The 144,179-nt window shown below is 38.9% G+C and overlaps 5 protein-coding genes across 5 annotated transcripts; 2 read left to right on the top strand and 3 right to left on the bottom strand.

The window, feature by feature from the left end:
* Positions 1–21,903: 21,903 nt before the first annotated feature.
* On the bottom strand, positions 21,904–68,791 carry LOC134805336 (PHD finger protein rhinoceros). The gene is made up of 6 exons (XM_063778667.1): positions 68,447–68,791; positions 67,269–67,591; positions 46,010–46,204; positions 41,569–41,785; positions 30,669–30,858; positions 21,904–30,586 (listed from the first exon to the last, which is right to left on the bottom strand). Exons 2-6 carry the CDS (start codon positions 67,442–67,444, stop codon positions 23,472–23,474), a joined length of 7,893 nt encoding a protein of 2,630 aa, XP_063634737.1. The 5' UTR covers positions 67,445–67,591; positions 68,447–68,791; the 3' UTR covers positions 21,904–23,471.
* Positions 68,792–90,153: 21,362 nt separating this feature from the next.
* On the bottom strand, positions 90,154–104,029 carry LOC134804152 (rho GTPase-activating protein 1). Its single transcript, XM_063777098.1, has 9 exons — positions 103,690–104,029; positions 103,496–103,621; positions 97,681–97,805; positions 94,432–94,586; positions 93,172–93,489; positions 92,091–92,326; positions 91,490–91,690; positions 90,827–90,933; positions 90,154–90,361 (listed from the first exon to the last, which is right to left on the bottom strand). Exons 1-9 carry the CDS (start codon positions 103,736–103,738, stop codon positions 90,191–90,193), a joined length of 1,488 nt encoding a protein of 495 aa, XP_063633168.1. The 5' UTR covers positions 103,739–104,029; the 3' UTR covers positions 90,154–90,190.
* A 10,109-nt stretch (positions 104,030–114,138) lies between these two features.
* On the top strand, positions 114,139–115,927 carry LOC134805217 (peptidyl-prolyl cis-trans isomerase-like 1). Its single transcript, XM_063778526.1, has 2 exons — positions 114,139–114,383; positions 114,459–115,927. Exons 1-2 carry the CDS (start codon positions 114,313–114,315, stop codon positions 114,901–114,903), a joined length of 516 nt encoding a protein of 171 aa, XP_063634596.1. The 5' UTR covers positions 114,139–114,312; the 3' UTR covers positions 114,904–115,927.
* A 2,621-nt stretch (positions 115,928–118,548) lies between these two features.
* LOC134804254 (nuclear pore complex protein Nup153) lies at positions 118,549–129,793 on the top strand. Its single transcript, XM_063777225.1, has 7 exons — positions 118,549–118,938; positions 122,035–122,244; positions 123,447–123,738; positions 124,095–124,454; positions 124,640–124,802; positions 125,263–128,101; positions 128,273–129,793. The coding sequence occupies exons 1-7, from the start codon at positions 118,873–118,875 to the stop codon at positions 128,423–128,425; spliced, it is 4,083 nt and encodes a 1,360-aa protein (XP_063633295.1). The 5' UTR covers positions 118,549–118,872; the 3' UTR covers positions 128,426–129,793.
* A 10,492-nt stretch (positions 129,794–140,285) lies between these two features.
* Positions 140,286–141,996, bottom strand: LOC134804446 (uncharacterized). The gene has a single exon (XM_063777485.1). It carries the CDS (start codon positions 141,900–141,902, stop codon positions 140,814–140,816), a length of 1,089 nt encoding a protein of 362 aa, XP_063633555.1. The 5' UTR covers positions 141,903–141,996; the 3' UTR covers positions 140,286–140,813.
* Positions 141,997–144,179: the final 2,183 nt, after the last annotated feature.

The following is a 144,179-nucleotide window of genomic DNA, read 5'->3' as shown; positions in this document are numbered from 1 at the left end:
AACCCCGGGTTAGTGCATGGGATGGTGCAAGTGGAAGTAAATGTGTTTGACCCTTAGGTATATCAAATTTCTATAAAATATGATGTTTATAATGGCACTGCCTCTTTTCAGTTAGTAGTCTGTTCGAAAAACTGAAAACGTGTTCAGCATTTAATAAAAAGTATAAATAATGGAGATACAGCTCTGCAAGTATAGAATGTTTGACTGGAAATTTCCTCCTCTTTTATAGTATTAATTTTGGTTTCTTAAATATTAATAATTTTTGAGATATTGGGGAAATAAAAAATATCTACTTTTTACAACCTTTTTTTTGTTTATAACTTTTGTTATTTTTTGTGTGCTAATGCACGCTTCGAATACATTTTTCTAATTAGGTTTCACACGTATTTTTAGGAGTATTATCTCTATTTTTCACCGTTTTCAGTTTCTCGAAGAGACTATAGCTTAGACGGACTCTAATTACATTACTAATGTAAGTAAGTATCTAATATAATATCTGGGAGACCGAGCTTTGCTCGGAAAAAACAAAATCTCAAAAATGCGCGTTTTCCCAGAGATAAGACCTAGCTGAATCGATTTATCGCCCCCGAAAACCCCTATATAGCAAATTTCATCGAAATCGTTACAATCGTTTTCGAGATCCCCGCAATATATATATAAATAAATATAAGTATATACAAGAATTGCTCGTTTAAAGGTTAGATTAGATAGATTGACTATTGAAAAGGTATCGCTGCGAAATAAACGAGTTTGATAAGTACCTACTAGAGTTAGACCAAGAAAATCATCAAAACCGCTGCAGATTTTTTTTGGTCTAAGTCTAAGTATACCGATAGATCGCACAAAGATCACAAAGATGATTCTTCATCCTAACATTAACTAACATTCAAAATATGGACCCGTACAGATAACTTCATGTTTACATACATACATCGAATATTGTTCAAAAGGAAAGATCTAATATCGTGCCTTAAAGGTGGAGCGCTTAAGTGATATTCTCTGTGGATATTCTAATTCACTTGCCGAGCTCTGAAATGGCACTATATGCTACGGTGCCCGCTTTCCATCACGCGGCGCGTATAATAACAATAACAATGTCTTGACGCCGCTAACTTATTAATGTGGATTGTTATTATTTTCTTTTTTTCTAACTAGGCCAAATATTTTATGACGCTCTTACCACACGTGATAGATTTATTTAATGGACGATTCGCTTTAAGTACAGTAGGTACACTAGACGAATAATCTAGACAACCCACTGAGTTAAATTAATACATTATACCTACATAATTATTTATACATTGCATACATACAGCGCGCACGGCAGTGTTTAGGTACAAGAGGGTAATTGCCGGGACGATCTATGCAAGCGCATCACATTTGAAGTTGTCTAAATAAAGGCAATATCACGGGTAGAATCTTAATTAACAAATTATACTATCCTTCCTCAAAAATCACGATTGATAGGTGAAAAAAGCTTAAAAATCGGTTCAGTAGTTTTTAAGTTTATGGCGAATAAACAGACAGACGCGGCGGGAGACTGTTTTATAAAGGTCTTGATTTGGGTTTTGAGACCGAATTGCTGCAGACAAAAAAACACAGTGCGCGATTTTTTTATACATATAGGTAAGTGCGCATCGAGTGGTCCAAAACAAATTGCGAAAATTAGGCATCCGCACGAGTGATCCTATAAGGGTTCCGTTTTTTTTTCCTTTTGAAGTACGGAACCATAAAAATAACTAAGCTTTACAAGACGGGAGGCCTAGTGGTTCACGGTTATAGCTCGACCTCACCGTTTTCACTTCGACTCGCCTGTGCTCAAGCAACGGGAACATCACATCTGTGTTTAATCAAACATGGTGAGCGACATACGGTACGCGTCTCGATTGCGTTGCAAATGTGAAAGCGTGCATCCTGATGCCATGCATTGCATTTATGTAAATATACTTTACTGTTCACATGACAGTATGGGAAGTAAAGGATAGAATAGAAACGAGCAACTCACAGATAACTAGATAAAAAGAGGTACTTAAGAGGATAGTGGACGACAGCTTCTTCATACAAACGTAGTTCCCATTTTCCTCTCTGGATGCATAGTGTAGCATGCAGCGTACACAACAAAAATATCTAATTTTATACATAATTAGATAAAATCTTTTTATTCCTATATATTATTTCTATAGTAAAATTAATCCGTTTTCCGATTTTTTACTTAAATTTACGCAATATTTTAATTTATAAAAATTACATTCGTTTTAAGACGAAATGTCGGAAAATTTGAAAAGTCCAGATTTTAATGATTTTTTGTATGTGATTTTAGCCGTTTTTTGGGGGTTTGTAATTATTTTATATTTAAGAACTTTATTACACTATTTCAGATACACCTATTATCTGAAATAGTGTACCTTTCTGATGGTAATAAGATTTTTCATATATCTCTTCCTGAAAATAATATATTTACTTAAATATGATTTAGCCTAAGATGCAACTTCTAACACTGATTTCGCAGTGAAAATAGATGTCATATTTTTTACGAGTTTTCTCAGATTCAGCAAACAATTACGTAACACATACATTATTTTTTTCGGGCAAAAAGAAAAAATCATGCATTTATATAAGGGTTAACGGAATGCAATCTCGCACCAAGATTGGCGATTCGAGATCTTGCACGAAAAATCTGAATCGAGATAGGGTGTTTCGAGATCTCGACCGTCACACTTTCGAGATCGAGATTAATCTCGACGAGATCGAGATTTGACAAAGTAATTAAAAATGTGTTATTTTGAGCAAAGATCTCTAAGAATTCAGTATATACTACATTTTTGTTTCCCTTAACAATCTACATATATCCTAACTTAAAATCTAAACACATTCCTAATATACCATTCTATTACTTACACTATCAGCCCCATCCCGACCCCCACCTAGCCCAAAAGTGCCAAAGATACTAGCGGCATTACCGCGCTGGATGGCAAGCGATATCTGTTGGACTACGTAGGAGCCTGAACGGGGATCGCACCCTCTGTCACGTACACGCCGCCCCAAGTCTCTAACAAACTTCCTTGCCTCCGAACACCACGACCCAGCGGTTTCCACTGCGACTGGGACAAAATCGTACGCTGGTTCCAGGTTGGCGTATTTTACGCGTTTGAGCCTCGCGGCATTTTCCGCGGCTGCGCCTACTTATTTAGAGTACCTACGTCATGTTTTATTTTGAAGATCAACAAATTTATCAAACAACAACTTTTGATAAAAAAAAAACAAATAATATGTACGTAGCTCTAATTTGCATGTAATTATGAAAAAGTGGTATTAATTATTTTTAATTTTATAAAATTGTAAGCAGAGGCAGTAACATGCTCAGTTGATATTTTTGACAAGTACTCAGCAACTTACGAAAAAAATTATTCAAGTATTCAGGTATTCGAGTAGTTTATTTGCATTCATGTTGTACATAAGATCTTATGAAATAAATGTTTCAAACATGAGCCCCGTTAGAGCATGGCAATCCTTATAAGTAACTTAAGCTAACTTAAACTAATGTGTTTTTTTTTACACTAGGTAACGTTTGTAGGATAAGCGAGCAAAAATCATAAATAATTATGACTGGGTACATTAAGTTCGTCCGATTTTTCCGCACTGAGCGCGCCACAGTGCTTTTATCGTCAGCTAAAGCCGGCCGCATACAATAGCACTGCCTTAACAACATAAACATAAGGTCAAAAAGATTACTCAAAACAAAGTAATTCATACGGATCAATCTTTCCATCTCGTTCGAAATCTCGAAAATTCGTGCGAGATCTCGCCAGATCTTGAAATTGCGAGATCGAGATTGCATTCCCTAGTTAACATTATAAATAATATGTTTACTCAATTTGATGTATATTATTAACCATAGCTATGCCCCTTCGTTTGATATTTTTCGATTTTATGATTATAATAGAGTTGGCAGCTTTTAAATATTTCTATGGAGTTTGCTTTTCCCCCTTCGTTTGATATTTTTCGATTTTATGATTATAATAGAGTTGGCAGCTTTTAAATATTTCTATGGAGTTTGCTTTTCGCTCGTAACTCTTATATTTATAATAATATCCAAAAAACGAAATGGGAACGTTTGTATGGAGAAGCGGTTGTCCATTTATCCTCTTAACACATTCAACACCAAGAACCCGACTGTCGGGTACACTATTCGTAGCGACTACGCGCTACATACGACGAAACCGTGGCTACGCGCTACGAGCGTAACCCGTAGCACTTAGTGGTATTGAATGTGTTAAGAGAGGAAGAATTAGACATATTATTTCTAATTTCAATGAATATTCGACCTAATGTAACAGCCGTTACATTAGTACCGGTAATGCAGACATTAATTAATAATGCCTACTATCATTTAAAAAAATGGTTTCACAGTTCAAGTCTCCCGTGCCTATAGTATTTTTCTAACTCGATGGGTACAGTCAACTGTAAAGATATGGGTGCACAAATCATCTCAAAAATATGTCCCATAGATCTTATGTCAGCAAATTAAGAACTATGGGACATATTTTTGAATAAGTTGGCTACACCCATATTTTTACAGTTGACATTGTGGGTACGCTGAAGTAATCTCATTACAATTTTGCGAGATTTTACGTTAACTATGGAAACCTTTTTTAAAACGTTTGTTTATTATTTATTAGTACACTGTGCAACGTGGGGGGGGGGGGGGGTAAATGAAATATACTTACCCCCGTAGTTACACACAATGTTTTTCATCACACTTGCGAAGAAAAAACTAAATTTTAATCGAAATCATTAGTACGGTGACATTTCAAACATTCGTTATTATTTATACTTTCAGGCATTGAAGTCACAGACCCATCGACATTCAGCCACAATTTGGGTACTTTCCTCTACTTAAAATAAATTATTTCACACCGTGCACGAAATAAAGCACCAGATCGTTATTAGAAAAACATAGATAGCAGTTATTTTTAAACACAATTTCTATTTAATAAATCGGTTGGAAGTATAAAAAGTAGGTGAGTTGACTGTGACGTCACTACACACGTTTTCATATAAATTCCATATACTCAATACTCAATACATTTATTGCACATAATATTAGCAAATCGTTTTGACAGTTCTATAAAAGAAGCTGATTTCATGATTTGACTAGTAGGAAAGTAGCCAATTGTGTAATTAAAGTTGGTCAAGCAGATTTTGACAGTAGAAAAAGGCGGCAAATTTGAAAAATGTAGACGCGAAGGGATATCGTCTCGTAGAAAATTTGAATTTCGCGCCTTTTTCTACTGACAAGATTTGCTTGATCATCTATATTTTAAACGGCTATTAAATTAATCAAATGAAATATTTTAAAGCATTTAACCTTTTCGACGCCATGTCAAACACAAATGCTGTCTCTCGGACGCCACGTCACCGAAGTGTCAAAACTGAAATTGAACTTTATGCATAATGCACGTAGGTCTGTGTTGCTCTGTGGTCTGTGACGGATTAATCGGTCTTTGGCGTTGGACCTATGCTGCGGACATATCGGTCATTGGCGTCCAAAAGGTTAAACAAAAACATTAAATAATAAACGTCGGCATTTTAAAAGTAAAACTACATTATAGGCACGTCCCTAACTTTAAACAAAGTATTTTACTTATAACCTACATGTGTCGAATTAATTATTGACATAATTTAAAAAAAAATCACAATTCATAACTCCCGCGGGAACAATATAGGGCCTTTGTCCTTCAGTACCTATACACCTGCATGAAATACATGAAATAAGGCATTTTTCGAGCAAGTGTGATGAAAAATATATAACCGTATTGTAGAATTATCTAGGAGTGATTCTCAAAATAGTGGCATCTTAACCTGTCATCGAGTTTTTGAATTGAATATATACTTATTTGCTCTTTTTCATATGAAACAAAAATGTATCTAGATAAACTAAAACAATGTTTATCGAGGCCAAGACATTATTTTTATTTAAATTTAATACTTATATTTATAAAACATAGCACTTTTTACTGTAACCTGTCTTGTCCAAAAGCATCGCTCTTCCAGTTTTAGTTCTATAGATTTTATAAGCACCAATTTATGTAAATAAAATATCATGCTATATAATAACATAAACAATACCTTTTAAGATCTACATTGCACGGGCCTTATATATATTTTTACAACAATATTCACGCACGAAGTTTGTCCAAGGATATTTTCACTGTAACCTGTACATCCGCGGTATTGCATCTGACTCATACGTAGAAAATTTTATTTAGATCATAACTATGGCAAAATATTAGGTAAGTATCAAGCTAACCACCGTAGGGTACCATTATGACCCAAGTGTCGTAGTTTCGTAGAGACAAGTGGTTAAAGGCAGGAATCTGGGGTTTGTAACGGAATGTTAACTTTAACTTGTTTCAATTATTTTACGAATTTGGTATGGGGCCTAATGTAATAATATCATTTTAATATTGTATGAAGGTTTATTCATCTATACTAAAAGTGAGACATTAGTATTATTATCCGTTCAAGAGAAAAAATAAAAAAGAATGTATTTTTCACTGTAACCTGTGTTCAATGTATAGGTTATTGCATGTCTTGAATATAACTTCTTCATTTTCCGTTCCCTTTTGAAAATTTGAGGTACTTGAAGTAGTAAAACATATTTTTCATTCTTAACAGTAAAAAAAATACAAAAATTTTTTTTTCATTAACTTTAACCTGTCGGTGCTACTTTCTTGAGAATCACTCCTAGACTGCACATCCAATTAATCGGGTTCCATAGTAATAAAGTCAGCGCACTGACTAGTTTCCTTTAATAAAGTTACTAGGTGACAAAGTATTTCATTAGCTACCTACTCTTGGAAGCACTGAACTAGTTTATCAATGTTTTTTTTTCATCACTTCGGTACACGTAGGTAAATAATGAATCTTGTTTCTTTTAACTCAGCATTTTTGACGCCATAATAAGAAACGCCGATATTTAAACGTTTCCCACCCCCACATAACAAAAAATATACTCGATTCTTTTACAAATGACGTAAACAGTGGGTGTTCACGACCTATAATCACAAGAATGCTGCGTGAGTTCGGTCATATATCGCTAATCAGGTCTGATTATCCTAAAGCGTTAAGCCACTCATTTCTCTTGAGTCACTTTATATTCGTCGATATGTATTACTTACCAGCACTTTTGGTTTAGGCCGCCTTTCGCCGTACTTCTTCTCGTAGTAACTCGCCCGTTTTGAATCCATCGCACAACACGAATTGTCATTCTTAATCGATAATAGAATATTTACTGATTTTTCTGTTCCTTGTTTGGTTCTCTTATTAGCCGTTATCAAGAGATATGATAACGGTTAATGGTTAGCATTATCGGCGACGCTACTATTGATTGTTCTTGTATTACTTAACATGACGTATAAGTCATAATTGATTAAACCTCTCGTCTGTGTATGATAAGGATCTGAATAAATTATTAGTCAACTTTTTGTGTTTTTCTCAAGAACATTTTTTGCTGCGGTACGATCGAGGCTTTTGATGACCACACACATAAGAGTACGAGACCGGACCGAGTCGGTGGGTAAGTAGGTACTTTACTTATTACAGAATCAGAGGAATTAAGACGATCTTGTACCTACCTTGATATTGTATTTCTTATTTAAATCGCAATGCCATGCAATAAAATAGTTCTTATGGAGTCCAGCGTGTGAAAGTTCCATTCAGATATATACATATGTAACTTACTAGACTACTACGAGCTATCAAAATCCTTTGGCTATGATAAATTGAGCTCCAACTACTACTGGTCTAAGATAATAAGGAATATGTCCTCATCTGTCATTTATTTGTGATATGAATATAAAAATATTCAATAGCTTGAGCCCGGAAATCAAAGAGGCAACTTCTTATGAGATGTTTGTCAGTAAACTCAAAAAGTATTTAATTGACAAAGCCTTTTATAGTATTAATGAATTTTATGGACATTGATTATATAATTATTTTAAGAATTTATTTTGTGGGTATTAATATTGTGTAATATTTTTTCTTTAAATTAATTGACGTGTGTGTTGTTTTAGGTTTAATTAGTTTTAGATGTGTGTGTGTGTGTTTTTATTCTTTGTATTTTATTGACATGTACGTTTACACCGTATTAAACGAATTGAATTGAATTGAATTGAATTGAAATAAATTATACTTAGATAATATACACACTGACACATTGCAAATAGGTTGCCTAGTAAATGTAAATTCGTATATTTTATCAAATGAAAGCTTATTTTATGTATAATCTAATTAATATAACTGTAAAAGGGAACACGACTAGGTTAGAATAGTAATTATATAATGAAGGGGTTCCTTTTTTACGAGTGTTAAAAGACTTCCATGTTCAATTTTAAAAATGAAGATAGCTTTAACATTGACGGCGCAGTATTTAGACTATTTAGGTACAGATAGGTACAGATGTAGTGCTTAATCCGTTACCATCGTATTTTTAACGGAAACGTATGAACGTGTTATGCTATTTCAGTCAGTCTCAGTACAAAAAGTACTGAGGTTGAACAAGTACCCTGGCAAATACGAATGTTTCCGAGAAAATACGATGGCAAAGGATTATGCACCACAGATGTAGTGCGTAATAATTTTCCTTCGTATTTTCTCGGAAACGCACGAACGTGTCTTGCTATATCACATGGTATAATAATATACTCCGCCTGGTACTCCATTCCCGTCTTTTCTAGGTCACCTAACTGACACGGGCCTACGTCATCATGCGACAGCGCTATATGATAATATGCGATAGCGCTATATATAGCGGCCATGTTGTTGTGACGTAGGCCCGTGTCACTCTGGGAATGGAAGACCATGTTTTATTAGACTATGCTATATCAGTCAGTCTCGGTACAAAAAGTTCTGAGGTTGACTGAAGTAGCATGACAAATACGAACGTTCCCGAGAAAATACAATGATAAAAAATTACGCACTACATATGTATCTGTAAGTGGTTCCCGAAGCCACGAAAATAATGCTACGGAACGCAAGCACAGTTGGGAACCCCTAATCTGATAAATTTTTGATCTCTTGGGTACTATTTGGCTGATATTTTTTCAGGTGTAAATGCAAGTTAAAGAAATTATCACAATTGTTAATATAACCCTTTCTTTTAAGTTGTGCTAAAGGAATCATGTCCTTTGATTTTTTTGTTGTAATACCTATACCTACAGACTCTTCATGGTAGGTCCAGATTTCCACCCCAATAAAAACGATAGTATCTATACTGAATTTTAATTGACTTAAACAATGCACAATAGTAGTGTTGTTAGTCTAAACATACATGTATCATGGAATACAACAAATTCGCTACGAGCCAAAGATAATCCGAGGTCGTTCAGGGGTAGACTTTGGTTGCATATGTATTCACTTATTATCAGAAAACCACTGTTAGTAGACCGGCCAACGAAAGAAAAGTCTTCTAGAAATCGATTTTAGCTCATGTCGTCTCGGATATGGGTGAATATGGTATCGATGCATTCAGTGTAATGCCCTGAACCCAAATATATGAGATGACAAGCGCAAAAGTGGTGGGGGTAGTTGCTGTGACGTCATAAAGTCGATGTATTTATTTAATCGTATGGCAATTTTGGACATTAAGGGCAATCAAAATGTAGCCTTGAGGTTGCCAAGCCAAGCAACCAAGTCAGGTGTTACGGTGTTCAGATCCTCAGCAGGCCCAGGGTATGAGTGGAGTGGGCAGCGTTGAAAGATATGTTCGGTGGTCTGCTCTTCCTCTCCGCATTCGCAAAGTGGGGATGCCGTCCATCCCCATTTGTGTGTGGCTGAATTGCAGCGGCCATGTCCAGTTCTCAGCCTGTTCAGGCGGCACCAGATTTTTCGAGGAAGGTCAAATCCTTTAGGTTTTTTCGTCGGATCAGATATAAGGCTATTCAGAGTTGCCGAAGCAGACCATTCCGCTTTCCACCTATCCGAAACGTTAAAGCTGCTCAGGCTCTCAGCTGCGGCACAGGGTGGGTTCCGGGACTTCAGTCGCCTAGGGGGTGGGCGGCAGAATTCCTCGTGGACAGGCATCGCGCGATTATTAGTGATCTTCTCCGCCTCCCTCTTCAACGCCTGGAGTCGTCGTAGGTGAGGAGGGGCAATGTGACTCAATGTCGGCAGCCAGTGGACGGGTGTGGGTCGGATAGTGCCAGAGATGCAACGCATGGTCTCGTTGAGCTTAACATCCACTGTATGGGTATGTGCACTTTCAAGCCACACTGGTGCGCAGTATTCTGCTGCCCACACAAGCGCGATTGCGGAGGTGCGTAGGCAATCAGCAGTACAAACTTAAAAAAAAAAAAAATTTATACCATGTGGGGTACCAAATGAAAGGGCTTTGTGAGTAGATCACAAATATATAACATATTGTAACATTTTCAATACTTGGTCTAACAAATTATTAGAAAATTTTAAAAATTGTACAATCCACAGTCGAGTTTCAAGTACTCTAAATTGAAAATGGCTGAATGAATTAGTCCAAAATACATACTAAGTGACTGTGAATATCCTCTATATCGTGATAAAAAATAATTAGCCAGATATATCAACAAATAAGAAAAGTACATCAAGTTGAAAAAACTATAATTATCTGTTAAAAAACCTGACTCTTGACATATATTTTTGTTGTGGTCTTTTTACTAGCTTTCATTTGGTGCCCATATTGCTATAGTAAGAAAAAAAAAGCAAGCCCCTCCATTTTTTCATTTGCGGGCGTCATTTTCAAAATTTATTTAGCCTGTGTCACTACCATAATTCTGACGAAACTTTGAATTCTGTTGAAACCACACCTCACATGTCAATAACCGTCTAGCCGTTTAGGCTGTATATGTCTTTTTATTTGACATGGCCTACAGCCCAAACGGCTGGACGGTTTTTGACATATGAGGTGTGGTTGAATTCGTCAGAATTATGGTAGTGATAATTTGTGTTCAGGGCATTACACTGAATGCATCGATACCATATTCACCCATATCCGAGACGACATGAACGAGAACTAACCTAAAGCCTGAGAAAACGGCCCTCTATGTTTAGAATACCAGCTTTTACTTAAATATTTATATGATGCTCGAGACAAGTGATAACATCATTATAGTAACTTTTCGGGTTTTTTAGGAGGTTGACCAAAGCCGTGAAACCCAAACGGCCTCGCGGGACAGGTGGCGGGAAATAAAAACATTGGACAGAAAAAATTAAAAGGAAAGAGTAATTGATCTAAAAAATTTATTAATGAATGAGGCGACTATGTGCACATTGAAAACACTTGTTATATTACAAGACCACTTGTACACTATTTACAGCGGCCGCGCGGGCCGAGCCTAGCCTTCGCCCGTACAATTATTCCACTTACATTACTGTACACAAGTCATTTGTACAAGTTAGTTATCTTAAACTTAATCACTAATATTCTAAATTTAATTAAAACAATGGAAATATTGTTGATCATAATACTTATACAGATAATGGTATAAGAAGTGAATCTCTTAAAGTTAAATACTTATAAACTGATTAGGTGTATCGGCTACAATATAAATAATATATGTATTGAATCATTTTACTTAACCTAATGACTGGTACGAAACGGTCAGCCATAGCTTTACATCTAACATAGATAACCTCTGCGTCAGTGGCACGTAGTCTAACGGTACCATACATAGTGTAATAGATGTACTCCCTTTATAATAAATATACCACTAACCAACACTGAGAGCTACTGAACAATCAATGTCGAAGCTTGATCCTATGCCTATTCTAGCAGAACAGAGTCCGTCCCTAGCGGACGCGGAGCCGAGGTGGCCGCCGCCGGCCACGACGCTTCCTACAAGTATTTTATACATAAACATATCAACAACACACATTCTTATCAACATCACTTACAAAGTAAATTACAATTCCATACAACACTTTTATAATATTCAACACTCAGTAAATAAGAATACTCAATATAAAATCATGCGCTCAAAGCACGAAATCTAAATAACGCCATGCTATAAATCACCTCGATTGAATGCTATCCTCTCAAAATATTTAAATAGTTCATTGATTTTGTAAAAAAATATGTATTAAAAAAACATGTAATTTCACGGAAACACAACCGAATGATGTTCCGTTTAAAAACAGAGTCTAATTTTAAAATCTAAATTTTTAAAATATAAATTAAAACAAATCACAGTAACAAGGTAATGATCGATAAAAATATAATTTCCGTATGTGATGTCGTATAGCTAATGTCGAATTGTGCGTAGAAAAAGGTTGAAACAGAAAAAACATTAACGCCGGCATAGATACTAAACAAATCATGGGGTTGGCTTACAATGAGAGCTGTACGGACAGACCGGTCCGGCGGGGCAACGGGGCCCGGGGAGGTTGCTATTTGCATTCGGTTCCAATTACCTACGTCCAACTAACTACGTACACGAATATTTACCTAAACTATTTCAATGGCAGAAGAAATACGAGCAGGTGTCGGTAATTCAAAACTCTTTGTTTCCGAACACGTCACTCGATAGTGAAATTTGTGAACTACAAGTGTGTATAAAAATTCGTTTTATTATAAATATAGCAAGGGTAAGGGAAGGGTAAGTGAATCCGAAGGGACAGTGAGACCACACGAAGAATACGTCCATCGAACAGAGATAAATCGAGTTTTTAGACAAAAATACCATCGAACGACGACGGCTACCGAAGGATGGTGATTGTACGACAACTAGCCGACCGCTTTTCGGCGCCGGTGCGGGAGCACACTGCGCATGAAGAATAGTATTAGATTAGCGGCTCAAGAGAAACACTCCAAACACGATCAGACACAGATGGAAATTTATTAAAATACATTAATTAAATTATCTCTATTATTAATTACTATTCGCAATGCGCCGACTCAAATGGCCGTAGAATCAAAATCACTACGTATTCATAAAAAAAGTCTCAGACGGTATTGAGATCCGCACAAGAAGTACCTAGGTCGACATTTTCATCTCGACTAGTTTGAGTCGATGCACGAACGCCGTAGGATCAAGTGCTACGTCGCGGTTTAAACAAATCCCCGTGTTTAATTGACGAAGGACAATTACCGAGCACATTGTTTTTAAAAAGCCAATAGGTATAAGTCACCCCGAGATCCGTACGAGATCCTCATTTGCCGGGGCAATGCGCTCAGTAAGCCATGGGCAAAACAGTCTTGTAAACTAACGATGTGGCACGAGAGGCTAGGGCGGTGAGCGCTACGAATGGGACGAATTGCGAAACTGCATATCATCGTACCGTTTCGGTTACGAATCGAGAACACGGCGCCGTACTGGCCCCGCTGTTCGACGGAAGACATCCTTAGCGTGATTTTGCCTGCAGTTTCGTATTCAAGAATTTAATATCAAACACCAATGACACAAAACAAACAACTAACTATGTACATGGACTATAGGGTGGAGCGTCGTTGTATGGAAAAAAAATAAAAATTTGATTATCAATGTGGAACCGGTACAAAAAGTTGCAGTTTGTCATGTAGATTATAGTGATTATATCAAGCTTCAAAATAAACACTACTTTTAGCCCTCTACCCAGCCGCTAAAGAAATTTAAAAAAAGGTAAATTTTCATAAATTATTTAAATATACTATTTCACTAATAAGAATAAGTGTATATTTTATTGAAATTTTATAATACTTAATAAGCATATAATAAGTTATTACCAAATTATTTGTGCCTTTTTCAATATTTATGAAATAATAAAATTTTAAACTTTCATATTAAACCGCAATTTCATGCAAAACAAGGAAAACGCTACAGTGTAAAAAAATTATGACTTATTTTTTTAGACGTTCTTGTGCCAAAGTAACGATGTTATTGATTACGAAAAGTATCATTTTACTGCAAAAAATGGGTTACTTATATTTTATTTTTTTAATTTATTGAGAAATTTTTAATTTAGGCATATATTTACTTTTAATAGTAGTATTTTTATTATCTTATCACGTTCAAAATAGTTTTCACGGTTCGGTAATAAGTTGTAAACTCCAATTTGTGCACAATATCCGGGTTAAAGGGCCTTTTCCATAAAACCCCTATTTACGTGGTTTTACCGTGTCACAAAAATATACGTTATAAACAAAAATAAGTATAGGAATCAAGTATATCTGTAACAAAAAGATGTTATTTACTGAATAAAACTTGTTATAAAAAAATAAGCATAAATTAAATTTATTAAAAATATACATATATTGGTATATATAATCGAATAGTAGAGGGCTAAAAGTATATACCAATATTTTTTTTATTTTTTTTCCCTTAAATAAAAAAATAGACATCCTTTTAGAGGGGTTCCATTGCTTTATTCAAGAATTTTGGATTTCGCTCCACCCTTTGGACTAGTGTGTCGATGAGACTAGTCTATTAGTCTGTGGGGTGCCGGGGAGCCGGAGACTCCATTCTTCTTTTTAAAAATAACAACATTATTGTAATTCTCTTAGCTATTGTCTTGAACAATACAACGTCTTCTATTATTCTCTACCTAACTGTTTGTAATTCTGACATATAAATCCAATTTAGCGTTCGTAAGACGAAATAAATTTTAAATATCAACAATAATTTATTCTGTTTTTATTATAATGATACTCACTTAAATTGAGATCCCGGAAATGTGTTAATTAAGAATAATTTAATAATTTTAAGGACATTTCTATCTATAATTGAATTCATGTTGCAATTATTACCCGAGAGCCGTGCGGATGTCGCCTATGATTAAATACTATACATATATTTACAATATTTTTACGATAATCCTTTTACAAAAAGTCTCGAAATGTCTATGTGTCGATTAAGCTCTAATTTTGGGGTTTAGTTAGGTAGTTAGCCATAGGCGACCGTAGAACTCTTAAAATTTACAATATAACCTACCTATACTTAAAGACTATAGTCTCCAATTAAGTGTCTAATCACCGTGTACAAATAGTCAATTACTAAGCTATAACGGTCAATAGGCTAGATTTGTTGATTTAAGGATTTCATTTATATAAAAAGACAATAACAAACATTAATCAAAATCATATATGTAGAGTACGCTAATTGTTTTTTAAAGTTTTGACAAATAAATCAGGAAAGCATCCTATTAAACTGTTGCACACTGTTTTGTTTATCCACAACCCATTATAAATAATGATTCATATTTTATACAAAAGCAGTGTGAAAGCACACTAGGACAAGAACGGAAAAAAATACCGATCAAAAATTCCGTGACTAAACAAAAAGTAGCATGTATTCGGGAGTTAATTATGTCGGCAACAACTAACCCTTAATATCTACAGAGGAATATGTGCATAAAAGTATTCCTTTGTGTTATTAACTGTACAATCAAAGGGCTTTGGTAGCATGGAAAGTTGGCGACGTCCTTGTAATGACAACACAAAGGGTGCAAACCCCACGTGCCCGCAATTCCCAATCAAATATCCCAATTTAAAACTTCTATCTGCCCACGTCTGTTACCAAACTATAGTGTTGCCTGTAGACAGAATGTGTGAATGTAGACAGAATGTTATTTTTTATTTTGCATGATTTTTAACAAGCTTAGCTTTCACGAGTACGAGTATAACAATAAAAGTAGGGACATTTAGTAGAACGAATCCGAACAAAATTCGCTAATGAAAGAATCGAATTTGTAAGTAAAACTAGTCGTTGTCTTTTTAGTTACTTAAATAGCGAACTTAAAGCATATTTTAGCGAACATAACGTGAGAAAATAAGTTTATTGGGAACTGTTGAGAATGGGATAAATTAATTATTATGTTTTGCGGTTGAAATCGGGAAGGAACTAGATATCGTTTAGGCTTTGCCCAGCTATATTTTGTGCAGCTATTTGATGACGTTGTACCTATATGTGCAATACTGAGTCGGATATATTTGTCCTGAGATAATCTTTCAGCTGAATTGGTCGCCTACGCCATCTATTTATTTATCATTTTCATATTTATTTACACAAGTTAGTCGGCCCGATTCGAACTTTAAGGTACGTCAATTAATAGATCTAGAAACGATATGGATTAGATATGTCAGTGTCAAATGTGACGTTCTTCAAACAAAAACGGCACTTTTGACACTGACTCATCTAATCCATATCGTTTCTAGAACAATAGTTTATTGATGTATCTTAAAGTTCGAATCGGGCAGACTATGAATCCTAACCTTATATTGCCTAATTACCTAACTTATTATAAAAATGTATGCTCTTTTAACGTATGGTAACATAATTTTAGCAAGATTATGCGTGCCAGAGTTGTTTCCATCCTTCTCGAGTCATATAGATTCGAAAGAGACGCCTTTCTCGGAGCTATATTATGATGTGACTTCTAAAATAAGGCACCGTATGAAAGTACTATGTATCTATTGCACGATACTTTAGATAATTCCAACATATCAAAGATTTCTTCAGAATACAAACAAAGTAGCAGTCAATGTCGTATGAAGTTAAAATATACTACCTATAACGTCACTAAAATCATTCCATTTTCGTTCCATTATCTGAGATGATTTTTTCGGGCTCGGGCCTTAACCCGTTAAACAAAAGGTATTGTTTCCTTTATGCTGTGGTTACACTGCTTACCTGCTAATAGCCTCGACGATAAGTTATGAGAACAAGCCCGTGTAAAAAGCAAATTTACCATCCTATTTATTATATGGTTCAAATTCATGAAACAATCCATTCGGAGATAACACGTTTTGTTATCTCCAAAGTAATGACCACTCTGAAGGTTTACTGAATGAGCTGTCACATAAATTTGACCCTTAATACTATCACGATAGTTGCTTTTTAAACCACATAGTTGCTTTGGCACGCGTTGAAGACCGCTCTTAAAAGAAACAAAAGCTTTTGTTTAATAGATTAGAGCCCGAGCCCGAAAAAATCTTCTGAGATAATTCATACCAAATAATGATCATCGGAAGAGACAACATTAAAGGGTCTAGCAGGCTAAGGAAGGAGAAGTGGCCCCTGTGACGAAAATCGGATTTTTATAATGTCATTTGTTGGCTATGTTATAATATAGAAACACCTTAACTTTCAGCCCCCTATCTTGAACCGTCACCGAGATAATGTCAAAAACGTCATTTCATGGACACATTTTTCAAAGTCGTTTTTCTCCTGAACTATATAAGGTAGAGCAATCAAACCAAATCATAGTTACAAAGATTTTTTTTTTAAGTGTGTTGCACCAATTATTTTGAATTGATTTTTCGCATGGTAGTAGCTAATACAATTTGCAGTTTATATGATTTTATCCATAGGTGTACCTTTACAATTACTTGTTGAAAAGAGCTGTCAAAAAAATCTCTGACATTATAATCATTATTTTTTTAGGGAATTAAACATTTAAAAAAATCTGAGTTATATTCCTACTCATTCTTTGTAGCTATGATTTTGTTTGATTGCTCTACCTTATATAGTTCAGGAGAAAAACGACTTTGAAAAATGTGTCCATAAAATGCCGTTTTTGACATTATCTCGGTGACGGTTCAAGATAGGGGGCTGAAAGTTAAGGTGTTTCTATATTATAAGATGGCCAACAAATGACATTATAAAAATCCGATATTCGTCACAGGGGCCACTTCTCCTTCCTTAGCCTACTAGGCCCTTTTCAATAAACGTAGGTAAGAACATTTTCTTTTTCAACACCGCGCTTTTTTTAAACTTTAGATAGCTAACAAATGACCATTGTTTTTTTTAGTACGGAGAGGAAACTTTATATAGAAACGCACAATTAAAACTTTTTTTGTTTAGATATCTACTGATTAATTTACAAAAATATTGTTTTTTTATTTAAGAGGGGGCTAAGTGGCTAACACAAAATACATAGTAGTTTTTTATATTGAATTGCTACACGGTTTTACATTAAAGGTAAATGCCATGAAAAAAATACACGGAAACTAGAACATTTGGCAGGGCAGATCCCAACCAAAACCTAAGGTTAAAGTTTGCTCGTTAGAAAGAAATTACCAAAACATAACTAATTTTCAATTATGTATCGTTGCATTCGTTGCCCTGCATACCACAGCAGTATAATTTTAGTACAAAATACGAGTAGGTAGTGATATCGCTAATGGACGTGACTAGCAAAATTTTAAGCAGAAGTATTATGTTCAGAGTTATTGCAGTAAACGTTAATAAAACCCTCGAAATGACCATATCTTTCTTCCGTTGCAAGTTTCTCGCGGCGCGCCACGTCTTTTGTGTTCCTCTACATTACGCCCCCTCTTAACTACTTATGGATAGTGTATTAGTTAAAAATTGTTTATTAAAATTGACATACAATTTGTAACTTTTTTCTTACACTTGAGCCGATTATTTTTCATATTCGCAGATAATTATTCATCGTCCATTATGTTTCAATACTTTGGGTTGCGCTACAAAGAATGATAATAATAATATTCGCTCGTAACTATAACACCGAATCATGTAAGTAGCGAAGGCGTTAACGTTATTCTAGACCTTGAAGAATGAAAAAATGTGCACTGAAATACTGAAACCCTTAAAAGGATAGAAACGATGACTGTGTGACACATCTTAAGAAATTTTACTCATAGATTCGTATAAACCAACTTGGACTATAATATTAGGAAGGTGCCTTAAACGATACCGATACGAAATATTATCAAAAGAAATACATACACAGTACACACCGCACCGCACACATACACAGTAGGGGTCATCCATTAATTACATCACACGAATTTGTAGGTATTTTGACCCCCCCCCCCCCCCACCCCTCCTTGTCACACTTGGTCACATTTGGCAGACCCCCTCCCCCCTGGTGTGACGTCACATTTTTTCAACGATATCGGCAAATATTGATTTAATATTTTATCAAAATATTTTTTACAAAAGAAATACCTATAGTAATTTTATAAACCAAATCTGATTGGGACAGAAAATTAAACGAATAAAAACGTCGTTCCAATAACTTGTTTTTTATCCGTACAGCGAATAAAATAGTTCAAATATTTTTGTTACTGGTGAAGTTAAAGTGACGTCACAAGTTTGTGACTCCCCCCTCCCCCTTGTCACAACATGTCACATTTTCTTGACCCCTCCCTCCCCCTAAACGTGTGATGTAATTAATGGATGACCCCGTAGAGTAAGTAGAAATAATCACTAATTCTTATAGAACGAAACAACCAGTGGTATAGTATTTCGGAGCGAACGGCAACTTTGCAAAGCAGCTCATACCTACACTTATTTACATTTTTTAATAAATATTGTAAAACCATGGTCGTATGTATAGTAGTGGTGTCAATTATAGTTGTGAGTAATGATATTATAACAGATAGGTTATACTCGTACGCTCTCCAAAATTGAATCACTTAACTTGTGACGATCGTACAGAATGCTCTTAGTCGTTAAACTTTAACTCGACGTGAAACTTTTGGTCAATCTTGCAGTTGTCTGTTGAACTTTACAGAGCCTTGCTGTCATTACATGACATGTTATGTTATGTTATTTATTGATCTCATCTCTTGTGCCAAGTTTAGCTAGGAAAAAAGGAGGATTTCGAAATGTCTAGAAACATTCAATTGAATTCACTATAATAAGCAACATTGAGTACTTAATGTTTAATGCGGCGTAGTTAAGACGGGGTAAACTAGTTAGAACTTTACTGCCAAGATTGTCTTAATAAATGTTTGATAATCCAGTTACCACATATATAGCTTTGGCCCTACAGATCTATTTCGAGGGGCTATTCCGTCCACAAGCGTATATTTCTTTAATTTTCAATCGTAGGAAAAAAAACATCTTCTTTAGATTGCTGAAGCTAAAAGCAATCGCTGCTTTGTCGACAAAATTATCAATGTTGTTCGTTATTCGAGAAAAACGCTAGTGGACGGAATAGACCCTATAACGGAATTAGCCACATTGACCTTATCATTTTAAATGCCGATTCTCTCCGAAACATAATAAGACTGGCAAACACATAACCATACGAATCCTAAACCTAACACGAGTTTACAGGCATACAACGTTGACTATGCGATTGAGTATTGCCGAATATTGCACAAAACCTGCTCCTGACAGTTCCAACCAAATAAACATCAGTCAAATTCACAATACCGATTAAATGAAAAGACACAATAATGATAGGTAATATTGAGAGTGAGTGCCCGCCGACGGTATTTTAAGTGCTAACAACATTTTAAATTTTACGATGATCGGGTAAGTGAATAACTGTGGCGACACCTGACGGCCAAATTAGTCATTAGACAGTTTCAAATGCTTCAGTTTGAAAAAATCGTACCCGTATTTCATACTTTCTCTATGGAGGCGCGTATATCGTTTTCGATTTCCCCACCACATCCTCATTAATCTGACTGTTGATTACACTTCGTTATTTTAGGATTAGAACGAACTCTGCAGAAGCACTTCGAGCGGTAAATGCTTTAAGTACCCGATACTAATATGCTCATGCTTACCTCTGCAGATTAGTTCTAATCCTGAAAAACGAACGATAATATGTGGATAATTATTACAGTATACAAAGCGCCAATCTAAAACACGAGTAATTAGTAGAAACAACTTCATGTTCAGAATTGATTTCATAAATATAGTTTATCAAAGGACTGTCTCATTTCAAGCACCCGAAAGAAAAGGAAGAGTATAGTTTTCCTGGTTCTTACTGACTGACAAATTGGTTTGACCAACTATAGAATTAAGTTTTAATGCAATTTACAAATAAACATAGATTACAAAAATTCAACAAAATATTTGTCAGGCTAAATGTAAAGAAATATAAATGTAGTTTAATAGTTAAATTAAAACCTACGTGTTTCTCTCGGCCACTCCGATTCCGGACGGTAGGTTATCACTACACCTTATAAAATAAAGTCCCCCGACGCGTCTGTCGGTCTGTAAAAACTACTGAACGGATTTACATGCGGTTTTCACCTATCAATAGAGTGATTGTTGAGGAAGGCTTGGGTGTATAATTTGTTAAGGTTTTCTGTAACCCGTGCGAAGTCAGGGTGGGGCACTAGTAAAATATATTTGTTGTTAGCACTTGCGAACCACAAACGAACACTGAAGAGCTTCAAGCTAAACCGTTATGGAAATAATATCTAAGTTTCATAACACATCGCGAGGTGAGTTCCCGACCATCCGGCGCCTAACATTGTAACAAATGAAATCTTATTGCTCTCATTGTACAACAGGACCGCGCCGAGCGTCAAACGGAAAGAATGGCTCACTTTTACAAAGTTACATTGTATTAGCGCGCTTTATTTTGAAAAGACTTACCCCCTTATTCATAAAAGCGCTACAAACCTCAATCAGCTTAAATCGTTTGTCCTTGTGTCATTTTGACTTATGTATTTGTAAGAAAGGGATAAAACATAATTTAACTAAATCAGGCCCGTAAAGTTTTATGAATAAGGGGTTAGGCTACTTATACCTCTCGCGTCGAATGATGATCCCTATCACAGTTCCTTCATTCATCAAGACTCTTTTGGGTGGGGTTAATTTACAAAAATAGTACCGAAGTTTTATTAGAGTCGGAACAAAAAAAGTCTGCAGCGGATTTGATAGTCCACGCAGTGCAAGTGTCATTTATACGTCATAATTTCATAGAAGTTTGACGTTTAATATAACACTTGCACTGCGTGGGCTATCAAATTCGCTGCAGACTATTCTTGGTCTGACTCTACTTATATATAATATTTCTAAATAAATTAGTGTGCTAACTTCCAAAAAATGACAACATAGATTTTACGTGCCAGCTACTCCATATAAATGAACTGTCATAGAGGCCATCAGCCGCGAGAGGTACAGGTTGCGTTTATACTAGTACTGCATACGACAGCTCAGTGTATGAGTGTAGCTCCCAGCGCAACACTTCTTTCTCGGCGCCTGCACCCTTTTGAGCCAAGTCTATTGCAAATATCGACCGTTCGCGCCCCTTATTAAATTTATTCATATAATAACAATGTAATAGTGAGCCAGTTTATTTTGTTTTATAGAACCGTGTTTCAAAAATGCCCGCATTCAAAGAGTAACTTGGATTTTTATTCTTTGGTGAAAACCGGGTCTATAGGTTAATTGATGAAATTATGTAAACATGCGCGAAACGCTATCCAAATAAATAAAGGCTGGCGATGAGATTGGCTAACCATTTGACTATAATAAAAATTAATTATACTAATAAATACGATTCATGTGTAAAAGTTAATATACTTATTCCAAATAATGATTATATATACAATGATCAAACGCGGACAGTTTAAACATCTTATTCTGAGATTTAATTTGCGTACAGTTAAATAGTAATGATAAATACGTAAAATTAATTTTATATAACACAAACATAAAATACATTATTTAAAAAGTATTTAAAATACGTTCAGCTATCAGTCTCCGGGTTTACCATTTATATTTAAAATACAGTGCAAAAGGGTGGAAGTAAAATAACCTACTGTACCGATTCTCTTTTGAAGAGGAACGCAATGATAATGGTCCGTGCTAACTCTGAAGGTGCTGACAAACGAGGAATCATGGAATAGTGTCATCTACATCATTTCTGCGTTACCTACATATCTTTAGAATATCGTTCAATACTAAGCAAGTTGAGTTTTTTATTTATTTATAATTTATTTCTAGTTTAAATTATTTCCATTTATCTACTTATTGAAGCAAAAGACCTTGTGAGAGATAGTGCTTTCCATGAAGACAGGACCCATTCTTCATCCATCGATAATAATTAGTTAAATTAGTACGTAGAGATGAGGATGAGCCTGTTCCTGGATGGCATATATGGATATATATATATATTAAAGCTAAATTAAAGGTTTTAAACAAATAACTATTAGGCCGGACATGATCAAAATGAAACCCGACTTGTAGCACCCACATAACGATTTACTTTGGCTCTTTCGGATATTAAATCACTTTACTGTGCAATCATACATAAAATTGTTCTAAAACTTATAATAATAATGTGGTTTGACTCTAATAAATTAAATTTTGAGTGAAAAGTCAATCACATCAGCCATATTAATAAATGTATAGAGACTGAATAACCGTGTGATGTGTATTTGTGATAACTATGCAATTTTGAAAAATATATGTAATACCTAACTTCAATATTTTAATTAATTACACACATGACAAAATTAATGAGATTCCGTAAGAGGCACAAAGTAAAACAGTAACATTAACAAAAATATATAAGCTATGTACTATATTAAGATTTACTTGTGCATCACACAATGCACAAAACTATTATAAATCTTAGAGTAACTTTAAGTTAATCATTGAGCTTTCCATTTATACAAATAAATAGTTATAAAGAAGATGTAATATTTAAAAATATACAGACACTATAGTTAAAATTTTCTGTACAGAAATTCACGCTCGAGAAAGTGTCGCTATCACTGCTTAACGCGCGTTCTTTTTTTTATATCACCTCACTTCACAGTGTTTATTGACAGTAAGCGACAGCGGCTGCGCGGCGGCCGATGTCGCGGGTGCGGGGGCGGGCGTGGGAGCGGGCGCGGGGGAGGTAGCGTCGGCGGAGGTGGACGCACCCTCCAAGTCCTTCATCACGTACCCCGAGCCCTGCGAGCTCCGCGCCAGTTTTAACCGAATAGGCGTCACTTTAGCGGTCCGTATTTTATTGCGCATACCGGAGGAAGCTTCCGAGGGCGGGTCGATAGCGAGCGGGTCGGGCGCGGTGGGGTCGTACTCGAACGGGTCCACGGGCGGCTCGGGCGCCGCCGCCGCCGCCGCTGCCGCGCCGCCCGCGGCCGCTTCCTCCTCTTTAGTGCGCTTTATCTTTATTATCAACTTGGCACCACTTTCACTCTCACTGTTCACCACTTGTAACTTCTCCTTTTCCGATTTCTTGTCCTTTTTGCGCTTCCTCTTTTCGGCTTTGCTGGGTTTCACCTTCTTCGTTTTCTCGTCCTCCTCGAAGTCTGCCATGACCATGCGACGGTACTTCATGCTTTCGCGGCGCAGATCCTCGAAACTGGGTGTGACGGGGACGGAGGTGTGCAGTCGCTTCTTGGGCGGCCGGAACTGAAAGCCGACGGGCTCCTCCACCTGTTGGACTATGTTGGAGCCGATTTTTATTTTGATTTTAGGTGCGACCGGCGAGCTGGCGGGCCGCGGCGGCTTGGTGACGCGGCCGCGCCGCTTGTGCACCGGCGTGGAGACAGCGGGGCCGGCCAGAGTCGATAGTTTGGAGTCCTCGGAGGGGTCCACGTCGTCGTTCATGCTCACTTCCAAGTGTCGCAGCTCCCTCGAGAGGCCGCTCGTGGTCTTTCGTTTCTTCTTTTCCACGGGCGCGTCAGACTTGTAATCGTCCCGGGTGGGTATACTGGTCATGGAAGCGACGGCTTTGGGAATGGTGATGACGGCGCGGGCGATGGGAGGCGGCGCGGCCGGCGGCGGGACGGCTACCAGTGACACGCCCGCCGCCGGGTCGTCCATGTTCATGTCCTGCGTCCAGTACTGGCGGAGCAGCTCCTTCTTCCGCATGCGGCGTAGATTGGTGGAGCCGGTCATCATGGAGGAGGGCCCACCGACCGCCGCCATACCGACGCCGGGGTCTAGCACGGGTGGCGGCGGCTGCGGCGCCACCGGCGTCACCGAGCTGGAGTAGTTCGCGTCCAGGAACGGCCCTTTGATTTTCACTTTGAGTTGGTTCCTAGAGTCCGATAGGGACACTTTGGGCAAGTTAGGCGTATAGGTATCTTTCGCAGGCTGAGTTAGTTGAGCCGGCGCAGGAGAACCGGGGCGCGGCTTGATGGCCATCAGCTCGGAGTGAAGCTGTTTCTCGAGGTCCTCGTCTATGTCGGGCAGCTGCTGGTCGGCGGTGCCGCTGGCGAAGGCTAACAGATGGCTGTGGTAGGCGTCGGCGACCGGCGGCGCGGCGCCCTCGAACGAGGGGTTGTAGGTGCGCATGTCGACAGGCCCGGGCAGGACGGGGTGCACCTGCGAGAAGCCGGGCCCGCGCTCCGCGGACTTGAGGCCTGGCGAGCCGGGTGGGTCGGGCAGCTCGGGCGTCGGCGGTTTCGCGCCCTTGTCCTCGGCGCTCGGCGTTTTCTTCGCCGCCTGCGGACTTGACATCTGAGGCGACTGTGACGCGTCCTTGTACGAAGCCTCGGACTTTCTGTCATCTCTTACGTCTATTGATTTTCGCCTTTCTCGTAACGCTTTGAGATCTACGCCGTCATTCGCAATTTCTTCATTGAAGTCGTAGACTGTGCCGACGAGTTTGCTTTGTATAGAGTTGCCCGAGTAGTCATAGCCGGGCGCGCCCTGGCCGCGGGTCTTTGACCGTCCTCGGCCTCTCTGGCTTCGATTGCTCCTGTTGCTCGCTCGTTTATTACCTTTGGGCGCTTCACTCTGTTTAGGTGATATGGGGCTTTTGCCGGGAGACTTCCCTGAGAACTTGTTAGACCTCGGGGCTTTAGGTAGAATGGGAGACTTGGATTCTTGCGCATGCAGACTGAGCATGGCTTCATTGCTATCGTTGGATAATTTAGTGGGAGCTTTGCTGGTGGTCTCGGTCGAGTCGGCACTTGGGCTCGTGACGACGTGTATAGTACTAGGACTCGTGGAGCGCGGATCGACCGGCTCAGCGTCGTCGCGAGGCGAGTCGAGAGGTTTGGGCGTAGGTGGTGCAATCATAGCTGTAGTCAGCGCAATGTTTTGCGACGAAGATGTGAACGCTGCGCATAGCGTTGGGAACGCCGGCTTAGATAAAGGTTGCATGAGAGGAGCACTGGCGTAGGACAGGCCAGGAGGTGGGTAAAGACCGGGCCCAGGTGAGGGTAAAGTGAGTTGAGCAGAAGCACAAGCCCCGGCACCGAACAACGGCAGGGAACCCATGGAACTGAGGAATGGTGACGCGTCTTGTGGGTATGACGAATACTGATTCAACGGCATGGCAGGCTCAACGGGGCAACCATACGCTGGCAAAGGCGGGTATCGCTCGAGCTCCGGCAGCATATGACTTGTGATGTGCGCATCGCAACTATTCACGTGTTTCAAGTCCTCTGGTTTCTGCGAGCAGATTGATTCTTCGGATGATGTGCTCGAAGCGGACGACCGCCTCGAGATAATTTTGTTCTCCCTCCATTTCTCTTGGCTCACATATGGCGATGAGATGGTCGCGCAGTCGGAGTGAAGCTGCGAGTTGTTGTTATCATAGTTATCATGAACCAGGGCCATCGTGTCGTTGCTCGTAATAGAATGATCGACAACGGACAGTGATTGCGAATCATCGCTTTGCTTGGAAAGTGATACGTTGTCGCCCACCTCCGAAACGGATTGTATGTCGGATTGAACGGTCGCCGGCTCTTTCGAGTCTTCGTTGTACCGGTCGTATTTTCTATCGTTAGGTAGCTCGACTTCGTTGTGCTGCAAGGGCAAGTTGCGCCATTTTTCATTGCTTGTCATGGGTATTGGCTGGCAGTCTTTGTTGTCATGTATGCTATTTCTGCGCGAGAGCTCGTCCAGATGCGGCTCGTGGTTAACCGGTTCTAGGTCATTTGACGACAGTTTGGGTTCGTGAATATCGATAGCCGCGTTTTTGTTAGGTGGCGGAGTTTCGGGTCCTTTACGTGGGCTCCTGATATCGTCATCTCTGATTTCTTTGTCATCGTGAAGCGGCTGTTCGTCTTGAGCCTCGGCCTTCTTGCTGCTCAGTTGCATTCGCAGTCTATCGACCAGGTTCCGGGTTTCCTGAACGCCTTGCTCCTTCTCCTCCTTGAATATAAACTCTGGGTAAGTAAAAGGTTTGATCATCTCATCGTTGTTGAAGCCGTCGTCGATAGCCAACATCTCAAATTCGAACCGGTCGAGCTCGTTGTCTTTGCCTTGCGGAGAGAACATGGAACGGCAGGGGTTGACCGACGGTATCTTTGCACTCTTAGAGATCTCGACACCCTGCACGTGGCTGGCATCTTGGGCTATAAACTTCTTTTCCTCCAGCGTGGATCGCTTCCTCATGTTCCGTGGTACCGGGTTATCCACATCTATAGATTCTATATTAAACGTTCGGGCGTCCATGGGTGTCTTTGGTGACTTGATCATCATGTTTTCGTTCAAGTTAGCTTGTATTTTTGCGATCATTTTTATGCTGTTCTTGTCAGCCGCATCAGAGTCGAGCAGCTTATCTTCAGTCATGTACTTGTCATGGCTGCCCAATTTCTCTACAGGTGGCGGCAGGGGGCTGGCAGCTTTATCCAGCCAGTGTTTTTCATTCTCTGCGTACCTGTCATTGGCATGGAACTCATTTACTGTCCTTGGGCTCTTTTTGTCAACCGTTTTGCTCTTTTCTGTAATGTCTGGTTTCTTGAGTGGGGAACGACTACTGGCGGTGCGCGCTTCGGACGCATTTTCGTCGTCATGCCTGCTGAGTATCTTCTTTTTGGCCGATTCGCGCGGCGGTTCGTGTACTGTCACATCTTTCGACACCTCTTTAACACTCATACGTCTGTTAGGAATACTCTTATGTTTCAATTCGGCGCTCTTCCTAGGACTGGGTTTGGATGAGATCGGGTCCGCAACAGGCGACTTGATCTTATCTTTATCGTCGACAGAGACGCGTGTCCTGGGTTTGGGCGGGGAGCCCTTGACGGGTTTCGCTTCGACGATGGGTTCGTCTTTGATTTCGGGTTTCACCTCCTCGTCCGTTTTCCGCTCCGGAGTTGGAAGCTCACGGGGCTGGCTGCCCTCTTTGGGAGTTTTATTGGAGCCAGAGGCATATCCGTTGTCGTCTTTAGATGGTTTTCTCTGTCGGGCATCAGGCTTATTAGGCATATTTCCGCTTGAAGTAATGCTTCTGGTCCGAGCACGTGTGGCGGCCCGCGCGTCGTCGGCTCGGCTCGGTTCCTCTCCTTGAGGAGCCGGTGATGATACCCTGCACTCGGACCCCCGTTCGGAAGTTTTAAGCTTCTTGTCAGGGGCCTTGCGAGGGGACGTATCGGTGGAGAGGCTCTTTCCCTTTCTTCGTCGGCGAGGTCGCTTGGGAGAGGGACTGCCGGAACCGGAGAATCGCGACCCTTGAGAGCTTTCAGAATCACTCGAGGCACTAGTTGAAGACAATGGTCTTGACACCTTGTCGAGAAAGGGCAAGTCCACGGTCGGTCTAGTGCCCGGTGGTGAGAACATGGAGGGCTGCCGGATGGCGGGTTTGATTTCTCGCGCTTTGGCTGTCGGTTTGAGGCCTGGCTTCTCGGGTTCCTCTTCGGAGCTTGATGATGAGGAATAGCTACTGCTGCTAGAATTGGATGAAGAACTGGAGCTTTCCTTCTGGGGAGTCTTCGAGCTTTTACCTTCTTCTTTCTTAGGAGTGAGCTTCGCGGAGTCAGACTTTTCGCCTTCTTTCTTCTTATCAGTGTCGGATGTTTCAGCGACAGGCGCTTTCGTGCCCAGACCCTTGATATGCGCGGCTGCTTTCTTGGCAGCTTGCCTTTGAGGAACGTACGCTATAGTTTCTTTTTCAACATCCTTCGAAGACTTCTTGCGCCCGACCTTGGCAGGGATATCTTTAGGCGGTTCTTTGCCCTTGGATTTAATGGGTATTTTTGGTTTAGGCGGTTTAGTATCGTCACCGCTGCTTGGCTTTTCAGCAACTCCCTCTTCCTTTTTGCCGCCGGTGGTGGAGCGCATATTCTCAGAAGCTTTCTTGGCAGCCTGTCTTTGTGGAACAATAAGATCAGAAGGATCCTTGCTTGCTTGTTTTGAGAATTTGATATTTTCCTTATTTTTAGCTTCATCATCAGAATCATTACTTTTGATCGGAGTAGTCTTCTTTTCCCCTTTGTTAGATGGCTTTCTGCCTCTTTTCTTTGGAGCTGGTTTCTCGGCGATTTTAGTAGGGCTCTTCTTTTCAGGTTGGGTTGGAATGAATTCTTTCATGGCCGCCTTCGTTCTAGGCAGGTGTTGTTGAGAGTCGTTGTCTGGTGACTTGTCTGGTTTGGACTTGTCAGCTTTGGCCTTATCGGATTTGAGATCTGTTTTGCCGGAGGAGTCCTCACTGCTGTCAGAGTAAATGTTATCAGGAAACTTGCTGTTCTGTTGCCTGGTGGTCCGGATGGGCATGAGCTCGTCACTGTCGGTGGCCGAAGCTCCCGACTTCACAGCCTCTGCCATTTCCTTTTCAAGGTGTTGGAGCGTTTTGCTACGTGACCGGTCTTTCTTTATCCTGGATTGAAGCGCTTCATCCTCGCTGCTGCTCTCAACCAGCGCTTTGGACTGTGGCACCTTTTTCTTCTTCCTTTCAATTTTCTTGGGCGATCTTTTACCCTTACCTTTGCCGGGCGACACCTTTTTCTTTGGTGAACCAGAGGCTTTCTTGTCGTCGTCAGTGCTCGAGCCGATTGCCCGTCCGCGGAATCGCGTTGATCGTGAGATTTCGGGAGCACTCTCTTCACTAGATAACCCGCTGTACATGCTGCCGCTTCGCCGCGACCCATTTACGTAATGTTTCTTGTACGGATTTGACGATTTCGTGCCTTTAACCATGCCGTTGCGATCCTTCTTCTTTTCATCGCCGGACTCGGCTGGAGCGATACGAGCTAACATTTCTTCGAAATCGTTCTTATGGTCGGGAGCATTGGGATGGGAATACAACCTGTCGTAAATAGAGGGGCCGTGGTTGGCCTCGATTATAGCGGCTAAGTCGGGCCCGCTAATGGTCGGGTCCGCGGATAAAACTGCAACTTGTTTGTGGAAAGTCTGTTCGCGCATGCGGAAGAATGAGCGCGACAGTTTCTCGCGGCGGCTGACCATGTAGCAAAGGTTCCGCACACGCTCGAGGTCCTGCCTGAGCTGCACGAACATCTTCATCTTGTCGAGGTCGGCCTGCTCCTGGCGGTGCGTGAGGAGCTCGCTGTCGTCTGACTTGGGCGGCAGCAGCGGCCGGTTGCGGCCGGCGCGACGCTTCATCTTCCAGTAGTTGTATATGTAGTTGATGGCGTCCTGGTCGACGTCGAGCAGGTGCGTGCTCACGTCCTTGACGCTGACGTGCTTGTCGAACTCGCCTTCTATCTCCTGTAGCCTCGCAGCACGCGCCTGATTTTTCTCCTCCGACGTCATGTCCTTTCGCCGCTTGCGTTTCACCTCCTCCTCGTCTGAGCCGGAGCCCGGGCACTTCTCCTTCTTAGAATTAACACTATGCTTCTGACAGTATGAGCGCAGCTTCACACCGTCATCTGCGTTCTCGTCCTCTATTATTGCACGCATTTCTAGTCCATGTTTAAATGCACAAGTAACGTGATAAGCAGTCTTACAAGTCTTTACAGAGCACTGTATACACGCACCTTTCCGTTCGCGACATAGTACACACACGAGCGACCAGCGCGACGCCGGTATTGAGGAGATTTTTGTGATAGGTTCCATTTTTTCAGCACAACCTATAGACACTTCGGGGATCCAGAGGACGCAGCTGACGTGGGCCCACTTGTGGCCGGTGGGCGTACACTTCATGGCGCCGCCGAGGTTGGGGCAGAGCACACACGTGGGCCGAACGCCGTCGCCACACGGCCGGCACAGCCACTGACCTGAAAATTCGGCATTCGGTTTGAATAAACTTGGCCAGATAACTAAGAGGATGGAGTTGGTGGGACTTGAGTGGATAGTTACCGTCGGGTATGACAGTGATGCCGTAGCAGGCCTGGTGGACGCAGATGTTGCACGAGTCGCAGAAGACCATCTCGTTGCCATCCTCCGAGTCGGGCGAGCGGCACACGTCGCAGATTACGTTCTCGTCGTACTCTATGCCTAGGCCCTCCTCCGACTTCATGATGGCTTGAATTTTATCCCACGTCCGGACCTGAACAGAAAAAAATACATTAGTCATGAAAACTGGACTTCTATGTGTTGATGGTTGTTGTACATAAATATAAAATAAAATAAAAATACATTTCTAAACCAACTATTTAAATCAAACATCATTTCTAAATTTCAGTTCTAATTACCAGTGTAACAACTCCATGAATATTTAATATTATTTTTTTAAGTATGTATATTGATATTATTGATACAGCAACACTAACAGTGATTTAAGAGAGAACAACGACGAGACGGCTGCCCTTATACCGTTGGATGGAATGTTCAAATGCTTGAAAATATGGAGTACCGACCGTGCACACGCAGGCTGTAATGTGTGGATATATATGGAGTACCGACCGTGCACACGCAGGCTGTAATGTGTGGAATTATATGTGACACAGCTACAAATGTGCAAGTTGAGAAATGTTTCCAAAAACATGGAATAAATCTCGGAAACTTCTTAATTGACTACCAATATGAAAGATGGTGTCAGATGGTAATGTCAGTATACGTATATTAATGTTAGAGTCCGACTAGGCAAAGCTAATTCTGCACCGAGAACTTGACATTAATCATGACTTTGCCACACTTTGTCATTCATTACAAATGCCACGCAGAGTTAGCTTGGTCCGACTCTAAACCAGTCATGAAGTTAAGAAAAAAATACGCCTCGAATTTAATAGCTGAAGTAGATGTACGGCCCCATACATAAGGCTGCGTTTCTACCAGATATGTGCGAGGATGGATAGCGAGGGTAGTGTTTTTTTAATAACCAATAGAATCGCTTCATTTGTTTTCCTCGCTCAGCGTATATTAATTATAGTGGTTCTTAACAAACATCCCTCGCTACGCATCCTCTCTGATCTCTGGTAGAAACGCAGCCTTATGCGTTTCGGCTTATCAAAAGGTGAGGTTGAACAATTTGCGTCATCGAGTTCAGTTAGAACACTGAAGCACGACTTTTCAGACATCATGCCTCTTCTGCTATTAAACTGTAGTTTAAAAGTCACGGTAATTTATAAGTAATTTACCTGTGACGGGGCCGGCTCCTCCTTACACCGTGCAAGAATGCCCCCATATTCACGGGGGCGACACATCTATTATTCTTGCAATATTTACCGATATTAATTAGTACGATCGGGAATTAGAATATTCTAACGAGCGAAATATAGGAAACTCATGGAAAAAAAATACAGTTAAGAATTGGGATTGGCGGGATCTTGCTCAGCACAGGATTGGAAAGGGAGAGGGGAGGCCTTTGCCCAGCGGTGCACACAAACATAGGCTAAAAAAAAGTAATTACTTGATTTGTAGTTTGAATGATGGCACTGAATGAACAGACACTAATGGCAAAATAATTAATTTGCTTAATATACTTTTTGTCCATGCGTATCAAGTTTAATAACCTAAGCAAAATGTAATAACACCCAATAAAACCACCGCGGGTCATTATAGTTCGTTTTTTTAGCATTAGAAAAAAGGTAAACAATCTTGACGTGTCTTTTTATTGAAAAACAGTTTTGAAAAATAATTCACGTCAAATATGTAACAATTATGAATCATATACGATTATTTACATTATTTTGGTTTCATAAGTAATAGTTACTGATTTATAAAAAGCGTTATTCAATTAAAAGACACGTCAAGATCGCGTACTATTTTTCTAGTGCTAAAAAACGAACTATAGAAAACCACACAAAAAATATAATAATAAAAAATATAGTAGTAGTAGTAGTAAAATACTTTATTGTACAAAAAGAAACATAAAACATGAAAGAACACACATCATTAGTACAAAGGCGAACTTATCCCTTTCAGGGATCTCTTCCAGTTAACCCTTGAGCAGTTGAGGGAAAATTGGAGAACGGTAGACATAAAAGCTGTACTAAACGGCATAAAGATAAAATATTTAATATCCTACAAGATAGGTAAACCTATATCCTACTATAATTATGTACCTATATACAAAGTATGGGATATGAAATATAACAAATATGTAAACAACTATATATATTTAAAATATATAATACATATAATACATTGTATATGATACAGTACATATATACTAAAACTACCTAACCGCATACATCTTTTAGATTTCAAGTTCCGTCAGAAAGCCATAACTTTTTTAAATTCGCCTTTAGCGATGCGACCGATTGACACTTACGAAGAGAAGACGGTAAGGAATTCCATAATTTGACAGAGTACACAGTAAAAGACTTGTCATAGGATCGGTGTTTGTGTGGCGGGATAGCCAGAGAGAGATCTGCACTGGAACGGAGCCGGTGCCCGCTGCCGTCTGCTAAAAATTTAAACCTCTCCGAGAGATAAGGGGGAGAAGAGGGAGAGAAAAGGACGTTAAATAGAAGGGAAAGTACATGAATGTCTCTACGACGCCGATATATATATAGGTATTTATAAATATTAAATTTTCCCGAAACAGAAGCTCAACAGTTGGTCTTTTAACAACTTTTTCAACGCGTTTCGTTTATTAATTTTATTATCTTTTAAAATATTATTTATAAGTTACATAATACAGTTAAAAAAACTATTTCACAATAAAATAATGTTATTTGTTAAAGATAATAAGGGCCGAAATTTTAAAAGATCGAGAATAGTTGGCGGGGGTTGCACGGCACGCACGGCACGTCCGCTCTCCGTGCACTGCAAACTGCGTATGATGGGTGGGAGACGCAACGCCCCTATTTCCAACTAGCTTCGCCACCCACCGATTACTAGCAGCAGTAGCAGCCTAAATAATTCAGATTACTATAATATGATACCAATTTAGTTTTATATTCATCGCACTATTCGCACTTGCACTAATATGTCTGTACGATGGTATTATACTTTACAAGTCCGAATGTTCCCTCTAGTGCCTCGCACTCACAGTACCAATCTCAATCAACCAATAGAGCTCGCACTAACTGTATTTACTCTTTCACCGCAAATACTTCTGTATGCAACGAAAGAGACGCAATGAACGAACCGCGCGAGGTTAAAACTTTTGCAGAACTTCACTCAGATTGTGCCTAACTTACTAGTAAAATGACAACATAATGTACGGTGCATAGAACTTTGAATATATGTCTTATATCGTATTTATAAATACATATTTTGCGTTGCATTATATGATAAGATTGATAAGTCAGTTTGTGACAGGCCGCTCAGAGTTGACCTTACGAGTATATCCTGATGCCGCTACGCCGGGCTACGGTGTAGCACAAGTATAAACGTACGTTATAGTTGGTCAAACTAATTTGTCAGTCAGTAAGAACCAGGAAAACTATACTCATCCTTTTCTTTTGGGTGCTAGTACTAGTGTAAGACAAAGATAGTATGATTCTCTCTGTCTATGATTGAAATGAGGCAGTCCTTTGACAAACTATACAATTATAGCTCTTTCTCTGGGTCTATATGGACCTAACTGTATTAAAGCAACACAAAAATCAGAAATGACATCGAGAGACATTATTTAACACGTTGACACGTTTCAAAACCGTTAAAAGTGCAACGCATTGATATTTTACATAAATCGTTTTTTTGCAAGACAATAACGTCAGTAACATGTCTAGCAATGGACCAGCTTATTACTCACTGCATTATCCAGGAAAAATGCAGTACCGGCGGCCAACAATAAGGCCCAGAGGAGCTAATAAGATTATAAAATGTTTATGAAATTGTATTTGTGCAGTGCAGAGTGTAAAGAGAAGCGACTGGCTTGTTAATGTACCTTCCTATAAAAATGTAAAAGGCTTTCAACCTACACAGAGCGCAGTTTAGTGCATGTTAGTGTTTTTTATTGAAGACTCTTGACATATTGAGCGAAGACCATAAACGACTAAACATTATCATAGATCGGAGTGCCCTACGCAGCTCTGTGTGTCCATAGGAAGTTGTTATTTTTTTATTTATTTAATGTGGTAGCAAAAAATTGCGAATAAGAGACATGAAAAAAAAATTAAAAACAACAAGGCGTATAGGATTTTTTATTTGGTTTATAAAATATTTCTTGGCTACGAATTTACTAAAAAAGAATATAGCTACGGAATAAGGGCTCGTTCGGTATTGACTGTACGTGCAAGTCAGAATATTACTCCATAACCGTTCAAATGCCTAAATCCTGAAATGTACAGACGCAGTCGAAAATCATATGGCAGGGAGGGGTTGCAGACACTAAGTCGAATTAAATGGGGTGCGGAACAATGAGCTGGAAGAGTAATTGCAAATTCGGAACCTGCTAAAGGTATTGAAATATCTAATCAATAGGGACCAGAGGGACCTACATTATAATATCTAGAATATTAGTGACATATTGGTAAATTTAAATTTTAATGTTGTCCATTTTTTCCCATATATTAACATACCTACTTAAATGCCATTTTAAACTTTTATATAATTTGTATTCTACTTTGTAGTTTTTTTGTAATAAATTTTCATGCGAATCTCTTGATTCGCATCATTAAGATGTATTTCACTTGTAAATGCCTTGTTTATGCGTAGAAACGTACGTATATTTCAATATATTTACAGTACATATGGTGCTACTTTATCGCCACTCGTTGCGAATTTCCTATTTTTCGCACTTGTATCGTAACGTACTATTATATCATAAAGCGATTTAAGGATCTGTAGCAGGCAGGTAAGTGCTCAGTAAAGTCGGATCGATGACTAGTGCACTTTCCACGAAAGTGAAACTCTCCTGAGACGCCTTTTAACTCCGGTCCCGTAGCTGTTTACCCGGCAAGTACACCGTGCAAATATAGCCTAATTGCTTCTAACATGTGTCAGAAACTCGAACAAGTGTTGGGAGTAGTGGTGGTATCGTGGGTTAGTTCCCGATTCTCTTTTATTACTCGGATTGTGAATTGTGACGTCCTAAAGAAAATCCGGCGAAAGATGAATCCGACGAAACAAGCATCCGGCGAATCGGGAACTAACCATACCTATCGTGTTGTTTTAGTTATCTAGTTGTAACGTAATAAGAAAATAATAAACGTCTGCACTTTATGTTCTGGACCCCTGGCCGGTGCGAATAAGCGTACATAGAGACCGCATCAAATGAGATTCGTTAATATTCAAGAAATGGATATTACATTAAAAATAGCCATTAGATAAATTAAGAGAGTATAATGGAATTATTAAATTGTGAATATGTATTATTATTATTAAGTACATAAACATTCCTCAAATCTTATAGAGCTTATTTATTTGTCAACTTTTAAAACATCAACATATATTTAGGAACGCATTTTTATGTACATAACAGGTTTATTTACCGTACACGCTTGTTACTCCAGTTACCTATATGTTTTGACGAATGAGGACGACGTCACGTGACCACGTCTCCAAACAATCATAGTTCCCGACTTGAATTAATTTAACCACAGCTACGCAAGGGGCGTTTATTTTTTATGATTAACATACAATAAATTGTGTAATTTTTTTTTCCATAATGTCAATATCGAGGGAGGAAAATGGACATGTTTGTATGGAGAATCGGTGGTCCACTATCCATTTAAGTTCCCGAACACGAAAGTTCACATCGCGTAAACGTTAACGTGTCCAAAATCCAGCTCTTTAATCTAAACAAAACACACGCGTTTTTTCATTTCATACAAACTATAGAATCCGCTGACGACGAATTCCAGATTTGTTTTTTTTTTATAAAAGCAATGTTTGATAGTTCATAAAACACAAAGTACATCAAAACTCCAACCGCTCAAATATAACTTAAAAACAAAGAGCAGCGGACGGCGCTCTCAACCTGTTGCGACTGCAATCGCAAGGCACTGAAATCAAATAGCATGTCCAAACTAGAAAATACGGGGACTCGCATCGATCTCCTTTTGGTACGTAGGATGCAACCGGCCAGGGCTTTCCTAGAAATGGCTCGCTTTGGCACCCAACGACCTAAATTGCCTATATCAATAACAACCTAGGTTGATATATATTATTAAGAAACTGCTGTACCCTGATAGGATTTAATTAAATTAAAGTTTTTAATTCGTTTAATTGATTACTTTAAATAAATCAATATTTGTTTAGTAAAATTGAAACTTTTAATTCAAATGAAATAAACTCTGTAAAAAAAATGGTAAAGCAAGAAAACAAAGGATCGTTTGCCACCACGTACAGATAAATTCAGATTTTTTTTTATTAAAACCAACTTGTATGTCTTTCACGCTGTAAAATATTATTGCAATAAAATGAATACATAAATCGAGTTGAGACGCTAAATTATCTTCGAGCGAGCGCGGCAAGCGTGAGAGGCGACGCGTAAGTGACTGAGGCAGAAAATGCTATTTTCTAAGATTTTATAGACCCTGTGGGCGAAATACCTATCGCATCGAATCACAAAACGTGCCACAAGCAAATATACTAACTGCTCGAAGCTGCACCGACAATGACAGGACCGAAGTTATTTTCATTTTAGAAGAAAGACAAGTTAATGCCAAACTTTTATACTATTCTTTATTAGGTAGGTTACAGCTTCATTGTTATTATCCATTATCTAAATACACCTAAAGGACTAATAGACAACCTCACCTATTGTTTTATGTAAAACCCAATATTATAGTTGAATCATCGAGAGCGTGGAATTGCATATGTAGTAGTATTGTTTGTTTACAGGCATTCTATATTTGAATTTTCTATTTTCTTGTACTATCAGCATACAACCACTACAAATGCAATTCCATCTTCTCGATAATTCAACTATACCACGGTCACAATGGGTGTTCTAAGTATTTTCATCGACGACCTCGCAGTTTTCTCTTATATAGTAAAGATCACACAAGCGACGAACTGGCGCAACATAATATTCATAATAAAATAACATTGAAATTAAAAGAATTCCATCACAGCTGACATTTTCCAGACCGTTCGTTCGTTGCTGGGCAACATACAAGAATCTCATATTCCTGAGTACGTGCAAGCTGTAAAAGTAGGCGGCAATTTAAGCACACAATTATATTAAAACTACGGCATTTAAAGCAGGGGTTGTGTAAGGAATACTTTTTCATTGCGTGTATGTATCCTTTGTATCGCTTTTGGCGGATGAAAGGAGTGTTGAAATGAAAGGGGTCCTTTCAAACAGCAAACATAGGGAAAAAGTGGTTTTAGTTAAATCTCACGTTTATGAAAATTTTGTGAATAACAAAACTAAGAATTGGATTTGCAATATTACCTATAAGTCCTTATTTCTAGATTTCGGTAATTATTAAGTTGTTATATTTAACCCCAATAAGCAATGCCGTTTTTTTACAATCTGTAGCCCAGGGAAATTTCTAAAATTAAAGTTTAAATGCTTTTAGTGCAGCAGCAGTGCTTAAATAGAAGACGATTCGATGAAATCTGTGGTAAGTAATCAAATAGTATAAAGATACAGAAAATTCTAAAAATAACCGTCCCTACACTCCCCCCACCGTCACCCGCATTCCCCCTAAAATCGTCCACGTCACCGGGCATCGCCACTATCGCCAGTAGCAAATAAGATGAGTTGCATCTGCTTTTAGTAAAAGGTGGTAAAACTTGACAATTTGATTAGTTTGGATTGGATTGGAGAGAAGGCCAGTAGTTTTAGCGTATGTTCCATCGCCCACACTGGTACATAGGTGGACTTTATGCCTTTTGTAATAAGGTCCACCAATGTGGTTAGAAGTGTAGCTATTTGTATATGTCCGAAGGATAACACATGTCCAAAGGGTGTAAAAAGGGATATGGCACCCTAATAGATAGGTTAAAGTACCTGCTGTTTGGGTTTGTTCAAAATTATGAAAGGATTATTTTGTAAAATGCAATGTGCATTTAACTCAGAACTGGAATGCACAAAGTAAGTCTTGCATTTTACTAAATTCAAATATAATATTCTGATAATACAGAAGAGATTAAATGATTTTAAAAAATACGCATAGTTTAATAAAGTGGAGAAAAGAAGGAAATTCTTTGAAACTATTGTTTTTGAACGTTGCGCCTCGAATTAGGTCAGGAGGAATCCGCTTTTGTAGTTTTCTTTAGGACACCATCGCCCACTGTTAACTGTACATCGGTAGACCTTATGCTTTTTGTAATAAGGTCCATCGATGTACAGTTGCTGTTTGTACCTTTGTCTGCGAACTTTGTGCGACTTGTGCTGTCTAGGGCTGCACTGTATACCACCTGCTTTTGACTTTTATTCATTGTTTAACGATTTCGATTTTCAGTATAGTTTTGTTTTCGAGATTGCCTGGTTGTTTTGTGGACCCAAATGGATGTTTTCTAAATGTAAAGTGTTACTTATTCTAATCTTGTTTTAATGTTTTGTTTGTTTGTCCTTAGAATGGTTTAAAATAGATATGTGTTCATTATTTAGGGTTTATACATATAAGTACATAGTCAATTGTTCCCACACAAATAATTATTCCTGTAAAATGGTGAGCGCTTTTTATTTGTTACGATTTCAATAATAATTTACAAGCGAGGGCGAAGGTCTTAAGCTTAGGGAAAAATCCTAGGTCTGTCTGGCTGTTCTCCTCTAAAGGTCGCGATTTCACAACCGATTCTTGTGAAATTTGGGGAGTAGGTGCGATAACTAGATTTATATAAAAATTCTAAGACTGCGGCTCTCATAGGAACTAGTTTACTCACGCGTATCAAGTATGTCTTAAGGCCTGGCCAAACAGCCGGCGCGACGCAGCGCCGCGTCCGCGCCGCGTGATGGCGACGCGATGCCTGTTCAAACAGGGCGTGCGCAGATCGCGCCGGCCTCACGCTCTCAACACGCCCTCATCATCGCCCTCGACAGAAGCGGAGCGTGATAGCGGCGGGACTGCGTCGCGCCGGCTGTTTGGCCAGGCCTTTATGTAGTAGTGCTTCAGGTATATTCCGCGATTTGTCTGGATATAAGCGGATAACCTTGCGACCTAGATACACCGGCGAGACGTCCCGTTTTACCCATCTCCGCCACTCGATTGCTTCTTAACAATTGCTGAATTCCAGCTAAGCTGGGTGACCACATTCTAATTAAGACGAAACAGGAGCTGAGTTTTAAATATTTTAGGTAAATATACCCGTCTCGCTAACGGAAGCGGCACCTAAAAGTAGTGCGATAAGGACAAGGCGAAAAATCCTGCGTAAAAATCTCAAAAATCGAGGTTTCGTACTCCTCTGTTTCCTCCTCCAAAACTTAACCGATCGTAACCAAATTTGGAAATCTAAATGATTATGAAATTATCTGTGTCGGACCGTTTTGCTTTTTTGGCTAATTGATATCAGTTTTGAATGCCACGCCTCTCATTGCGGCATAGTCAATTAGGCCATTTTGGCCATTTTTGAAGGGCTCTAGCGCCTTAGAAAACAAAAATATCAAAAAAAGCAAAACGGTCCGACACAGATATTGACAATATTAATCTGTGTTGAAAAAATCATTGCTCTAGCTTCAAAAACCACGGAGGAAAACGAGGAGTACGTTTGTATGGAGAAATGACCACTCCCGTTGGCTTTTAAGCGATCGAATTAAAACATTGCTTCAATCATCGTAAACCCAAGTCAATTTTTGATCTTATGAATTTCCTGGGGGCAATTTTATGAGTATCCTATAATACTTTTCCAAATAGAGATATATCTCGTCAGTTCACGTTCAAAAGTTTCTAGATGTAATAGGCTACTTTCCTACTAGTCAAATCAGCTTCTTTTTAAGAACTATCAAAGAATACGCTCGTGATATGTACGCCATATAGCGTAGGCGCCGGCGCGCGCCCGCTCCGAGTTCAGCAGCTTGAGCCATGCGTAGAAATGGGTAAATACCCGAGGGCGGGTATTTACCTACCCGCGGGTAAATACGCAGGTATTTTCGTTTTTCTTCTAAATTTGACGTGTTTAATGGTATGTGAGATGTGAGTATAAATAAGATTAATTTAAGTATTTTTTTATAATGTTACTTAAAATGAATGTTCTAACTATTTACGGAAAGGTTGCTATGAGGTGAAGTTCGATTTTAACATATCAGTCCAATTATGAATATCATGTAAAATCAATTCCTGGCTTTCGGAAATGTTTTAAAACGATTTTAATATACATTAGAAAGATGAAAATAAAGACTACTTATGAATGATAATAAAAAAAAATTGTGCAGTATCACAACTTGGGAAGCTCAAGTCAAATACAGTTAGTTTTAGGACAAAAATGTATATAACCTTTTTTGTAGGAAATTCTGTCTACTTTAGTTTGTACATACAACACGTTTCGATATTAATGACAGATTCCAAGAAATATGAAAATGTTCACTTTTACCCCCCTCCCCAATGACACCCCCCGCCGACCGAAGTTCGAATGTGTATTATCAACGTATAAGTACGATAATTTACTCCAATCGAAATAAAATACTCTTATGACGGCCTTTTTTAAATATTTATTAACACTGTACTAAAAATTCTTTAGTTACAACTGCAAGTTTCATTAAACCACTTCATTTTAAATGACACATAATAATTACAAACACTAACTCGGTTTATATCTCCACTTTAACACAAATCGACATGTGCAACAAGAAATGAATCTACCCGTCCATTTGGGTAGATACGGGTAAATACCGGGTAGATGGGTATTTACCTGGGTGGGTAAATTGGGTAAATGCGGTGTCGGTGGCGTCCAGGTCGTACGAGCACGCTGTCTGAACTCGTGCTATTGCGTTGGTTATCAAGCGCTGTGTGTATAAACAACTACAACTAACCTCCAACTCCTCGATGACCTTCTCGAGCTGGTCTTCCGTGATGGGCCCGGCGCCGGCGCGCGCCCGCTCCGCGTTCAGCAGCTTGAGCCATGCGGTGTCGGTGGCGTCCAGGTCGTACGAGCACGCCGCCTCCGCGCGGGCGAGCGCGGTGGTGATCGTGTGCTTATCCGGCGCGTACGTCGCGTCGCGGCTCAAGTGGATGTACTTGTCTTTAGGCCTGTGGACGAAAATGACATTTTTAATCACCGAAAAGGTCTTTAAGCTACTTTTTGCGAAACAGACACGTGTAATACATAAATTACTGACTGGGATTGAGGCTACATTTCCACCAGAGATGTGCGAGGATGCGTAGCGAATGATGCGTTTGTTAAGAACCAATAGAACATCGTCCACTATAGCTGCGCTGAGCGAGTATAGGTGAAGTGATTATATTGATTCTTAACAAACACACACTGCAAAAACTCGTATTGTGCAAAGGGCTTAAACACTGGTCAAGTAAAAGTTAATAGTTTATAACGGATATGTGGAAAAAGCTATAATTAAAATCGAAATACGCTTTCATACATTCGTGGCGGCGTATTTATTTACCAACTGTTCTGTAATATCAGAGCAGAGGTTTTGAGTAAATTTAATAATACTGCACGTTACATACATTATATACGTAGAGTAAATACCGCGGGACTGCGTCGACAGCTGTTGCGTTTAAAGCCACTTACTAGGATGCTGCGTAAAATATTTACAGTACGAGTACAGTAAGCACCATAAGTTTCTCAGCGAATGTAGTGATCCAGGTTGCACAGGACCGAGGACTACACCCGAAGGGTAGAAAAAGGCTAAAGAGAGAGAAGAGAGTAGTGATCTAAAATAAACTGCACGCGCTCTTGCTCGCTCTTACGATTATGTGGTGTGATGATCTTTTTGAACACTTCACTCACTTAGCTACTTCCGCGGTGCCAATCCAACTCATGGTACTAACTAAACTCAAAAAACACCAGTAAACATATATCAGATACCTAATAATTAACGAACATTTTGAACGCTTATCTTTGCCCTGAATCTCTATGATCTGTAGAATATATTACGAAGCAGCGACTATCAATAGACAAAAAAAAAAACTCTAACAGGGTGAAGAAAAGACATCTTATTGTAAGAAAACGGAGTGAAATACGTTGAATAGTTGCATTTTTTAGATTCTCAAGCATCAAGAGGAATAATTGAAAAACTACGCAATAACAATGCTGCGCCGCCTCGAGAAACGCAATGCAAATCGGAAAAATCCTGGAACTTAACGATATTATTGAAGTACTAACAGCAACAGTTACTCAGTACTTAGTACTACTTACTTAGTACTTTTCTGTTTTGCCCTATGGTTAACTGGTAGAGAATGGTTTTAGTATGACGATCATTATGAGATATTAGACATGTATTTTGTTATTTATTGAGTTTTTTTCAAATTGACGATAGTTCTCAAATTTCTTTTTAAATTATAAATTTGTAATTTGATTATCATTGTTGACATTGTATAATTACGTTTGCATGCTAAATTATTGACGATCATAATGTAAATTCATATAGATTAGCGTAAGAATAATTTATACTGTAATTTATTCATTATGAAATAAATAAACTAAACTAAACTCATGCCTATAGTCGCATTAAGTCCGCCTGTTGTACTCTTTTTTTTGTGTGCAATAAAGTTTAAAATAAATCATTAATTAATAAACAGTCTTTACTGACCGCTAGTAGAAAAGAGGTTTAAGAATACTCAGTTAACGTCATGGACTATGATAAAGTAAACAACAAATAGATAGTGAAGGACAATGTGGCCAAATATATCGAAACACATCCTTATTTCTATACTAACAAAGGTGTGTTGCGATATATTTGGTGACTTTGGCAGTCACTATCTTTTTGATGCCGACTGTACGCATTGTATACGATAGATTATTTTTTACCTTTAATCGTAGTTCAGAAGAAAGAGTACAATGACAGCAAGTTGGAATAAATTGCGATTTTATCATTTTTTCATCTAAATGTTTATGATAAGGAGATAACCTTGTAACGTAAAAAAGTAACTTATTACATTTAGTAACGTTCAATATTGTATAATGCCGAATACTGTTGTGGGCGCACAAATACCAAATTATATTTTGTAAGCCTGAATACCAGTATTTATATTTTTGGTGGGTTTCATCGATGTTTAATCACGACTATTAGTTGAGTGTGCTCAGAGCATAAAAAGGTCAACCACGGCGTTGCATGAACAAGAGATTTCCTTTGGCAGGATTGGTCCTTAGGACCCAAGGATGGATTTAAGAAGTGGAGCCACCCAGATTTTTGATGCTGGTGGGGGGTGGGGGGGTTTTAAGCGTCGGCGACGTCTGATGTTAAATAATTGTTTAAGTTTAGGTTCTATGTCAAGTTTAGTATCACTTTCAAGTAAATCAAAGATGTAGACATAGATTTCATCTAAATCGGTTCAGCCGTTATTGATTCCCCATACAATCTTACACCTTCCTTTTCACTTTTGAGATTTTTTTTTTGAATAAAAACTATCCTATGTTCTTCCCCGGGACTCAAAATATCTCTATACCAAATTTTATCTAAATGCGGTCATTGAATCCCCATACAAATTTTCACACCCTTAAAGGATGATTTTTGAGATTTAAAGTAGGCTATGTTATTCCCTGGAACTCAAACTATCTCTGAGAGCCCCCCCCCCCCCCCACCCCCCAAAAAATTTACATCAAAAATCTCGGTGGCTCCACTTCTTAAATCCATCCTTGGGTCCTAAGGACCAATCCTGCCAAAGGAAATCTCTTGTTCACGCAACGCCGTATTTTAGGCCCAGCACCATCCGCTATATTGGACAAATAGGATCAATAAATAATAAAAGCGCGTTTGAAACATAGAGAAGACACTGCATTGAAAACCAGTTTCTAGGACAAATAAACAGTGTAATCCCGAACAGAGGGCGTGCCCCCCTTTATTCACGGGAAGGGGCATCAGAGGAGGGGGGGTTGGCGAGATGCAATATGTGTAATGTGAACCGTTGGAGTCTCGGAATAAATAGCTGTACCTCTAATTAGTGATCAACTGATCACTTGATCAGTGAAGTAAAGATATCTGAAAAGGGTGAAGGTGACTGTACAAAGTACTCTTATTAGTTATTTAGTGTCTATGTAGGTATTTGAAGAAGTAAACACAACTGAAGATATCACCTTACTTCAAAGCGATATTATAAGACTGAGTAGTTGGTGTAAGCATAACCTAATGCACATTAATATCAAAAAATGCATCCATATAAAATTCACCCGAAAACAAAATGTAACAAAGTCAGACTACCATATAGACGGTTGCAAACTAACCGAAGTTGAGAACACTCGCGATCTTGGAGTTCTTTTCGACAACAAATTAACGTTTATCCCTCACATAGAGAATATTGTCAAGAGGGCATCTAAGACTTTGGGCTTTGTCATAAGAAACACTAGATCATTTAGGCGCAGCGCAACCAAAATATTACTATATAATTAATAGTCTAGTGAGGAGTATTTTGGAATATTGCAGCGTTGTCTGGCGGCCGAATTACGCTACTCACTCATTACGGTTAGAACGTGTTCAAAAAAGGTTCACTCGTCACTTAGCTTTTCAGGCACGTGTTATGGGTAAAAGATCAATATCATATCAAAGGAAACTGCAATATTTCAAGATGGATTCCCTAGAAGACCGACGGGCGCGCTCTTGGATGCAACTTTTTTGTACAAGTTAGTGAACCACAAAATAGATTGTCCACAACTACTGACATTGCTGAACTTTCGTGCTCCATCTCGTTTCCCCCGTAACGCTATCACCCCTCTTTACGCCCCGCTAAGAAGATCAGTTTCAGGCACTAACTCTCCAATATGCAGGTTATGTAAAATTGCTAATGGTTGCTGTGACAAAGCGGATATGCACTATGACCCACTAAATAAATTTATAATATCTGTCCGAAAATATTTCCTAAAACATAAATAATTAGAAAATAAGTTTAAATTTAGAATTTCTTTAGTTGTTTACTTATATATGTTTTGCATGCGGTGTTTACCTGTAAGTGATTGTGACATCTCCCTACATGTATTAGCTTGTACGTTTTAAATGTATCGATGTCAACAATTGTTGGTGAACCTTAATAAAATAAAATAAAAATAAAAATAATATTAGGTACATCTAATTATGTAAAGATATTTTCCATGATGTCAATATCCAGAGAGGAATATGGGGACTACGTTTGTATGTAGAAGCGGCCGTCCCCTTTCCTCTTAAAGCCGACCACTGACTAACAGATATCGGCCGGTCAGTTGTTCGGAACTGTCAAATTTTTGTTCTAACTGACAGGCCGATATCGTCCGTCGGCCTGTTAGTCAGTAGTCGGCTTAAGACCCGTAAAAATCGCGGTACTCACAATTTAAACTCCTGGAAGTCCGGGGGCTTCGGGTTCTCGGTGATCCGGACCTTGGGCGCCGGCAGCGAGTCCGGGTTGACCGGCACCTGGACACCCCGCTCCCAGTCCTGCTTCCACGTGTCCGTGATCACCCAGTACTCCGACGCGGTGAGCGGCTCAGAATCCGGCAGCTTCATTGCACTGATCAAATCCTTCCTGTAAAGCGTAAGGGTGGGGTTAAGATTGGGCAGATATGTAGACGGAACGGTACCTAAACACTTTAAATGTGCGATTCGTTATATTTTTCGATCGGGCGAATTTGATTGACGCTAAAGGCCCATTTACATGGTGCGATAACTCGTATGCGAGTTTCATTACATTGCGGTATTTGATTGGTTAGGGCTGATTTAGACGGCGCGCGAGCTCGCATGCGATTTTAGTTACATTGCGGACTGTTGGTTACGTCCAATTCAACCGACCGATAAAAAACCGCAATGTTATGAACTGGTTAAGTTCTCGCTGGCCGTAAATGAGTCCTAACGCTAATGCTCAAGTCACTTTTTTTTTTCACTACATTCTACATCAGAAGAAGAAGCGAATCAGCTCGGAAGATTTTTATCTTTTCTCTCAGATAGAGCATCCCGATCCCGCCTAAAATTGTTAACGTGCACAGAAGATTACATTGCTACAGTCACAAGACCTGCTCAAATTTAGTTCAAGCTGTTTAATTGGACGGCTGATAGTTAATTTTTTATTAATTTAAAGAGATTTACTACTGCTTCGCGGGCACTTGCACCATCCGACTAACCCTGGATTAACCGGTTAAATCTGGAGTTACCATGGTTACCAGTACAATTTGACACTGGGTTAGCGGTTTAGCCCGTTTACTCCGGGTTAGTGGGATGGTACAAGTGCAAGTTGTATCATAACCATTCGTTAAATCAGTCCAGTATGGACCTCAATCAAAACAGCGGCGTGTCACCTATTTATTTTAGTAAAGCCTCGACTGCACGTTTCGATGGCCTAATTCTATTCATTAGTCTGGCTGATGAACCGGGTTCTACGGATTCTATTTACGCACGGGCGCGGCTAAAGTGGACTATTGTTTTATTCAGCATCGTTAGTTGCTATTGTAACTGCTGCTGCAACTAACCTCGGACAACACATGCACTGCACGCCCAATGTGCTTCTTTATCCCCGCTTATGTGGATAAAGAGGCACATTGCCTCTATATATTTATGTGGGGACATAGGTACAGTCACCACACACCACACGGGATTATTATACCATTTAGGGTTCTTGCTAAATTGGAAATTCTATAGCGTAAGTATTGAACTACCAATTTAGCTTGGACCCTAAATGGCACAACAATCGCGGAACGTGATGGTACATATGAGGTATCAATATCATACACGTACTGATTTGAAGATTTCGTTGATTTCAATGTGGCGCCATTAGCAGATTAGTTTTACTATTCAAACGCTTGACAATCTTATCATTACGTATAAGGACCCTTGCAGCCTTGAACGCCTAGTTCACATGTCATAACCACGGAATATAGTTCAACATAAAGAAATAAAATAAACTGCGTAAATAAGCACTATGTTTGTTGCTACGTCCCTGTGAAAACTTCATAAATTGCATTTTCCATTCAGAAAAGCGGTATTGGTTTGGAAAGTGCCGTCCGCACGAACAGTGGGTCACAATGGGCTTAACGTAAAGCGTGAGAATTATTGTTCATCACGTACAGAGATGTACCGATTTCACTGTAGTTACTGATGTGTTTGTGGGGTTACTTTATAGCACGTTTTATCAAAAGCTTGTAACTAGTAATACAAGGATGTCACTTTTTAACAGCTTTTGTTAGAAAAGGACTTCCACTTGTATTACAAGTTACAAGCTTTTGAGAAACGGGCCCCAGTAATCGTATAGCAGCGGGCATGTGATGCGGTTGCTTATAGGTTCATAACAAACTATACCACGCTCAAATACATAGAGATATATATTTCGGGAATGATAGACCTCGTTTACAAAATTTCGCTGACCCCCCTCGTTGCACAATGTACTATTAAACCATAATTATATGTGAATAATAAGGGAAATCATACCTATATCTTTTTTATCAGTAAAAACCTTTGTGACAGAACTTATGGACCGACTAACCCCCTTATTCACAAACGCGCTACAAACCTCAATTAGCTAATAATCGTTTGTCCTTATCTGTCATTTTGACATATGTATATGTAAGAAAGGGGTAAAACATAATTTAACTAAATCAGGCCCGTAAAGTTTTATGAATAAGGAGGTAAGTGTTTGACTGATACTGACAAAATTTAAGTTAGGATCGGGCCAAGCTCTCTGTGTGGCATTTGTAATGAGTGTAATGACAAAGTGTGGCAATGTCACCATTCATACCAATTTCCATTTTTTTAATGAATATATGTCATTTATAATTATTAATTAATAATACACCCTTTAACTTTGTGCTGTTCAGTCAGAACAGAGAAATCAATAAGACCTCCAGAATTGGCGCTATCATCCCTCCGCATTTACCGGACAGGCGGGCACAATCCAAAATAGGCACAATACATAAATAATCAAATTATTAGGCGTAGTGCTACAAGCAATAAGTTATACCGGGTGTGGCCTGTAACACGAGCAAAGAATTAAAACATAGATTGTACTCCTCAAACGGTGACACTTTTGTTCAACAACTTTTAAAAATTATGAAGTATTTAAACTCCCTATTTTTCATACAAAATAAATATTATCTTCAATGGACGCCATCGCCACGCCATATCATTGTGATTGACGTTGCTTGTCACGCCTTAAACATAACAAAATTCGCAATACATTGCGTCTTAGAATAAACTTTAAAGTGTATTAAAAATCAAACCACAAGTTATTTTTAAAAGTCGCTGAACAAATGTTGGTCAGTATGAGGAGTACAGCCTACAGTAACATTTTTTGCTCATGTTACAGGCCACACCCGGTATTTCGGGGATCTCAGAAACTGCTCTAACGATTTCGGTGCAATTTGCTATAATGGGGGTTTTTGGGGGCGAAGAATCTGTCTAGCTAGGTACCTCTAGGGAAACGCGCATTTCTGAGTTTTTTATACGTTTTCAGAGCAAGGCTCGGTCTCCCAGATATTATACACTTATTTAAGGTGACATATTCTGAGGGTGGAGGCTTAAGCCGGCCCCCACCACGACCGGTTTCCCATGTAGAGTTGGGCTAAGATAACTATTGACTATTGTATAGCAATTGCAATGTCAAAATTTGGCCATGTCATCAACTCATTATTAATGTCAAACTCCTATGAAAAATATGACTTTTATAAGGACCCCCCCCCCCCCCCCCCCCCCCCGCCCCTCTCTCTTTATTCTATTCAAATCGGTGCAAAGTTTGTATAGACGGACCCTAAAGCAACGGACTCCCGGATCTCGGTATTGATTGATAAAGAGTATAGTCGAAGAAATCGTGCTTACTGCTTTGATCATTTTCAAGGCAGTTTACTGAAATGAAACTAATCTTTTCTTTTTATTAATATTTATGAATGCAAAATGTATTTAAAAAAATTGCTGTGTCATACATTTTGACTGGTCTGATGTTGATATTTGTATGTTAGAGTCAATTTTTTTCGCGATTTCGGTATTGGTTCCACAGTAAAACTTGTTTAGTATGACCTACGGGGTGAATGTCCCGTAAATTATTGCAGGTAACTATAAAAAAACACCTGTACATATACTGTTTTTATTGGTATTGAACTCTAACATGGTGGTAACTACTGTGAAAAAAAATCCCACCCTTTACCATTGGTAATTAAATTGTACTGGGAATTTTCTTCCCACCTTTTACCACTGGTAACTACTGGGAATTTATTTTCCCAGTAGTTACCAGTGGTAAAAGGTGGGAAGAAAATTCCCAGTAGTTACAACTTGGTGGTAACATTTACAATCCATTATCTTTGGTATAGAGTAGCGATCACGTGCCGTCGTCCACTTTCGTCTTAACCAAAAGTTAGTGTTAATGTCAACATTAAGTTTTCGATTTAGGCAACCACAAGGCAGGCCGGCCACTGTCTCTAGACCTCTACTGTCGCTACGCGCCTACGCCGTAGCGCTACGAGCTTACATTTACCATTCGCACTTGCTAGACCAATCGTAAGATTTGTAAGTATAATAGCCACCACACTTTGCTGTTGTATTTGCAAGAATGACTGATAGGGTGGCATAAGCAATTTTAACTATCTTCTGTCAAGAACTCGAGAAATTTCCATCAGTAGAAAAGAGCGGGAAATTTAAAAAATCTACGTGGGAAGAGTTATCATTCCATAGAATATCGCGCCTTTTACTATTGACATACTTGTTCGGCCGACTTTAAAAGCCAAATCGTAGGACTGATTTTACGTTATGCATTCGAGCGGCGCTTCGAAGGTTACCATCATCAAATCGATCCTAAGAGTGGAACAGAAAAAATGTAATGCATTGGTACTCTTTAAATGTGTGTTATGGAGGAAGGTCGCATATGAAATGCATCTATGTCACTGACATTCTATTTATGAACTTGAATAAGCCGGCGAGGATGAATGTTTTAAAGCGTGCGCGTAAAATCAATAACTTGGTAATTTGTGAACTTAAGAAACAAGAAGGAATTTTATTTGATTGTTAACCTTTGGAAAGTTTGAACGCCAAGAACACCAAAAGGCGTCATAACAATCATAACTAGTCGTGATCTCAGCGCCATGAACTTATGTACGAGTATATAAGTGTTATGGCGTACGCTGTCAAAGTAACCTTCACACCTTTCAAGTAAGGTTTACATTAGCTCGCTTGCGCCCGTCAAATTGGCGCGTGAGTGATGTTTTTGTTTATGGGGTAAAGCGTTCAAAGGGTTAAAAGTGCTAGAAAAATTTGCCCAATTTTACCCACCATACTTTTAGGTTTTCGTCACATTTGCAAAAACCGATCCTAATCTATAATGTGTTAAACTGGCCATAAAGTCTCCCGATGTTGTTTTGGCACGTTAACAGATAACAAAGAAGAACATTAACGTGAGTTCACTCCAAACATATGTACAAATATGTAAATTGAAGATTAATAAACATTTAATATTAATAATCAAAGATGTCCATTAATGTGATTTATCAATTGCATTTACGTACGAGGTACCTATGTAAAAACTATCTCCAGTAATTTGTAAATATCATAAGAATTCATTGTAAAATATGTAGAAATTTGGTCACGAGTCGTTTTATAGGTACATATATAAGTATGTCACGAAGCGAAAAATTTAATGAATATTAAATATTTAAAAAGTTTCCCTCAATCGATAGAACTTTATTTCCCATAATAGTTTCTGATACGCCGTCCAAAATCATAACAGAAATGCCCACGTGTACATGTAGCAAGCTTAACTGCTCAATCTCTATAATCTTCTCAGTAGACAATCGACCCCAGCAGCGAAGTTTCACCCCAAAAGTTCGCGACACCAGTGAAACCAAAAATGACGTGAGACTGACTTTTCGCATTAAACATCAAGAATACATACTGCTCCATAGCGGCGTGGTATGATCTCCGAATACATGATTCAAATCACAAGGAACGACCACATTCAGCGGAGCTGAAAAGTTGATAAACACTAGTGATTAAATTGTGAAAATAACAGGTGGGTGATCGGGGGTGCGCAGCGCATCCGGGGCGGGGGGAGCGGCGGGGACCTCATGGCTGGTCACAGGAAATGCACCAAGGCCGTGCAGCAGGCGAAATGAATTGCATTTGCTTTAAGGGGGACCCTAGTTCGATACGGCCGGGATTTTGTATTATTGACGTCACCAATGTTATGATTTGCACGTACACAAGTGCGTAATGCGTCCGTAGGGGTGCACCGGCGCGGGAAAGCGATTTAGCAGCGGCTGGGTACAGTCGGCGCCAGAAATAGCTAAGCGAACCAACACAAAATTAATTTACACGCGATTTTTAAAAGAGAGAGAGAGAGAGAGTGCACTTGTACTAATCTGTACCTATTTATTTTAAGCTATTTTAGCTGTTGTAAGTTCAAACAACCAGTTGAATATGATCTGAGTGAGTCACCCAGGTGATTTTTTTGGACGGTATATCCGATCCAGCACCATCTTTTGGCTAATTTTAGTGGACAAATATTATATATTATATTTAACCACTAAAATCACCCAGGAGATCGTGCTGGATCTAATTATCTAATAAGACATTTTAGTGAGCCGCACAAGTGACCTAAGGGTTATATCGCGGTACACGCCTGTATTGTCATGGCATTAAAGTGTATGTTCAATTGGTCAGACATTGGAGCACATTACTCGCTGAACGATCGGATTTAGCACTTTCGCCTCTGGATGAGGTCCAGTGATGTCGAATGTACGAACACATATTTATTTTGAAATAACAGCGCAAAGCAACAAAGGGTTGTATTGAATAGAATGATAATATAACACAACAGGCAGCTTCAAAATAAACTTATTAACCAAAAATAAATACTTCTACAGGTAAACAAAATGTATATATATTTAAATTATTGGCATAGAAAATGCTATTAGAAGTAATTTCATAGACAAAAAAAAACAATTTTAAATTAATTAAATAAATCTTGAACTACCACGCTAGAAACGTTAATAACTGAAAAAGCTTTTTTCCATGGCCAATATTTAATTAAGCGAAGTGTGCGTGGGTTTCAGAAAGTAGGAGAAGAAACCTTCAGTAAAAACCAGGCAATTATTAATATACCTGTTATAAACACTACACTAAGTAAAATAAGTTTAAATACACTCAGGAAAAATTAAACTTAACCCTTTTCCAGACGCAGCACGATTTCGACCACATACGCGCCAAAAATATTTAACTTTAGCATTCCGATTTAAGGTTCAAATTAGATTGCACTTTCGGGAAATATGACTTCTTTCCAATGAATCATCAAAGCTGGATTATTTTGATTTTTTTGGGAAAACGTTGTAGATTGAAAAGGGTTAAACATACATTTAGGTAACTAAATTACACTTTTCTAAGAACCATCGCTGATATAGTGACTGCATACATTGCAGAAAAACTCAACTACTGAAATCGGTCAGCCCGTTTTGTATACACGCAGTCACGCACATCAAAAAAGTTCGATAAGTTCCGAAATTTTCAGGCAAGTTTCATAGGAAACAAAGAGAATAAAGTCTATAGAGACGGATTGTCAAAGTAAATGCTGTAAATTTACTGCCATCTTTCGACAGAACATAAAACTGTTAGAACGCCATTTGACTTTGATCCTTATTCTTTCAGTGATATGTGTTAACTTATTAAATATTAATATTCACGCCATCTACTCGACTATAGGCCAAAGGTATGATTCCATGTTTTCGAGCGATGGCGCCACAACTTTCAACCTATGCTCGAGTAGATGGCGTGAATATTAATATTTAAAAAGTTAACACATATCAGTTAAAGAATAAGGATCAAAGTCTAATGGCGTTCAAACAGATTTAATCTTCTGTCGAAAGATGGCAGTAAATGAACTGTAGCTACATAATTTACCATGACAGTAACTCTCTTCTTCAAATCCTCTTTGATAGGAAATAAAGGAAGAATACATAATTTCAATCTCCACAAAAAAATATGATAAGTTTCCGAACTTTTCCATGTGAAAATTTTGCAACTTTAGAAACTTTCCGTCGTTTGGAAAGATTAGTACGCACGAATAACCTCTGCCCTAAACCTCTGAGGTCTCCAAACTAGCTCCGATCTAGGATCCGGCCCGCGAGCCCTTACTAACTTTAGGCCGGTGGCGGCCTTTGGAACTACGAATGCATTAGTTTTGTACTCTGTGGCAAATACAAATACGTATTTCGATAAAAGCACGTTAAGACAAGGCATATGGTTTTCGATTGAAATTTTCATATCAAAATAATTTTCATTTGTAAAATTCGCTGGTTGAACAACGAAAGCGTGGTGCTTAACTAATAAAGTCCTACTTAAAATAAAGCTCGTATCTTAGTATCGATGCAGTACTGAGATACGAGCTTTCTATAATGTTTTTCAAACTCGAAGGGTCGGATGACACCTGTCATCTCTATATAATGTATAAATTAAAAACGCTAAATTCGGCAAAATTGTATTGAAATGACATGACGTCATCGTACCCTTCGAGTTTGAAAAATATTATAAATGTAGCAGATTCACTATGTAGTTTCATTTGTTAACTGGTAAAATGATAAATGTTTGGTGAAGATTTTCTTACTTGAATAGATTTGCCAACTTATGAGCTTGTACCGTTACCATAGCTGTAGGTATACTTTCAGTAGACACTTGAGTAGGTATACTGTATAATTTTATAATTTATGTAAGGCATAACATATCCAGCAAGGATAGAGTAAGACGTTTATATAACTCAAACTCCTATAGACGTGTGCATCACAGTGGTCCATTAAAGGTGTCAAGTGGACCATTTACCTATCAACGTTAGTTGTACTAGGGACCGTTATGCTGAAACCACAGACTTTTACCCATGTAGACCTCGCAAACATTACTGGGTAGGTAATGCTGCCAGGGTGCCATTCATTTATTACGTAAGACGATTGAGGGCGGGAGGGGGGTCGAACATATCCTATACATGATTACATACATTGTACATATGGTCTAAGAGCTAGCCACGGCAATAGGTATGCAATTTATAGAGCAACGAAATCCCTCTAGTTAGTATGCCATACTATCATTATTAATTAATCCGGGCGCCTGGCAGCTGTCTAGCGGTGGGTGTGGGAGTGGATGGACAACAAAGTGGTTGTAAAATCAATTGAAGGTGTGCAATTTATAGAGCTCTGTGTTTGGTGTGATATAATAGCTAATTATGTATTTAATTCAAATATAACAATGCCAGGCGTTTTATTTGGGGGAAAAGTAGTGCCAGGAGATGAAAATACACAATCACTTGTGCGCCTGCAGGAAGTACTCACAATTGCTTTACGCATAGATTGTGAGTCAGGTGCAATTTGCTCGTGATCTTCCTGCAGGCGCACAAGTGATTGTGTATTTTCATCACCTGGCACTACTTTTCCCCCAAATAAAACGCCTGGCATTGTTATTAGGGCTTCCAAATACCGGACTTCTTTCAATACCGGTATTAATACCGAAACTGTCTTCATCAATACCGGGATCCCGGGATCCCGGTATTGACTATAAATGGCTTAAAAAATTTAGTTTTTTTTTTAAAGGCTGACTTTTACACCTGATATGTATGTCCTTAGCTTAGGATATTAAACAATAATCGCCATCTGCAATAATTATGTGAACCCTCCAGGTTGGCAATCATTTTATCCGCCTTGTTGACTTCACAAGTTACATTATTAGTTCAACCTAATAATCAGCCAATAAATATTCTTTGGCACCAAAAATTCGTATGCCATTACAGTTAATTTCTTTCTACATTTTGATAAAATTTTAAGAACTAATTATATTAAGGGGCTAGCCGACATTTTTGACAAGTTTTGAATCGAATCTCCTATTTTTTCTAAAAAAAAAAAACACTTTTTTCGTATCTAGTTGGCAGTGAAGAATCTTACAATTACATGTACGAAATCTAAATATTTCGGTTCGTCTTTGACGTCTCGAGAAACGTGTCTAGTAACGTAACGTAACGTAAGTAAACGTTTTAATTTTAAACGAATTAACACAAAAGTTATGGCCAGAAAACCAATTTTTAGCCTAAAATTGTTCAACTTTGATGCCAAATATCTCGAAGGCAATGAACTTTGAAGTAAATATAGGATACTAAACTGCAAAACGTAATTCAAGACCAAAAAAAGAAAGACAATGTTGGCACTGCAATAATTTGTTTGTAAAATAGTAAATTCCTTTTGATAAATAATCACGCTAAGATAATTTATTTATTAGTAATTTTACTCCTGCTATTTAAAAAAGTACTGGTATATACTTATTTTTGCATAAATACAAGACGCGCTAGTAAAAAGTGGCAACATTCGCGTGGGGTAGCCCCTTAATATATCCTGATGAACATCAGAATTCGTCACCAAATATTTATCTAACGCATATGCAATTGTTTCAATTAAATGATCTTCTTTAATTAAATTGGCAAGGTATGTTCTTGATACAGCCGAATTTGACCATTTTAATAGATTTTAAACGTTATAATAGGCACATTTTCCTTGTTTTTGAAAATACCGGGATCCCGGTATTTCATTAAAAAATACCGGTATTGAAAAATCTGTTTAAACAGACGGGATCCCGGTATTGGAAGCCCTAATTGTTATACAGGGTGACTTCAAATTGGTAATACAAAGTCAATGTTTTAGATACATCTTCCCTTAATTAAGCCCCTCAATGAAGTCTCATGCTTTTAAAATAATCAAAAGTAATTTTTTATTATTTTTTTATTTATCCCATTTTTTTAGACTTCACATGGTTATCCTAACATAATGATTAACAAAGAAGGTTAAATAATTTCAAAAGAACACTTTCCTCTTTGGTTATCAATCACCTGTCACAGTATTTATGAAGTAAATGTGTTTTGATTAGTAATTGTCACTTGTCAATCGAAAATTAAATTTTCCGCAAGATTTTGATTTTACAATACATTTTTAAATAAAACAATTCCTGAGAAACGGGTTACCGATTTTGCTACAAAAGGTGCCGAAGCAAAATTAGGAGAATCTGCATTTCCAGCAAGAGGGTGCACCAGCACAGTTAGCTCTAAGTGTGCGATATCATTTGGACCAAGAGTTCCCTGGCAGATGGATTGGACGCAACGCAACGGCCCAGTCGCATTGCTGCCTCGAAGTCCCGATCTTCGCATGGCCGACTCGACTTCCTTTGTAGGGCGAAATTAAAAGGAGAGTGTACGCACGCACGGGAATCAAATACCCTCGATGAACTTCGCCAAAAGCTGATAATTGAGGCGTTTAAATCTGTGAAAACCAATGAATTCATTCTTGGCAGACTCAAGAATCTCAAGAGTAATCATATGAACCAGACTTATGAGTCCAGAAAAGCGGTGGTAATTTTCAACAAATCTTAAAATACGCTTAATTAAAGTACGTCGGTGCACACTTATCTACTTATTGAAAGTATTGAAACGTAGGTATTTTAAGATTGTGTTACATTCGGTAGATTACGTACATTAATAAATGATTTAATTTAAATTAATTCGCTTATTGTTTACCACAGATTGTACAGTCGACTTCAAAGATATGTTTACACTTTTGCACCTTACTTCTTTGTAATAAGGCGAAAAACGTAAACATATCTTTGACGTCGACTGTATCAGGGTACTTAAAAGTAAACAGCTTAAGGCCAAGTCCAGACAGGAACAGTTTTGCGCAAATCTGATTAAATTGTCGAATCAAATCAGGTGGTGTGATTGTAAACACCATTTGGCTCGCCGATTCCCCTTTTATTCGATTGTAAGATAATGACCGATAAAATGGAGGTGCGGACGCAAGAATACTAATTTGTGATGATAGTATGCGCATTTAGTGGCATTTCATTTAGAGCGGTTGTCACTGGCCTTTACACGAGTGTCACTCAGTGATATCGATAATTATTAACTTACATTGATAACATCGAGTGACGGGTATGACAGTTAGGTATTTAATGTGGGGTAACCACACTTCGGGACTTTAATTATTTGTTTTATTAGAAAATTAGCGGTAATTAAATACAGCTAATTTTAACACCGGAGTTACTGTAGTATACTATTGGGCATTAACTGAGTCCCAATCAAGTATTTTGTATTAGCAATTTGAAGTCACCCTGTATTTGAATTAAATACATATTTAGCTATTATATCACACCAAACACAGAGCTCTATAAATTGCACACCTTCAATTGATTTTACAACCACTTTGTTGCCCATCCACTCCCACACCCACCGCTAGACAGCTGCCAGGCGCCCGGATTAATTAATAATGATAGTATGGCATACTAACTAGAGGGATTTCTTTACTCTATAAATTGCATACCTATTTCCGTGGCTAGCTCTCCGTCTAATAAACCACAATATCTGGGAGACCGAGCTTTGCTCGGAAAACATATAAAAACTCTAAAATGCGCGTTTTCCCAGAGATAAGACCTAGCTAGATCGATTTATTGCCTCCGAAAACCCCCATATAGCAAATTTCATCGAAATCGTTAGAGCCGTTTCCGAGATCCCCGAAATATATAAATAAATAAATAAACAAGAATTGCTCGTTTAAAGGTATTAGATAGATAGATAGATAGATTAGATTAGATTACATATATACCACATTGTTGTTATGGCGATCTAACCTAAAACATTGATAATCGTTTGTCTCTATCTGCCTTTTTAACATTTATTTGTATGGAAAAGTTAAATTTAGCAGAGATTTGCAAAATTTTATGAATAGCGTACAGCGGAGAGGCTCCTGCTACTTTCATGGTACATAATTATATGCAAACATATTTTATTGAAACCCCATAGTCCCCGGGATATTTTCTTATTTAAGTACTAGCGACCCGCCCCGGCTTCGCACGGGTTAACAAATTATACACCTAAACCTTCCTCAAGAATCACTCTTTTGATAGGTGAAAACCGCATGAAAATCCGTTCAGTAGTTTTTGAGTTTATCGCGAACATACGAACATACAAACACAGAAACAGACAGACGCGGCAGGGGACTTTGTTTTATAAGGTGTAGTGATTTAAAATTGCACTTAAATGTAGCTATACTTACACTTAGATATTTGTGGGATTATCTATGCAAAGGTACCTTATTGTCGATGGCGCTTACGCGACACTGCACGGCGCAGCGTTTTATTTGTATCGGAGCAACGTTTATAATGGCGGATGCGCCATCGACAATAAGGCCCCTTTTCATAAATAGTGACACATTTATTTACTTTGTACAGGTAACCACAAAGAAATTTAACTCCCCAACATACAAACTTTTATACAGTGGGGGTAGGGGGTGTTACGTTTCCCTGTAGCTAAATGAACTTCAGTTATAGCTTCGTTACGCATATCAGCAAATGCCAAGAACTAAGACTAAGCAATTATTTATTATTCAATAACTAAAATTAACGCAATAAATTCGCTTGAGCCAGCATACTATAAATTCGATTGAATCTTTATTTGAACTGTATGTGATTTTACTTCATATAGTGAATATTTTATATTCTTTAAAAAAAATAGCTTTGCTTCATGTTAAAACCATCGCCTGGCAGCATGTTTAATTATATCTAACTATAACAGTAATCAACATTTCCATATTTTTTATATCATTGAAAACACTTTAGACACACTACTTTAAATTCATCCGAAGCTATTTAAGTTCATATTTCAAAAGAAATGTTGTTTACCTCCATAATATGTTTGCAGACTTAAATTAATATTACATTATTTCAAACCAGTGATAGAAAGAGAAAACACATGGATACATATATATTTTCACATTATGTTTCATGACTGGCTGTATAACAAACATTTAACATAATAATATATTTCTCATATAGATATTAATCATTAACTATATGAGAAATATATGTTAAATTTCGAGTCGCAAACATATTTAGTACGACGCAAGCTGTACATAGAAACAACACAATATCAGTTTTTATAGCAATACAATAAATATAATACATTATAGTCAAATAGGCGACAGTAGGTCATACAAATGAGCAAGCTTAATTCAATGGGATAAGGTGCATATTTGCATACATACGCTTAGTGGAATCATCGAGTTGTAAGTCAAAGTATGGCATATGATTATTTCAGTGTTATATGTGGTAGCCGCCCAAGCCGAACCCAAAAATACTATTTTCACTTCTCATGCTCAAAAAGTGCACCTTTATGTCGTGCGTAGACGACATAAAATCGCATTTTATGCTCTAGAGCATAAAAGTAAAATTTTCTTCTAAGACTAAGGTCGGTCTCAGCAGCCAAACAGTTAAAACATATTGCACAATTTTACTGAGCAATAAAATTGTGTAGATGACAAAATTTGTTATATTATTTTATTTTTGCTACAATTTATTAGAAATCCGTATTTTCTGTGATTAAATTTAGTAAATCACATAAAATAGGATTATCGTTCAAAAATGCTCCGAAAATGTTTGACTTGGCAGAAAACCAAGCGTCTGAAACTGTGAACACATGTAGAAAATTTAAAAAAATATATTAAAAAGTTCGTTGGCGGGAATTGGTTATGTATTATGTTCTTTCGCTTTACGACAATTTCGTGGTGTAAATTGCCGTGAAAAATATAATTTTATTTTCCTCGCAATCGAAGTGAAAAGCAGAGTGTACAACAAGGGCATAAATGTCCATTTTTACCCTCGTCTACTATTTTGGTCTTCGCTTCGCTCAGACCAAAAAATTGCCTCGGGTAGAAATGGGTCACTTTATGCCCTTGTGTACAATCTACTATTTTTTTCTGGACACAATTATTATGACTTGAGTTGCCCCTGCGCGTGGCTGTACCTGTACCAGTGTACCTGTAGGTATAGCTTTTAATTACTCCTTCGGTACAGTCACCTGCAATAGTACGTTACTACACAACGAAGGCCGCAAAAATATCTGACACGTTCTTATTTGTAGAGCCCTAAAAGTGTGTTACATATTTTTGCGGCCTTCGAACAGTAACATATTATTGCAGGTGACTATACCTATAGGTTAACTGGAAGAGATCCCTCTTAGGGATAAGTTCGCCCTTGTACTGTATTTATGTTCTATCTGATGTGCCTGTATTCCTCTCTTCCGTACAATAAGTGTTACTTATTTACTTACTTACTTCTATTATACATATACACCAAAATATGATTTTAGACTCATTGACCTCGTTGCCCAATCGTCGGTTGTCAACTAAAACTTACAATAATTGACGCCAATCACAAATAACAAATGAAAAAAGCACAATATGGTTTCAGTACTGAGTACGAGGTTTCTACTGTTTTTGGTCGTAAACTGAAAAATGTAAAGCAACAACCCCATTATAAAATTAGCTCGCTATAATCTTATAGTCCATCCAACTAGATTTCAGTATTTTTAGGACATACTTCTCCACCAAATTTTATCGAAACCTGACGAAAATAAATAATTCGACAACAAAATAAAAAACGGCCTGTTAACTGCTAACCCGGAATCCTAATTGCAATGACATAACGTGGCTGTTTGTAACTCGGAAGCCCTTGGAACACCCAACTCCAATAACAAAAATCTAACGTAACGTAAAAATGCTAACGTAATATTTTCAGACATATTTTGGTCACGTTTATGAGAGTTAGACCAAGAAAAGTCTGCAGCAATTTTGATAGCCCACGCAGTGCAAGTGTTATTTATACGTAACAATAATTTCATAGAAGTTTGACGTTTAAAATAACACTTGCACTGCGTGGGCTATGAAAATCGCTGCAGATTTATCTTGGTCTGTCTAAAGATTAATATAGCAGAAAGGATTTTACGATTCTGACATCTCCTAAAAGATGGGCTTTTTCTATGTAACTAGCCAAAATTAGTGATAAATATTTCTTGTCCAACATCCTTATGCTGCGTGCGCGTCGGTGGGGCCGCCCTGGTGGCTATGGAACATAATAGTTATTCCATACGCACACCAGTTCATTTTTGCTATAGCTATGGTAATCATCGTTTATTGATATGCTACTAAACTTACAAAACATGGATTTAATTATTACTGTTCCGTGCAAAACTTTGTTCATGGAACACTTATGGGATCAGTTCGGTTTTGCAAATCAGTTAAATGCGTTTTTTTTTTCGTTCCCTTTAATCATATCACACGATCAGTAAATTATAAAAAAATATTATGAAAATAAACTAAAACAAATATGTATAGTCTATTTATGGAATTGTAATAGCTATTTCACGGCAGTGGCGCCACCTAGTAACTTTCTAATTATAAATATTCGGTCCAAGAAATCCAATGTTTACATTTATACTACTACTAGCTTCTTCCCGCGAGTTCGTCTGCGTGGAATTAGTATTTCTATGATTTCTGGGATGAAAACTATCCTATGTCTTTCCCGGGGACTCAAAATATATATCTCTCTCATATTTTATATAAATTGGTACAGCGGCTAAAGAGTGAAAAGGTAACAGAATTCCTTTCACATTTATAATATTAGTATGCATAGAATGGATATGCACCCAATAACAGATAATAACACAACGCGGTTTAAAATCATCCAAGAAAGATGTTATAAATGTTTTGGTTTCATAAAACTGGACTATTGTGTATTAGAAATAATTATGTATAAAAATGTGTTGATAATCCTTGTATCATTGATAGAAGGTCGAATTTTGCTTTGCCTTGTAAAGTTTCATAAGTTTACTGTGGCGCCACCTGGCGGCGATGCGCCGCATTACTTATTTAACAGTTGACAGTGATCAAATATAATAACGATTAGAGCACACGAAAGTTCTTATTTTTACCACGGGGTGCGCTGTCATCACTTTTATTTTCCCCACTACGCCCCTTACATATAGGCAAATTGTCAAAATAATCTAATTAGGTTTGGCTCGCAACGTTAAGATCGCAATATGATTGACTAACGATCCCAAATTATTAGACAAGTATAACTAACGGAGTGCAATGTCATGTTCTAGCTGAAGTCTAGTTTCCAAACTAGGTCACATCTATGCAGGTCTAAGACAAAATGCCAGACTTGGATAATACAGCCAATTAACACCTGACACTGATACTAGCTCCCTCTAACCAATGAAATGTAAATATATTATTAGGAACATAGACTTAAAAATCTTTGTTCAGTTGACAATCAGAATTCAGTATCGAATCTGATAATCTTAGAAACCTCGTATCTCAGTACTGCACAATATTGAGATACGACAACTTAACAGTAGTGTTCAATCTATTTTAAGGGCAAACTACATAATTGCATCTTGTGGTGTCTAAACAAAGTTTAGTATCTGTTTCATTGTATGGTATACATCTGTTGTAATTATTTATACTGGTTTTGTATTTATCAAAGAGGATTATTCACCAATAATTATAACTTTTTTTAATACTTTACATATAATTATCAGCATTAACTAGTAGAACTAGTGTAAGTTATATCTAAAATAAGTCATAAGTGGTAACAATTTACTATCATGGGCTTAATCTTTCATACAAATATGGTTTCCAAATTGATAGGGTTTGTAAAAACAATCTATTAAATGTCACAGAATGGTTACTAATAGACACACCGAGAAAACAAAAAAAAACCGAATACAAGATGGAGAGATGAGCTACGAAATTTCGACAGATACTGGTGGAGAACAGCACAGAATAGGAAGGAATGGGAAAAACTGGGGGGGGCCTTTTCCGCACACGCGACATGCAAATAAATATTCATAATTGAAAAACAATGAAAGTGTAAAAAAATAACAAAAATGCATAAAATAAAGGCTATTACTATTATTAAATACCCGATCCAGTAGCCATTTGTTGGTAAGCGGTTCGAGTCCGTGGTCTCATAGCTGTCAGGATAGCACTCCTCTCACACATAGGTAATAACCAGATAATGGACAATCTAGTATGTATAACACGAATTTACCTTTTAACACTAGTTATATAGTAAAAATAGGAGGCACAAAGGCACATCCACCACAAGATACGAGTATGACCAGCTATGGAAATTATACGAGAATTACTTTTCTTATTGGAAAAGATTCAATCAACCATATATTTTCTATATTATATCTTGTTCTTTGGGCAAAAAGGAAAAATAAGTTTTTTGGCAAAAATTTCATTTTTGGTACAAGTTTTTATCGCTGACTGTACTTTTCTTACGACAGACAACTAATACTCATCGAGACAATTCTAAAAACCCCTAACACAATTAGGTTGCGTTGTTTCATCACAGAGTTCCTATGGCCACCTCCTGTCTCCATCATCAGATCAGTTCGACAGTACCATATTATTGTATTGTCATCAGAACTACATACAGCTGCCAATTTTCAGGACGCTACGATCCTTGGAAGATGGTTAAATTAGTTACCTTAGATTCCATTACATAGTTACATACAGGTCGAGAGTTCCTATGACCACCTCCTGTCTCCATCATCAGATCAGTTCGACAGTACCATATTATTGTATTGTCATCAGAAGATCAGAACTATATACAGCTGCCAATTTTCATGACGCTACGATCCTTGGAAGATGGTTAAATTAGTTACCTTAGATTCCATTACATAGTTAAGTAGTTACATAAGTAGGTAAGAGCGTGCGACTTTCAATCCGGAGGTCGCGGGTTCGAACCCCGGCTCGTACCAATGAGTTTTTCGGAACTTATGTACGAAATGTCATTTGATATTTGCCAGTCGCTTTTCGGTGAAGGAAAACATCGTGAGGAAACCGGACTAATCCCAATAAGGCCTAGTTTCCCCTCTGGGTTGGAAGGTCAGATGGCAGTCGCTTTCGTAAAAGCTAGTGCCTACGTCAAATCATGGGATTAGTTGTCAAGCGGACCCCAGGCTCCCATGAGCCGTGGCAAAATGCCGGGATAACGCGAGGAAGAAGAAGTTAAGTAGTTACATACAGGTCGACCTAATAAAAGCTTGTTAAAAATATATAGCCATTTATTTCCGATCCATAGGTACAACGGTTATTAAAATGATATTACCCTTTTTTTTTGTAAACTACTAAATATCCCGTATTTCATTGTGCCTCTTGGCATAGGCCTCCTCCAACCTTCTCCAGACCAGTAAGCCCCCAAGGTTAAGCAGATTTCATCTACCCACATAGATGTTAATAATATATTGACCTGCCTGTTCATATTCCTGTCCCGCCCATGATGCCATTTGTCAATGTCACTGTGTGAGCAGTCTCGTCTAGTCCACTCGTCCTTTCGGGCAAACTCGGCTCTGTTCGGCTCAGCATTGCTCCAAGCAATTATTAGGGTTGGCACCACTTGACGTCCTTTTGCGTGCACGACCACAGATAAGATAATCACTTGAATTTTGACAACCCTATATAGCCGAAAGGGATAGTGCCATATATTAGAAAGGGATAGCATGATTCGTCCCTGAATCGCTAGGAAGTGTCCTTTCTGTACGGTAGTACTATTATTTATTCTGTGGTGTGAGTTGACAACAATATAACTATGCGCGTGCAATAGAGATAGCAACAGGGAGGTCAATGTATGAAAATCTATGTGGAAAGTGTCACTTGTTTAATATACATATCAGGAGCACCAATGGCAACTGGCAAAGAGATACTTTTTGCCTGAGCTCGTATTTAATTTTTGCAATTCTAAGAAGCACTTCACCCTTAGAGAATATAACCAAACGGAGTAGCCATTAACAGGCTCTGTCGAAAATAGGCGGCCAATGGTCATACACATTGTATGGACTGACGTTTATCTGACATGGCTATTTTTACGTTACATTATACATTTGACGTGCCCCTTCCCGGCATCGGTAGACTATTTTGTACCGAAAATTACATACATGGCGCCTCCGTTTGGTTATATCCTCTAAGACTTCACCTATCTTTGACTGAACAATCGTAGTATTAACAGCAATACTGTATTGGCACAACATGGATCAAGGACAAAATCTTGGCAATATGAGTTACAAATTTGCAATATGAGTTACAAATTTGCAATATGAGTTACAAATTATCAATTAACAGAGTGAATGATGGTACTTTTGTGTATTTTGGTATATTGAAATATAGTTGGATGGCATAAGATACTGGTATTGTAAACTGTAACTGATGCAGAACAATTGACGGTATTTTTAGTTGTGTGTTGTGTACTCCATGTGGACTAAAACATGGACCAGATTAGTGCAAAATAAGGAAGAGTGGAGAAGATTGGGGGAGGCCTTTGCCCAAAGGCACACAGAATCGGTTATCGTAGATTAAGGAAAACTGTAGACATAGTATAAAAATGTATTTCTGAAATAAGGCTATAAATATAAATATAAACTCCATGTAATCTTGGGTATGTTGTAAAATAGTTAGATTTCATAATGAGATTGTAACTGATTAATGCAAATATAACTTAATAATTTGGAAATTGCCTACTTTTTCAGGTTAACCAAACTGTGATTCGAATTTAGTAGCAGAGCATAATAATTTAATTGAATGCAAAGCAGTTGAACTCTATTTATACTGCAATTAATAGATTTTCTGGTAACAGTGTAAATTTTAAGTCAAATACTAAGAAAAGAGGCAATGCATTATTCTGTGCACATTTCCTATTGGAATGGGAAGTTTTCAATAACTGGCCACCATTCAGTAACTAGCCACCTTATACTAAAACGAATTCTGTGTATAGGTGAATAGAATTCATTTTTAGTATAAGATGGCCAGTTATTAAACAGTGGCCAGTAATTGACGAATTACCCTATATGTGAGATCAATTGTAAAACTAAACTTATATGTTGTTATGATTTAAAATCGAATGAAACGAAACAAATGCAACTTTGTTGCATTTAATAATGATTGAAATTTCATTGGAGGTAATTTGTACTAGAATTAGGACCATGTGATGTTAGAGGTTAAACCTGGCATTACGGGCCAAATGATATGTGAATGTGGATCAAAATACAAATATTGCCGGCTGAGTGTAGCAAATTTTGAGTATATCGAATACAAAACATGGTGGACAGTGATGGAAGCAAGTTTGTATTAGCGTTATTTATGATACAAGTTTCTTATGACAATAGCCTCACACAACCGGGCACCGTTTTGGCAATTCATATGTACTTAGTTAAAGGATATTTTCAAGTTGGATAAATTAATTTATCGGTGATGTCAGAATATTAAATTTTTAGCAAAAAAACTGTAAGATACATTTGTCAGTATGAGATGATTTATGATCAAGTAATGAATTTAGCCTTGATTATCATAGTTTTCACTTGACCCACTTACAACAGATTTATGTTTCATATAAATGTCTTCAACATAAGTTCAGTTAAATCAGACCCCTATTACAAAAAAACACCTTCCCATAGCATAAAATTGATTATGAACCTCAAATATGTTGGCTTTGCCCACCAGCCCCCTTATACATAAACACGCTACAAACCTCAATTAGTTAATTGTTTGTCCTTATCTTATGTATTTGTAAGAAAGGTATAAAACATAATTTTACTAAATCAGGCCCTCTACGGTGCATTTTATGAATAAGGGGGTACAAGATTAACATTCAGAACAGGACATGTATAAATATCAAATATGATAGCACATATTTGCTTAATAGGAATTTTAGGCAGTTTTGCTTTTGAAGGGGATTAATTTAGGTTAATAAGTATAATTAAAAGGACAAACCTGAATAGTTCGGCAGGTGCCTCAGAGGCACTTCTATTGTATATGGATGACATCTTGAGGTCGCTGACAGGCCGGAGCTGCCAGAGAGCGTCCTCGGGCTCCGTCCTGCGGCGCTTCGAAGCGCCGGCCTCCTCCCCGCGCGGCCCTGAAGCGCGCTTGGTGCCTCTCAACGACATCTTGCTTGAGGCATTCACCAGCTACATGTTCACGAGCCACTTGTTGCTTTACACTTGGAGCGCGGCAGTAGCATTGTATAGAAAGTCACAGCGTTCTCTACATGATGGCATTTTAGTTCGACACAACACAACAACAGGAGGTGCCACCTGAAATGAACAACACACAACTTTCACACATTTGTAACACAAATTGGCACGAAATGAGCCGATTTCAGCACTGCAGAGGGAGAAATATCCCTATATTACTACTCGTGCACTACAATGACAACTTTGACAGGTCACTTGCACAATGTATCTAACAACAAAACAATGCCACTATGAATTGACGATTTCCTAAGGTTTCCGTTCACGAAATCACTGTTTAACACACGCTGACACATTAAAAAAACACCCCATCGCTATTTGTTAGATAAAAAGCTTACACGATATAACGAAACTACTATTACAATACCAATTATGACGAGCCGTGTATAGACATCGAAAGTATAGGGGGGGGGCGATTTCGGGCGAATGTGTTCAGCGTGTTATGCATTAAAACTGACCCGCAGGTCGCATTTCTTGTGTAAATTGTGTGAAAAAGGACAAGAGTTGTATTTGACGTTTCACATTGCACGAAGATGTATGGCGGGGCCGCGGTGGTCGCTGCTGAGCCTCGGTAAACACTGGACGCGGACGTCCACCGACCGAGCTCACTACTCATGCGCACTAAGGCCCGACATGTCAAACACACTCACATAACGCAACAACAAATTCCATATACTCCATTCTAAACTTATAAGCGTAAATATTTATCCCACGGCCAGTCTCCATTAGATAGTCTACATAACAAAATTGACAACATAGATAGCAGCACTGTTTTGTACCCTGATTGACGTGACTGGTCCTACGCATCATATTGTTCCGTCATGATTCCATATGAATATCTATGATGCATGGTCTGAATCGATCGTACATATCTTGCTGTAAACTTAATATCTTATAATAACTTGCAATTCTACGTACATTTTCTGTAATAATCATTTGGCGCCATTGATCCAAAAACCTCTTTGGTCACGTGACTATGTACGAATCACCAACGCAAGCCAAGTAAAATGGCCAAAACGCACATCGAGTTCATCTAATGTCATTGGTTTTGAAAGGAACTTGCCGCATAACTTATACATTGAGACAAGATTTTCACTACGTTACAACGGAAAACAAACAAAACACGAGCACATATTCAATAAACATGGGGTTTGTCAGCAAATAGCACAAATTTTAGCAAGAGTATATTACAACATGAACTTAGAGCAAGAGATATCAATAAGAAGTTACGGAAATTGGCCACTAGTTGGCGCTATTGAGCTTAAAAAAAAAAGTTGCCAGCAAAAAAAAACAACTTTTACTCTATATCATTTTACTGTACGTTTTCAATATTCCAAAAAATATTTTTTACTTTATATTCTTTAAAGCCAAAAATGTTTTTGTAATTCAATGACTTATAATGAAAAACCATTAGATCCAATATTGAAAACATATTTTGGTATGGCAATGATTGCTCCACTTTGCCTCGATATACGTAAAAACAACGGTTTTTTAAAGCGAGTCATTCATGATCGGACTAGAGTGGAAAAATACAGCATTACTTACTTACACGTCATCCTGAAAGACTATATGTAAACTATAGAGCAAATTGATTATATTTGTTAGGCTATATAATTAGGGATCAAAATGATATATTTCCGTCAAGGGCGTACATTGAATCTTATTGAATAATTAAAACAGAGATTAAATAACAAAATAAATACATTATAAATCTAGCCCTAAATTAGCCTGAGGCATTGTTCCCAGGACACTGGCCGCGTTCCCCCTCTGCACAGTGAGGCTGAGTTTTTGTGCAAAAAAAGCTCGTAGGTCGCCAGACACCCAGACTAGTTTGGTAGAAATTTCTTTTATTAGTTTTTTGGTGTCTGACGACCAAGGACCGAGAGTTTCAATTGCAAGTGCCGCAAATACATAATTAGTTTTCAAGAATGCATATTTGCGACACTTGGTAATTTTGTACCTATTCTTACTTATTGAATAAAAATTATAATCAGTAGGATTATATTCTATAAATTTACTAAAAATATTTTTTCAGTAATTCGTAAGGTTAATGGTATATACCAGCGGTCGGCAACCATTTAACAGCCAAGGGCCACATAGTAGTTAACGAAGTTGACGCGGGCCGCACTTTGTTAATATTTAATTATGACTTTATCAGTGCTTAATTAAATATCGACTATTCTATCGACATCCATACGAACAATTTTTGAATCTAAAATTTATTGATCAAACTTATTATCTTACATGTCAGGTTGTTACACAAGATTACGTCAGGTACCTAGGTAAGCTTATTATATATTATTTCAGTTAACTAATTACATACTATAATTATTATCAATATTACGGGTCACGAGAATGATTGTAATAATAAAATAAGAGTGACAATTCTAAAAAGATACTTTTCTCATAACTTACAAACCTCTTACGTGCAATGAACGATATCAATATTTTGAGAGATCTAAAATGGATAAACAATAATGTGTCAATAATACCTAGTACCATAACCCAGTTACAAAACCAAAATTTAAGCATGGAAACCAGCTTGAATATCGTTCAAAAGTTGAAAGTGCACTTGTCAAAATTACGTTTACATCCTCAAGGCAAAGTTATTCACAATAAATATCAGAATGTGTTGAAGAAAAACGTTGGCGTTTCAACTTTAAAAATCTTAAATAATTTGATATCTGGAAAAGAAGTGGAACTGCGTAGTACAGAAGAAGTAATTCATAACCACTGTGAATTATTTAAATTTGCCCCGATTACTACAGTAGATTTAGAACGGTCCTTTAATTGGCTGAAATAGATTTTATCACCGAGGCGAAGGAGTTTAAAATTGGAAAATGTAGTAAAAATACTAATTGTTAATTACGAAAATTATATAAAATATTAAAAAGAAATACAAACAGCTCATTTTAATTTTGTTTAAGTACAACTACCTATAATTTTTCAGAATTTTGTAACGGTGGTCCAGTACATCGTGCTTTTTATCGACATTTTGTCGACTTATAAAATGTGTGTCCTCGCACTATTGAGACGTCAACACATAATTTCTCCCGTCATCCGGGCTTTGTTTACCAGACATTGACGCTTATCAATATTACATACAAAATAGCCAGGGAGGCGGGCCGCAAGTGAGAGGTTCGCGGGCCGCTTGTTGCCGACCGCTGATTTAGACAGTCATAGTGTCAAAAATCACTAACATGAAAAGATTAGAAATACAAGATTAGCAATTACCCCAGGGAGAAAATTTCTCGTGCATGTCTGTTCGTGAATGCGCGACTTTCACACCGGCCGCCCGATCGATGACGTCATGCGTCTGTGTACAAATCCCTAAGCATGTATGAGTAATCCAAACGCACACATATAAATAATTAACGTTATCCGTTGAATCACCGTGAAAGTATAGTGCCGCAAAGTTATTCATGCGGGTGGCTAAAATAGGAACTAATGGTTTCTTTACTAACTTCATGGCAAGCCATGGGTGTTGGCGCCATTTTGACGGAATGGAGAATTTTGTCAAAGAATAATCTACAGACTGACCATACATAGGTCATACCATTTACATTTTGTGCTTTTATCTAGGTATATTTGGCACAATGAGTATATGTATTTGAAATGTTTAATAAAAAAATTAGAAATAGCTGTTTTAAATTAGATAAGTAATTAAGTATAAAACAATCCGTCTGGAACTAGATTATTATTATTTATTATATTTTATTAAGCGTTAGCGTTTGATAGGTTTGTGTTTATTACAAGCTTTTATTTAACTTGCCGTTTGTTGGCGTGGATCAAAATTTGACCTACTATGTCGGACGATCGATGTTCGAAATGACAATAATATGTCACAGTTTTTAACCGACTTAAATTTCATAGAAGGAGGAGGTTCTGTATTCGGTTGTAGCTATTTTTTTTTGTATGTACGTTCACCGATTATACTCCGACATCCGTAGTCCGATTTGAGTAATTCTTTTTTTGTTTGAAAGGAGCTACCTCCAAGTTGGTCCCATATTAATTTGGTTCTGTTCTGATGATGGAATCCATGAGGAATTGAGGGAACTCCTCAATTTTTAAAGGCACATGCATGGTGATTTGGGTGTTTTCTTAAGCAACTCGAGCATTTTCTTCCGAAAACCACCAATTTGATGAAGTAGACCTGATGATGATGATTGTTTTGATGATAATGATGATGATTTTTTAAATGTAGTATATGTTCAGCGATTACTCCGGCACCTGTGATCCGATTTAAGTACAGTAGAACCCGCTTAATACGATCACGTTTAATACGATTTCCCGCATAATACGCCATTTTACGCCGGTCCCTGCAACTTTAGACCTGTTTTCATACATTTTTTCACGGTTAACACGACTCGTGTCCCGCTTAATACGGGATCTAAAATTCCCGTTACGCATCATCTGCACGTTTGTGTTATTGACATAACCGTCGTACGGTCCTATTGTTATGCAATAGGCCGTTAGCCAACATTTTTTAATGTCTTTATTACCTACCTTAGGTTTTTTGTTTTGTCTAATATCTTTTGTCGGGTCCTTATCGGCCTGAGAATGCTATGCCATCTGCTTGACGGTTATGGACCACGGAGTGCAAGCTATTGCTCTCAGATTTTTATTTGCAGTTACGAGTTTCTCTAGTTGAGCCTATCGTAAGCGTTCCTAGATTAAAGTGTGAGTGTGAACTTATACCTACCTACACTTCGATAACATTCGCTCATTATCACCGTTGCGGTGTTTGTACATGAAATAATACTAGTTTTTTTTTTTCACGTTTAATACGATTTCCCGTTTTGACGCTTTTTTTGCTAGGTCCCCTCACAATCGTCTTAAGCGGGTTCTACTGTAATTCTTTTTTTGTTTGGAAGAAGTTACCTCCAAGGTGTTTCCGTATTATTTTTGGTTCTGGTCTGATGATGGAATCCATGAGGAATTGAGGGAACTCCTGAATTTTTACAGGCACGTGTAAAGTGATTTCGGTGTTTTCTAAAGTAACTCGAGCATTTGCTTCCGAAAACCACCAATTTGATGTAGTGCAATTGTAGCCTTATTACCATGAGTTTGACACTACCCCCGATCAGTAGCCTTACCACGAGTTAGTATTCTTATTGGAAAATAAAAATATAAAACAATCGATAAAATAGGTCCGGTCCTGTCATAGTAAATGCCATGTTCAACACACCAACTCGGAAAGGCTTACTTTGCACTTCAAAAACGGATAGCAAAGTTGCACTTTGCTATCAGTAATTCACATGTGAGGCAAAGTAATCAAATGCAAATTTTGAGTTGTTTTTTTTATGGTTGCTGGTAGAATTGACTTTTAAGTGATGATTTTTGATGATAAGTATTTAATAACATTCATTCGAATTTGATTATGTTTGATATTAAAACAATATGATATATACCCCTTGTAAAACAATAGTTATTTGTTTTACAAGGGGGCAAAGTTGTTGTTTAACCCCTCGTGCTAATATTGATACCCGAGCAAGCGAAAGATGCCAAAATTGAACCACGAGCGTAGCGAGTGGTTCGAAAAACGGAATCTTGAGCGTTGCGAGGGTTTCAAAGTACGAGGGTTAAACAAAATTTGCCCCCGAGTGAAACACAAAATGTTTCACCACACCAACCCGAAGCATATATTAAATGTAAAATATCAAACAAAATCAAACCAAATCAAATTTAAATGAATGTTATTAAATATTTATCATCCAAAATCATCATTTAAAAGTCAATTCTACCAGCAAACATAAGAAAACAACTCAAAATTCGCATTGGGTTACTTTGCCTCACGTGTGAATAAAATGCAACTTTGCTATTAGTTTTTGAAGTGCAAAGTAAGCCTTTCCGAGCTGGTGTGGTGAAAATAACTATTTGGCTTGGCTGTATCGATCTTCGTGGTCTTCCTTATTCTTGTTTATGTTTCATATTATGATTAATTCGTCAGACCCAAGCCTAAATAGATATTGGTTTAATTCATTTTAATAGTATTCATTTAAACGGGGAAGGAATGGTAAAGTAAATGCTTAGCAATCCAAGCGGCTACCCATACAGACATACAATGCGGACAACGTTAATATTAGGGGATTCCCTTAAACATAACATATGGATGACATGTCCGAATATTTACTCGAAGACCACCTTTGATTGGTGGCACCTACATAGATACCCTCTTTGAGTCTTAAAAATAGTCTGATCTGTACAGTGTCCTGCAATAATATGTTACTCCTCGAAGGCCGCAAAGATTTGTGACCCGCTCTTATGGCTCTACAAATAAGATCGTGTCAGATATTTTTGCGGCCTTCGTTGTGTAACATATTGGGTGACTGTACTTACTCCCTTTGGTATAATAATTACCCTCTTTACGTTTTATTGCAAAATCCAGAAATACGACGATTTTAGAACTAGCGACCTTAATAAACTTGTAATTAGGTATGACTAAATAGACTTTATTAAGCTTATAGTTTGGCTTACGATGATATAAGTTATTTCTATATTCAGTAATTTGGGTGTTTGGAGTGAGCAGGGGTGCTAAGGTAGGGCAGAAAAGTCAACTAAGATAGTTCTCCGTCTACTAGCTCAATTCCAGAAGCCCTTGAGCTTGGGGTCTAGATGGCGCAATAGCCTAGGATTGGGTACATCAGGTAATAACCTCTCATCTTGTTGCCGCCGCCCTGGTGAACGCAGCCATACTCCGTTTAGGATTACACCATCCATATTACCTTACGCCTTGTTGTGAAGCTGCCCTTGCTTGTGGCATATAGGGTAATTGCGTCAGTTTACCGTCCGGTGTCAGTTTCCGTCCACTTGACGGATTAGCAAATAAAACATTTCTTTTATAATTTGCGTCATGCGAAATATAATTTTTATGAAGATAGATAAATTGATTAAATATTAAGGATTGCAATAAGTCCAAATTTGTGCAGCAATTAAGGTTTATATTCAAATTTCGTCAAGTGGACGGAAACTGACACCGGACGAAAACTAGCGCAAAGACCCTATCATGTCGTTCCACCATATTTCCTTGTGGAACCTTGGGTGTAGGTACCCTAAAAGGATGACTCACGCTAGACCGGGCCCGGCCCGGGCCGAGGCGTCCGACATGTCATTTTCTATCATGGCTGATCGGTGATCACGCGGTCCTTTCCATAGAAAACGAAGCGCCGGAAGCTCCGGACCAGCCTCGGCCTGGTCTAGCGTGAGTAATCCTTAAATCACAGCAAGTAGCCTTTTGTCTTGTTTACGGCTGCCTTAGTACAATTACTAAGGCAGCCGTAAACCAATGCTATACCAATGTATAGCACCCCATAATTACTTAAATAATATGTAGAAGCTAGCTTTGCGTGACAAACTTACATGTCCCATTCCCATAAGATTAAATGAATTTTTACAAAAAACATTATCACAAGATTCACAAGATACAAGTAACATGTACCTACGTCTTTGACTTGTTACTGTATGTTTAAAGCACAAGCGTTTGCGCAAATTGATCGCACATGCGTGTTGCTATCGTGTGGTCGCCGGCGTCGCCGCGAAGTTCAGCCAGTAGTTGTGCTGAAGTTCACCTATATGACTTTTAGGGATTCCTAGGGACTTTGTGCAGGCAGAAATTTGACTAAGTAAGAGGGTATTCTGCGAGGCCGCATCGTCGATTGATATCCACAAATGGTTTAGACGAATTAAATAAACGGTCTGCATTTCAGACCCATGGGGATCCACCTATACTCAAATCTTATGTATAAAATCCCCGCACAACAATGTCGCCACATTAAAACATGTACTTATACATTTTGTAACATAACAATGAAATACACGTAATATTAGCGTAGAAATAGCGTAAGATTTTATTTGTTACATCTGTTTCAATGCTGAAATGATTTTTTATTCAAATGATAACGACTTTTTAAAGATAATATTGTTTAAGTTCAGTTAACTAATGACTAATGAGATTGCCAGTCCACAAAAGAAGTAATATATAAGCGCGTTGTTGAGTCTACCGAGACCATTCTACTGTTCAAGGCTTGACATGTGAATTGGTGTTACTTGTATTTTTATAATGAAGAACGTACTTGCACTAAATTATACTAGCAACAGCTATATCGACTACGCGCAAAGTTTTGAGTTAATTCATCTAAAAGTGTTTATAGCTACAGTATTAACCACCATTGTATGTCTCAAGCTGGAGTCGAAATTAACACAAATGATCAAAGGAGTAGCGGCTATCCTCTTTATCAAAACACTTACCGAAATTACCAATTTCTACCTTTTCACATGGATAATTGAAATAATTATGAATTGCGGACCTATCGTCTGGGTAATCGTTTTCCAACCAGAAATACGAAGAACTTTACAATATTTAGGTAGAAAAATACACTTGAAAAAACGAAGAAACGTGAACGCGAAACTTCTGTTATCTGTGGACAAAGCGCTGCGGTATATGTCAAAACAAAAAATTGGCGCGCTGATAACGATTGAAAGGTTGATGAGTTTACAAGATTTTATTGAAACTGGAATATATTTGGACGCTGATGTTACCGGGGAGCTGTTAATGAACATTTTTACACCGAATACAGCTTTGCATGATGGTGCAGTGATTATAAGAAGGGCGAAAATTGCAGCCGCGAGTACCTACCTTCCCGCCTCGCACAGTTCTTTGCCGACCAACTTCGGTACGAGACATAGGGCAGCATTAGGTATAAGTGAAATTAGTGATTCTTTAACGTTAATTGTGTCGGAAGAAACAGGAGAAATAAGTGTGGCTTATGCTAGTAGGCTGATGACAAATGTGTCTGTTGAGAATTGTTTGCAAATTGTTGAATGTGAAATGTCGTCGATGTGAACTACAGTCAGCAGCATAAGTTGCTAAGCGGGTGTGTAAGGTCAAAATTGCCTTGACGCGCTCTTATTCTCTTAACAATAAAGTCGCGTCAAGATCATTTTGAACACCTCGCCCGCTTAGCAACTATTGCTGCTGACTGTACCTATATGTATACGTAATAAAGATAAATTAGAAATCTGTTGTTAATTATTATTATCTTATTAAAGAAATGTAATTTAATGATATGAACAATACGATTCTCTTACAAAAGTATTCAATAAAGATAGTTTTCTACTTTTAAATTTAAGTAGGTACAATCAGCACCCATCAAACTGGGTCAAAAGAAATGTAGGGTCTAATGCTTAATATTAATTCAATAGTTATTTGTTTTACAAGGGGGCAAAGTTGTTGTTTAACCGCTCGTGCTAATTTTGATACGCGAGCAAGCGAAAGATTCCAAATTTGAATCTTGAGCGTTGCGAGGGTTTCAAAGCACGAGCGGTTAAACATAATTTGCCCCCTAGTGAAACACTAAATTTTTCACCACACCAACCCGAAGAAAATATTAACTGTAAGATATCAAACAAAATCAAATCCAAATTAATGTTATTAAATATTTATCATTCAAAACCATAATTTAAAAGTCAATTCTACCAGCAAACATAAGAAAACAACTCAAAATTTGCATTTGATTACTTTGCCTCACATGTCAATAAAATGCAACTTTGCTATCAGTTTTTGAACAATCAAGAGAGCCTTTACCAGTTGGTGGTGAAAAGATATAAGTCCCTATGTGTAGAACAAGATCAAAATCAAATACAGATGTGGTGCCTAACTGTTTTCCATCGCATTTTCTCGAAAACATTCGTATTTATCATGCTACTTTTTTATGTAATATAGTTTATTCATATATGATACAAAAACATGTCAAAAACAATAAATAAAAATAACATAAAATTACAATTAAACTAATACAAACCAAATACAAACTATTCTAAAATAAAATAAAACTAAACTAAATCTAAAAAAGGCCCCTGCGGCAAGGTCCCCAATATGCTGGCTGGGTTACCCCGCTGAACTGCTCTTGGGTCCCCAGTAGTTTTTATAACGAGACTGACTGAAATAGCAAGACACGTTCGTACGTTTCCGTGAAAATACGATGGAAAATAATTATGCACTGCATCTGTAATAGCTTTATAATTTTGGTTGTGAACTGATAATACGAACGAACTTCATACACATAAGTATGCACAAAATAAAACAAATGCATAAATTATAACAAATTCTATATTCATTAATTATTACCGATATTATTTCACATTATTATCAACAGGTATATATTAAAGATATAAACAATTTCATTCTACAAGTATAAAACTACAACTAATGCATGTATGGTTCATTAATATAAAGAGGCCAGAGAATATTGATGTTATAAACTTTTACGCGCGAAGGCTTTTATAAAAAAAAAAGGTCAATAGGTCCCAGATGCGAAAATATTAATAAAAAACAATAAAATCATGAGTTTGAAACTTTGTCATTGCAAATGCCATGCAGAGTTAGATTGGTTGGACCTCGCAATGCATTTCGCTCGTGCTCGGCATGGTATAATAATATACTCGTGCTCGGTATATCTAGGTGCGAGCGAGAGGCACTGCGAGTTAGTTGACGCAAGCGTTGTGTGGCCGCAACAACTCAAATGAAGGGTACGGGTTTATGAATAAAGATAAGCTTCGGCGCGGCCGTAAGGTTCGGCAGATTTTTGACCGAAACCGAACCTTCGGCCGAAACATTATTTTATTTTTATCGGCCGAAGCTTCGGTCGGACACTATTCAAAAGCCCTTTCCAATTCTAGTTCGTTGCCTTTCCATAATGGGTCATCTACTTAGCATATTAGTAGAACATTCTAACAAACTATGCTACAATAGAGTATTATACTGTATTTAATGGCTATTTCTTTTACAAGGGGGCAAAGTTGTTGTTTAACCGCTCGTGCTAATATTGATACCCGAGCAAGCGAAAGATTCCAAAATTGAACCACGAGCGTAGTGGTTTCTAAAAATGGAATCTTGAGCGTTGCGAGGGTTTCAAAGCACGAGGGTTAAACAAAATTTGCCCCCAAATGAAACTCAAAATTTTTCACCACACCAACCCGAAGCAAATATTAAATGTAAAATATCAAACAAAATCAAACCAAATCAAATTCAAATGAATGTTATTAAATATTTATCATCCAAAATCATCTTTTAAAAGTCAATTATACCAGCAAACATAAGAAAACAACTCAAAATTTGCATTTGATTACTTTGCCTCACATGTGAATTACTGATAGCAAAGTGCAACTTTGCTATCCGTTTTTGAAGTGCAAAGTAAGCCTTTCCGAGCTGGTATGGCGAAAAATAAATTATTTTCACCATGCATGAAATAAAGCACCAGATAATTATTAGAAAAACACAGATAGTAGTTAAGTATTTTTAAACACAAGTTCTATTTAATAAATCGGATAGAAATATAAAAAGCAGTTGACCGTGACGTCACGACGTAATGTTTCATGTAAATTCCATATTAGCAAATCGTTATTTTGACAGTTCTAAAAAAGTAACTGATTTGACTAGTAGGAAAATACCCTATTGTAGCCTGCCTGACGGCCGACGCGGGACAGAACTACAACATGAAAATTTGATCCACCCAAGAATATATGGAAAATCATTGTAAAAGTTTATAAAACCACCATTATGAAACATAAATGAATAGCAAAATTGAAAACAATATTCTTATAATATAAAATGTCAGACTTAGATAATACAGCCGGCTGAACACCTGGAACTGGAATAGGACTGATGCTAGCTCCCTCTAACTGCTTTCATACCATCCTTTTCATTCTTTAGCTGCAGTACAGTTAACTTTAGTGGAGCAACACTGCAAGACGGTATCAATATCAGGTAACCTTTGTGGCTACAGATAGTTACCTAATCTAGTAGTAACTCTTGGAAATGATGCTCTACAAAAAGTAACTGCAGTGTGGATGTCCCTTTTTAGGTACATCCACACTAACTATACATCGGTGGACCTTATTACAAATGGCATAAGGTCCATCGATGTACAGTTAACAGTGTTGCAGTTCGTACAATCATCAGGAGACAAAATTTTACAAGTAAATTGGTTACTACTTTTGAATACCTCGTATTGCAGAATCTATTCGAAATTGAGATACGAGCTTTATAGGTATTTACAAAGTGAGTTTTGGCTGTCCGTTGACGACATAATTTAAGATAAGTAAAGTTAACAAAATACAATAAAATATAACAGATGGCGTTGTAATACATGTGGATGACAAAATACCAGACCAAATGTCTTTGAGAACTCATTATTTCGGTTATTATAATAATTAATTAATTTGCATGTTCAGATTAACAGTCTTCATTTGTTTCGAACCCTAGTCAAAGGTTCCACTTTGTCGCTTACCATAAGGACGAGATTTGCTCGTATCTTTATACGAATAACCTGTCAAAGCGTCCTTATGGCAAGCGACAAAGTGGGACTTTTGCTTGGCAACGACACATTTTTATCTCTGACGACAGGGAGCGTAACTTTTCATTTGTTAGTAAAGGAAGGAAGAGTATTAGAGTTAGACCAAGAAAAGTCTGCAGCGCTTTTGATAGCCCACGCAGTGCAACTGTCATTTTAAACGTCAAACTTCTATGAAATTATGACGTATAAATAATACTTGCACTGCGTCGCCTATCAAAATCGCTGCAGACTTTTCTCGGTCTAACTCTATGACTTCTTGGCTAAGCTTATTTAAATTGTCTATGTTAGTTAACAGGTTTTATCTCTTTCTTACTCATGGAATCATTGAATAATGGATAAAAAAATAGAGTTAGACCAAGATAAGTCTGCAACGATTTTGATAGCACACGCAGTGTAAGTGTTATTTTAAACGTCAAACTACTATGAAATTATGACGTAGGTATAAATAATGCTTGCACTGTATGTGCTATCAAAATCGTTGCAGACTTATCTTGGTCTAACTCTACTTATCTGTACTCATCATAGATCACTTTAAAAAAGAACCAGGATTTTTCTGGTAGTTTAATAGAAACCTATCGGGGTTTTATTATTAAAATAAAATTAACTAAATGGCCCAAACGAGTTTGAATCCACAATATCAAGTAAGTCATATATTTTTGTTCTTTATATGAAAGTAACCCAAGTCAAAATTAATGCTTACATGATTCTAAGACTTAACCCTATAATAATTAGGGTTTTACTTGCATGTATGATAATGTGGACTTAGAATATTTCTATATTTTTTAAGCGCACGGTCAAACCTAAGCGATGCAGAGTTTAAGTAATACTTTTTAATGTCACTTTGGAATGCTAAAGGTACATACTTTCAGAGATTCGAATACATACAATAAAACAAACCTTATAACAGTTATAACCTACTTTGAACTATCTGTTGAACAGTATACGCGTAAAATATTAACAAATATAACTTAACCAGGTCATACGTTTTGCACACAAAGCAGAAATTGAACAAAACATGGTGTTTGTTCGAAGTCTTGAGTTTAAATTCATACAAATCACGTGTTCAGGCACGTACGCACTTGCTTAAACGGTTATCACACGTATGTGTGAGCGAGACACCGTTATACAAGTATGTAGCGATGTCCCGCTCGCACATCAGAGCGTCGTGCGGATTGAATGTTGTACACAGGGTCTTTTTCGTATGGCTGACTGTATGGTGGTGAATATGTAGGTCACACTGAACAACTTTTACTATGGGGCTAACCCAGATATCTCGACTAAAAAAATTTGCCATCTCATACATTTGCGTGAATTATCAATGTTTTCTATGGAACAGCCGATTTTTTTTCGCGATTTCGGGGTGGGCCCCATATTAAAAATTGTTAATGACGACCTATATATTTCATCCCTTAAGGAGTAACAAAAACACCCTGTATAAAATGTGCTCCACGGTTGCAATAATTGCAATCGCAAGTGCATATAGGTCCAAAGGAATTGCTCTCTGATTGTATGGGAACATTGGGAAGACAAGATCGAGACACTCTACGCAGCGTAGGATGAAAAGCGGACACCATGGAGTAACTAAAAAGCTATTCAGTAGTGATGTACCGACTATGGTTTTGGCCGACTAACCGACTAATCGGCGCTCGGATGGCCGATTAGTCGGCCGACTAGTCGGCTAGTCGGCCAAGTTCATAATCGTTACTTCCCGATAAAGATTACATTCGTATGGCAACTGTAGTAGCTTTATTCAAGTTCGGATACATTACAAAAACATTTTTTTTTGCTCCTTGCGTCGTCGCGCTTTCAATATCAACTGAAAGATGTTCCGTGCTACTGCTACGATACACCTTCATAACTAGCTATACATGAATTTATTATGAACATAAGCACATTTTGTACCCAACAACGTACGTTTGAGTAGAATGGTCATGTAACATTTGATTAATATTGGCTTGTTATTTTATTTATGTCCTGCTTTCTGTAATTAAAAATAGGCCGACTAATCGGCCTTTTTTGCCGACTAATCGCCGACTACAAATGTGGCCGGATAGTCGGCTTTCCCGACTAGTCGGCGACTAGTCGGTACATCCCTACTATTCAGACCTTTGTATGTAAGAGTATATAATGGGCTAAATTTTGGAAGTCAGACTTGTAAGCATTTTAAGCGCGCGGTTTTGTGCAATAAACGCAGCGTTGAAAGCATGCGTCAACGAAATGTAGGAAAAATGACAATGCGCTTACCTCTGCGTGTACCGCGTAAAACAAATGTCATTAGATTATCTGATTGCGCATTGCGTTTATCGCATAAAACAACCGCGCGTTTTAATGTAGTTTTTTACGGAAGCAGATAAACTATACTCGATGATGATACTTACATGCCTAGCCGTACTATTGTCCATTTGTCAAAACCTAATTAATTATACAAATATTTTAAAGCTACTAACATCGGTTTTGTAAATTTAGTATAATTTGGCTTGTGCTTTGCCGTGTAAAAAGAATTGTACATAAATACCTAATAGAAAACCACTTTGAAATATACATCTTAAAAAAAAAACATAAAGTACGAGTATTATGGGGAAAAGAAAGACCAGGTTTTAACCCTTAAATGCATGGTGTACGATGCAGCGTACATTACCAAAATATCTATATTTATACATAATTACATAAAATCTATTTATTCCCATATATTATTTCAATAGTAAAACCAATCCGTTTTCTGATTTTTTACTTAAATTAACGCAATATTTTAATTCATAAAAATTACATTCGTTTTAAGACGAAATGTCGGAAAATTTGAAAATATCCAGAGTTTGATGATTTTTAGTATGTGAATTTGGACGTTTTTTTGGGGTGTGTAATTATTTTATATTTAAAAACTTTATCATAGGTGTATCTAAAATAGTGTATCTTTCTGATGGTAATAAGATTATCATATATCTCTTCCTGATAATTATATATTTACATAAATATGATTTAGCCTATGCAACTTCTAACACTGATTTCGCAGTGAAAATCGATGTTATATTTTGTTTACCATTTTTCCCATAATCAGCAAACAATTACGTAACACATATATTAATTTCGGGCAAAAAGAAAAATTCATGCATTTAAGGGTTAACTTCGCATCTATTTTTGTGGTCATCATGATGCGATGCAGAATCTTCTCCGTGTTTTTCTTCAAACGATGCCTCTTCGAAGTGGTTTTTATTTTACTAATTGTTTTAAATTTATGTTACAATATAACGACGGGTTTGTCAGACGGTTTCTTAGTTTGCGGGATTGCCATCCAATATTTATTTTCTCATGCTTATAAAATATTTTATATTTTTATTATGGACCGAGAATAAATTATTTCAACCAAATAAAAGAAAAGGTTCAGGTCGTGTCATACCAGAAGGTTAAGGAGTTGGCAGAGGACCGGACGAGTTGGAGATTGCTCCACCGACAAGAGCACAGCTCTTAAAAATATAAAGAAGAAGAAGATTAAATATTTGGATACGCATTAAGTAAAGCAAATTTATATCGGCTGAAATCAATACCGTGGCAAAGTATAGTATACACAATTAACGAATTTAATTCCAGTAACATTTCGTACCTTGTCACAGTGACAATCAGTATGAAAGTCGATAGGGACCTCATTCTATTGTCACTGTGACAAGGTAAGAAATGGTACTGCAATTAAATTCCATGACCGTCAAGGGCCCACCAAGTTAATCGAAGATCTAACATTTTAGTAAAGAGTTATTAATTTCAATGGATAGGTAAAGTGTAACCCCCATACTCATAAAACTTAGCAATCCTTTGTTAAATTTCGTCCCTTTCTAACCAACAGAAATGTCAAAAAGACGGATACGGACAAACGATTACCTATCAAGGGCTTGTTAGACTTGACAAGCGTTTATTGATAACGCTCAACATATGCTTATTACTTAGAAATCAATTTATGTTAAAATTAGTATTGTTAGCGGGCCCCCGAATGAGATTTTTAGTTCGTACGCGACACATAGTCTCTATAATAATATATTGGAACTGTATGGAAGGATCGGTATTGCAAGTTGCAACTTAAATAATTTGTGCTCAGTATGACCTACAAATCTCAATCATATTACAAACACTATATCTTAATATACATTTAAAAAGTAAACTTCAGAAGTTTCATAAAATCTTATAGAAAAAACGAAGTCGTTGGAGCGCCGACTAAGGTACGAATTCCAAGCGCACATTTTTGTTAAAGACATACATATATGTAAAAAAAAACAATAATAGTTGCGTTAAATGATGTCACTTTAGCGACTTTGCAGCACATAGTCAATTTAAATTATCTGACGTTAATATAGTATTTAATTTATTATTTATACAAAATGGGCTCCAAATACCTGCATTCTATATTTAACAATTATAAACCCAATTTTGTTATTAGAAGGTAGCAAGTCGACATTATATGACATTTTTGTCTAAAGCGTGTGAAATCGTACCCTAACGATGCAGCGACATCATGGCATGTCCTAAAACAGATTTGGCGAATGCGCCGGGTATAGGTACAGTCACCAGATATATCGGAGCGGCTAAGGTGCTCATAAACATCTGAACACGCACTCTAACGCCTTGACAATAAAGGCGTGTTCAGTTCATTTGTGCGACTGTACGTCTGTTTACGAAAAGCTGGCATACTGTTCGCATCGCATGGTCTTCATGTTACAGTAGGCGCCCCACCTCTCCACAGCAGCGGATAGAATCTAAGCTAACTCTGCACCGACTCGGACAAAACAGTGTGCTGATGTCATATTTTCATACATTTTTAAGGTTTATGATAACGCTTCCACGCTTTGTACAAATATCATGCAGGATTAACTTAGTCCGACTCACCATATGTTAGGGTAGGTTATGACTTATGACTATACCATGAACCGTACCACACCATGATGTAGCCGCAGCGCAAGCGGCTATATAAATCGCTTTGGCATACACGTGTTGATCCCAATACCGTGTCGCGACCCGGACTGGCACGGATGGCACTGCGTTGGCGAAACCGAGCACTTTCTTATGACGTTTTTACATTAAACCAGAGAAGAGAAAGCATCGCAAGCATATTATTAAATGATTGACTCGTTGACGCCAAATACCTCGACTGACGCGCGCGGCTCCAGCCCAATATCAACCTTCGTGCATTGCGACAAGGTTCACAATCAGTACCGCCTTTACCATAAGGGCACACGGGGCCCGTGCGCAGGGCCCCCAACCTCTGGGGGCCCCGAAGGACAAACAGTAACAGTATATTTGATTACCCATAATAAACAGAATATCATAGTCGAAAAATGTTAGTTTAATTAGCTTTCTTTACTTTCCAAAAGGGCCCCTAATTCTTATGTGCCCTAGGGCCTAGGGCCCCAGCATAGTTTAAGACGGCCCTGTTCACAATGACACGCCGCTCACGATAGGCTTGGCGTTCAAAGGGTTAAAGAACAAAGTCGCCATTCTTTATTGTAGATTGCACCACTGCACAATGTAACACCATTTTAAGTCTCAATGATTTCACTAGATGGTGCTTTTATTTTCAACCTTGAGGGCCTTGAGGCCTTTCAATGAGGTGCTATCTTTCAATAAAGACGGAGGATGATGTATATTGTAATTAGCCATAAGGGTGGTTTCTCAGGAAATGTCCCCAAATATAAATGTTGATAAAAATATACAATGTATACCTATAAGAAATTGCTCGGATTCACACCATCAACAAACATTTTCACACAAATTTCATTTGAGTGACAATTCGATATCGCTTAGGTACAAATCATGATTATTATATATTAGTATACCTTATCACTACAATGATTAATATTTACATAATTTTATAAGTTAAATCTTTGTTAATAGCTATTTCGTTACTATGATTAATTATTACGTTGCATTAGTATACAATTATATGTAAGCCTTTAGTTCAAGTATAGTGCGTTACCCATAATCCATTTCTTATTATTAAATGATAATCCTTATTGCATTGTTATAAGACTTACATATACAGGGTGACATTTAAGTCGTGAGCAGTAATATGTTTTTCTAACTCCATAAACAACGAGCAATTTAATGCCCCTACTCTTACTAAAATCAGACAAGATTTTTTTAACTTTTTTTGTTTAGGTATATTTGTCATTTATTTTACTTTTACAAGTGGCAATGTGGTATTTAAACAGCTTTGTAAGATATTTCAAATGAAAAATTAAGTATATTTTATTTCTAACTGGCACATATGACAAAATTGATGTCAATGACAGTTCCGATTCAAGAGGCGATTCAATTTACTAATTTAAATATCTTAATAAGTCGTTGTAATATCCTAAATCCACTTGTAAAAGTAAAAATAATGACAAAAAATAAACAAAAAAATCAAAAAATCCTGTCTGATTTTAGTAAGAGTAGGGGCATTAAATTGCTCGTTATTTATGGAGTTAGAAAAACATATTACTGATCACGAGTTAAATGTCACCCTGTATATTACGATGTGTTAAACGCCTCGGCTGTGAAACGTCTACATTTTTGATTACAAAATCATTAGACGAGTCTACACAGAACTAGTCGCCTCACGAGGACATTCCTGCGCGAAGGCACTTGGTTGTTGAAATATTATGCCTCGTCCGAGTCCTCCGTGACAAACGCACGCTCGGCCACGATGCCTCGAGCGAGGTGGGCCATTTGATTTATAGTTGTACACTATAGGTACCTTTTTTTTTCAAATTTAAGATATTTTAAGTTATTGTTACTCCGAATCACGAGGTCTTTCGATCCCAATAGAAGAAAATAAGTGCACCGAAATTTTTCTTTGCTTCCATTCCGTAACCGTAATCAATCATTTAAAAAATGTCTATGTCTATGATCTATGAAGTCTGTAAAAGTGGTAACGGAATGGAAATAAAAATGTTGAGACACATTTTATCTCCCATTAGGATCGAAATAGCTCATGATTCTGATTAGAAATAACATGAGGTTTTCCAAATAAAAAAAAAGTGTATAACTTCAAATACATTTGCCCAGGTACATCTTTATCTTTACAGACTAACCTCCTTATTCATAAACGTTTACTAAAGGTGACAAGCAATTAATAATCGTTTGTCCCTTTCCGACGTATTGGTATGATGGAAAGGGACAAACGATTATTATCGGCTTGTCAACTTTAGTAAACGTTTATGAATAAGGGGGTTAGTTGCTTCACGCGGCGATACCCTTGAGAGATGCCTCGTGCTGTATGGACTTATTGTCAATCGCTTGACGTACTTTTCGTGTGATTTTTTTTATCTAAAGCATCATGGACGTGCAATTTTCAGTTCAGTACTATCTATGATAACTTTTTTTAGCCATTAATTATGCGGTGGGGCCTCGAAAGCGGGCTCTGAGGGCCTACCGCGAACCACGTTCGACGTGTTGCCTCCCTGTCACACGTGCGTACGAATTTACAAGTGCGACAGAGAGGCAACACGCCGAACGTATTTCGCGGTAGGCCCTCTGATCAGACTGATCGTCTAACTGTTAGACGACGACGCCTCTAACAAAACTTGATTTCTGGTCTACTACAGATCTTCAGAAGCGTTCAACCGCACAATGATGACGCCATATAGTGGACATGAGAATTTACTGTTTTTCGACGATAACTTTATTGTTCTAACAAAAATCTATGAAATTTCGTAAGGATCCTGGGAATCTGATAATAACTATCCCTCCCAAATTTTACTATTTGTCGGAAACAGAAATTTCTCATGTCTAACCACTAGGCCTTTACCCAACAGTGGTACACCAAAATCAGTAGGCTAATAATAAAAAACACAAATATGGCGTTGTTCCACAGATCACCGTCCAATGTGTTGACCTGTTGGTCTAAAAAAGGAAGCCAGCTTCATTATTGGATAGAAGCAAATGCCGTCATTTCTACCTAAGTATGTGTGTGAAATGATTTGATTTCATACACTTCCTCTGGTTCAGCATTCATGGCATTTTTAACAGTCCACCAGCACTTTCCTACTATGCAAAGGAATTCCTAAATATCTAAATAAAGCCGAAAACCATCGAAGTAATAATACAATGAATTAATTTAAAAATGAAGCCTAGACCGTCTTTTTTTGAAAAATAAACGAAAATCTACTTACTAAACACAAACATTCTATTTTACCATGACTTCTGTTTAAAACAAGGACTAAGGAAGATTCCGTTACAATACATTTGAGGCTTTTCATTGAAGACTTGCTTAAATAGGGGCAAAATTGGGGAAAGGTACATACTGTGAGGTCAATGGGTAAATGTGGCTGTGGAATAAGTGTAACTGGCCTTCATACACATAGATTAGTGATTAGTGCGAATTCATACATGTGCCACTAAACGCAAGTAGCAAATATATGAACACGCAAACACTAATGAATGTGTAAACGAGCCCCAATGTCCCTCAACGGCCCCCAGCCACACTTATACGTATTGACCCTCCTATTAAATTTAATTGCTAGTTAAATATATCATATTCATAAATCCACTAGAATTAATTTAGAAAACTTTCAGTTACACAAGTTATTTTAGTTTCTTTGTAAATATAGACCTTATTTATAATTTCACTAGATCTAATTTAGAAATATGTTTTTCAGTATCCCAAAGATTCTATACAGTAGGTCAGATCATTACATTCCTGTAGTTTATTTCTTGTATATGACACCGTAAGATTGTGAACCCGTTAGTTTATAATCTAACGTAGGTAGGTTAGGTTAGTTTATAATCTCCCTACCGTCAGTTTATAATTTAACTAGCGAGATTATAATCTGACGAGTGTTTACAATTTTACGGTGACATATACACTGATATTTATACCCTTTGCCGTCTTAAAGCAGGGATATGGTTTATTTTACAATGTTGGGTAGCTGTAATATTTACGGAAAACAATTCGCTTCAAGCAATCTCAAAGTAAAATCTAAAAAAATAAAATAAAGTGTCATTGTATAGAACTTGCTAACTATGTAAACAAACCGCCATATTGAAATTGTCTCTGAATGATGAATTTACTAGTGACTTTTGTTTACATAGTTAGCAAGTTCCATAGAATGACACTTCAATTTTATAATTGGAGATTTCATTTCACTAATCAAAAAAAAAGGGCAATATATGCCAATCGTTTACGCTCCGTAGCGAACGAAACTGTCACTGTCGCACTAATATGGAAGAGTGATAGAGAGAGATGACTACGATACGCTACGGAGCGTTAACGATTGGCACGTTGGCTACGCGCCTTGATGTTTCGCTTCGCGTAGGCGATCGACGCCACACGAGAGATTTATAAATTTTTAATGTATACCGTATACTTAGAATAATTGGAAGTGTAAATTCGCTGCCGCGGTAGGTACTAAGCATGTCCAATTCTAGATTAATTTGTAACTTATCTAGCTAGTTAATGTAGTAGACTTGCCAGCAAAACCGCTCTCTTAATTTTTTACATGATTATCCTTAGAGTGTTAGTCGGACGAACCACGCTTTTAGTCCCGCTGTTTTTTCTTTCCTGGTCACACCGAAGTGTAGCTTAATTAGGTACCTGAAAAATTTGAATAGGATAAGTCAGATAGAAGCAAATGCTGATGGCACGTCTCTTTTGTTCTATATCGCCAGCGCCTCGTCCACGTAAAATTCGTCAGAAACTTTCAACCCTATCTCGACGTGCTAAGGTGTGAAACTAACTAAAAATATTAATATTGGAACTGTTTTTAGAATACGCAAGGACAAACGATTATCGAGGGTTTGTTTGACTTGACAAACGTTTATGATTTTTATGAATAACGCCATAAGGCTGTGCGTTGTCTCTTAGCAAAGAGAATAGAGTGTATAGACGCGGATTTTCAAAGTAAATTATTTAGCCACTGTAAATTTACTGCCATCTTCCGATATAACATAACACTGTTAGAACGCCATTTGACTTTGATCCTTATTCTTTCACTGATATGTGAGTTAATTTATTAAATATTAATATTAACGCCATCGCCATCTACTCGACTATAGGCCAAAGGTATGGTGCAATCTTCTATAACCTTCAGCCTACTCTCGAGTAGATGGCGTTAATATTAAACAAGTTAACACATATCAGTGAAAGAATAATGATCAAAGTCAAATGGCGTTCTAACAGTTTTAATCATCTGTCGAAAATGGCAGTAAATGTACTGTAGCTACATAATTTACCATGACAGTAACTCTCTTTTTCAAATACTCTTTGCTCTTAGTGACCTTACATTACGCTAAACATTGATACTAACCCATAAATTCCAACATCAATTCATTACCAGGTCACCGACGCTTAAATAATGAATATAGTCTCCTGATTCTTGAGTAGAAAGTCGGTGAACGCGTTGATGGGCGCGATGGCTTGCAAGGACATCTGGCCGTTGGGCGGCCAGGCGAGGTTCGGGCCGAACACTACCGCGAGGTTGCTGCTCGTCATTTTGTTGAGGCAGCTCCGGTCTTGGACCTGGAGGGGTAACGGTTAAGAAATTGGCGTACTTTACTCCGTTTTTTAAAGATTAAAAATTTTCTATAACACTTTAAACTCTCGCGTTTTGTACACATATTTAATTACACAAACGGGTCTACGGGTCGGGGAATTAAAGGTAAAAACAATGAAATTATATCGCGGTAGACCCGTTTGTGTAATTAAAAATTTTCTAACTTTAAAAGTAGTGGTAATAAATATTTTCTTCCGAAATGCTAGGAGTTCCTATGATATCTAATATTAAAACGAAACTATAATTCGGTGCATAGTTACCATACACCGGGGTTTTTGGTGCAACAAAGTCCCCCGCCGCGTCTGTATGTATGTTCGCGATAAAGTCAAAAACTACTGAACGGATTTTAATACGATTTTCACCTATCAATAGGGTGATTCTTGAGGAAGGTTTGCACCTTCCCCTGCATCTCTCTTCCTAAAATGTCTTACCTTCCATAAGAATTGTATGATGTACTTCAATAGCTTGTAGTTGTCCGGCGGGAGCCATTCTAGGATGAGTATTTTCACGTGCCTCGGCTTGTCGCGGTTCGACCACACTGCGAAAAAAATACAGAGTCACTCGAGTTATTTTAAAAATGAGTCGCTTAAGTTCAAACTCGGGTAAATCCATCTATCAGATTTTGGTATTAAGATAAGGTAATATAGTAGATATTTGCTGAAATGGTCGAATGGATTTACCCGAGTCTAGTTAAGTGATAAAATGTTTTTTGCGCGTTCAGAGTGTGAAATACATATCAATAATCACTGTATCAATATGTAAACTAAACTAAATAAGTTGTACTCTCAAATTTGTATTAAATATTGGTCAATTCATTATTGGCCTAAAAAAAGAGTGATTTATCCGTTTGAATATTTTATGATCATTACAAGGGCTTATATAAAACATAACATATTATTGCTGGTGACTGTACACCAGCTGGTGACTGTACAATATGTTACACAACGAAGGCCGCAAAAATATCTGACACGATCTTATTTGTAGTGCAATAAGATAGCGTCACATATATTTGGGGCGTTTGTTGTGTAACATATTAATGCAGGTACGGGATTATCTAACTTTGTATTTATTTCCTTTTGGTGTCGGGCACTTACGTTGGAACTTCAATATCTCCTCATAAAGGTCAAACGTTAGTAATGGCTCCTCGAGATCCCTGAGGAAGGTTTTAAGCAGAACAGCGGCGTTGTGAGGATCGCTCCTGAACGATATCGGCTCGCCGCGGTTGCACTGTCTCTGGAGCTCTTTTATCACGGAAATGTTCGCCGATCGACGGAATATACCCTCAGTTTCTAGTGCTGTAAATGAAATATATAAACGTTATAAATATTTTCTATGTAAATTGGTTTGTACTATATGTAATGTTGATAATTGTTTAATTTTATTACAGACAGAGGACATTTAACGGCGGCATTTTAAGAGTAAGAACTGTGCTGTCGCCATAAACGTGAAACTTGGCTTGAATACTAAATCCTCACGAAAACATACCAATTATTCTCTATTTAGACTAGAATATGTCCTCATGGTTGACAAATCAATTCCTTAACAAAACGTCACTACTTTGAAAAAAAAACCCGAATTGTTATGTAAAATAAAATAAAAATGTGATAACTATATATGGACGCATACAGTTACTGCGTTTAAATTTTTTTTAATACAGACAATCACAATATAAGTAATTTAATTGTAGGTACTCACCATCCGGCTGCGAAAGGAACTCCACACACTGCCTCACCACCGGCGGTATGGCATCCACCATATTGGAATTATTCTCCTTTATGAACTGCAGCGACACCCCAAACTGCTGCGTCGGTGGCGGCGAGAGACCGTCCTTACGGGTCTTGTCTGTCTGTTCCGCTATTGGTTGCTTTTCCGATATTAGTTTGGCGGCTTCGGCAGCTTTTGGGTTTTTGGAGAGTAGCAGTTGGTCGTACCTGTGAAAGACAGGTGAAATTGAACCTTGTATCAATGCACTGCGTGGGCTATCAAAATCGCTGCAGACTTTACTTGGTCTAACCATACCTAAGTGAGAAAAAGTAAAGCCAAACAAAATGAAATTAAAATACGATTTATTTTGTACATTTTGAAACTAAAATATAGTATGCTTTGTTAATAAATAAATAAATAAATAAATAAATAAATAAATAAATAAATAAATAAATAAATAAATAAATATTATAGGACATTTTTACACAAATTGACTAAGCCCCACGGTAAGCTCAAGAAGGCTTGTGTTGTGGGTACTCAGACAACGATATATATAATATATAAATACTTAAATACATAGAAATACTTAAACAACCATGACTCAGGAACAAATATCTGTATCATCATACAAATAACTGCCCTTACCAGGATTCGAACCCGGGACCATCGGCTTCATAGGCAGGGTCACTACCCACTAGGCCAGACCGGTCGTCCAAATAAAATGCTCAAATCAAAGATGACAAGTACTTTAAGTAGATTATTTTTATTGATGTAAACTATTTTAAGTCTTCGTTCGATGGCACCGATTATGAATAATTGAACATTCTTTTACTTAACACTGATTTAAACTTTCACGATTTTTACATATAATATTTGAAGAAAACGGGACTTAAGTAATTGCGTATAAATAAGACTAGTGGTCTTCACCCAGACCATGGGGACAATGCCGTCCTAGAAACGTCGGAATTTTAATGCTTAATTATACGCGATTAAGTCCCATTCTTCTATATAATTCTCTTACTTATTACATATATTCGATGCAGACTTTATTGCAGGTCACACGAATACTCACTCAATAACCTGCTGTGGTATCCTCAGCTTATCCAAATCCACATGCGGATGCAATTCATGTAGGTAGTTAAAATACATGACCTTCCTCCCAAACTTCACGCTTATGGCCGGTTTCAACATCTGCATGACTATCCTTATGAAGTTTGTTGGGTGAACCAGGTACAGGGCTTTAAGGTTCTTCTTGTATTTCCTGTCGAAGGCCTTGTAGGCCTTCCAGAGCCAGGAGGTGGGCGGCTTGTTGTTCCTCGTGAGGCCGCAGTGTAGGTACACCAGGCTGTAGTCCTGCTCGACGTATTTGTCCAGGGTGGACATCAGGTACCTGAAATCATCGACAAGTTTAGTGTGGTGACTATGGGTCTATGGGTTGGGTTTTTTTTAGAGTAATGATAAAAACAATTTAGGAACCAAAACATCTCAGAATAGTTTTTAGTTACATTGAATTTGGAACTTAGTTAATAGATAGCTGAATAGATGGGAAACCTTTATAATGATAACAAAAGGTCTGAGGGAAAATGTTGAAACACCTTCATAATAGTAGTTTGTGTTACAAGGGATCAAAATGATATATTTCCGTCAAGGGCGTACATTGAATCCTGAATGAAGCGATGGATTCTACTAAAATAGAATCCTGAGCGTAATGAGGGATTCAAGTGTTAACGCCCAAGACGAATTAATTTTGATACCGTGTGACACATACTGCTTTTCACATCAACTATGAGGAAAATAAAAAAATCTTAGTGTTGACACAAAATATTATGTTCAAAATATTATTCAAGCTAAAAAAATAATGCAAAAAATAACAAAAACAGTGTCCTAGAACTGAAAAGTGCCACTTTGATCCCCCCTAGCAGGGAGGAAAAGTGCCACTTTGATACCTCGTAGCGGGGAAGAAAAAGCCCTTTGATGTGAAAAAGATGAAAAAACCCCTTGATGTCAACGAGAACCTCTATAATAGAGGCAATTTTTTGTTTAACCAGATATTTGGTATGATCTGCATAAATGGAATACCTGGTTAATTGACACAAAATTGCCGGTCCCTTATAGAGATTTTAACTATGCAGGTTTCACTGTATAAAAATTAGAATAGAAGCAATTTTATTCATAATAGGTGACCCTCTTAAGATGAAGTGCTTAGTCTATGCACACCCCCTTTTCGATTTACTATTCGTGTGTCGGCAGGACTCATCGACCAACACATTCAACTTTCTTCACATATCAGACAGACATCCTCAGACTAGACAGATACATAACCCTCACTTACTTGAGTAGCTTGTCCGGGGGTAGCTCCTTATTGGACGGCAGCCGGCAGGCGGACACGACGATGATGCGTCGTCCGATCGCGTCGTCGCCCACCACTTCCACCAATCCGCTGTCGTTAAGCTCCGTGAAGTTGTCGTCTAGCGTCGTTGCCGCTATCTGTGAGAAGTCTTGTATTATGTACAATCAAACAACAATAAATCGCACGCAATAAAACGTAATCACGCTACACGGGAGTCCTTGTAGGCAGAACTGGAATTGATTAACCTGGTTTAGTGAAGACGAGCAGTCGATGCATCGGAGATTTGAGAAAAACTATGATCTTTTAAACTGGTTAGAGACTTGTGCCTATCTAAAAGACATTCAAAATACTTGCAACAAGTGTTATAAGACGCGTTTTCTTTATGTATACAATTTGTGGTATAAAACCATTTTTTAACCAGCGTCAAAGCTGACATATACGATTCTTAGGTATCTATATATAAAATTTCAATAGTGACAATATAATGAGGTCCCAGCGACTTTCATAATGATTGTCACTGTGACAAGGTACAGTCGACATCAAAAATAGGTTTACATTTTTCGCCTTATTACAAAGGGCTTGTGCACAAATCACGCGAGGTTCGATAGGGGGAGGGGGGGGTCACGAAAAAATCACGATAGATCACGTTGGGGAAGGGGGGGTATAAGGAAACCTCACGTGTATTTTTCTACAGTGAACGAAACTAAGAAAAAAACCTACCACATGAGTAGATACGTTTTCTCGGTTTCGTTAAACATAAATCTTAACTCTACACTTCAAAATAGGGAGTCTATTTAGCGAAAATAGAAAAATAAACAAGATTTTCTATATACAATACTATTTATCTTAAAATTAGGTCAAATGAAAAATTTTCAAAAAAATACACGTGAGGTTGTGTGAGGGGAGGGGGGTAACCAAAAACCTCACCAAATATCACCAAGGGGGAGGGGGGTCAAAAAGTAGCCGAAAACACTTCGCGTGATTTGTGCACAACCCCAAAGGAGCTAGGTGCCAAAGTGTAAACATATTTTTGGCGTCGACTGTACAACATGTTACTGAAATGTCTGTACGTCTCACCGCGACTGGCACGACTCCTAATATCGCGATTGCTGTATGAAGTCGTGCGACTTTTGAAAAGTTATGCTAGACATGTATTGCTCTACTAGCTCTACCTACATACATATGTTACTGTCCGGATAACCCGGACCACCTTGCCGTATCAGTTGCACGATCAATAGTCTTATCTACATATTACATCACACGTATGCGCTGGCGGACTAGCTATAAAAAGTATTACACGACCCGTAAAATCTGTCTAACCTAACTTTGCAACGATTTGAATGGAATGGAACAACATGAGGGAGTGTCATTATAAACGTCATATTTTCATAGAAATTAGACATGACATTGACACAAAATTTGGCCTGCCTTGCAGAGTTATCTTGGTCTGCCTATCCTATGCACTACCTACATGCCCCATGCACTTTCGTTCAACCGTGTGTAGATGTACAGTATGTATCAGAACGAAAGGCAAAGAAAGAGACTCATTAAAATATTTAAGTCATACTGAGCAACTTTTACTATGGGACCAACCCCGAAAACGCGGAAAATAAAAACCGGGCAAGTGCGAGTCGGACTCGCGCACGAAGGGTTCCGTACCATAATGCAAAAAAAAAAGGAAAAAATGCAAAAAGAAAACGGTCACCCATCCAAGTACTGACCACGCCCGACGTTGCTTAACTTTGGTCAAAAATCACGTTTGCTGTATGGGAGCCCCACTTAAATCTTTATTTTATTCTGTTTTTAGTATTTGTTGTTATAGCGGCAACAGAATTACATCATCTGTGAAAATTTCAACTGTCTATCACGGTTCGTGAGATACAGCCTGGTGACAGACAGACGGACGGACGGACGGACGGACAGCGAAGTCTTAGTAATAGGGTCCCGTTTTACCCTTTGGGTACGGAACCCTAAAAATTGACTCTCCCATAGGAAATTTCAACATCAGAACAGCAAAATGTATGAAACATCAATTTTTTTCCGCGTTTTCGGGGTTGGTCCCATAGTAAAAGTTGCTCAGTATGACCTAAATATTAATGGGTCTCTTTCTTTGCCTTTCGTTCTGATACATACTGTATTTCTGTGTAAATCTTAGTTTTCAATATTCGTATTGTATGAAAAACATAGAGCAAAAAAGTCATTCTATCATTTTTATCAACTTTGCTCAAATACGTTGGCGATTGACAACAGAAATTGTTCAGCACCAAAGCTGCATAAAGTTGTGCACGGAAATTAACCATCGAATTCGGTCCCACCGACCAGTGGCGGATTTGCTTGAAGGCTGTTTTAGGCGCAGGCTTAGGGTGGCAAGATATTAGATTAGGGGCAGCAGTCTATATACAAAGGTGCTGAGAAAAGGGCGGCTAGTATAGTTGCTTAATAAGGGGCCTGGGGTCTAAGGGCGGCCAAGGCTGCAAGTCCGCCAGTCTGATCCGCGCGGCGCTCCAGTATGCAAACGGGACATCGCTACAATATGGGCATAGCGCTGTCTCACTCACACAGAAGCCTCGTAACCTTAAACCACAGTATAATAAATAGTACTAACGTACAGTATGGACAGATGGACACTCCCTGCCTCCCGTTGAAAGTGCCGCCCACCCGCTCTCGGTTACCTCACAGTTACCGGCTGGCAAGGACGCGACGACGCGGTGCGCAGAGCGGAGGCCACGTAAAATATTCAAATATTAAACAAATATTTACAAAACCTATCAGATCACACTGAAAACAACAAAATATCTATGACACCGTAAGATCGTGAACCCGTTAGTTTATAATCTAACGTAGGTTAGGTTAGGATAGATTGTAATCTCCCTACCGTCAGTTTATAATTTAACTAGCGATATTATAAACTGACGAGTGTGTTTACAATTTTACGGTGACATCTATATGAACAAAAAATCATGTTTTCAACTTACGTAATATTTTTGTGGCCTGAATTTAGATACCCACCTTACAGCATAATACGATTCTTATTTCTTCCTAATACGCGCAATGCGTTTTGAGTCATTGAGGTCATCGAACTTGACAACAAAATGGCGGGAACCCTAGCACGTCTTATTTCACTCACACAAGCAAGGTACGCGTTCACCTACACGAGCTTAGACTGTGTGCGTAGGAACGAGTTTGTTTCATACATTTGATCGCCAGTGTCCGAGGTGTGCTTAAACTAACCTCAGTGTAGATCTCCTCGAGTTTAGTAGCCAGCTCCTCCTCGAAGTTTTCTTCAATGGTCCCATCGCTGGCCGACCGCTGTAGCAGGTTGTCGGGTATATCCAGTAGTTCTGGTGGCAGACCTCCTAGAGAAACAAATTAGAACTAAATCAGAAATTAGAATTGGCTTTAAAATTTATAGTTTATGATGGTTCATTATTTTTCACCACACATTTCAAAAACGGATAACAAAGTTGCACTTTGCTATCAGTAATTCACATGTGAGTCAAAGTAATCAAATGCAAATTTTGAGTTGTTTTCTTATGTTTGCTGGTAGAATTGACTTTTAAATGATGATTTTGGATGATATATATTTAATAACATTCATTTGAATTTGATTTGGTTTGATTTTGTTTGATATTATACATTTAATATTTGCTTCGGGTTGGTGTGGTGAAAAATTTTGAGTTTCACTCGGAGGCAAATTTTGTTTAACCCTCGTGCTTTGAAACCCTCACAACGCTCAAGATTCCATTTTTCGAACCACTCGCTACGCTCGTGGTTCAATTTTGGAATCTTTCGCTTGCTCGGGTATCAATATTAGCAAGAGCGGTTAAACAACAACTTTGCCCCCTTGTAAAACAAATAACTATTGTAAGTGGGTAGTTTTTGCACAGTGTAGTTTTCCCTCAGTCACCTAGACCACGAACGCTGTAAAAGGTTCGAAACGTCGGGATGTAGTATGAATTCAATATACGCGACATAATCCGTTTTAATATTTTTATTTCATAAACAAATTAGAGTCAGACCAAGCTAACTCGGCAGCGCTTTTGATAGCACTGACTGTGCAAGTGTTATTCAAAAGTTACGTCAAACTTCTATTAAATTATGACGTTTAAAATAACACTGGCACAGTATGCGCTTATGCGCTATCATAATCGTTGCAGAGTTAGCTTGGTCTGACTCTATCGAAGTGGTATTACTAAGAGAACCAAGAGTAAGAGTAGGCTTGTGTCGGTCATGAACGAAGAACTGTTAAGAATGAAATCCCATAAAGTACCGAAAGGAACTAGATCTTTTTGCACGCTTTAATCGGTCTTTAGGTCCTTTAGTTCAGTGGGATTGGTGAGCGCTTGACATGAGTGAAACAGAAAATAGATTGAAAGAAATGGTTCACAATGACACTGGCACGTGTGTGAACGAGATAAAAGAGTATCGTGCAACTTAAATCGTAATTCAGTTGCCAAAGATTATAAAAAAAAACTACTGTAAAATCGATTAATTTTCATTCCAGCTCTCATGACCGAACTGAACTAAAGGAACTAAAAGACCGAACTAGTTCGTTTGATCGATAGACCGAGAGCGGAGCGCTCTCTGTTAGTGACCGAGCAGGCACAAGCCTAAGTAAGAGTACTAAGAGTATAGTATTTGTAATAGCCTCCTATATGGAGTATATGGTGGCCAGTACCCGTACCATGACTCACTGACAGTGTCAAAACTGACATATACGCTAACGTGTACGTAATTTACTTTCTATACATCTTGCTCGCACTAATATGCGAGTACGACATTGAAAGTAAGTTACGTTCTCGATAGCCTATATCGTCAGGTGACAACCAAAACTCACTAATTAGTTACTAAAAAAATATTGAACAAAAATCAACCTTAAATTGCTACGGTTCACTATGGCTATGAACTTGTAGTGGTAATAAGTGAGTTTTGGTTGTCACCTGGCGATATGTCAGTGCTAAACTGGTGGTAGCCACACTGGATTTTATTTGTGGAGTTGCTATAGTAAAAGTTGATCATGCAAATGAGAACAAATTGCTTACATATATCTGGTAAGTACAACTTACAAAATGTCACCCAGTATTAGAGCCGACAGGGGCGAGAAAGCAACTAGCGATCTACCATTTTCTCACGCAAGAAACGCATGTATATGCAAATTTAAATAATCTGTGAATAATTTAGAGCTACGTACAGTCAACTGTAAAAATATGGGTGTACAAATCATCTCAAAAATATGTCCCATAACTCTTATGTCAGTGAATTAAGAACTATGGGACATATTTTTGAGTAAGTTGTCTACACCCAACTTGTTTTTACAGTTGACTGTGCATAACTTTGTTCATGGAGCACTTATGAGATCACTTCGGTCTTGTTAATCGTTATTTTTAAACACTCGCCCCACTCGTAAAGCAAATATGTAGGTACTCGCTTCTCGCTGTAGGTCGCTGTCACTATAGAAATCGCTGGTGTGACATTTGAATTTAAGAATCCAGAAAAACTTTAGTTTGGAAGCGCGCGGTTGTTTTATGCGATAAACGCAGCGTTAAACGCGATGCGTTTGCCGCACACCCGTTTTACATCAGAAAATCTAGGCAATAATACAACTTGTTACAAACAAAATTTCCACATTTTGGTTAAAAAGTACAACCGTTACTGTAATAAAAACCAAAATCATGCACTTGCACAGTCGATCCACATCTTTTTGTGCATTTAGGTATTAATTTGTACCTAAAAGTCCAGTGACTTAGCTAGAAGTGGGCGACACGGGCCCCTGCCCTCTGCCTCGCACTTAACCCGTGGAGCGCCCTAAACAGACACGTGTGCTGGTAACTAGTATAGGAGTTCCATACTGGGGCGCTCCAGGGGTTAACGGGGCCCGGCGGGAGCCAACCCTTTATGTCACCATGGGAATACACATTGAAAGAAAAGAGCGTCGCAGAGGCGGCTTCGCCCACGGCTAGATCTAGATTACTTCAAGCTACGCCGTTAAATGCCAAGAACATTCTAGTAGCAAATGTCCAAAATGTTTTTTCGGTTGTGTTTATACTATATAACTTATATATAGTATAAACACAAGACAGCAGAAAATAAGCTTCAATATCCTTCTTTCGGGAACCCAAGACGTCCCAAGAGACAACTTTTATTTTTCTGCTAGTTTTTTACGATTCAGTCGTACCTATTCCTAAACTTTTATAACAACGACAAGTGCAAACAAAAATACATCTTAGTGACTTTCCTCAAACCATATTTCATTCAAATTATGTCTAAAACTGTCTGCCGCGTCTTTAAAGAATACATTTCCAACCAGCCAGGCACAGAGAATGGTTCCTTCAGACATAAATAAAGCAACAATAGATAGTCAGTAACGCGTAACGTGCCTTGATTACTTAATAATATAGTCAGTTCATTCCACGAAGGCACCGACCTGACCTAGACTCTATTACGTCACGTTAAAGTTTAATTTCGGTTAATCCAACTTCGAGAGTACCTAAAGTTCCATACAGGAAGCTGGAACTGGTGTCAGTTTCCGTTGGTATGCACTATCCTGTTCTAACTATGGTAATGAGATAAGGACAGACTGTCAAATTTATCATTTTTTCATAAGGAGAGAAACCGACCGGTCGTTGTAGGTAGATATTGGAAAAGGTCATTTGAATAAGCTTTAAAGGTTACGACCGTAACTAGGCTATGACGGGTTATGATTTCCAGGTATTCAAAATAATAAGAAAAAAGAATTTACTTATTCTTGCTATCCTATTTTGAGATGACCTTTATTTGATCCTAGCATCCGCCCACGACTTCGTCTGTGTAGGATTAGTATGTACTCTCTTAATGAATTTGACTGCCCTTATAATAAATCACGAATAAAGAAATATTTCATAAATTAATTTTATTTGTTCCCTAGTATTCATATTTTATGAAAAGGGCAGTCACTTTTCATAAAATATGCTTAAAAGGTGACATTTAAATATGATTTTCGTGTTAAAAAGTATCCTATATCCTATGTTCTTTCTTAGTACTCAAACTATCTACATATCTACATAGCAAATTTCATCCAATTCGCTGTAGCATTGTAAGCATGAAGAGCTAACAGACAGATGGAGTTACTTTTATTATTATAATAATAGTAGAGATGTTTTTATAGAAACAGTAAGCGAAATTAGCTTGGGTTATACAAGTTTGACTCTCTACAACTAGCGACTATTTTTGTATAGGATAGCGCTAAAAATACATTGACAAAAAAAAGAAACATTTTTCTTACTTACATCTTTTACGAAATTTCATAAAAAATTTGTTCTATGTTCGCGATAAACTCAAAAACTATTGAACGGATTTTCACCTATCAATAGAGTGATTCTTGAGTAAGGTTTAATTATATAATTAGTTAAGGTTTTGTGTAAGCCGTGCAAAGCCAGGGCAGGTCGCTAGTTAAAACTAAAACACTTGAACTAAAACCAAACATATCTTCAAAATACCCTCAATATCCCCAATTGTCCTTGCAGTACAACAGCAACACTCCTAACTGCACATAGGTGGACCTTATTACAAAAGGCATAAGGTCCACCTATGTACAGTGTGGGTGATGATATGTATTCTATAATAAATATAATAATGACACATTAAAGATACTGGTTGTTCTCATTAATAGTTTGTGTACAATAATTAATTAGATTAGACAGTTTCCTTCTATACTAATACTTCTCAGATTTTCCGTTAAAAGACATAAAACTAGCATGACTTGGAATTATAGTCAAGGTTGGCAAAGTACGGCCCGCGGGCCAAGTCCGGCCCGCGAAAGGATTTAACTGGCCCGCCGCCGGTCCTTCGAAAAAATGTGTATATGACCATTATGAACAGCGATATAATAAAAATCCGTTTTTGCTGTAAATCTGGCCCTCCGCTGAAATTCCTCCAAATTTTGGCCCCTCATGAGGAAAGTTTGCCCACCACTGATCAAGAGCAATGTAAATACACAATATTTTCATACAATGTGACCCATTGGCCATTATTATTGTTCATGTCAAAGTATTTTAAAGTTAAACAGTTCTGTGCAATCTCTATAATTACTGTATTACACTATTTTATACCGCAGTTGTCATACTCTGTCTACTTTGAGAATCATTAGATCAGAGTCAGATATTAATTTCACTGATGACATAACAATTTCAATGTAACACTTCAGTACCTACAGTTGTTTACGCTTTAACTAATAAATCTCCATTGAGCTTGCGGTTTCACTGCGCCTTAATTTCATTTTACCCATTTACCATATACCATTCACAAAACGGGAATCCCTGAAAGCCTATTTTTTTTTACTCAAAATACATCATTCGCAAAATGCCTAAACTTTAAATCTACATTAATCAACTCAAATTACCTACATTAATGAGTGCTATATTATTTAACTTACTAGATTCTGTCCAACTATGCATAAAAAAAATATTTCTGAAACTTTCTGAAGAGGTTCTAAGGTCCGTACGTTTTCTAAGGGGTTTTCAATCGTTGCCATCCATAGAGTTAACTAGACACTGAAGCTCGGGAGACGCTAGTATTGGGTGGCCAAGTTCTAGGTTACTTATATAATAAGACCAATTAGTTATTATTATCAGAGTCATTGTATTAGTAAACAATAACTACTCACTATAACAATCATAAAAATAAAAACTTAGTGTGAGACAAATATGTTTATTTATATTTCATAGTTTTCACATAAAAGATAAAGAAAAGTTTTATTAATAATTGAATGTTATTGTCTCCCAGTCTTATATTTGTATGTTTCATGTTACTCTTAGCTACTTCCCATCCCAGTATTAGTTTTATTGATGCAATGCTTGCATAGCATGATTACATGGTAAAACAATAAATTAATATAGAACATTAAGCAATTTCATTGCTAATAAAGTTGCAAAATGGGCAGTACGAAATTTCGTGTCTTTATCCAATCTGCCTTGCGTGATTAGCACTATTATAAGTGTTTATGTTTCTTTATCTTTTCGCGCGCCATCTGACGCAAAAATGTGAATAAGGTGACCTTAAAACAACTTGCCTAGATCATCGCTGGGTATGGGCTGCGTCAGCTCCGAGTCGTCGAACTCCAGCCTGGGTTCGTAGTCGTGGTACTCAGACAGGCTGGTGAAGGACTCGTCCGCCTCCGCAGTGTTTCCGTGCATAACTGCGTACGTTGCAAACAATCAGTAATGTTTACCTTACAAACGCACAAATATCTAGGATAATCCATACCTGAATATGCTCGCATGGGACTAAGTTTTGGCTGATACTCGGACTCCATGGCTAGATAAATACAAAATCCTATTTTATTCGCTATTTACTTCACTTTTAGTCAGGGCGAACCAGATTTCGAGACAGAAGACTCTGTCCTAACGGCAATATAACGACGGAAACGGATATGCATCGCGTTAATACTAAATTTCAGTGAATCAATTTACAAAGTGGGTAGATATTAGTAAAGTAAATATTAACGCCCGATTGAACACTCACTCACTACACAAGTACTTAGCATTTCTTTTTCGTTTTCCTATTTACGTCATTACGTCAAAGTCTGGTCCAATCGGTACAATTCGCATTCAGATTTTTAGTACAAATTTATAAGTTGCGTCAGTAATGCCAACATTGGAAGTTATACGGCGGAATAAACGTTACGAGCATAGATGGTAGGATCCAATAGATGTGCTATACGCGTGCGTTTGTGAGGGACAAAACATACGCAATGCGACATTATGATTGTTCGAATTTATTTTTTGCCCGGTTGCCCCACCATAATTTATACTATAAGTGTAAATAACATTATTTGCGGTATTTGACACATTATGACTGACGTATATAGAGATGTAACTAACGCAAATCGATTGTCACAGCAAGCGATTACGATTGGATGGCACGTAGACTGAGGTATCGAATTGTGACGTATAATGAATTTTTATTTGAGATTTAAATAAAGCTAGAATTATATGGTTTTCCCGCAAGCTACCGGTCGGTCGGTGTATTTAATACACCGACCGAGTAGGTCGCACCCATTGTCAAAATTGAAACTAACTGGGGATCTATTTTAAAGTTTATTTATGTTATTTCTGTGTCAAATTTGTTGTCTGTTAAGTGACGATAAATATATCCATATTTACAGTTAATTATCTACCCTTTCCTTATTTTTATATTTAAAAAAAATGAATATTTAATTTATTTGATAATATAAAACAGATACATACAAAACTTAAGAACTAAAACCCGTTCTGAGCCATGCCGGGTCCAAAGGTCCCCATCACACTTGCAGCGTTACCCCGCTGTATGGCGATGGAGACCTGTTGGACAAGCCATGACTCAGAACGGGGGTCATTCCCCTTTTCCCTTAGGCGCTTGCCGATCTCTCTAAATAGCTCACGCGCCTCCCGTCCCCAGGGCCCGGCTGTCTCGACGGCAACGGGCACAAAGTCGTAGTTGGCTCCCAAGGCAAAGTATTTTTGGTGCTTGTTTTTGGCGGCAGTCTCTGCCGCTGAGCCTGCCGACTTAGCGGTGTGTCCTACATGGGACGCAGCAAATGTACTCACACAAGTTGCGTCCCATATAAGACACCGCCCTCTCCGCCAGGGAACCAAGGTCAGCCCGTCGGGTCGTTTTCCGTCTGTTCGAGACAGCCCTGGTGGTTCAAGGAGGCACGGAACACCCACCGACAGCATGGCTCGACGTACGATTTCATTTAGAGAATGGTGCCTGGGGAAACGACCGGCGCATCTCTGGCAGCTGAGCCCATGGTGGCCGTTCTCTTCCACCATCACTCCGCAGATGCAGCGGTGCGGGTTGCACACCTTGCACCCCAACCTTAAGGCCACTGCGATCCTAAGGGAATCATTGTCCAGCAGTGTGCCTAATTGAGGGGATGGCAAGGCGTGCAGCCACGCACCCGACTCAGGCTTGGAGGCGGCCTTGAGACGCGCCAGATCAGTTCCCGAGGCACCAGCCTGTAAATTTGCGTGGCGTAGCCTACAGAGGATGTCATCCCAGCCCCTCTGAACGGCCGGGCTATCCGGATGTTCGTTGGATGGACATAATGTGGCCCATTTTGCTAAGGCATCGGATGCGAAAGGTATGCAGATATTTGTGCTCTCTATTGCAAGTATGCGACCAACTAGATCAGCTGAACCGTGTATCGAGGCCAAAAACGCCACCAAGCCGATATCCTGGACTCGACGGATACCGAGGCCGCCATAGCGAACAGGTAAGGACGCCTGACGGCCCTGATCTACGCTCAAACTTACGTTCAGTACTGTTTCTAGGATGAGTTTTAATGTGTCGTCAAGGGTTTGTAGGTCCTGTTCGAAAAGCCAAGTCGGAGATGTTCGTAGGGTGTACACGGTACGAGGTAGTGCGAAACAGTTCCGCAGAAGAATGAGGGAGACGTGCCCAGACAGATTAACCAGGTGCTCCCGTACTCCCGAGAGTGCCTGCCTTTTGCTTTGTAGTACAGAGCTGACACCCTCGGAGAATATGGGAGCACCTAGGAGTTGGAAGGAGGATTTAACAATCTGCCTCATTCCCGGCAGAACCGTTTCGAGATCTGTGAGTGTTTCAAAAGTTATATCGCCGCAAGTAAAGAATTCGCACTTTGAAGGGTTAATCTCTAGTCCTATTGTTTTTAATGCTGGTATTAAGGTCTTTAAATTTTCTATGACAACATCGGGGCTACCTCCAATGACACCATCATCAAGATACCATACGTTTAATGGTGCTTTAACTGCAGAAATCATTTTATGTATGGCCAGACAGAATAAAAGGGGCCCTAGGGGGTCGCCCTGTTGAGCGCCGACTTGAGACTGGATGCGTTCACCCGAGTAAAAGAGATTACTCGGGGAAGCATAGCATTGATAGATAAAGGGGTAAAGGCGTGGAATTTTGTCAAGAACTTCATTTAGGATGACGTCTCTTTCTACACTATTGAAAGCATTTTTAATGTCTATCTTGATGATGATGTCATTCGTTGTATGGTGATCCGTTGCGAAGTGACGAGTGGCATGTATTGCCGCTTCACAGCCCAGAATTGTGCCAAAACCCAACTGTCTGGGCTGCAAATAGCCAGACATTGTTTCTCTTACTGCTCGGCAACAGAGTTTAGCCGTGAGGCGCCGGAAAATACTGCCTACTGCAATCGGTCTGATGCCACCGTCTTTTTTAGATAAGGCGCAAAGAGAGGCCCCATAAAGAAATGGTCTCACCTCCATGTTTAGCATACCTCTCAGTAGGAAATTGCATAATTTGGCGAGGGCCTCTAGCAGACGGGGGCCGTTGTTCCCGGCGGCCGGCGAGATTAGTTCTTTAAGGTGCTGTGGTCGCAAACCATCGAGACCAGAGGCCGACCCATTATAAAAAGACAAGATTGCAGTGGTTACGTCTGAAGGCGTTACAGACAGAAAGGGGCTTGCAATGTTAGGCTCAGGCGGCAATGTTACTAGCCTAGATGGTGGCGGATGTTTCTGTTTCAAAGCAAGTAGGGTATTCTTATTAGAGGGAGCAAGTGCGGAGTCCGACAGAAGCAACCGAACGGCTCCTCTCAGATCACCGTCGTGTACTTTGGTCTCGATGGTGCGGTATAATGAGGCGGGTTTGGCTGTAGCTGTGGATGGAAAGTATATTTGAATGTTATTAATATTGTTTTTAACTTTAGACGTGAGTGATCGGCGCTCAGTGGCGTCTGGCACCCTTAAGGCTGAGTATGAGAACGACAATAGACTAATCCAATCGTCAACGCTATTAGTATGTAAGCAATTATCGATAATTGAGCATAGCTTATAGGCAGCGAGGCATCTGGCTCCCTTAGGGATGTGTCTAAGTACTGGCACATTAGATTTGAGTATTGGTAGATCATCTAGTCGGTTTCTTGTATGTTGTGACAGTGGTACTACGTCCAAGATTCCGGTTTGGGTGGGATTGGTACCGGAAATGCCGCTGGTACCGTGGTGTCGTCTCAAATGGATATTCAGTCCCCTCTGTCCCTTAAAAGAGCGATTCTGAGGGCAAAGAGGACAACGTGTTGAATTATCCAGAGTGGTCGGGGTCAATTGTCCTGTAGGCCCGTGGCATGCCGGCTGTGGTGGCAGCACTCTTTGCAGTGATGGTGGCGGCGGCGGTTGTGGCAGCGACATCGGTGGGGACGGTGGCTGAGACTGTGGCGGTACCGGTGGTAGTAGCAGCGGTGGCGACGGCGGTAACGAAGGTTGTGGCAGCGAAGGTGGTGGCGATCCCAGTGGTGACCGAAGTGGTTGTGGCGGATCGTGTTCATTACAGGATTCGTCTGTGTCGGTTGCTGACGCAAACTCATCTCCTGACGAAGAAATTCCGTGTAGGGACTTGGGCGAAGCGGGCCCTGGGGAAGGTAGTGAGGATGGTCGTGCATTTGTAGCTGCTTTTTTCCGTAATCTTGTGAGCATACTATTGGTAGTGTTTTTTGTAGTTAATCTTCATCTGACAGGGGGTCATTATACGGGTATTTTCGGCGCCACAAAGTGGCCCAAGATTTGAAATTATGTGTATGTGTATGTTAAGGGGCGTAAAGAAGAGCACTACACTAATAAAACACTTATTTATGCGGAAAAGGAGTACAAAAGTAAAAGAAAAATGAAAAATTCATATCGATTTACTTAGACGACTACCGATTCATAACGGTGGTGTCCGGCCAACCCTAAAATTAAAAAAAAAAGACGTAGAACGTAAACGTTCGCAGTGCAGTTGTTTTCCTTTGTGATTTCGATGTGCAAAACATTTTACATAGTATTGCTGTTGTGAGTGACAGACGTCAAATACCGCAAATAATGTTATTTACACTATAAATTTACGTTGGGGATTGAAAAAAATGTGAGACTGTGACAAGGACAAACAATAATAGCGCTTTTGCTGCTACTCCTACTGAAAAATATATAAGACTATACCGTTCGGTCATTTCCCCCCACCCCTCATGCCTGAGGGGCTACCGCGAAAACCGAAATTCGCAAATTGCGGGGATCTTACTCTTTTACTCCAATGAAGGCGTAATTAGAGTGACAGAGAAAAATGCCCGCAATTGACGATTTTCGGTATTGGCGGTAGCCCTACTGATCCATTTATACTAGATTCATGGTTACGAGGTATTAAGGCCGTAAGGCCCCGTTCGCACGGCAGCTTTTTCAACGCGCGTTAAAAAAGCGTTTGAATGACACAAATGGATAACCATGTATGTATTCACACGAAGGCGGTTTTTAAGCGCGGCGCTTTTTTATCGAGCACTGTTCGATTTTCGGCGTTGAGCGTTGGCGTCAAACTGAATAGACCATACGGAAATCCGTGTATCTGTTCTCACAAGCGTTGAAAAAGCGCCGGCGCTGCTGTCAGTTGGCTGTCAAGTGTCAATTTTTGGTGTCAATCGTCAAGATTATTATTAGTTTCACCTTAAAAATGTCAACTTATGCTTACAAATTCCTGAAATATTCAAGCTATATTAGTAGTAATAGCAAAAAAGTATGGCTTTTCTGAGATGCGTACGTGGCAGTACGACTCACAAGTGATTTTTAAGCGTTCATATGAACACAAATATTGGAAACGGTAAAAAAGCGCCAACGTCGGGTTTTAACGCAACGCTTTTTAAGCTGTCGTGAGAATGGGGCCTAACACACTATCGCACCGCACCGCGACCTTGGTGCATCGCACCCATAAGTGAGAGCGAGAAAGAGTTAGCTCACTCGCTCGCACCCATAAGTGAGAGCGAGTGAGCTAACTCTTTCTCGCTCTCACTTATGGGTGCGATGCACCAACAAGGTCACGGTGCGGTGCTCTAGTGTGTTACCACTATTAGGTCTACACAGGACGCACTCATACGTTAAAATGAGATAAACACTGCTGCGAACACCGAAGTTTGGAAATTACGGGCATCTTTCTTTGTCACTTTAAGCCCCCCATTCACACCTACCTTGTAGTCCGCCACAACACACAACAAGTACAAGGTTGTTGTGTACTACAAGGCGGACTACAAGGTAGGAGTGTGAATGGGGGGCTTTAGGCTAACCACAGACGTTCGGAATCCTGGGCTATTACCGCGATAATCGAAGTTAGTACATTTCAAGCAACTATCTAGAGCAAAGAATATAATACTCACTATAAACCTTCGAGCAACACCGGCTTCCGACACATCGGAAGGGAGGGGCCCAAGCGATATCTCACCGTACAAATCTTTCTGCCATTTTTCGCGGGGGGAAAGGTGCACACAGTCGCACTTCTCACACACTTACATACAAAATCCAATCTGTAATGACGACACAAATACATAGAAAATGACACACGTCAAAGACAAATCTTGCAAACCTCGATCTCTTTTTGTGTACGGACGAGTGACAAGTGTCACAACACGCACACTAACACATTTTCGTTGAAGTATGTTATTGTATTCTGAGAGATGAGAAGTCGGATTTGTCGCTCGACCGATCCGCAATTTGTACTGAGCGAGCAAAATCGATAAATCCAACAATTACATGAGACTAAAATATAATAATTGTGTTTGAATGTAATTAAACGTATGATATGAAAAAAAAAATATTACATGTGAAATGTAACACTTTCTTTTTGTAAATTTGATGTCCCCGACCTCTTTTTATAACAAAAAACCGAGCAAACAGGCATTTTTATGCAGCAGTGTTCACGCGCGCGTCTGGACTCGGTCTAGTGAAAAATCCAAGTGCAACTAGTTTTATTACCCGCGCTAGATTAGATTGACGCGCTAATCTTGTACCTCGGCAGAGGGGAAATAGTGCGAATGCCGCCTCCCATCCGTGTTGCTCGAAGCTATAAACCCTTGTTTGTCTCGGAGTTGTTTGTAGTATTATCAATTGATTTAAATAAAAGGCATATTTATGTTAATAGAGACATTGTATTATTTATTAAAAAATATTTTACATATAGAAATATACACTGAAAATTAAACCCTGACAACTTAATAAAAAATAGACATTAATAAAGCGCATTCACAAAGTTTTCAGTATAATACAAAAAATTTTAGGCATGCCTACTTAATACACTTTACACACACAGATACACTACGCTTTACACACGGCATTTTACACAGATTTCCAACTTGTATTCATACATTTCTTCACGGTTAATTAATACGCTTTCCAGATGCGTTATGACGCGGTTCCTTCTGAACCCACTAAAGCTGTGAATTTCACTCAAATATATATCTTCAACAGCCGTTGCTCCGCATTTAGCACATTTTCTATGTGCATTGCTGTAATCCATGTAGGTACAGACTTACAGAGTCTTAAGTGGTAGTACCGCTACGTTGTGTTTATTATTTAAAGATTTAATAAATAACATTTTCGTTATGAACTTTAACCACAGCAGTTGCACAGAGTCAATGACAAATATATTTTTTTATTATGGTGGGTAGAAGTACCTACCCTCCATATATTTTTTGAACATTGATAAAGACAGTTGGAAGCAAATATTAATTATAAAACTTCTTCTTCTTCTTAGTCGTTATTTTGGTCGTTATACTCTTTGCAGGGTGTCGTGGTCAACTGCTGACATCAGGCACAGATATTGCTTAAAACAACAACTTGTTGTTGTGTTGTTGTTGTTGTTGTTGTTGTTGTTGTTGTTGTTGTTGTTGTTGTTGTTGTTGTTGTTGTTGATTATAAAACTTATTCGCGTGTAATTCAGTTTTAAGTGTTTTAAGTCCCGTTTTATGATTAATAATGTAAAAAATTCGTGAAAATTTAAATCTAGAGTTGGGAGCAATGTTGCTGTAGTAAAATGTTATTATTTTTATTACTGGCAACTTTTTCTAGGAGGCCAAAACACACAGTCACACATAGAAGCTTCAGGCGCACACATGCGCCTGAAGCTTCTATAACTCGTATAATCGTATAAGGCCAAGCGCGCACCACGACTTTTTGTCGCGCGATAATTTAGTCGCAGAAATGTAACGTATGTGTTTATATGGCAGTGCGCGCATATGCGACAAAAAAATCGCAGCGATTTTAAAATTGTGATTTGTCACATTTTTCCGCGACTGCTCGCGACGCGATTGTCGCAAAGTGAATTGCGGCATACGGAGTTGTATGGCCCCGCGCGCACTGCGATAATAAAATCGCACCCGGACCTCAGTCGGCATATCGCTCTCCAAGCGTCAACATGTCGGAACCTGCTGCTGAAGACGCTAGATGTTGACCATTTAATTATGAAAATAGAAGGAGATCACCTTTGTGGTATAAATACTCAAACTCATACAGCGATCACATATTAAAGACGACGTTTCATGACAAACTACTGGTACGAAATCCATGTTGAGAATGAACAAACCGCGACTTTTTCATCGCAGTGCGCGCAGTGAATTTTCTGCGATATATTACAGCGCGATTCTAAAATCGTGTCGCAAAAACTAAAATCGTGGTGCGCGCTTAGGCTAAGAGGACATAACTTTCTTAGGAAGTGAACAGGACTTGATCTAGTCTAGAGTAAGTCCATCAAAAGTCTGCAGCGGATTTGATAGCCCACGCAGTGCACGTGTTATATATAACGTCAAACTTCTATAAAATTATGCCGTATAAATGACACTTGCACTGCGTGGGCTATCAAATCCGCTGCAGACTTTTCTTGGTCCGACTCTATGTCACTCTAATGATGTACGCCTTCATTGGAGTAAAAGAGAAAGATGCCCGAAATTTGCGAACTGCGTTGTTCGCGGTAGGCCCTCTTATCAGGAATCCGAATTGGGAATACAGAGGGCCTACCGCGAACCACGTGCGACGTGTTGCCTCCTTGTCACACATACGTACGAATTTACAAGTGCGAAAGAGAGGCAAGACTTCGAACGTGGTTCGCGGTAGGCACTCTGATTCGGAAACCTTTAGGCCCCGTTCGCAAGGCAGCTTTTTCAACGCGCGTTAAAAAAGCGTTTTGATGACGCAAATGGATAACCATATATGTATTCACACGAAGGCGGTTTTTAAGCGCGGCGCTTTTTTATCGAGCACTGTTCGATTTTCGGCGTTGAGCGTTGGCGTCAAATTGAATAGAGCATACGGATCTCCGTGTATCTGTTCTCACAAGCGTTAAAAAAGCGCCAGCGCTGCTGTCAGTTGGCTGTCAAGTGTCAATTTTTGGTGTCAATCGTCAAGATTATTATTAGTTTCACCTTAAAAATGTCAACTTATGCTTACAAATTCCTGAAATATTCAAGCTATATTCAAATAATACGTTGTAATAGCAAATAAAGTATGGCTTTGCTGAGATGCGTACGTGACAGTACGACTCACAAGTGATTTTTAAGCGTTCGTATGAACACAAATATTGGAAACGGTAAAAAAGCGCCAACGTCGGGTTTTAACGCAACGCTTTTTAAGCTGTCGTGCGAATGGGGCCTAAAATGCTCTTTTTCATACAAAATGCTCGATCGGCGCAATCGTTCTGTATTTTTCTGAACGGGAAAAATACCTGTCGTTCGTTCCGAAGCGCAGCCGTGCGTTCGTGTGGTTAGATAGAACGGAAAAAACTCGAATGATGTCATCCCGAATGCAGTGCCTACTATATTTTGTTTGACTCGCCGCACACGGACGGAATTTTTCATTCGGTTTATGGAGTGTAGAAGTACACTCTACCTTCCATAATTCGGTTTCCTTATAGAATGACAGCTGGGACGTGGCTATAGGATAGACACATGCATAGTGCCGTCTTGCTTGTACCAGTCATTCCATACGGAAAATTCCGTGCGTCTGCGGCTTCGAGCAACACGAAAGGGAGGCGGCATTCGCACTATTTCCCCTCTGCCGAGGTACAAGATTAGCGCGTCAATCTAATCTAGCGCGGGTAATAAAACTAGTTGCATTTGGATTTTTCACTAGACCGAGTCCAGACGCGCGCGTGAACACTGCTGCACAGAAATGCCTGTTTGCTCGGTTTTTTGTTATAAAAAACGGTCGGGGACATCAAATTTACAAAAAGAAAGTGTTACATTTCACATGTAATATTTTTTTTACATATCATATGTTTAATTACATTCAAACACAATTATTATATTTTAGTCTCATGTAATTGTTGGATTTATCGATTTTGCATGCTCAGTACAAATTGCGGATCGGTCGAGCGACAAATCCGACTTCTCATCTCTCAGAATACAAAAACATACTTTAACGAAAATGTATTAGTGTGCGTGTTGTGACACTTGTCACTCGTCCGTACACAAAAAGAGATCGAGGTTTGCAAGATTTGTCTTTGACGTGTGTCATTTTCTATGTATTCGTGTCGTCATTACAGATTGGATTTTGTATGTAAGTGTGTAAGAAGTGCGACTGTGTGCACCTTTCCCCCCGCGAAAAATGGCAGAAAGATTTGTACGGTGAGATATCGTTTGGGCCCCTCCCTTCCGATGTGTCGGAAGCCGGTGTTGCTCGAAGGTCTGCGGCCCTAGGAAAATTCCTGAGTCGTATTCCAATGCCCGCACGTCTATAGGATCCTAATATCTATGATGTACTTAATTGAACCTTTGTTTGCAGAATTTATTTTTAATCTGTAAAAAAGTTGGTATGTCACTGTTGTCAGCAAAGAGGTGGCAAAGAGTAGTAAGTAATGAGGCTACCATATCTCAAAAAAAAAAAAAAAAAAGTAAGTAATATAGGTTGTCAGCTTGACTTGACTTTTGTTGCTGTTGGTGTTGTGCGTTGTGCTTGGACTCTTGGAAATAACCTGAGACAAGGCTCTCTAGCTTGTTTCCCGGAGTGTATTCTCTTATAAGTAGTCGGAGTAAATTCTTGCAACTATTCAAATATCACGACGCATTACTGGTTGTGGAAGAGCCTTTAATCTAGTACATACTTTAGTTGGACTATAAACATGCTTGGTTACTCAAATGCCGGGATACCAGACAAGTCGTGGCAGCCTCCTGTTGCAGTGCTGGAAACATCGTAAGTCCTCTAAATCCTAAAATCAAAATTTCAGTCTCTAACAGTGGGCTATCATTAATAAATCGGTTGTTTCAGGATGGGTGCGGTTGTTGTAGAAATGTACTGGAAGCATACTCCATTAACCTGCCGAAACTTCATGGAGCTGGTTAGGCGAGGTTATTACAACAACACGAAATTCCATCGTGTGATACGGGACTTCATGATCCAGGGTGGTGATCCCACAGGCACTGGAAAAGGTGGCCAGTCTATCTACGGCCCACAATTTGATGACGAAATAACCACAGACTTGAAACACACTGGTGCTGGTATATTATCCATGGCTAATGCAGGCCCTGATACTAATGGCTCACAGTTCTTCATTACTTTGGCACCGACTCAATGGCTAGATAATAAGCATACAATATTTGGGCGGGTTCAAAGTGGTATGTCTGTAGTCAAACGAATAGGTCTTGTTGAGTGTGACAAGAATGATTGTCCGGTGGATGATGTGCGGATTGAGAGAGCATATATACCTAAGTAATAGAAGAATTTTCAATCAACATGTGAATGTTTTGTGCCGAGCAGTGTTCAATTAAGTGCTAATATTTTCTTCACCGTTTTTATTAAGTAATTTACTATCTATCAGTTTTCACCATGTGCACATAACTAAGAATGCTACAAATCAGAAAAATTGTATGTCTTCCAAACAGACCCATTAGCAAATATGAGTGCTGGATGAATTTGAAATAAAGTATTAATTTGTATGTCACACAAGCCAGCATATGTTTTGATAGTGGCACTGGGTTTATAACTATTGTAATGTTCCATTTCATTGTCTAAAGCCAGGGGCTGATTCACATAATGGGGTAAGATAAGTTTAACCTATGAAGCACCTATTGCCCATAGGAGATTGTATGGAATGCTTGTTTCTCGCATAAGAAATGTATGGCATAGGGCTTTATAGTTAATAAAACAGGATGAGGAGGGTTCTGTACAAATTTACAGTTTTCACATTTTTCCCTGTGCTTGTAGTGTAAGACAGTATGACTTGCTAAATTTTATAGTCTTACAAGTTTTCATTTTTTCACAACTTCAAGGCACTGTAGACCTGAGTATACAGTTTTAATTTAACACATTCAACACCAAGAACCCGACTGTCGGGTACACTGTTCGTAGCGACTACGCGCTACATACGACGAAACCGTGGCTACGCGCTACGAGCGTAACCCGTAGCACTTAGTGGTATTGAATGTGTTAAACTCGATGCCTACACGCTTTTCCAATATAAAGGATCTTGACAGACACACGGACGGACAACAAAGTTATCTTATAAGGGTTCAATTTTTTTTATGGGTACGGAACACTAAAAATGATCTTAATGGTCACAGAACCTAAGCACAATAGCACAATAAGCAGAATTCTGTTGCCTAAAGCTGTAATTGCAGCCTGTTATTACAAGATCAAAATGTATGTGTTAATTACATACTCTGATTGTAACAAAACTGTACAACCATTCCTCCAGTTTAATAATATGTAACATATGTTTAAAAAAATTAATGAGAGTATCCTTAAAAACAGTGAAGAATTATGAAATAAAACTCATTTTTACAATTTATAATATTTGTTTCCTCATTCATTTACCCCCTTTTTGCTTCCTGGATAATAAGGGGTATTACTGCAATGTTCTGCCGCCAGAGTGCAGCACTACCGCCTCTAGTAAACCATAGAGTAACTTATACTGTGCATTAAACTGTTTTTTTTTGACAAGTTTTCACAGACAATAAAATATGACATTGATGCATCAAGGCGGTTTGTTAACAAGGGCCTACCAAGAAACGCGAAAATCGAAATTTAGTTATCTGTCTCTTTCTCACTCGAATATGCAAGAGTGATAGAGAGGTTTGATAACGAAATTTCGATTTTCTTGTTTCGCGGTAGACCCCCAGATTGTGACGGATTGTGGTAGTAGCGCCCCCTACGCAGAGTTTTGCGTAATATTCCCTATTATAACCAAACTATAACACATTGATTGTCAGCGACCCGCTGAGCGGGTTCTCTGTTCGTAGGCGCTATAATAAGCGCATAGCGTTGTCTCTAGTTGTCTCGTTCAAATATCGGAGTGACGTGCGACGTGCGAATCGCATCCAGTGTGATAACCGCCTTATTGGCAACGAACGTAGCTAAAGCCCCCCATTCACACTCCTACCGCGTAGGCCGCCTCGTTGGGTAGGATTGTGTATGGGGGTTGCGGACTACGAGCCGTCCTACAAACGGCTAAACGGTAGGACGGCTCTTAGCCCCCATTCGCACGACAGCTTTTTCAACGCGCGTTAAAAAAGCGCTTGAATCTGTCCGCACTCTAAATTCGATTTAACGACCAAGGCTTAAAGTCGAAAATCCAACAACGCTTGATAAAAAGCGCCACCGCTGTCGTGTGAATACATACATGGGTCTCCATTTGTGTCATTCAAACGCTTTTTTAACGCGCGTTGAAAAAGCTGCCGTGCGAACGGGGCCTTAGTCTGCAACCCCCATACACAATCCTACCCAACGAGGCGGACTACGAGGCGGCCTACACGGTAGGAGTGTGAATGGGGGGCTTAACTTGAGGGCCTACCGCAAAGAGTAGTGTAATATATATAATATTGCCTCTCTGTCGCACTTTTAAATTAGTACGTAAGTGTGACAGGGAGGCAAGACGTCGAACTTGGTTCGCGATAGGCCCTCTGTATATTTGTTTTTTATAAAACGCAACCCGGGCCTTGAAATAACCCAAAAATCTTAAGGCCCCGTTCGCACGGCAGCTTTTTCAACGCGCGTTAAAAAAGCGTTTGAATGACGCAAATGGATAACCATGTATGTATTCACACGAAGGCGGTTTTTAAGCGCGGCGCTTTTTTATCGAGCACTGTTCGATTTTCGGGGTTGAGCGTTGGCGTCAAATTGAATAGAGCATACGGAAATCCGTGTATCTGTTCTCACAAGCGTTAAAAAAGCGCCGGCGCTGCTGTCAGTTGGCTGTCAAGTGTCAATTTTTGGTGTCAATCGTCAAGATTACTATTAGTTTCACCTTAAAAATGTCAACTTTTGCTTACAAATTCCTGAAATATTCAATCTATATTCAAATAATACGTCGTAATAGCAAATAAAGTATGGTTTTGCTGAGATGCGTACGTGGCAGTACGACTCACAAGTGATTTTTAAGCGTTCATATGAACACAAATATTGGAAACGGTAAAAAAGCGCCAACGTCGGGTTTTAACGCAACGCTTTTTAAGCTGTCGTGCGAATGGGGCCTTAAAGCATTTAATAAATGCTCTAATTAGTCTAATCCGAAAATGCAAGCAAGGGATGCAGCTATGCCGTACAAGTGGTACAACAAACACCCAATGATGCTTGATGTCTCTAAAGTTTAACGCAGAGAGACATATTTTAAGAATACATATGTTTAATTAATCAATGGTGGCTACGCTTACTCTTCAAGATAATTGGAGTGTGCAAAAGGGAAGCCAACACGTATATCAAAACGTATATTCAAATTGTATAAGTGCCAAAGAGGAAAATATTATAGTTTGTCAAAGGACTGTCTCATTTCAATCATAGACAGAGAGAATCATACTATCTTTGTCTTACACAAGTACTAGCACCCAAAAGAAAAGGATGAGTAGGTATAGTTTTCCTTGATTTTACTGACTGACAAATTGGTTTGACCAACTATATGTGGCCACTTTTTAGCTTCATAGCGGCTCACTAGTGCTCACTAGCGGCTCCATGAATGTACCAAAATGACAAAACGTAAGCCCCCGATTCACACTCCTACCTTGTAGTCCGCCTCGTAGTCCGCCTCGTTGGGTAGGATTGTGTATGGGGGTTGCGGACTACACGTGATTATACCTTGGAACAACTTTGGAACAATGATATTCTATTAACAAAAGCAAATTAATATGGATCGTCAGTAGTAGATTTTTAGGCTGCTCTTCACGTTGGGCCAACGCCAACGCCAACGAGGGACGCAGCCGTGCGGTAGAACGAGATAGCAATATCACTTGCTCCCTCTAACGCATAAATGCGTCCCTCGTTGGCGTTGGCGTTGGTCCAACGTGAAGAGGAGCCTTTACACATAATCGTGCGAAAAGTTTTTCGCCTGGTAACACTAACAAAAGCGTGAAATAGCTGGATACACTGATAACGCAAAAAAAAAAATGATTATTGTAGTGTGAAAAGTCGCCGTTTTTATTAATTTAAATTTTTATCAAGTTGATATAATACATGAATTTACTTTAATAGTTTTTTTAAAGATCTGGTAGGGAAAAACGACTAACGTTAAATCAGTGATAGTTTATTTGTTATATATATTATGTTTGTGAAGATCCCTCCAAGCTCCGTTCTGACACGTTCTTGAGACGCCATGTTTGTCACGTTTTTGCTAGTTGTGAATTTATTTGCCCAAAAATTTCACATTTACTAGTTTTTCGCAAGCTATAAGCAAGTGTCTTAAAATTTATCCACAATGAGTAGCGTCTTTCCGAAGAACAAGGGAAAGCGGTCCCGATCATCGTCTGGAGAATCTAACAATGTAAGTTGTCACACCGATTCCCGCTCTCGCGACATAGTCGTTAAAATTTGTTCTTACCGATCGCGGCCTCACGCGTAGATGTGTATTTATATCTTAAGAAGTGACGCTTTGCATGGCGATTGATCACAATTTGTTGACGGTTCGATAAAATACGATGAGACTTTTTTGAGGCTAAAAAGTGGTTGATTGTCAAGTTTTTGTGTGTGCGACATTCTGGTCTTGCCAAAGTCCATGCTTCGTTAGTCTTGCTGTGCTGTATAAGCTATACTTATTGTGAACAGGCTGTTTAATGCCGTAAATGGACTATGGATCAGGTATGTAATGACTGCTTTGGGATTAGATCCACAGAAAATGACTATCATTTACATGTGTATCCTGCAGGTTGATTTAAGTTTGCAAGAATTTATACTTTTTATTAATCATTACTTGCTGCAAATTGATAAAAACCCAGTATGTTTATGTCTAGTTTAAGTAGTGTAGATTTAGTTGACATCTGCTAGGCATTTAAGATATATCCATATGACAACATCTCTTGCCATTTAAGGATGGTTGTTTGAGTCATCTGTAAACATATTATGTTTTGCTTGTACTTAGCTTATTAATCACTTAATTTGATTGCCATAATTTGAGGAAAATGTATCAATATTAATAACAGCTAATACTATTGTATTGAGTTATCAAACCTATCCTATTCAAGAATGAAATGGTGGGCAATGTTTATTATTTATATGCAAAGCCATCATAAAATTTTATAGGATATAAGATATTTAATTTATTTGACTCTGATGGGGTAATAAGCTTGGGATTGAAGATTAAATTATGCTTTAATAAAGCCAACATTTTACAAGATTCTATGAAGTAAACACCATTGTAGCTGCATTGGAGGATGTTTCAAAGACTTTGGACTGGAGAAGGCTTGGCATCAACATAAACGGCGAGTACATCACTCACCTTCGGTTTGTGGACGATATAGTAATCTTGGCTGAGACTATGGAGGATTTGAGTATGATGCATGATGACCTCAGTAAAGCTTCCGAGCGAGTTGGTCTGAGGATGAACATGGACAAGAAGAAGATCATGTCAAATGCCCGTGTAGAACCAACTTCTGTTACAATCGGAGACTTTACACTTGAAGTTGTAGACGAATATATATACCTACGACAGACTGTCCAGTTAGGTAGGTCCAACTTCGAGAAAGAGGTTAATCGACGAATCCGACTTGGTTGGGCAGCGTTTGGGAAGCTACGGCACATCTTTTTGTCCAATATTCAGCAGTGTCTCAAGCCGAAAGTCTTCGACCAGTGTGTGTTGCCAGTGATGACATATGGAACTGAAACTTGGCCGCTTACTGTGTGCCTCATAAGAAGGCTCAAAGCCACCCAAAGGGCAATGGAGAGGGCTATGCTTGGAGTCTCTCTGCGTGATCGCATCAGAAATGAATCCGCAGCAGAACCAAAGTAACCGATGTAGCCCTCCGAATCGCTAAACTTAAGTGGCAGTGGGCGGGGCACATTGCCCGTAGAACCAATGGCTGTTGGGGCGGAAAGGTTCTCGAGTGGCGACCACGTACCGGAAGGCGCAACGAGGGTAGACCCCCCACAAGGTGGACTGACGACCTGGTAAAGGCCGCGGGAGTCCGCTGGATGCGGGTGGCGCAAGACCAGTCATTGTGGCACTCTTTGGGGGAGGCCTATGTCCAGCAGTGGACATCCTCTGGCTGATATGATGATGATGATGATATGATCATGTACAGTAATAAGCAAAAGTAATTTAGCTAGCGCACAGTCTTACTCAGTTAACAATAAATTTGCATTATTTGAACACCTCAGGAGGAGGCCTTTGCCAACAGGCACACTGAGTTGAGAGACTTCTTATAGAAATAGAAGCCAGCAACCAATTTTAACTAAATTCTCTCACCCAGTCTAAGGGGCTGTATAAATAAATAAATAAATAAATAATTTTGAACACCTCACCCGCTTAGCAACTTCTACTGCTGGCTGTACATATTTACAACATCTTTTATGTGACTATCAGGTAAATGAAAGCTAATAGATGACCATAAATATACTAAGTGCATGTTAATTAAGCCATTAGAATAAGAGTTCAGATATTTCACACCTCGTTTAAATAGATTAGGGGAAGTGCTTATGCCATGCGGTTGCGAATGTGCTTAAAAAAAAAACAACTAAACTAACTAAAACCCAACTCCAACTATAGTCCAAAAGCTCTCAACATGGTCCAAATAAACTTATATACGAGTATCTCTGTTTTGGTGCGACTTCAAATGTTTTTATAAATGGAACAAAAAACGCAGTCAAAACCAAATTGGTAGGTACTTATACTTAATTACGTCTTGAATTGATGGACCATAACTGTTGTTGTACTGGACTTATATATTATAAGCCATAAAAATGAAATCTTTTATAGTTGCTCGATTTGTAGCTGGCCTAAACGGCTAATCCTTTGTCTATTGTTAAGTAAAACCGCACCTGTAAAAAAAGAGTCGTATAAATTCTAATTGGCACCTGAGCGCGAGCTAGTCCAACCCTGAAAAAAAACCAGTGTAGGTGCGCTTTCCGATAACGCGCCTTTGTTACGCATCTCGATGACACATTTTAGACTGGTTCTGTAGCGCTTGACTCGCCGGCTCTCAGTAAACGTAAAGGGACCACACAAGAAGTAGCAAATTACTTTTCCATTTGTTCATTTTGAATCTTATTGCAATTTCCATAGGAGTTGTAATTCAATAACCGGTTAAAGTGACCGATGCAGGTAGTAGCATGCGCCATTTTACTTAACAACAGACAAAGGATTGGCCATTCGGGGCCAGCTACAAATAGAACGACTATATCTAGGACGCTTTTGTAACTAAATATTCTATATTGTTGCTTAGTATACCTGATATGCATATATTACACACAAGAGCTGGCGCCGACTGTCTATGAAAATATTGACTGATCTAGCGCCAGCTCTTATGGATCGACCTGTGTCAGGCTTGCTTAGTATGCGACTTGACACTTTCTGTGATTTGTTCCAAGCGCCGCGCGTCTCCATGAGTCCTCATTTAAAACACTCACACTCACTATGTCTTTACAGTCGTTCGTAAAGAACGTGACGTCACGGGTGTCGGGTTTGCTGCCAGCTACTATAACAAAATGGTTCAGCAGCCCTCGCTCGAGTGCCAATGGTTCGGCGGGCGGTGCGGACGCGACGGACTCGTCGACAGAGGATGAGGGCACGGAGAGCCCGGTGCAGCCCCCGAATAAGAGGATGCGGCGAGAAGAACGCTCGTTCGGGAGCGCTGACGTGAGTTACACGTCTAGATTTCTTTCCTATACTAGCGCCTCACAAGCAATAGTCACAAACAATAAAGAAGAACTTGAGATTTTTATATTCATACCGTTACGCTATTTTGGTTTTTACGATGATAATGTTTGTTCCGAATAATGTGAAACAGTAATTTTTGGTATGATCATTTTGTCCTTTACTTGGTGCCTAGTAAGGAAAAATGAACGTAGTTTTGCAAATGGAACCCCAAGCCAACAAAAATTGAGAAAATCAAGCCATAACATGGAGTAAAAAAATTTAATGTTGGAGATTTCGCGTGGGTTGGTTCCTGTTTACAGAATTATCCAATCCAATAGTTCTTGGGCTTCTTTGCCATCAAGTTTAACGTGTACATTTTATTTTGCGTTCATTACGTATATTCTTTAATGTACTTTTGAGCTTGATTGACGCCTTCATTAAGAATTCTTGTTAAGTAGAAATGTTTTTAGGCATTAACGTATATATCTATGGACTGGCCTTACGGGCACTAAAAATGGTACTAGTTCAGCAGTGTTACTCACAAATTCTAGCCAATCGTGCATTCTAACGCAACTAGTTGCGACCAATAGCGCGCGTGATGCGATTTCATCAACCAATGGAGCGCGTGATGCGAACTCATCAATCAATCGCGTTGTAGCGGTGTCACACCGCTATACTAGCCCCTGTCATGCCTCATTATTATTGCCCGTAAAGCCAGTCCCTAGATATCTATGTCAATGTTTTTAGGCTTCTTTGCCGTCGCTGGGCATGCGTGTCGTCAGGGGTCATGTCACGTGTTTTAACCGTCTTCATAACCATAACCCTTAAATCTTAACAATATTCTTGCAGAAGAGAGAAGACGACAATGTAAGCTTGCATCTTCTCTTGGATTCATGGTTTTATTTAAGGGCAGAGTTCATATTTCACAATGGTTTTTAAATTGTTGCAACAGTATTAGAGAATTTGGCTAGTTTAATAATTTTATCATGGTTGTGCAACAGGAGCAAGGCATTTTTTCATAACTATATTTATTAGGACAATTTAGCGTCAAGGAAGCTTAAACTCACTACTTTTGCTTGTGGTGCGAGAAATAGGCTTACAAATAGCTTCAATTAACACGTATCACGTCAAAATCACGCTCGTCCCCAATACAGTAAACAATGGCTGAAGAAATCGATATTCTATTTCAATATGTGTTCCAGGCAAGTTGCGTCACAAACAACGTTGAGACAATAGAGTCGTCCACCCAATACACAGTTCAATCGCCGCCCGGTCGGACCACGTTCCGGCGGGAGACCAACTTCGTCTCGACACCCATCAGGCCAGACGAGACCACGGTCGACCGGACCGCGGACCGGACGGATAAGGACTCGACGGCAACCTTCACTCAAAACACGACGGCGGCCTCTATAGGCCTCAGTGCTTCCAGAAAGAGGAAATCCCTGTTTGGGGATAAGACGCAGGAGTTAAGTGATGCTACTCAAAAGGCTTATGGTGAGAATTTTTGAGATTAAATATGATTTCCTATTTCACCCAAGTTCAAAGCACTTATTTGTCTCGACCCTTTGTATCTAATATCTCCAATCTTCTAAATAATATTAAAAAGTCTAGTTTAAAACTAAAATTGAATATTAAATACTACTGTTGTGTTTGACGAGGTATATAAAATTATTGTCTGATAACTGATTTATAATAATAATAAAGCCATTTATTCCGAACTATATAAATTACAATTGAATATATTATATATGTATTTTTTTTATTATAATATATCCCTTAGTTCGGTGTGCAGTAAGGCATATTCCTGATTTACTGATGCTTATACTATACATATACAGTACATTCCGTAGCGAAAACATCCAGCAACACACTCCGGGACCCACGGCAGCCAACGTTCAAGCCCACGCTTCTCGGCTCCCCATTCTACGCCGGCAAGACCACATACGGAGGCGCCGCGTCCTCCTACATAAACCAGCCGAATATATCACAGAGACAGAACACCACAGTGAAAGAGGCGCCCAGCACTAGTGATAACAACATGAGTACGTCCGCGAGGCGGATCCTGGACCTCCTAGAGTCGTACTCGTCACCCCTGATGGACGCCAAGAGGATACCTCACTACACGAGGCCCACCAGGCAAGAAGTGTTGAAGCGGCACTCCGAGACCTCCAATTCACACAGTTTGTTGTCGCCTTACAACAAAACTAATTGTAAGTTTTTAGTCTAAACATTTTATGTCCTATAAGCTTTTCTTATTTAGCTATGTAGTATTTTACGTACCTTACATATTCAAACATTTCTTTTTTTGTTAAGTTATTAGACTTATTAGAGAATTGTATGTAGATACTTTTGGTGACCGGACATTAGTTTTCATCGTAATGGTTTGTTCTCGCAGCCTACAAAACGCAAGAGTTGCACGTGCCAAGCATAGCATCGATCTTGCGACTGAAGCAGCGTTCGCGCCTCGACGACTCCACCAACGCCGCGCGGCAGCTCGTCGCGTCGCACAGTAGCTCCTCGCCCGACTACTTGCCTTACCCGACCGCTGCCAAGAACAGGTAACGGTTCTTTTTAACGGGATTCAGTCTAATCGAGTTTGTTCGTAAATGTCAGACGTAATCAGCAAAACCATTACCTTAGCACACTTGCATACATATTTGTATGCAGAGATGCTAAGCTAATAATTGTGCGGACTGTAACAGAATAATACTCTTAGTTCGTCAAATCTATATTCATACAGTGTCTTTATGGGTCTAAGTTATTAGATGCTCAACACTAAACAAAAAATCTTAACAACACTATTAATTAATTTTATATAAGGTCAATACGGGTAAGTGTGGCATACCGATAAGTGTGGCATACGGGTAAGTGTAGTGGGCCTTCAAATTGGGGCCCGTTTACACATTGATAAGTGTTTATTACGAGTTTATACATTTTCTACTTGCGTTTAGTGTACCCGTATTAAATAATGTTGGCCGTCAATCACACTGCTTTATTAACTATTTCATTTGTTTACAGAGACCAATCGGAGGTGGATGGTAACAGCAAGTTTACGACTAAAGTGAAGACGAAGCGGACCAGGATTCATGGCAATGAAGCTAACGCATTAGAAACCGAAACTATCACTCCCGTGGAACTGCCAAAAGCAGTTTTACAAATTGATCCTAACAATTTACCAAATTTCAGCATCCCAGTAGCCTCTAAATCAAGCTCAATAGAAAAGCCTACTCTAACAATGCCATTCGCAACTAGTACGTTCGCACCTAAAACGACCAGTGTCGAAATAAGTAAGTCGGAAACAACATCTAGCAACAGTATTTACAATTTCGCTAATCCAGTGAGAATAACTAGTGAATCTCCTAAGCCGACGTCAACGCCTCCAAAATTCACATTCGGTAGCCCAGAGCGAAGTATAGACAAGCCTCTCGTTAGTGAAAAGACTTCTGAGCCTTCAATAATTCTAGGTGCGTCAAAAGAAAGCGAAAAGAAAACTGAGGCGCCGGCGGCCGATTGGAGCTGCCCAGACTGCTGGGTGAAAAATAAATCAGACGCGGCCTCTTGCGTGTGCTGCGGGCACAAGCACCGAGCTGCGGCCGCCGCTACCCCCGCGCTCCCCGCCAAGTGCTCCCTCTGCAAACTCGCCAACACCCAACCCAACTCCGACAAATGCGTCAACTGTGCGAAAGTTCAGGTCAACAATATCGCTAAGCCTCTCAAGGCGGACACCATCGCCAAGTGGTCCTGCAAGGATTGCTGGGCCAGCAACGACGACGCCTCCGACAAGTGCGCCTGCTGCGGCGCAGCCAATCCCAAGAAACAGTCCACACAAACTGTTCCCGCTGTGGAGAAATCCGGAGGAATGTGCTCTAAATGCTTCTCTACAAAAAATAGCAATGGAACCTGTAGCAAATGTGCAGAAAGCAAACCCGACAACACATTCAAGATTGTGCTAAAATCCCAGGCCAACAAGTGGGAGTGTGAACACTGCTTAGTTAGGAACGACAGTGATAAAACCAAATGCGTCTGCTGCGAGGCCGAGCGGTCCGGAGCGCCCAAACAGCCAGAGAAGAAGCAATTCAACTTCGGAACTGTCAACACTACATTCAAATTTGGCATTGATCCGAAAGTGCAAGAGGCTAACTTGGCTAAAATTTCGGAGAAACCAGCAGAAACAAAAGATAAAGTAGAAGAATCAGAAACTAACAATAATGTGCTAGCGAAGGCGCCGCCAACGTTCTCCTTCGGCATACCGGCCAAGAAAACGGAGGATCAGCTTGACGCTTCGAAGGCGGCAGAGAAAGCAGCTGAGACACCTAAAGCTACCTTCACCTTTGGCGTTCCTAAACAGAACTCATTAGCGCCAACCAGTCCGCCCGCACCGATGTTCGGGATCCCAAATAAACTGACAGACGTTTCTAAAGAATCCGAAAAGAAAGACAAACCGGAAGAAAAAGAGAAGCCGGCGTTGAATGATAAACCCGAGGAAGCGAAAAAGGCAGATGAGCCTGCTAAGCCGCCAGTTATGATGTTCGGATCGGCCCCGTTGGCAGACAAGTCTATGACGAATCAGCTGTTAAGTACAGCATTTACTCTAAAGAAGGACGCCCCAAGCGCATCGCTCAGTTTGGCTACCACGAACGCTACAAGCGCATCGCTCAGTTTGGCTACCACGAGCACGCCTGCGCCTATCCTGACTTTTTCGGCCCCGAAGACCGGATCAGCGGAGAAGACCGGCCTCTTTGGCGCCGCCGCGACATCCGCGCCCGCGACCACCATATCCTTCGTGCCAACTACCACAGCCTCGGCCACCTCATCTTTATCCATGTTCCAAAAGACTGACGAAAAACCTATAAATACAATCTTCCAAAAGAGTGAACCGTCGACAACGGCCCCGACCTCCATATTCCCAAAGAGCGACGCCCCCGCGGCGTCCGGCGCTGCGCCCGCTCCGGCCGCAACGCCTATGTTCAGCTTTGGCAGCTCTCAAGCGCAATCAGGCGAAAAGCCTAGCTTTAATTTCACATTTGGTAGTAGTAATAAATCTGACGTGTTCAAACCGCCAACATTCGCGGCGAAGGACAGCAGCACCACCATTAACAAATTTTCACTCGGAGGTTCTTCGACGGAAAATCCTTTAGCGCCGAATCCTGTGGCCGGAGGCAACGGGCTGTCGGCAACTAACAGTTTGACCAGCGGCAACGGTCTATCGGTTAATCCGCTAGCGGTGGGTTTGTCGCCCGGAAACGGCCTATCCGCGGCCGCTCCTAGCATATTTGGGTCGGCAATTCAGAAGGAGAACTCGTGGACTCCGCCAAACAACAGCGCGGCGAATCCGTTCAACGCGAACGCGACCACGAACAGCGCGCCTAAACCTTTCTCGTTCGGATCGTCGACGCCGTTCAGCGGGACCTCAGCGCCGGCATTCGGCACGAACAACACGCAGACATCGACGCCGGCGTTTGGAAGCAACTTGGCAACGTCGCCACCCGCGTTCGGGTCAGCTACTCAGCCGGCGGCGGCACCAGCCTTCGGCGCATCTCAGACCGCGGCAACGCCCGCATTCGGCTCTATAGTGCAATCCACGCCTAATATCTTTGGGATGCCTAGTCAGAACAGCCAGCCGTCCATATTCTCGACGCCAAACCAGAATTCGACGGGGATGTTCGGGTCGCCCACGCAGCCGGCCCAGGCGCCGCCGGCCCTGGGCATGTTCGGGCGGCCAAACGTGGGGGCCACGCCGACGTTCGGCACGCCGAACCCCTCGATACCCACCTTCGAGGCGCCGTCGGTGCCGGCTCCAGCGCCCTCCTTCAACTTCGGCACGCCTCAAACTTCCTCCTTCATGTTCGGACAACAGGTACGGTTGCTTATTAATGTTGTTATTATAGAATATTTTCGCAAAAAATTCAACTACATCAGTATCTTCAAGTCTTAATGGTAACTAGACGAGAACATATGCATCGGTGCTCGTAGCTTATAACGTCAACGTGTACTAGAGCAAAGTGTAACCAAAGCGTCGTTTCCACAGCCACAGCAACAGGCCCAGCAGCCGCAGACGGGCGTGTACAACTTCGGCGCGGCCGGCGGTCAGGCGGCGCAGGTCCAGTTCAGCATGGGCAGCGCGCCCAGCGCCGGTATGCGTCGCGTGCGCCGTGGCTTGCGCCGCACCTCGCAGCGATGAACCCCTGGCACGTTGGACCCGGCTAATTGAGTGACCGGTAGTGTTTGGCAAAACCTCGAGTCCTCATTAGGATCGGCTCAGTTTTTTAGACACGTCGACCAATTGAGTTCTGTTTAATTTCTAGTGGAGACAACAATTTTCAAGACGCGTTAGTTACATTTATGGTTTAGAATCAATTGCGACGATTTTCTATATTGAAAATAAATACTCTATTGATAGATGAAAACTGCGTGAAAATCCGTTCATTAGTTTGAGTTTATCTCGAACATACAGACAGACAGACGCGGCGATGGACTTTGTTTTATAATATGTATTAAAAATCTGTAATATAAATAAAGAAGACTTTATTAGGACTCGAGTTCTTTTAAATCACAGTAAAAACACTGAATAAGGACTTAACGCTAATAAAAATACTTGTGCGTTTGATGTGTCCTAAAACTGAGTCTTTTTCTACAAATTTAAACTCTAAAGACTCGAGTTCTTACCAAATACTAAAGACCGGCGCCGGCACTGTTCGGCTTCGTTGCTAAACTAATTACAACATAACCAAACGGGAAATATTTAACTTCCAAATGGTAAGAAAATCTTGCATCTTGAACACTGTTCCCGTTTGGATTTGTACTAAATTACTCGTCGGAACGGTGATGTCAGTTCCCGATTTGACCAAACTGAATGAGCCAGTGGCGACCGGGCACTGACGTCATTTACTTTGCCGCTATCTAGTTTAATTATATGTTAGGTATTTTATTTAGACGAAGGTTTTCTTTAGTAACAAAACTGCACAAAAGACGATGTTGAATTCGAGCTTTTGAGCGGTTTGCCCGTATTGTTTTAGATATGCCGCTATTGATCTTCGTTTGCGTTAGGCACTTTGTTCAATATATTTTTTTTATGAAATGTTATCATCGAGCGTATTAATTGCCGTGTACGTGTCCTGTGATACGTGTATTACTGTAACACAATGCTTAAGCGAATGTGCAACGTGTGAAGTTTGTCAAATCCTCTAAAGATAAATAAGATTATTGAAAGGCCAAGTTTATATAGCTCAGTCTATCTAATGATAGATTCAGGATGATTCTTTAAAAGTGTTGACGTAACTTGTTCCCCGTCGGAAGTCAATTTCTGATTTGGTGCCATAGTAAAGTATACATGCATATTGCATGTTCCTAAATTATTAACTTGGAATAAAATATGGGCTAGTTAGATTTGACAGACTATAACTATTTGTGTGACTTGAATTGAGCAATGTAATTGTAATCTCAATTTACCGGATTTTTATTGAAACTAGTATTACGATCTGACGCGTAGCTTCGAAATGTAAAAGCATATTTTATATCAAAACGTATATGAATTAAAAAAAAACAAAAACAGATATATAGAATATATGTTAAATGCCTTCTAGTACACCGGTTGTATAAGGTCTCAGCCGCTCCGAGTACATTGTAACTGTCGATACGATAAGTTATTGTTTGCACATAGAAATTATATTGTATTAAAATAGCTGTCGGTATGGTTGACGTTTCAACCGATAAAGCGTCTGTAGTGCGGCCATCTTGCCTCGCATTCTTTATTAAAAATGGCGGCGTTAGCAGGGTTGTCAGTTTAAGGACTGTAGGAACAGGGTTTCCCAACCTTTTTGCGTCGACCCTTGCCTGGTAGTAAAAAATGCTGTCAAGTTCCCCTTAATTTTGTTTAATACAAAAATAAAAGAAATAGGCAATTGTTTTGAATATAAGAGCCTCTTTCTCACCCCTCTTGGTAAACTAAACATTTTAGTGTTCCGTAGTCAACTTATGGTTTCGTCATGACCGTCTTTCTGCCGCGGCCTTCCTCCGTGATCGTTAGTGCTAGAAAGCTGCAATTTGGCATGGATACATAAATCATGCATGGCGACAAAACAAAAACTAAAAAAATTTTTTTTAGGGTACCTCCCATACAAAATGTTTTCTTTTTAAATTTTTTTTTCGCTTTAAACCAAAGTTGTAATTGATATTGTTGGATAGGTCTTTCAAAAAAAAGGGTCTCCATCAACTTTGATAAATAATAAATATCACTCCGAAAAATAAAAAAAATGTGTTTCCTTGTGAAAATAAAAAAATTATGAACCATGGGTCCAAAAAATAATAATCGTAAAACACACTTATGTATATACTTTCAATGAAAACTATAGCGAACATGATCGGTCCAGCCGTTATTGAGTTATTGCAAAAAGTCCTCTCTTCTTTGTGAAAAGACGCTGCGAAGATAGGTACTCCCTTTGCTTGTAATACTTACTAATAGCCCCCGTTTCGCCTATTCTGACAAAATGGTAACTACGGAACCCTACATTGAGCATGGCTCGACATGCTCTCGGCCGATTTCTTTTTACTTTTGTTTACTATAAAAGCAAATGTATTCTAGTAAAAAAGAAAACTAGGTATATATGATGCTCAAGGCCTAAAGATATCACTTTAAATCGTCACATCATTGGGCAGTAGTACACTCAAAAAACTTAACCCTCTCTTCTGTCCTCTTGGGCAGACTGGGGTGTCACAGGTTGGAAATCCTGCTAAAGAAATTTCGTACAGTCAACATCGAATAGTTGGTGACAGCCTATGTGGCCAAATATAGTTGGTCAAACCAATTTGTCACGGAAGAAGAACCTATACTCATCCTTTACTTTTGGGTGCTAGTACTAGTGTAAGACAAAGATAGTATGATTCTCTCTGTCTATGATTGAAACGAGACAGTCCTTTGACAAACTATATATCGTAATACATCCTAAATTCATATGGTTACAAGGGTTGCAATATATTAAGCCACTTATACTGCTATCAATTATCTAAATATGACTACAAGTTCTGGTAATGAACGAATTTAATGTAGTATCAACATTAAGTGTAGGTAATTGAGTATGATCACCAACCCTAGAGTCGCACCAAGAAAAGTCTGCAGCGGATTTGATAGCCCACGCAGTGTAAGTGTTATTTATACGTCATAATTTCGTAGAAGTTTGACGTTTAAAATGACACTTGCACTGCGTGGGCTATCAAAATCGCTGCAGACTATTCACGGTCTGACTCTATACTCCTTTGCAAAATTGGACTTAGGTATGTAGAAACATGCACTTGCACTTATCTGATAAAAACTTACTAAATGATAATTACTGTAAAACGCCGCGGCCGACCGTTAGCAGTTAGTTTTTTGACCAAATTTAGATTTTCCCTAAATACACGTTTGTCACTGACAAGTCGTCGGCGTCAAATATATTGAACACGGTAGCCGAAAAATACATTGACAAAGAATTTATACGAATATTATTCTTACTTGACGTGTAAAAAAATACTCTTATAAATTATTTACAAAATGTCAATAAAAATTAAAACTACTATAATTAAAAGCAAAACGCATTTGCTTAAAATATTCTCATTTAGCTTTGATTTTTTTTTTTTTTTTTTTTTTTATGAAATAGGAGGCAAACGAGCAGACGGATCACCTGATGGTAAGCGATTACCGCCGCCCATGGACACCCGCAACACCAGAAGGGTTGCAAGCGCGTTGCCGGCCTTTAAGATGGGAGTACGCTCTTTTCTTGAAGGTTTGTAGGTCGTATCGGTCCGGAAATACCGCTGGCGACAGTTCATTCCACAGTTTGGCAGTGCGAGGCAGGAAGTTTCTGGAGAAACGCACAGTTGAGGACTGCCAACCATCCAAGTGATGAAGATGGTAATGTTGTCGCGTAGGGCGATGGCGAAAAGAAGCGGCAGGGATTAATCCGAACAATTCCTCGGAGCACTCCCCGTTATACATGCGATAGAAAATGCAGAGCGAGGCTACATCTCTACGCAGCGCCAAGGAGTCAAGCCGTTCCGAAAGACGCTGGCAGTCAACAATTCGAGCCGCTCTTCGTTGGATGCGGTCCAGAGGGAGAAGCTGGTATTGGGGTGCCCCTGCCCACAGATGAGAGCAGTATTCCATATGTGGGCGAACCTGCGCCTTATAAAGCTGTAGGCGCTGGGCCGGTGTGAAATACCGTCTCGATCTGTTGAGCACACCGAGCTTCTTGGAGGCTAATTTAGCCTTACCCTCTAGATGACCGCGGAACTGGACTTCACTCGAAATGTCGACACCAAGGATTCCGATACTGGCTGCGGCACTCAGGGGAGTGCTCTCAAAACGAGGTGACGCGACAAACTCTAACTTTTTTGCGGTAAACGCGCAAACCTGTGTCTTGCTAGGGTTAAAACGGACTAAGTTAAGTCGACCCCATTCAGAGACTTCCTTTAGGGAAGTCTCAAAAATACACAACATTTTGATACACAAACGCAAAAAATGCCAACGTATTTTTGGGCGATCCTGTATAGAATGGACGCTTTCCAGATAGATTGTCGTACATTTACCTGCCTGTTGCTATCTCTCTTGCACGCGCATCGTTATATTGCTAAACATAATTGTTATTTTGTTATTTGTTTTCGCTCTAAACCTTAAGAAATAAACCAACAAAAATGGATAAAGAACTAACCAATAGATGGTAAAATTTATGATTTAGATTTATCCAGTGCAGCGCAATTTATTATTATTCGCGTCAGTCGTGTGTCAGACATGTACTCGACTACTCTGTACTTCTATTGTCGTTTATATAGAACCTAAATAACTCATTGTGCTAATTGACCTACACTTATTTACCAAAATATGAAAGAAATATTTTTTTAGAAACTTATAATAGGATCACTGATTTAAACTTTCACGATGTTTACACATTATTAAATTGTACAACGGTATCTTAAAACATAAATACGCGATTAAATCCCGTTGTACAGTTTTATAATAGGATTCCTCTAATTATCATATTTCAATATGTGATTAGTTTTGTGTTAAGACTGCATTATCTTCAAACGATTCGTCTTCAGTTGTGATATGAAATGAAACGTATATGCTGGCACTTCACATAGCTCTATTAGACATATATACGTGTTGTATCTCTTTCATCTTAACATACAAAACAAAAGGGATGCAACTCTAATATTTTCCAAATACATACAGCCATGTGAAGTGCCAGTAATTAGCCCAACTTCATTGACGCCAAGCGATTATGAAGCTTATTATACTATTTATAGTGTTTATTTATTATTTTACGTCAATGACTGAAATTTAGATATAGGTTAAAATGCCAGTGCCACTTTTTAAAGTGATTCTTCCTAGTAGAAAATTGTAATTCTTCAACAAAAGACGAATCGTCTGAAGTTGCCTGTTCGTAGAACTTTAGAATTGATAATTTTGAATATTTGTCTCACTCACTTATTATATTTACTCCTTGAAATTTAATTCCGTTCCGATATTGTGCAATATATAGTTGCTCATATCTCATATATATCAATAGCCTTAAAGTGTAAACGCGAAGTAGAGATATGTAACACTACTATTGCGCCTAATCTGTTCTAATTATGTGCTACAGAGGGGGTAGCTTTCGTATGACATGACGTTTTTGTTGTTGAATTTTAAATTAGTTTCATGAAGGTATAATGTTACCCGCGATGTCATGCGGAATATGAGCTTGCGTAAATTACCTATTGTAACACTAAATAGTTCTAAGTTTCTCTGTAAATTTTGTTAGTGGAAATCTTCCATTACTTAATGGGAGATTTCCACCTAGCTAGATGCCTATAGGCATAAAATTATAATTTTACTCAAACTACTTTTGTAAAATTGCCGAAGTAAATGGCATCATATTTGATGGTGTCACGTATGACGGTGATTGTATTAGTATTTTAATTTTATACCTTGATTTAACAGCAGAATATAGTTTCATAGTTTCATGATAACGTCTCTTATTTTGTTACTTTAAATTTGACAAAGGGGCGCCCGCTTTGGTTGTATTATTCAAACAAGAGACGTGCTTCTTCATCGAAAGCTGGGACACCGCACCAAACAACCATTGTATTAAAAAACGGGTTACTATCTAGGTACCCAGTTTCGATGAAGACAGTGAAGCTCAAAATCTATTTAGCTATCATTCCGAATTCACGTTTATATGTATGGAAGCTGGTCTTTCAGAATAATGTTGAAGAATCACAAGTGAGGTAGCAGGCGATGTAACTAAGTACTTATAGTTGAAAATTGTAATTTGTGCGGGTCTCGAAGATAATGTAAGGATAATGTGTGGCGAATGGCATCTGTGAGGTAGCCAAATGGCAGATCGTTAGTGTCCGCCTATGGGAAGCCAGGAGGCGGCCTTCGCACGGCTCGTACGAGCGTGGATGGTCGGCGACCAGGACGGACGGGCGCAGAAGCGCTGTCCGCTCCTGGAAAGAGTAGGGAAAAATAAATATCTCCCTTATTGTAGTTTTACTCTAAGGACACCCCTTGTCCAACTAAGGAAGGCTACCATTGTAATAGGCATCCTATTTTGTAGGTATCTTTAAGTTTTAGAAGTATCTTCAGCATGGAACAACGTCAGGCAAAACATTGTAACAGGCTCGTGTAAGATTCGTTGGAATCGATATTTTGTATATTAAAAAAGTAATTCATAAGAAAAATTAAACTTTATGATGATATAAGTTTGTTTATATATGTGCTCCATTGACTGTTACGATATTTTGCTTGTTTAGTAATTATTTCTGTATATAGTTAGTTGAGTTGAATCATTTCGCGATTTGTAGTCGCATTTGGACCTTAGTAATTTTATCGCATTTTTTTTATAAGTAACAAATTAAATCAAAAGGCCTCCAAATGCGCACTACTCTGAGTCACTAAGTAATGTAATGTAAAAACATGTTATTGTATTTAACTGAACTATCAGTGAATATTACAATAAAGAATAATGGGAACTTGGGGAGCAAAACTAAACTTGTATACTTCCGCGAATTGATATTAATGTTGACGAATTAAATGATAATTACGATCGTTGATTTATAAATGCTTTAGATTTGTTCCTCAATTAAACTGCCATCAAAATTATCACTGTTGTTTTCATAAACCTCCTCCTAGGATAACATGTTTTACGTTTTTGATTAACCTCTGGTTTGCCGGAACATATGGATCCGCGCAGGTTTTGAATAGGGGGTATTACTGTAATATTCTGCCGCCAGAGTGCAGCACTAAGCTATCTAGTAAACCATAGAGTAACTTATACATACTTTTCCTTAAACTGGTTTTTGACAAGTTTTCACAGACAATAAAATATGACATTGATGCATCAAGGCGGTTTGTTAACAAGGGCCTACCGGGAAAGGTGAAAATAGAAATTTAGTTATCTGCCTCTTTATCACTCGAATATGCAAGAGTGATAGGGAAATTAGATAACGAAACCCCAGTACACCCGTAGACCCCAGATTTGTTGGAACTTATAAACCAAACAGGTTGTAAACCTTATGCCATGAGCTGGCGACTGTTTTGTTTTGTCTGTGATTTTCTATTTTGTCAGTGTACTTGAACAAATGAATATATATAGTTTTGCTGTCTGCACAAATAATGTTTTACTCTATTCAATCCTGGTAGAATTCCACTCCAAACCCAATAGGTTATGGGCCCGGGATACGCGAATAATTAGTACGTAAATAGTTTTCGGCAAAAAGTACAAAATTAATTGTGGTAGTGGCGCCCCCTACGCAGACTTTCGCGTAATATTCCCTATTCCAATTAATTATTCATTCAGTCCTGCTCATTTTTCATTTCCCTAACCAATTGAAAAAGTATATATGTAGAAAAGAAGAACAATAGACTGACCACTAACTTTACACAAACTTGGCAGTCCGAATCAGAATGCATACATGTATTCCTACAAGCTCAATACTGACTTTACGTAGCGCTATACATGAAAACTTAGCGTGGTCCGATTAGAAGAGAAATGAGCCCGGATTCCTTGAGAACTGTCGCCAACACGCACACAAACACAACTCTATCTTGAGAGATAGGTAATGGGCCATAGGTATTATTTTATTTCAAGAGTTTTCGAGCCCTAGTCCGTTACGATAATTTGAACTTTATAATCGAAGAAATAGAGTTAAGACTAACAAGGAAGGGTACCCAACTGTCCGACTCCGATTTGATTTATTTTGATGTATGTTATAGAGTAGTCTAAAATAACGGACACGTATTTTTTTTGCTGCCCAAACTCAACCTGTTAGGAGAAAATGGCCTTCAAAGTACTGAAAATTGACCAAACCTTCTAATTTCTGAGAAGAGACATGTTCAAAAAAATATGATATGATAATGAATTACTGGTTTCGTTATATGTTGGAGAACATGAATAAAGAATGGGGGCGTGTTTTGTCATTTCACCACAAACTCATTTTTTATAAAAAAAATATATATATATAATTAATAAATATAATAAATAAATTTTTATATAAAAAATGAGTTTGTGCCAGCTTGGGCCAAGCCCCGCTGCCGGCGGCAATCTAGGTTAGGTTTTTTATAATGTGTTTATATGTATTTTTTATTGTTTTGTAAGTTATTTTTAATTTTACTTCTATATTCATATTATAAATCACCTAGCCTAAGAATACAAATAAATACAAAAAAATAATGATAGCATTACGAACGGTTTTTAAAGTCTTTTATTTTATGTTTAAAGTTATTGATAATATATATGAGGCGTAAAGAGCCGCATGCTGGAGGGTCGTTCTACCGTTTCGTGCCGAGTTGCCACTTTTTTGGAGATTTTTTTTATTTTGAAGTTACAGTGTAGAGTTTGATATTGTGAATGTGTATACGTATTGTGTATATTATTTTAAGAAAGGCACCTATATACTAGTTATACTTTTGGAAAACAAATAAGGAATGTAATGAAGGCACAGATGGAAATGAAAAAGCAAGGGAAGGTAATGAAACACGAATAGAAGGAAATGAAATTAGATTAAATATAAATTAACTTTATTGGTCAAAATCAAAGTGATAATATTTTAAACGATGGAACCATAAATATCTTTGCTTTTAATCTACCCTGTTGACCTGTTTAATATACTAACCTACTTTTTAACAATACTTTTTACGATGTTGCAGTATTCGTTTTCGGTCTCATTATTTGTCAGAACTAGAAACATATAATAATGAGATTTGTAATGTAAAAAACTGCTTACATAAATGAAATTAAAAAAGCTTAAATTATCTACATATTGTTATAAAAAACAATCGTTATTTATGATAAAATATATTATTCGGGAAAGAATTGACGTATAATTTTAAACTATCCATTATCGATGTAGGTATTGTGACTAAGCCGCCTTTGTAAAGGGCAGATGCTGTTTTTTTCAATAATGAAGTGGGCCAGAATATTACATTTCAGACACGACCATGATAAGCCGTTTCAAAGGGAACGGCGGGCCGAGGTAAAGCTGCAGGACAGCAGAGCTTGGAGACGAACAAATAGTTGTGCATTAAAAAGCAAACTAGCGGACCGCAGACACGATATTGAGCTCTAAAGCCATTGGAGGTTGAAGAGCGTACTCTACGAAACAGAAAACCCTGTGTAAATAGAGGCCAAAGGCCGAGTACGCCCCAATAATCAAAATACTTATTATAAATAACAAACTCCATAGGGTTGTAGACTCAACAAGTCGCACTTTCGAGGAAAAATGCAAAGGTCAAGCCGCAGGAGGGTCCGAGATCACATTGGTTAAATTTCAAGCTCTCTTAGTTCTCAAGTTAGGTCTTCTATGGAAGCGAAACGTGATCAGACGGACTGGGCTTTCAGCGTTTATGCGGACCTCGGCCTTTGGCCTCACTTAGCAAAGTTCTGCTCTCTTGCAGATTGATATTTGGCCTTACACGGAAATGTGCCCCTATCTGAAGCTCCCCCGGGCCTTCGGCCTTGCTTTTTAATACATTCGGCTATTGGTTCTTGTTTGAGGTCAGCTCCATTGAAGCTCAGTCTTTGACCTCGCACGATTGAGCCCGCTGCCAATAGTTAAAAGAAATTTTTAACACCTTTTGCGGAGCCCGGCTTTCGGCATCGGTTGCATTTGGGCATTGAAACAATTTAAGGTCTACTCTCCTGCGAAAGCTCGGCTTTCAGCCTCGCAGGAAAGCGCGCCACAATCGGACGCTCCGAGCTGCTTGTTCTTTCTTTGCGGAACTCGCAGAAAGGGGTGGGAATGGGACGCTCCTCTCCAGTTCTAGATGGTGTTGGACCATTGTTTCATGAACTTTCTAGATTTTTCTAAAGCTTAGCCTTTAGACGGTTACAAAAGTTACAAGAAATGGGTACATGCATCGGCCCGCAGGGTGTGATGCGGGGTGTGGCGGGGAAAGGGGAGACTCGCGCGCCCAGGTGTGCTCGTCAAGGCCACGACACCTGCGCATGAGGAATGCATCAAATATAGAAACCTATACACTTCTTTTTTAATTCGGAATGGGGAATTGCGTAATAATGTGGCCAACCCGTATTTTTAACTTAGCACTAGAAGAGGCTCCCGGGAGCAGATCTCTGTGAGACCCTCCTCATAAATATCTGGCATCGGAGGGCTCGCTCTTGAGCTTTATTCAAGAACTATCAAAAGTTTTCAGTATTTTAATTAGCATAATTTTTTCATTAATAGGCTTTAGATAAGTTTCAATAGGGTCATCTGTCCAAAATGTTCCGCATTTATAAAATGTTGGAAATATGATGTATCTATCCGATATATTTACAATATTTGCCATGAAAAAAAAAAAACTACTTACGCGCCGCGCCTATCTGCTTATTTATATGCAATATCCACAACCAACAGGATTCCCATGACATAGTGTCGGGTATAGGTAAGAAGCTATACCCTGAAACTCTGTCAAACGGTCTAACGAAGTCGAAAGAATTGGACATACATACGTTTCAAAACATGAGAGTTATGATTTAAGAGCGTATGTGTGCATATAACTCTTGGGCTGTGGGCTAAAAACATAAAAAGGTATCACATCTGTCATACAAAATTATTGTTCATTTCCTTCCAAACTGGTTCATTTCCTTCACCCGAAAATATTGGAAGAAATGGAGAGGGATGAATTGGAGTGGAATGAACTTTCGACGGTTTTTTTAAATTTCTTTATCGTCTTTAAGGCTAGAATGTCATCAAGTAAAAGTAATGAAGATATACCAAAATGCTAACAGATTATTAACAAGGTGATTTTTTTGCAATATATATAGCACCAAATTACTTAATGGATAAAAATGAGTAGTAACCGTGACAAAGTGCCTTTCCGGTGAGGAGAACCTAAATTACTCGTAAATCAAGAGCGCGAAACCTCCTTCGTTGGCGTATTGCGGTAGACTAAGGTAGTAAAAACACGTAGCAATCACAGTTATTCGTGAATAAAGGCGCGTTTAGATTTGGCATGAGTGGCAATTTTTTACAGTGAAAATGAAGTCTTTCGCGTGACAAAATTATAAAGTGCGTTCTCTCTATGATAATTTAACTTTAAAAATACGTACCATGTACCATTATAATACTGATTATGTGCTTATTTATAAACAATAATGGAAAGTAGGGTTTATCTGCAAATAATAGTGTTTTTTTAATTTTCGAACCCAATGGTACGCCATTTTAGGTCGAGGGAAATGAATTTTTCGCATGTTTTTAATTTTTATTTAATAGATCATTAGGTTTAGCTAAATTCCAAAACTGGCGCATTTTCCGTACCACATAAACACACCTTTTAAAAATAACCACATGTAAAAAAATATAATTTTAAGGCTTGATGTGGGCTCGGACACCAAATCGGCACGAAACGGTAGAACGACCCTGGAGCATAATGTTCTCAAAACTGTATAAATAAAGTAGGTAATGTACGCAAAAATGAAAACGAAAACACCACATCGTATAATAATCAAAACAAATCTAATACATATATAATATCAGACAATATTTCGTCGGGTGACAAGCAAAAGTCACTAACTAACACCATTGAAATTATTGGACAATAAACCGTGCATGTACAAGTGTAATAAAGTGCATAGTTACTTTAATTTTTTGATAGTACTTAGTGACTTTTGCTTGTCACCCAACGATTTAATCGACGGAGGTAAAACCTCGTAACAGTTATCAAAATATTAATTAAATGTATCTAATAGTGATCTGTACTACGAAAATCCCAGGTTTCAAACTGAATTAGACGATTCTGTCGGTATTCTAACGATCACTGCATATACACATTTTTAAACAGTAGCATATTATCATATTGACAGTGACGGCCACGCTGGCTAAATATATCGGAATACTTACATCCTTATTTTTATGGTGACAAAGGTGTGTTATGATATTAGAGTCTGTTCGGAAAGAGAAGAGTGACGCATACATTCCACGACTCTATATTTGGCCACTATGGCCGTCACTATTTATTTGAAGCTGACTGTACACATGAACCAATAACTCGAGTAAATAGAGGTTGGCAGATCTGTAGGTTCTTGTGCAGTGAATGTACCTACCTGACGCTATTTTTAGAAAGTGTTCATAGGCTCCGGTAAATAAGCGCCAATTGTGCGTTGTTGCTTGCTCAGGAACACATGTTTGTGACCATGGCCTATGATACCGCAGCTAAGCGGTTGAGCCTGGTACCGGCCTACGGCGGGCCACACAATGGTACGCTGATATCCAGGCGGGCGGTCGTAAGAACTGTTGAATCCACGCTTGTTCTGCTTAAACACTTTAGGGTTATCGATGTTCGTGTCTAACGGCCCTGGGTCGGACGGTTTCCGCGGTGCCATTGCGATATCCACCAAAGCGTTTCGCCCTTTGTAAGATTTATCCCTCCCTGTTTTATTCATCACACCTAATCTAGTCTTTTTGAACCTTTCGAAACTTCCCGGCAAAGCAACTGGCCACGTCGCGGCTGGACATTTGCGTCCGTTAAACTGGCTTATTATGGTACTGGTGTCCCTCCGCCCCGTGAACAGTTCGTACGGACCCCGAAGTGAGACTAGTTTATTGGATTTCTGTTCGATGCTATCCTTGTCGACGATAGTGTAACGATTAGGAGCAAGGCTCCAATTGAAGGTTCTGTCAGGGAATCGACAGGGCTCTCCGTATTCAAAGGAGGGCAAAGTAGAATGAGGGCCGTAGGGGGCTTTGTAGGGAGTGGCTTTGAAGTATATCCCTGGAGGGGGGGTGAAACATTTTTTTGGTATAAAGCGCGGGGCTCTACCGAAGCCTACGTTTTTGCAGGCAGCTTCATATTTGGGCAAGTCCTGAGGTTGACACCATGCCGGCCCACCCACGGATTGCATCCAGCGTCGGTGTTGCAGAATTTTCTGGTTTCTGTAGCCCAGGTTTTTGCACCAATCTTCCATTTCGGCTTTGAAGCGCCATACGTCTTTGGCGTCGGTTCTGTTCTTGTTTACGACGAATATCTCATGGATTGGAATAGGGTGGTAGCGGCAGGGATCGTTGGCCTCTTCTTGCAGCTTGAACTGTCCGCTGGGGTCTAGGTTGGGGTGTAGGGTTAATTTGCCAAACCGTGGGACTGAAGAGCCAAATCCTGAAGGTCTTGTCTTCCGGTCATTGCTTTTTTGTTTCCTATTTGTTACCATTTTGGTATGCAGTAAATATTAATAGGCAATCAAATAAAAATAAAATATACTTATCTAAAAATGAAATGACACAAAATCACACACTGAAATTTGACATTTTACTTTTTTATGAAATGGTTTTAATTTGGGGCCTGGGGATATAATCTACTCTCTACTCTTTGGCCTGCGGGCAACAAAGCGCCATCTTGCGATCTTTGGATTTGGTTTTATTTAACAGGAGCAGAATCAAAGAATCTTTTGACACAAATGATTAACACTTTTAAAACACCATTTGACTTTGATCGTTATTTTTTCACTGATATGTGTTAAATTTGTTAAATGTCAAAAAGTATCGACATCTACTCGAGGATAGGCCAAAGGTATGGTGCCATCTTTTCGAGCGATGGCGCCATACCTTTGGCCTATTGACTACATCATTTATATTCCTCTATTTCAAATTATCTTTGCCAACGGCCTAATAATACGAGTAGTTCGCCCCGAACTGAGAACTCGCGGTTTGCCAAAAATTATATAGAGCGATTGACTTTGTTGCACCTACTTACTCGTATAGTTCGACATAAAATAGTAGAAAATAATTTTCAAGAAAAAAAAAACGACTTCTATGGGGGCCGGTGAAAGATTATTGTACATAGATGGTGCACTATGTAGAAAAGGAGGTAAAACCACCCACTTTTCTAGTAGGTAGCATTTCGTTTCTGTAAGGGTCGCAGTTTTAGCCTCACGAACCCACTTCTCTGATAGCAGTTCGGTTTTGTGAGGATTGCAGTTCGAACCTAACCAAAACCACTTTTCTAGTAGTTAGCATTTCGTTTCTATAAGGCTCGCAGTTCAACCTAATCTAACCCACTTTTTTCGGTTCTGTGAGGATCGCAGTTCAAACCTAACCTAACCCACTTAACGGCGCGTGCGGTGCGGTGTACGGGGGTTTGAGTGGGAGGGGCTAGTAAGTTTGGCACATTATATTACCTACATTTTATGGTAGGTAATCATAGTGGTTTATTTAGCTTAGGTATCAGTATTTTTCCAGGTCAAGGTCCGAGTCCGGGTCCGGATCCAGTTCCGGGTCCAGGACCAGGTCCAGGTCGAGGTCCAGGTCTAGGTCTTGGTCCAGGTCCAAGTCCAGGTCCAAGTCCGGGTCCAGGTCCGGGTTCAGGTCCAGATAAGAGCCCGGATCCGGGTCAGGTCTGGCACCAGGGCCAGCTCCGTCAAAATCGAAATTCGAAATTGCCAAACGTGTAGTCATTGAAGAGTTCTGTTCTGATCATCATCAGCAGTTCAACTTCATCAAATGCGACAGTTTTTAATGTAAATTCTTGATTTTCTGATGAAAATACACAAATCTCTATACGCATGCCTTTAAGATTTGAGGAGTTCCCTCGATTCCTCGTGGATACCATCATCAGACCTCGAGCTTGACAAAAATGTGGCTTAAAAACTTAACTTGCTTAACAAACATAACGAAGAGGACAAATCGCCAAACGTGAACTATGCGTCGTTGAAGAGTTTCGTTCTGATCATCATCAGCAGTTCCACTTCATCAAATGCGACAGTTTTGAATGAAAATGCTAGATTTTCTGATGAAAATAAAAAAATCTCTATACGCATGCCCTTAAGATTTGAGGAGTTCCCTCGATTCCTCGTGGATCCCATCATCAGAACTCGAGCTTGACAAAAATGTGGGTTAAAAACTTAACTTGCTTAACAAACATAACGAAGAGGACAAATCGCCAAACGTGAACTATGCTTCGTTGAAGAGTTCCGTTCTGATCATCATCAGCAGTTCCACTTCATCAAATGTCACTTTTTTGAATGTATATGCTTGATTTGTTGATAAAACACATAAATCACTATATGTAAGCCTTTAAGATTTGAGGAGTTCCCTTGATTCCTCATGGATCCTATCATCAAAACTGGGTTTTGACAAAAACGGGACCAATTTGTACGCATATACATACAACCAAAAAATTAATTTTCAAAATCGGTCCAGTAATGACGGAGATATGGAGTAAAAAGCATAAAAAAAAATCACAATCGTATCTCCTCCTTTTGAGATTTGGAAGTCGGTTAATAAATGAGGGTGCCACTTTCTACGTAGCTGTCACATTTTTGACGTAAAATGCTTACACAAGACAACAATTTATAGTCTGTCAAGCCATTTCCGTCAATAGAAAAAAGCGGCTAAAAAATGCAGGCGCGAAGGGTTATCGTCCCATAGAAAATTTGAATATCGCGCCTTTTTCTACTGACTAACTTGTTTGACCGACTATAGTATGAAAA

The sequence above is a fragment of the Cydia splendana genome, chromosome Z (genome assembly GCF_910591565.1).
Source record: "Cydia splendana chromosome Z, ilCydSple1.2, whole genome shotgun sequence".
NCBI lineage: Eukaryota > Metazoa > Arthropoda > Insecta > Lepidoptera > Tortricidae > Cydia > Cydia splendana.
This window is presented reverse-complemented; position numbering and strand designations above follow the sequence as displayed.

Coding starts and splice junctions, on each gene's coding strand:
- LOC134805336 (XM_063778667.1), bottom strand. CDS start 67,444: ATGTCGTTGAGAGGCACCAAGCGCGCTTCAGGGCCGCGCGGGGAGGAG. Junction 46,205..67,268: donor GCACCTGCCGAACTATTCAG/GTTTGTCCTTTT, acceptor TACGCTTTACAG/GAAGGATTTGATCAGTGCAA. Junction 30,859..41,568: donor AGGTCATCGAGGAGTTGGAG/GTTAGTTGTAGT, acceptor TTTTCTGTTCAG/GTCCGGACGTGGGATAAAAT.
- LOC134805217 (XM_063778526.1), top strand. CDS start 114,313: ATGCTTGGTTACTCAAATGCCGGGATACCAGACAAGTCGTGGCAGCCT. Junction 114,384..114,458: donor GTTGCAGTGCTGGAAACATC/GTAAGTCCTCTA, acceptor CGGTTGTTTCAG/GATGGGTGCGGTTGTTGTAG.
- LOC134804254 (XM_063777225.1), top strand. CDS start 118,873: ATGAGTAGCGTCTTTCCGAAGAACAAGGGAAAGCGGTCCCGATCATCG. Junction 124,803..125,262: donor CCGACCGCTGCCAAGAACAG/GTAACGGTTCTT, acceptor ATTTGTTTACAG/AGACCAATCGGAGGTGGATG. Junction 128,102..128,272: donor CCTTCATGTTCGGACAACAG/GTACGGTTGCTT, acceptor TCGTTTCCACAG/CCACAGCAACAGGCCCAGCA.
- LOC134804152 (XM_063777098.1), bottom strand. CDS start 103,738: ATGGAGTCCGAGTATCAGCCAAAACTTAGTCCCATGCGAGCATATTCA. Junction 91,691..92,090: donor GTTCCTTTCGCAGCCGGATG/GTGAGTACCTAC, acceptor TTTCATTTACAG/CACTAGAAACTGAGGGTATA. Junction 90,934..91,489: donor GGAGATATTGAAGTTCCAAC/GTAAGTGCCCGA, acceptor TTTTTTTCGCAG/TGTGGTCGAACCGCGACAAG.
- LOC134804446 (XM_063777485.1), bottom strand. CDS start 141,902: ATGGTAACAAATAGGAAACAAAAAAGCAATGACCGGAAGACAAGACCT.